At 44.5% G+C, this 144,179-nt stretch overlaps 1 protein-coding gene across 1 annotated transcript; it reads left to right on the top strand.

Moving 5' to 3' along the window:
* Nucleotides 1-60,037: 60,037 nt before the first annotated feature.
* NINL (ninein like) lies at nt 60,038-143,882 on the top strand. Its single transcript, XM_063107517.1, is given in 25 exon segments — nt 60,038-60,220; nt 67,195-67,288; nt 69,600-69,772; nt 71,368-71,434; nt 73,314-73,504; nt 74,168-74,320; nt 76,894-77,064; nt 80,946-81,082; nt 82,398-82,538; nt 87,054-87,228; nt 88,203-88,313; nt 88,869-88,949; nt 93,357-93,468; nt 96,001-96,110; nt 97,036-97,322; nt 98,937-99,050; nt 99,052-99,356; nt 99,441-99,963; nt 119,303-119,407; nt 120,699-120,768; nt 133,317-133,475; nt 134,412-134,525; nt 137,308-137,457; nt 140,995-141,108; nt 143,691-143,882. Coding segments are annotated over 25 exon segments (4,032 nt in total).
* The last annotated feature ends 297 nt before the right edge of the window (nt 143,883-144,179 follow it).

The following is a 144,179-nucleotide window of genomic DNA, read 5'->3' as shown; positions in this document are numbered from 1 at the left end:
GAGAGACACAGAGTCATACACACATAGACATGGAGGGAGGGAGGGAGGAAATGATAAAGTGGGTACGATAATGGGGCAAAGTGAAAATGGTGAAGCTAGAGGAATAAGGGGATATTCAAGAATTCTTTGTACAATTCTTGCAGCTTTTCTATAAATTTGAAATTATATCAGAATAAAAAGTTACAAAAAGAAATCTCTGCCCTGTGTTCACTGCCATCTAAAGACCTCCTACCAATAAAAAAGCTACTGTATGTCATCTATTCTAAGATACACCTCTTTTCCCCTCACATTGTAACTTTTATGAATTTGGAGGGCATCTTGAAATCAATGCTGTCTTAGCATTGGGTCAGATTTTGACAGCATTTTTCTTTCTTCATCATTCATCTTAGAATCAGTGCCATCTTGGATTTGATGAAATATGGTATTTTTCTCTGGCTCCATTGTCTGAAGGGAGGGGAAAAAAAGAAGACAGTCCTTGTAGTAGCTTCATATGTAGAGTCTTTCCAGTCTCTCCTGCCCATGCCTACACTCCAGGCCAGACATCCACTGCCTTGGTTCATCTCCCCCTCCACGCCTTGTAGATATTGCAAACTCAGCCTATTCCAGACTGGATGTCCGTCTTCACCTCCACCACCCCAACCTTCCCTGCCTCTGTGTTTCCTGTCTCAGGGAGCAGAAGCCTGATTTTTAGCCAGCAATGGCCCCAGAATGTCCAATGGAAGGAGGTCAGGGACCTGTCCAGTGGGAGACCAGGGGACGTGCCTTAAAGCAGGTGTGTATAAGGGACATGGTGGTGGGTATGCAGCCCTTGCCCAGCCACACCTCATATGGATATTAGTTTTAGCTCCGCTTTCCTTTTTCTGAAAAAAATTAATATTTTTATAATTGACATGTAATAATTGTGCATATTTATGGATTATAGAGTGTTAAGATGTACCCCAAAGGACAGACAAATTGGACTCACTGTGATTCAAAGAGACATCCAAATTGTTAAACAGAACCAAATGCTGCAGTGGAGGGAAAGGGCAGGCCCGACGCCTCAGCCTGCTGGCACATATCTTACTAACCCTTACAAAGTTTTCTTTTATGTTACTAAGCAAAGAAGATAAGGCCTAATCAGCTACAGCTGGGAATTCTACATTGACCTTCAACAAGACCACCTGGAGCCAGCCACTGACACCCCCCCCAGTCCTTCTCATTCTTGAAAGCCTGCAGTGTCCACAAGTAGACAGAAAGACAGACTCCAACGACAATTTCCCATCTCCTCTGATAAGAGAGGCCACATCCGAACCAGCCACTGCCAGCCTGCAGAGCCTGCACAATAACACACTTTAGTATACGTTTGCTCACTGTGCATGTGTACAGCCTTCTTCGTAAATATTCACAGCATTCCTCTAAGCTCACTGAATATGCGTGTGAACCTGGTTCTAGGGGCGTAAATACCAGCCCCCTCCCCTTCCTGGGTGGAGTGCTTATCCTCTGTCTTGCTGAGGCCTCTGCTTCTCAATCTGTAGATTGCTTTTTTTTTGGAAAATAAAGTTGCCATTTTCTCGCTTGTGGATCTTGTGGTCCTCTTTTGTTAACAAGAGTTATATTTCAATACACGTGTACAATGCGTGATGATCAGATCAGGGTGATTAGCATATCCATCATCACAAAAGTTTATCGTTTCTTTGTGATGAGAACATTTGAGCTCTTCTAGCTATTTGAGAACATACAATAAATTGCTAGTTATAGACACCTAGCACAACCGTAAACCACTAGAACTTATTTTTCCTACCTAGCTGTAAATTTTATACCCGTTAACCAACTTCTCCCTATCTCCTCCCCTCTCCCACCCCCCAGCCGCTAGGAACCTCAGGTCTACTCTTTACTTCTATAAGCTTAACTTTTATCTTTAGCTCCAACATGAGTGAGAATATGTGGTATTTCTCTTTCTGCACCTGGCTTATTTCACGTAACATAATGTCTTCCAGGCTTATCCATGTTGCCACAAATGACAGAATTTCATTCTTTTTTATGGCACAGTAGTATTCCACTGTGTATATGTAACACATTTTCCTTATCCATTCATCTGTGGATGGACAGCTAGGTTGATTCCATATCTTGGTTGTTGTGAATAGTGCTGCAGTAAACATGGGGGTGCAGATATCTCTTTGGTATACTAATTTCCTTTCCTTTGGATCAATGCCCAGCAGTGGGGTTGCTGAGTCATATTATTAGTTCTATTTTTAGTTTTTTGAGGAACCTCCATATTGTTTTCGATGATGGCTGTATTAATTTACATCCCCACCAACAGTGTATAAGAGTTCCCTTTCTCCACATCCTCACCAGCATTTGTTATTTTCTGTCTTTTTGATAATAGCCGTTCTAGAGTGAGATGATAATTCATTGTGATTTTGATTTGCATTTCCCTAATGATTAGTGATGTTGAACATTTTTTCATATACCTGTTGGCTATTTGTATGTCTTCTTTTGAGAAATGTCTATTCAGGTCATTTGATTTTTTTTTTTTTTTCTTGGTTGCTGGCCTGTATAGGGATCCAAACCCTTGACCTTGCTGTTACAACACCACACTCTAACCATCTGAGCTAACAGGTCAGCTCATTTGCCCATTTTCAAATCGGGTTACTTGTTATTTTGTGATTCAGTTGTTTGAGCTCCTTTTATATTGTGGATATTAGTCTTTTGTCAGATGCGTAGTTTGCAAATATTTTCTCCCATTCTGCAGGTTATTTATACATTCTGTTAATTGTTTCCTTTACTGTGCGGAAGGTTTTAGGTTTGAGGTAGTCCCACTTGTTTATTTTTACTTTTGTTGCCTGTGCTTTAGATGCTTATTTCTTGAAATGACTTTGGGATCCAAATGTCTGTGTATCATTTTCCTTATTTGTCAAGTGTTCACAAGTTTTCCTAAGTCAAGATAATGGACAAAGCAACTTAAGGTACTGTTGGGAAAATAGAATAATTTAATCAGGCCCCTTGCCTGCCCTCCAGTTGGGGGTGGTGCGTCGCATTCTTTGTAGATAAGTTGTGTGTGGGTGGAGTTAGTGCACATGCACAGCAATTTGTCTGGTGTTGAGTGCCTCGGATGTCTGCCTGCATGGCCATGCTTTCTGACCTGTGGCTTTCAAGGACCTGTTTGCTGGTCACCTAGCTCATAGACCTGCATGTGAGGGGTGTGGTGACCCAGCCTGGCATGTGAGGGGTCTGGGACCCAGCCTGTGAATGGGCTTGAGGGGTCTGTGAGCTCCAAACCCAGCCCTAGCTCAACAGGTACTATAAAGCTCTGAAATTCTGTGACTTAAAAAAGGAAGGCTTTTAAAAATGTCTTTTATATGCATCATTCAAACAACAGATGCAGTTAAGCAAACGACTCTTTCAGCTCAGGTGCCAGTGAAGCAAGGTGTGTGGCTGGGCTTCTCTGCTTCTTGACTCCCAGCGCTTCCTCTGCGGTTTTTCTCGTACTGGTACCAGTTCCTGGGTGATTTTTACACTGGATGATTGTAGGGAATTTACTCCTGACATCAGGAACAGGTGCATTGTATAGAATTTACAGTGGCCTGATGCCCCTGGCCTGCTGTCTGCTCCGGGGTCCCCAGTTCCTGCAGGGTTGGAAACTTTGTAGCACTGTGGCTAGTCTCCTTTGACCTTGAGCCCCATGTGTGTCAGACTTAGAATGATTCCATCCTAAGTCTTTTTAGTGTTACTTAGTCCTGTTTGACTCAGGGGAAACTGCTTCAGCCCAGGGTTATAATATTTTAGTTTAGTTTATTTTACTTGGCTTGGACTTCAAGTAGTTACAATAGCAAAATACAGTGATTTCTCCATCACCTGGTTTCTTGGACTGCAGCATTTTATCCACATGTAGGATGACTGGTTCTTGGCAATTCTGAATCTGCCTTTAGGGCCTTTGAGTTGTTGGTGTTGACATGACTTTCACAGCAGTCTCACTCTTTAGAAGTAGAAACCCAAAACATTCAGTCCTCTGTCAGATTTTGTGTAGAGAGCAGAGCAGAGCAGCAGTGTTTGTGTGTTGTGCCTTTAGGCTTTTAATTGCATGGCTGGAATTTCAGATATGAATGTTGGAATAATCATGAGAAGGTAAATTGTTCTTAGAGTTTTCTGGCATAGATTTTATAGGCTGTGTTATTTTATTCTCTTATTTTCTTTATAGCCAACATGAAACAAGGAAGTTTACATCCTGGTTCTGGTGATGAGAAAGTCTTGCTGTTTTTTGACAGATGGATAGAGATATGGAATTTTTGGTTGAAGTATTGCTTTTAAAGTTTGGGACCTGTTCAGGTTAATGTTCTTTCCTGATATAGATTCCTGCATGATATAGGTTTCCTGATATAGATTCCTGCATGATGTTAGGACTTTCCAGATTGGTTTAGAGCTGGACGAGACATTTCCCCATATATACTGGATATCAAATTCCTGTATTTATTTCATAGAAAAAACTTTTTTAAAAATTTAAAACTACTGTATGTTTGTGTGCTATTAGTAGGCATGATGCAGTATGTAAAGGTTGGTGTTCCAACTCTGGAGTTAGACCTCAGTATGAATTCACTTACCAGGTGACCTTGGGCAAATTGCTTAGCCTCTTTGTGCCTCTATTTCCTCACCTGTAAAATGGGAATAATAATGGTGCCTTCCTCACAAGGTTAAATTCCTAAGTGCTTAGGAATATGCCCAGTACGTAATGAGCACTCAAGAAATATTAGTTTTATATTATCAAAAGATTGTCTGGCAAAAGCAAGCACCCTACTGAGGGGTCAAAGATAGAGACATCTCTTTCCAGCGGCTCTGATGGTCCACAGAGAGTAGACCCTGGGACCGGCATGTCTGGGAGGGGAATGTTAAAGTCTCCTGGAGTCTTTTTTATTTTTCTCCCTTTATCTTCAAGGTTACTTGACTGAAACAAAAATAAATTAGAAAAATTGTCCCACCAAAAGAAACTACTCAGAATGGCAAAATATGTGAACACTTCAAAAACTGATAAACTGAGGTAACTTAAGGGAAAAGGACCTCATTGTGACTCGCCGGGTTCTGTCATAATGTCCTCCACTGTGTACACGTGTATTGTGTGGAGCTGAAATCTGTTTGCTAGACTTCTGCTTTGTTCTGCTAATTTTAGTATTTTTAATATGCAAGTGTTTACATGTTAACACAGTTCATGTGCTTGTTAGCTTTCAGTGCTGTTGAAAATATATACTATGATGTGCTGTGTGCCCCTTTTGTTAGGCTTTTGTTTATTTTTTCTGAGCGGTTATGGGCTTTTAACGCAGCATTCCGTGAAGAGCTTCCGAGTCTTCCTGTTTCCTTCGTCTTTCTTTCCTGCAGTCCTGTCGCTGTGTACTCAGTGCTGGTGGGATGCGTGTGCACTGCAGGGCCGCCCCCGGACCCTGGCGTGCCTCACGCAGGGAGTCATCTCACCTCGCCCTGCTGTGAAAACGTCAGGGAATCCCTTTCTACGGTGTTTTAGTTTGTGTTTCCTTAATAATTAGCCATACTGTGCCTATTAAACATTTGCTCATTTTTTATAATGAGAAGCAAGATTATGCCCGTAGGGAATCAGCCTCTCTTTTTCTGGGTATCTTGACACCACGCCTTCCAGGAGTGGAAGCCAGCCACAGCGTCCTCGCCCTCGTGGCCAACCTGACCACCTGGTCTGCTTGTTAAGAACATGTGAACAGGGAGCTTTCACAGTGAGTGTGCCTGTTAAAGAGCAGTTGTCAGTTTTTTCAGAATAACGACATCTACTTGCCCAGGACATTTTGTGAAAAAAAAAGAATCCATGACTACGGATTCTCCTCTGGAATCCCTAGCTTGATAGAGAATCAAATGCTCACTGATAAAGCATGGGTGGCTCTGTAACCAGTCGTGACATTTCCATAATGATAAGGACATTGTCGCTCAGCGCTCAGCGACATTCAAGAAAGACATTCAAGAAAGACACTCTTCAGGTCACTGCTTCGCCCGCCTCCCTGCTCGCTCCAGCCAGCGCATGCCTTCTGCTTCAAAAAGAGAAATCTGGGTCACTAGTTCTTGACCTCTGGGTATCTCTTTCAGAAATTATCTGTACCCACATCTCTCCTGTCTCCTGCACAGTGGCCTCCAGCAGGAGGTGGCCCAACTACCTCCCATCCTCCAGCTCTCTGGCATGGGCACCACCACTGCTCCAACTTGAGTAAGGTGGAGACTCTCTGAGAAATTGATTATTACAGACCCTCTGAGGTAGAAGTAAATTATTTTGTTTAATAAAACTCGTTATAAACTCTTTAGCATGTATAAACCTGCAGCAGGATAATTTATTGAAATTTAATATGTGTTTTATTCTGTTTTTTCCTATTCCAAGACGCAACCAAAACTTTGTGTTCCCTTACTTCCAGGGGGTTTATGTTGTAGGGCTAAAGGCAGAAGTGTCTAGAAGATTATCTTTCTCTGCTTTAAAAACAGAATTGCATGCATTAAAATGGACTTATGTGCATGTGTATGTGCAGTTCTAAGAGTTGTAACACATGTGTGGATTTGTGTAACTCGCCACAATAAATATGCAGAGTAGTTCCGTCATCCCCAAACCACTCTTGCTGCCTGTTTGTAGTCCTAACCTCTGATCTACTCTCTGTTCCTGTGGTTTTGCCTTTTCTAGAATGTCATAAATGGAATTGTACAGCATGTAACCTTTCCAAAGTGGCTTCCTTCACTTAGTATTTATTATGTTGTTGTGAGTATTAATAATTTGTTCCTTTTTATCAATGAGCAGGACTCCAGATAAGAATGTTCCACAGTATGTTTATCCATTCATGCATCGGTGGACTTTATGATTGTTTCCAGTTTTTGATGATTATGAATATAGCTGCCATAAATGTTTGTATACAGGTTGTGTGTGAACATGTTTTCATTTCTCTAAGGTAAATACTTAGGTGGTCAGTACTTAAGCATGGGATTACTGGGCCATATGGCAAGTCTGTGTTTCCTTTTATAAGGAACTTTCTCTCCAGAATGGCAGTATCATTTTGCATTCCTACTCCTATTCTCATGTATGACAGTTTTATTTGCTGTTCTTGCCAGCTCTTCATATTGGCAATTTTAAAAAATTAATTTTAGCTATTCTAACATGTGTGTAGTGGTATCTCATTGCAGTTTTAATTTGCATTTTCCTAATGGTAAATGATACAGAACATTTTTTCATGTGCTTATTTGCCATCCATATATCCTCTTTGGTGAAGTGTCTATTCCAGTTTTTTGCAAGTTTTTTTTTTTTAATTAAGTTGTTTTCTAATTGTTTAGTTTGTATAGTCCTTTATGTATTCTGAATGCAAGTCTTTTGTTGGATATATGGCTTCAAACATATTTTCTAAGTCTGTGGCTTGTCTTTTCATACTCTGAACAGTTGCTTTCATGGAGCCAAAGTTTTTAAAGTGCAGAAATCCAAGTTATTGACGTGTCTTATGGATTGTACTTTCTATGTCTTATCTAAGAACTCATTGACTAATTGTAGGTCATAAATATTTCCTCCTATATTTTCTTCTGAAAGTGTTGTAGCTTTATATTTTACATTTAGATTGATGATAAATTTTGAGTTAATTTTTGTATGGGGTATAAGGTTTAGATTGAAGTTTACTTATTTGTTTTTTACATAGGGATGTTTGATTGTTCCAGCAGTATTTGTTGAAAAGACTATTCTAACTACTGAATTGCTTTTGCAACTTTGTCAAAGATGGTATGATCATATCTGAGTCTATTTCTGGATTCTGTTCCATTGATGTATGTGTGACTATCCCTTCATATTACCACATTGTTTTATTACTCAGCTTTAAAAATACATCTTAGAATTAGGTAATATGAATTCTCCAACTTTATTCCTATTTTTAAAAAAATAGTTTTGGCTATTCTAGTTCCTTTGCCTGATACATTTTAGAATCAGCTTGTCTATAACTTAAAAAGTTCTGCTGGGATTTCTATTGGAATTATGTTAAATCTATAGTTCAGTTTGGGAAGAATTGATATCTTAACTACATTGCATCTTCCAATCCATGAGAATGTTTGTTTCTCAATTCATTCAGATCTGTTCTGATTTCTTTTGTTAGTGTTTTGTAGTTGTTAGCATACAGATCTGTGTGTTTTGTTAGAATTGTTACCTAAGTATTCCCTTTTTTTTTTTTTTTTGGTAGAGGTGTTGTACATGGTGTTGTTTTATAAATTTCAGTTTTCAATTTTTTTATTGCTAATCCACAGAAATGTAATTGATTTTTATATGATTTTGCTAAAATCACTTATTTGTAGATTCCTTGGATTTTCCAGGTAGACAATCATGTCATCTGTAAATAGGGACATTTTTATTTCTTCCTTTCCAGTCTGTATGCCTTTTATTTCTTTTTCCTACATTGCATTGAGTGGGACTTCTGGTGATGTTGGGTAAGAGTGGTGGGAGTGACTTGCCAATTCCTTGCCTTGTTCGCACGATCAGGGGGAAAGCATTCAGTCTTTCCCTATTTAGTATGATGTTAGCTGTGGGTTTTTTGTAGATACACTTTATCAGCCTGAGGAAATACCCTTCTATTCCTATTATGTTTTCTGAGAGTTTTTATTGTGAATGGATATTGAATTTTTGAAAAATGGCTTTTCCTGCATCCGTTGATGTGATCGTGTAGTTTTTCTTCAGTCTATTATGATGATCAGTCAATGGTTGATTGATTTTTGATTATTGAGTCAGCCTTCACTTCTGGTATAAACCCACCTCATAGTGTATTATTATTTTTATATAATCCTGGACTTTATTTATAAATAGTTTGTTGTGGAATTTTGCACCTGTGTTCATGAGGACATGATGTGGGTTTGAGTTTTTTCCCTTGTATTGTCATTGTCTGGTTTTGGTGTCAGGGTAATGCTGACTTTACAAAATGAATTGAGAAGAATTGTTCCCTTTTTTATTTTCTGGAAGATATTGCAGACTTAGTGTTACTTCTAGTATAAATGGCTGGTAGAATTAGCTATTAAATAGAGCTACTTGGAACCAGAGACTTCTTTTTTGTAAGTTTTAAAGTTAAAAATTCAATTTTTTCGTACTTTTAGGGCTACCATTCAGATGATCTGTTTTATCTTGGGGAAGTTCTGATAATGTATAATTTTCAAGGACTTGCTCCATTTAACCTAAGTTGTTGAATTTTTGTTTGTAGAGCTGTTGATAGTATTCCTTTATTATCCTTTTAATGTCTACAGAATCTGTAAAGATATTTTCTCTTTTATTCCTAATAATAGCAATTTGTGTCTTCCCTCTTTTCCTTCGTTAGACTTGCTTGAGGCTTATCCGTTTTATTGATCTCAAAAAATCAGCTTTGGGTTTCATTGATTTTTTTTCTGTTAATTTTTTGTTTTCAACTTCATTGATTTCTCCTCTTTATTATTTTCATTCTTCTGCTTACTTAAGTTTATTTTGCTCTTTTTTTCTAGTGTCTTGAGTTGGAAGATGAGATTATTGATTTGAGACCTTTCTTCTTCTCGAATATTAGCATTTAGTGACAGAAATTTAGCTCTGGGAGCTGCTTTAGGTGCATCCCACAGATTTTTGTATTCTGCATTTCCGTTTTCATTCAACTCAATATATTTTTAAATTTCTCTTGTGATGTTGTCTTTGACCAATGGATTATTGAGAAGTGTGTTAATTTCCAAGCATATGGAGATTTTCCTGTATCTTTCTGTTGTTGATTTCTAATTTAATTTCATTGTGGTCTGATAGCATACTTTGTATGATTTCTATTCTTTTAAATTTGTTGATGTGTATTTTATGCCCCCAAATGTGGAATGTTTTGGTAAATGTTCCATGGGAGTGAGAAGAATGTGTATTCTGCTGTTGTATTCTCTGAATACTGATGAATTCTGATGAAGTATTCTGTAAAATATTAGATCCAGTGTTTTGATGGTGCTGTTCAGTTTGACCATATGCATAGTGACTTTCTGCCTGCCGGATGTGTCAAATAGTGATAGAAGGGTATTGAAGTCTCCAACTATCACAGTGGATGTGTCTATTTCTCCTTGTAGTTCTATCAGATTTTGTCTGTCTTATTCTGACACTTTGTTGTTAGCTGATAAACTTCAAAGTCTGTCCTGTTTTCTTGGAGAATTGGCTCCTTTGTCATTATGTAATGCTCCTCTTTGTCTCTGATAATTTTCCTTCTTCTGAGTCTGCTTTATGTGAAATCAAGATAGCGATTCCAGCTTTCTTTTGATTACTGTTAGCATGGTCTATCTTCCTTCATTCCTTTACTTTTAACCTAACCATGACTGTAAAGTGGGTTTCTCTTAGAAACATATGCTGTAGTTGGGTCTTGTTTTTTTTAATTCACTCTAACAGTCTTTGTCTTTTGATTGGTGTATTTAGACCATTCACATTGAAAATGATTATTTGATATAGTTCAGTTAATGTCTACATATTTATAACTGTTCTCTATTCATTGCACTTGTTCTTCCCTTCCCCCACAATAGTCCTCTTTTTTTCTGCCTTCTCTGTTTTTTAATTTTTTTTGGCCAAAGGCTAGTATGAGGATCCAAACCCTAGACCTTGGTGTTATCAACACCATACTCTAACGGGCCAGCCCTGCCTTCTCTGGTTTTAATTGAGCATTTTATATGATACCATTTTCCTTCCTCTCTTAGCATATTAATTCCTCTTTTGGAAATCTTTTTAATGGTTGCCCTAGAGTTTGCAATAGACATTTATAGCTAATTCAAGTCTGCTTTCAAATAGCACTATATCATTTCACAGTTAGTGCAGGTACCTCACAGCAGAGTATTACCAGTTTCTCCCTTCTGTTTCTTACAACATTTCTGTCATTCATTCTACTTATCCATAAGCGATAATCACCCAATATGTTGTTGCTGGTTTTTTTCTTTCTTTTTTTTTATTGTGCTAAAACATATATAACATAAAGATTGCCATTTTAAGCATTTTAAAACATACAATTGAGTAGAATTAATTACACTCACAATGCTGTGTAACTACTACTTCTATTTCCAAAACGTTTTCATCATCCTAAGCATAGAACCATTAAGCAATTATTCCTTCACACCCATTTCTGGTAACCTTTTACCTACTTCTGTCTCTGAAATTTTTTTCTTAATTTATTTTTTCTTAATTGACCCATGATAATTGTATACATTTATGGAGTACAATATGATATTTGGGTACATTTATACAGGTGCAATGATGGTGTCAGGGTTTTAGCATATCCACCACCTCAGACATTTATCACTTCTTTCTGTTGGGAACATTCAGCATCCTTTGAACTAGCCGCTTGAAATTATAAAGTAATTTGTTGTTGACTGTAGTCTCCCTATATTGTTATAGAACACTATATCTTATTCTTCCTCTCTCTCTACAACTTTGTACCCATTGACTACCTTCTCTCCTTTTCCCCTCCTCTTACTAGTCCCTGGTAACCACCACATTGTTGCTATTATTATTTTGAAGTTATCTATTAGATCAATTAAGAATAAGAAAAATAAAAGATTTTATTTTATTTTCATTTTTTCTTTCTCTAATGCTTTCTCTTTCTTTATATTGACCAGAGTTTCTCATCTATACAGGTTGGGCATTCCTAATCTGAAAATCTGAAATCTGAAATGCTCCAAAATCCAAAACTTTTTCAGTGCCAATATGACACTCAAAGGAAATGCTCATTTAGAGCATTTTGGATTTTGGATTTTTAGATTAGAGAAGCTCGACCACTGTGTATTCTGCAAACATTTCAAAATCAAAAAATCTGAAATCTGAAACACTTCTGCTCCTAAGCATTTTGGAAAAGGGATACTTGACCTGTATATTATTTTCCTTTTTTCCGAAGAACTTCTTTTAACATTTTTTGCAAGGCAGATCTACTAACAACATATCCCCTCAGTTTTTGTCTGAGAAAGTCTTTATTTCTCCTTTATTTATGTAGGATAATTTCTCTTGATACAGAATTATAGATGAGTGGTTTATTCTTTCAATACTTCAAATATTTTGCTCCACTTTCTTCTTGGTTTCATGGTTTCTGAGAAATCTGTAGGAATTCTGTAATTCCTAACTTTGCTTCTCTATAGGTAAGGTGTTTTTTTCCTTCTGGCTTTTTTCAAGATTTTTCTGTTTCTTTTTGCTTTTCTGCAGTTTGAATATGATAGGCCTAGGTGTAATATTTTTGGTATTTATCCTGGTTGCTGTTCTCTGAGATTTCTAAATCTTTGGTTTGGGATCCGTCATTACTTTGGGGAAATTGTCAGCCATTATTACTTCAGGTATTTCTTCTGCCCCCTTACCCCATCCTTCTAGTATTCCCTTTATGCATATGCTGCACCTTTTATAATCATCTCACAGTTGTTGAGTAGTCTGTTTCTCCCTCCCCCCATTCTCTTTTTTCTTTGCTTTTCAATTTGGGAAGTTTCCATTGACCTATTTTCAGGCTCATCTATTCTTTCCTCTACCATGTGTAGTCTACTGATGAGCCCATCAAAGGCATTCTTCATTTTTGTTACAGTGTTATTGATTTGTAGCATTTCCTTTTTATTCTTTCTTAGTTTCCTTATCTCTGTTTATGTTATGCATCTGTTTTGTGTGTTATTCACTTTTTTCCATTAGAGCCCCTAGCATATATATATATATATATATATATATATATATATATATATATATATATATACTTTGTTTGTTTGTTTGCTTTGTTTTGTTTTGTTTTTGACCGGTAAGGGGATCGCAACCCTGAGCACGGTGTGGTCTGCACCACGCTCAGCCAGTGAGCGCACCGGCCATCCCTATATAGGATCCGAACCCGCGGCGGGAGCGCTGCACTCTCCTGAGTGCGCCACGGGGTCGGCCCTTAACCATAGTTATCTTAAAGTCTCCATCAGATAATTGCAGAATCGTTGCCATGTTTGAGTTGGGTTCTGATGCTTGCTTTGTCTCCTCAGACCGTTTTTTTTTTCCTTGCCTTTAGTACACCTTGTAATGTTTTGTTGAAAACCGGACATGATTTATTGGGTTATAGGAATTGAAGTAAATAGACATTTATTGCGAGGTTTTATGTTTCTCTGGCTAGGAGTTAGGCTGTGTTTGATGTTTGCTGTAGCACTAAATGTCAGAGGCTTCAAATTCTTCCAGTGCCCTGTTCTGGTCTCCTAGAAACTCCTCCTTAACTGGAATCTTTGTCTTGCAGCTCTTTCAATTGTAATCCACTGTTATTATGTTAGAGACCTGTTGATGTGTTGATGTGGTAGTAAATGTATTGGAGAAGGAAAGTGTTCTGTAATCCTGTGATTCAATCTCAGTTTTTTAGTGGGCTGGAGTCCCTGGACTTTGACCTTCAGAAGAATTTCTAACCAGCCAGCCAGGTTTGTTTCCTTCCTTCCTTCCTCCCTTCCTTCCTTCCTTCCTTCCTTCCTTCCTTCCTTCCTTCCTTCCTTCCTTCCCTCCCTCCCTCCCTCCCTCCCTCTCTCCCTCCCTCCTTCCCTCCTTCCTTCCCTCCCTCCCTCCCTTTTTCTTTTTCCTTATTTGTGACAGGAAAAGCTAGAGGAGGCTGCAGTTGTCAAATTTCTCTTTCCCCAGGTCACATAAGGCTCTGATTAAAGTAGTGTCCTTTGAGTGGAGGCCTTTGTTATGGAGAGCAGAATGTTCTGGGCATTTTTCAGATTGTTTACTTTTCCCCTGGGTACATTTCAAAATGGTTCTTTTTCTTTTTCTTTTTTTTCCCTGCAGACTTCACCATGAGAACCTGATTGGACTCTTGGAGGTAAAACTCATGAAAGTGTGTCTGTCCCCACCCCTCCCCATCAAGACTGAGCCTCCAGAATCTTAAACTCTCAAGTTTGTCCACATTCTGCCTCTAGCAATCATCAATTACCATTTAAATGTTTTTTTTAATTTTTTAATTAATTAATTTATTTATTTTTTAAAATTTTATTTTCTCGATATCAATTACCATTTAAATGTTTTTAACCAGTTATTGGCTCCAGAGGCAGTAAAGCTGTGATTCTCTGTATTCTTCTGTCTCCAGTTTTTAGGGTAGAAGTTTGCCTTGTAAACTTATTCTCTAATGAATCTAAGAAGAGTTGTTGATTTTTATTTTGTTCAGCTTATTTTGTTGTTGTTGTTGTTGGGAGGACTGAAATAACACCTTTCAAGCTCTTTACATGTTACAACTGAAACAAGGAGTCAGTTTTGCCAGTTTTTGTTGTGTGTATTTTCTTGGTCTATTGTTAGGTGCATTTACATTTAGGATTGTTATATTTTCTTGAAGAATGGATTTTTAAAAGTCATTATTTAATGTCCCCCTTTATGTCTGGTAATTTTCTTTACTCTGTAGTCTATTTCTTCTGATACTAAGATAGCTACTTCACATTTAAAAAAATTATTGTTTGCATGATGTATTTTCCCTGTCCTTCTACTTACATTTAAAGTGGATATCTTGTAGATAGCAGATATTTGGGTTTTTGGGTTTTTTTCAAATTGTGTCTGATAGTCCCTCTCTTTTAATTCATGTGTTTAGGCCATTTATGTTTAATTTGACTTAATTTGGATATAGATCTATCATTTTGTTATTTGCTTTCTGTTTGTCCCCTATGTTTTTATTTCTCCCTTTCCAGGATTACTTGAAAGTTTTTCAGTATTCCATTTTAATCAATCTGTTGAGGTTTTGACTATATATCTTTGTATAGTTATTTTAATGGTTGCTGTAGGAATAACAGTATTCATATTTAACTTTTCTGTCTGCTTAGAAGTAATATGGTGCCCACTTTGGGTGGAACGCAGAAACCATACCACCATACAGATTCCTTTTAATCCCCCCACCATTATGCTGTAGTTGTTATGTGTATACCTATGTATGTTGAAAACTGCTTCAGACAGTGTTATGTTTTGCTTTCAGCTGTTATACATGCTTTCAGCTGTCATATATATGTGAGTGTAAGAGGGGAGAAATAGTCTATTATGGTCATGTAGGTATTTGCCATTTCTATTGCTCTTTCTTTATTCCTGAAATTCCAGTTTTCCCTCTGATATTATTTCCCTTCTGTCTAAGGAACTTTCTTTAGCATTTCTTTTAGAGCAGGTCTGTTGGTGACAAATTTTCTTAATTTTTCTTCACCTGGGGATCTTTCATTCTTGAAAGACATTTTACTGCTTTCATTCACATTTCAGAGTCTTCAGATAGCTGCTTCCTTCCCTGTCTTTTGTTTTAGGACTCTGAGTTCCTTTAGGGGAGAGGAAACAGTAAATACCTTGGAAGGGGACACTAAAATCCATGAGAGAGATCTCCAAAGATGAGGAAAGGTATGGGAGGTTGTAGACTTCTGGAGAAAAAGAGATCTTCAGTCCACTCCCTTGAAGATCCTGGGGAAGTGACAGAAAGTCATAGTGTGCAGGTTAATGGCTGACGGAACACTCAGGGATGCTGGGCTCCAGGTCTGGGTCAGTAAAAATTCCTGTGCCCACCTTGGCACAGATGCACAGTCATCCATCACTTAACTACGGGGATACATTCTGGGCAGTGTGTCATTAGGTGATTTCATCATTGTGCAAACATCATAGAATGCACTTACACAAACCTAGATGATATAGCCTACCACACACCTGGGCTATATGGTGCAGCCTGTTTCTCCAACCACTGTCATATATGCAATCTGTCATTGCACCATATAACTGGATTAGGGCCACCCGACTTCCAGGGTTGTGAGCAGCCTACTGACCTAAGCCTAATTTTATTATTTACACATTGTAGGTTCCTTTTGCTAGAGGATATTGGTCACATAGGAAGTTGGAAATGAATGAGGGTTAGTTATTCTCCCACATTATAAACTTGCCCTCTGGTTATAATGAAAGGGAGGCTCAGACCAACTTCTGTCAGTCACATAGGCATTGATTAAACAACACTTAATGTCAATCAGGAAAAAAAAATGTATATGCAGGCTGTCTCATGACCTCTGTGGAATCCAGACTGTCATCTTTTCACGTGATCTTTGCAAGAAAGCTTTGCTCAAGGAAAATGCTACAACATTCCTGGAGCTGCCCAGTTTCATAGTTGTCACCAAGCAGCCAGATGTTCTTTAACCAGTGGCTGGATATAGGCTGCTTAGGGATCAAACTACTGGCCTCTTGGACTCATGTCCTCCAAGGGTGAGGAGTGGTTCTAAAACAAACCCACATATCATGGAACTTTTCGTTTCACCAGTGAGAGTCCCTTTTTAACATTCATCAGCCAGTCAACACCTGCTTTCCCAATTAGAAACCAAGCCGGCCACTCCAGCATTGTCTCCTTTCTTGGTTAAAATGCTGCTTACATCTGGTTTGTAGCTTAATCCAACTTGCCCACACATTTGTCTATGCTGAAATATTTAAAAGTAAGCCATAGGTGTCAAAACCATGCAAGATAGAGAGCACAGATTGGGGACAATCAAACAGATTAAGGTGAGGAATGTTCTCACCTTTGCACAGCTTGGGATGAGGATCAAGGAATTCCAGGAACAGGGATCGGCTTTTCTGTCATTCCAGTGGGATGGGAGCTGAGAATAAGGTTTAATTTAATTCCTAAAAGAATGCGTTTTTCACATACTCAAGTTTGTAGAACACATATCTATTACACAACTATACAGTCAAAATATAATTACAATTTAAGTACCAATAAAACTACATAACCATTAGAGTTCAAATTAACAACATTAATTTAGTGTAATAAATAGTGTTGTGTGCCTGAACAAAATCTCCGCAGTGCATGTAAACATATGATATCTGCTGTGGTATTGGTGCTCTGGGTTTGGCCTGTTTCTGTCACTGCCATGTGCTCCTGCTACTGTGTGCGCCTGCCACTGTGTGTCCCTGTCACTACTGTGTGTCCCTGTCATGACCACGAGCCTCTGGGCACCACCATGTACCTCTGCCACTATGTGCCACTGCCACCATATGCTCCTGCCACCGTGATCCCCCACCACCATTTGCCACATGGTTGCTCATTTCTTCCACCTCTGTTCTGCCCTTCACGTGGTGGGCCATCAGGTCACGTGGTGGGCCATCAGGTCACGTGGTGTTCCAGGTGTGTGGCTGATGAATTAAGTTTGCCTCTGGTCTTTCCTTAGCCATGAAACTAAAATAGAACTACTAGGTGTTAACTCATTCATAAATTCAAATTCCAACACTAGCACTGAATTTTTGAGGCGGAACTCAGTTGAAATGTGATTACAGATTGAAAAAGAGATCTGTCTTCACATAGAAAACTCTGCTGAGAATATGGGAGACCCCCCATTTGAGAAACTCAGTTCTGTAGCTTTGCCTCCACCTTATATGGTGGTCTAGGGACAGTGAGGATGCGGCGTGGTGCTGCCACAGCTAGTGAATCTCCAGGGCATTCACTCACCGTGGAATGATTTTGTGCAAACGTCATGAGCACCACACACTAAACAGCTCTTTCAGAATGCAGTTTGAGAAGTTTGCCCTTGCCCCTCTTGTGTGAGTGAGCAAAGCCCACTCCTCAGCCCTGTGCTTTGCTGCCTCCACTGGAGCACTGTGTGATAGTCTAAAACCATCAGATATTTCTCTTGGAAAGTGTGGAATTAAATCGTTTGTTCCCCTCATTAAGGGAATTTCAGGCTTTAGAAAGCAGGCAAGGGAATACTCAGGAAATCTTCCAGGGCCATTGGCTGGTTCTGAAGGTGCCTCATTTAGCTCCTTCTAGAGCTTGTCTCTGTACCCACAAGCATCTGTGTACAGACACCAGTGGGGGCCAAGATGTCACCCTGTCACCCTACCCTGTGTAGGGCTGCAAGCCATCTCCCCTCTCTTCGTTGTTTTTCACAACACCACTTATCACCATCTATGATATGATTTGCATATTTATGGTATTTTTTTATTTGTCTCCCCCCTGTAGAATGTAAATTCCATGAGTGGACAGATTTTTGTTTGTTGCAGTGTCCCAAGGTGATGCAGACCTAGAATGGTTTGAGCCACATAGTGGGTGCCCAGTAAATACTTGTTGAGTGAATGAATATTATTTTGTAACCTTCTTTTCTTTCTTTCTTCCTTTTAAAAAATAAGCTGCCGCTGCCATCGTCCCTTGGCATATGTGAATGAGCACCGTGCACCTCCTCTTTTTCAGTGGACTATTGCGGTTGTACCCCAATGCCTGTGTTTCTTCTGTTTCTCAGCCAAGCAGAGCCTATGACCTGGGGATGGTCTGAGGGGAGGTAACGTGTTCTGTGGCCCTGGTCATTGGGATTGGGGAGGACGAGCTTCTGACTTGGCTTCATTTGTGTGAACGAGGTGCTCTGGTGTGCATGTAACTTACCTTACACTGGCCTTGGCCTTTCAGACTTTGTGCAAGTCATCACATGATAATCTCTGATGGGAGCAAGGTTGTGCAAGTCTCCTGAGGCAGACAGATGCTTGCAGGTAATTGCCGAAAAGTAAAAACATTGCAAAACATGTAAAACTCTGGAGAATATCACCAGGCCTTAGAAACAAAACAACCTTGCTGGGAAAAGCAGAAGGTATGATCCTGTGTCCTGTCTCTGCTGCCTGATGTTAGGAAATGACTCTCCTCCAGGTGTCTGTTGTTGTGTATGAAATGGGGACACAGACTATCCCAACTTTTTATTGCTTTGTGTTTGCCGTTCTCAAAAAGCATCTATATTTGGATGCTCAGTACCTCTGCCTGCCCACTTGTGGTTGGCTCTAAACACATTTCTGAAGGGAACCAGGGCCTCTCATCAATCCTTTGTGTTGTGGAGTTAAAACTAAGAGAAGGAATAAGGTGACTGCTTTGGGGACAACAGAGTGGTTTTGAATGAGTCTCCATGTTCAGAAAACTTTTTCAAGAAAGAAGAAAAGGCAAGATCAGTGCAAATTACCTTGGCTGGCTTCTAATTTAGGAAGACCTTGATGCCAGAGGAGAAGGGGTCTGGGCAGGCCCAGTAGTCGGCCTTAACCCACCCTGTCTTCTTACCAGGTTCTTGACTCCACCACAGGAAGAATTCAAGGACAGAGTCACAGTAGAAAGTGAGAACAGATTTAATGTAATGAGTAAGAGATGCAGACTACACAGAGAGAGTGCAGCATAGCTCCAGAGACCCAGCAGGGCGCTCACCAGATTCAGTAAGAAAGTAAGAAATACACACTTACAGTCTGGTATAGCATGCAGGCTGGCCCAAGAGAATGAGTAGCCACTTGCTGAAAGTAAGTTTGATACAAAAGAAAGATACACACCTCAGCCAGGGAAGTGAGGGTTGGCCCTGGGACCCAGGTGAGTGACAACCCTGCCTCCTACTGGGATTCCACTTTGATAGTTTTGCTATCTAATGCATATTTATGCTGTCTAATGAATATAAATTCCACTTTACTGAGCATACTTGGCTATTAGGCTTTATACTGAGCATGCCCAGCCACTGGATTTGCATAAGTCAGCCCCCTGAGGTCTCCCATTGGTCCGAAAATAGGTCCAACTTGCAACAGTAACTCTTTTCGAGGGGAGGGCCTAGAGGAGGGCCTTGAGACCTTGCTGAGTGGCCTGAAACCCAGAGGTGTGTCCCAAAACCTGATCCCAGGGAAACTGAGCACCTCCTATCTCAACCTGACCGTTTAAAAATCCTTGTAATTTGGGAACCAGTATCCCAGTTTATTTTGGTGAATTGGCATTGTACAAAAATTAACAGCCACTTTGGTCTAGAAATATCAGACAATTTTTTTCCATCTGTACAGGGTAATGCACTGTATTAAATATGTAAGGTCTTAGCTACATGGGTTTGATTACAAAAACTAATAACTAATAAAGTATTCTGTAAAAAATGAAAAAATATTCTTGTAAGTTCCAAGGAAACAAAGTAAGTTAATTTTAAATGAATGCTTAATTAATTCTACTTAACATATTTATCTTTAGGCACGGTGGTTGATAATGTTGGTTAGATCATCTACCTCTTTATTGATTCTCTTTTTTTTTTTTTAATTTAGTTTTTGGTGGCTGGCTGGTATAGGGATTCGAACCCTTGACCTTGGTGTTACAACACCGAACTCCAACCAACCGAGATAACTGGCCAGCCCCTTTTTATTGATTCTCTTTATGGATCTAGTTCTATCAATTGCCAAAAAACTAGATTGAAAGTTTCCAACTATGATTATGAAATTGTCTATATATTTAATTCTGTCAGTTTTTGTATTGTGTATTTTGAGGCTCTGTTGTTAGGTGCATACACATTTATATGTCTTCGTGCTGAATTATCACTATGAGAAGTTCCTCTATCTTTGGTAATACTCTGCCTCTTGAAGCCTACTAATGGCCTCTCCAACATTTTTATGTTTACAGTATGCATGGCATAGGTTCTAACCACTTTTTAAAAGTAGTAGCTTTATTAGTTATACTAACCAAAACAGTATGGTAGTGGTATAAAAACAGACAAATAGACCAGTGGAACAGAAAAGAGAACCCAGAAATAAACCCATGCACTTGGCACCTTTGTTGAAAACCAGTTGGTTACAAGAATATGCAATGGGTAAAGGACAGCCTCTTCTATAAATGGTGCTGGGAAAACTGTATATCCACATGCAGAAGATTAAAGCTAGATCCCTATCTCTCACCATACACAAAAAAGACTCAAAATGGATTAAAGGCCTAAATTTAAGACCTGAAACTATGAAACTACTAAAAGAAAACAGGGGGGACATGCTATACAAAATGAGAATGAGCATCACTTTTTTGAGAGAAACCACAAAAGCACAGGCAACTAAAGCAAAAATACACAAATGGGACTACATCAAACTAAAAAGCTTCTGCAGAGCAACGGACGCTATCGACGAAGTGAAGAGACAACCTACAGAATGGGAGAAAGTGTTTGCAAACTGCACATCAGACAAGGGGCTCATATCCAGAACATGTAAGGAACCCAACAGCAAAGAAACAGGTAACCCAATTAAAAAATGGGCAAAGGACCTAAATGGACATTTCTCAAAAGAAGACATATGAATGGCCAATAGGCACATGAAAAAAAAATGCTCAAATCACTAGTCATACTGTAAATGCAAACTAAAACCATAATGAGACATCATCTCTCCCCAGTTAGAATGACTGTTATCAACAAGACAGAAAATAATACTGGTAAAGATGCAGGTAAATGGGACCTCTCCTACATCATGGTGGGAGTGTAATTGGTACAGCTATTGTGAAAGACAGTATGGAGGGAGGTTCCTCAGAGAACTAAAAATAGATCTACCTTATTATCCACTCCTGGGTATATACCCAGAGAAAATGAAATCCATATATCAAAAATACATCTGCACTTCCATGTTCTTTTCAGTGCTATTCACAGTAGCCAAGAGATGGAATCAACCTAAATGCCCATCAGTGGATGAATGGATAAAAAACTGTGGTATATATACACAATGGAATGCTGTTCACTTATAAAAAGAAATAATATCCTATTATTCGCAGCCACAGGGAAGGGACTAGAAACCATCACATTGAGAGAAGAAGTCAGGCACAGAAAGATGAATACCACATGATCTCTCTCATGTGGAATCTAAAAAAAGAAAAAAAACTGGTTCTCATAGAAGTAGAGAGTAGAATAATGGTTACCAGAGGCCAGGAGGGGAGGCGGGTGGGAGGGAGGAGAAGTGGTGGACTAACAGGTACAAAACTACGCCATGTACCCTTCGTGAATCATTGCACTGTATGAGCATGTATTGAAACAACACACTGTACCTGACAAGAATAAATATAAATAAAATTGGAGAAAAAACAGTAGCTTTATTGAGGTAAAATTCAAAGACCATACAATTCACCCATTTAAGGAGATCAATTTAATGTACAATAAATATATTCACAGAGTTGTACAGTTTTCAGCACAACAGATTTTAGGACAGTTTCATCACCCAGGAAGAAACCCTGTAGCCATTAGTAGTCACTCCCCATTTCTTTCCAGCCCCCTTACCCTCCTGCAACCACTGGTCTCCTTTTTGTCTCTATAGATTTGCTTATTCTCTGGACCTTTTATATAAATGGGTTCATACTATATATGGCCTTTTGTGACTCCCTTTTTTCACTCAGTATAATGTTTTCAAGGTGCATTAATATTGTAGCATGTATCAGTACTTCATTTTTTCTGTGTTAAAAAAAATCATTTAATAGACTCTAAGAGCAATTTTAGGTTCACAGCAGAATTGAATGGAAATAACAGTTCCCATGGCCCACCCTGGCCCCAAAGCACCCCCCCACCCCCGTCAATGTCTGTCGCCAGTGTGGTTTGCTTGCTACAATTGATGAACCTACACTGACACATCGTGATTACCCAAAGCCCATAGTTTACATTAGGGTTCACTCTTGGTGTTGCACATTCTATGGGTTTTGACAAATGTATAATGACATATGTCCGCCATTATAGTATCATACAGAATAGTTTTGATGCCCTAAAAATCCTCTGTGATCCACCTATTCATCCCTCCTTCCCCAGCCCCTAGCAACTGCTGATCTTTTTACTGTCTCCACAGTTCTGCCTTTTCCAGAATGTCATGGAGTTGGAGTCACATAGTACAGAGCCTTTTCAGAGTGGCTTCTCTCACTTAACAGTATGCATCTAAGGCTCCCCTGTGTCTTTTCCTGACTTTGTAGCTCATTTGTTTTTTGCACTGGATAGTATTCCATTGTCTGGATGTACCAGAGTTTATCTGTTTGCATATTGAAAGACATCTTAGTTTCTTCCAAGTTTTAGCAATTGTGAATAAAGCTGCTAAAATATTTGTGTGTAAGTTTTTTTGTTTGGACTTATGTCAGTTTTCCACTCATTTCAGTGAATTCCACAAGTGCTTACATCCATCCCACCCACCCTTTATGGTACAGTTGGCATATGTATTACATCTATGTATGTTATAAACCCTTCAATACAGTGTTATAAATTTTACTTTAAACAGTTGTTTGTATTTTTCTGGCTGGTTTTGATAATCTATTTTAATTTGTTTTCTATCATTTCACCTCATGGCCTTTCCTATGCTGGGGCTCCTGCCCCTTCCTGAACTCTGCCTGATGGAGTGAGTTCACGCTCACTTCCCCCAAAGCTGCCTGCAAAGGGCCTGCCCTTCTCCCCGACTGTGCCCTGCCTGCCAGGCCCAGCCCTCGCTGCCTGTCAGCCTCATGAAGGGGGCCGTTTCTAGACCTGGCCGAGTTTACTTCAAATCTGAAGGCTTTTGCCAAATGCTGTGTCCCCCTGGCCCCTCCACGGTTCTCACAGAGGAGCCAGGGAAGATGCGTCTGTCTGTATGGTGCCAGGTGGCTTGGAACACAAGCTCTGGAATTGCCCCAGTGTTTGATTAATAGGATGAAGGTGCAATTGGCCTTACAAACTCAGAGGATTATACGTTACATTTCTTTTAGTAGATTTTTAACTTGAATAGAGGAAAGGAGAAATGGGAAATGGCTTAAGGGAAATAGCTTTCTACATTCTTTTTGTAGTGTCTGTTAGGGGCAGATTCCTTTGTCTTTAAGTAAACACGATGTAAGTTTAAGTGTTTGGAAAAGAGAGACTAATGCTCTCTGTTTTATAGACACTGAGTGTTTTATATGTTCTTTTCACTGTTCTATTCATGTTTGATCCACTATATTTAATTCTCTTGGCTCTAATAAAAGTTTCCCCCTGTTAGTAGCATGTTTGCAGATGCACATGTATATAGCTAGTGAGGAGCAGATTGTCACTCAGAGGGGTCTTAGAGAGCATCATGGACAAATAACACTGATAACTAGTGACCTGTTGAGCATATTTCATGTGTGTTTTGGCCATTCATATTCTTTTAAAAATGATTTGTCATTCTTCACCTATTTTTAAAATGTAGGTGTCTTTCTTAGTGGTTTGTAAGAACTCTTTTTACATATTAAGAACATTAACCATTTGTCTTTGGGTTCCATGTATTTTACAAGTTATTTGCCTTTTATTTTTTATTTTCTAATAGCTTTATTGGTATGTAAATTGTACAGCAATAAAGTTTGCCCACTTAAAATGTATAATTCAGCTGGACAGTTAACTCTTTCAGTAGAGTGTGGTGCTGATAACATCAACACCAAGGGTTGGATGCTCATACTGGCCAGCCACCAGAAAAAAGTGTGTAATTCAATGGATTTTTATATTTATGTTGTTATGCAACTATTGCCATAATCTAATTTTAGGACATTTTTGTCCCCCCAGAAATAAACCCGTACCCATACCAGTTACTCCTCCTTCGCATCCCCACTCCTTCCCTCCCCCAGGCCTGCAGCCAGAAAGATTAGCTACTTTCTGTCTGTATAGATTTGCTTAATTCTGAACACTTCAGATAAGTGGATCATACAATATGTGGTCTTTTCTACATGGTTTATTTCATTTAGCAAAATGATTTTGAGGTTCATCCGTGTTGTAGCATGTACCAGTACTTCATTCCTTTTTCTTGCTAAGTAATATTCCCCTGTATGGATATATTTCCTTTTGTTTATCCGTTCATCAGTTGATTATTCAGCATTTGGGTGGTTCCACTATTTGGCATAATGATGCTATGAGTATTCATGTACAAGTTTTTGTGTAGGGATATATTTTAATTTCTCTTTTGTCTATACCCACAAGTGGAATTGCTGGGTCATATAGTAACTCTGTGTTAACATTTGCAGAAGTGCCAAATGGTCTTCCAAAGTGGATGTGCCATTTTAAGTACCTACCAGCAATATCTGAAGGTTCCAGTTTCTCCACATCCTCTCCAGCACTTGTCACTGTCTTTTTGAGTATAGCCGTTTTAATGAGTGTCAAGTGTGATCCCATCATGGTGATCTGCATTTCTCTAATGACTAATGATGCTGTGCATCTTTTCATGTGTTTATTGTCCTTTAATACGTCTCCTTTTGTGAAATGTTCTTTTTGTTGTTTATTTTTTTGTGGTTTTTGTTTTGTTTTGGGGTTTTTTTTTTTGGTGGCTGGCCTGTATGGGGATCTTATTCTTTTGTGAAATATATGTTAATATTTAGATACTAATAAATTACTGTGCATAGAGACTGCCCAAATTTATTCACATTTGTATGAACCCTATTTTCCCAGTTCTTTATCAGTGTGCCTATTTGTTATGGGCTGAATTGTGTCCCCCAAAATGTATAAGTTGTGGCTCTGACCCCCAGTACTTCAGAATGTGACTGTATCTGGAGACTGGGTCTTTGAAGAGGTAATTGAGTGAAAATAAGGTAAAAGGAACACACTGTTTCTCTACTCACTCAACCAAACACTTCTGACATTAAATGCGTGGATTTTCCACATGAAGAGATTCTCCAGTTCTCTGCAGACATCAACTGGACGTCCTACAATTTAACTCAGTTCTGACACTACCTGGAGTTAGCACAGATCCCACAGGTCAAGGGTTCAGTCCCGCAAGACTTCTCCCACTTCAGATGCCATTCACAAGTCCCAGGTTGTGAGCTGTGCTTCTCACTGACCAGCTATAAATTAGGGGTCCCCATCATCTCCTCCTCAGGGTTGGTAATTTGCTAGGATGCTCACAAAACTCAGGGAGACATTTACTATGTGTACCAGTTTACTAGAAAGGATATGTTATAAAAGGAACAGAAGAACAGCTGGATGAGATGTACAGTGCCCGATCTCCAACCCCTCCCCTCCCTGGAGGTTATGGGGTGGGGCTGAAAGTCCCCATCTTCTAATCACATGGTTCATTCCCTTGGTAACTAGCCCCCCGTCCTCTGGGAGTTACCTCATTAACACACACTCAAGTGCTGTTGGTAGGGGCTTATTATGAATAACAAAAGACGCCCCTCTCACCCCTATTACTCAGGAAATTCTAAGGGTTTTAGGAGCTCTTCTGTCAGGAACCTAGGTCAAACACCAAATTATACAGTTGGCCCTTTGGTGTCCATGAGTTCCACATCTGTGGATTGAAAATATTTGGGAAAAAAAATTGCACATGTACTGAACATGTACAGACTTTTTTTGTTGTCATTATTTCCTAAACAATACAGTAAAACTACATAGCATTTACATTGTATTAGGTATTATAAGTAATCTAGACATGATTTAAAGTATACAGGAGGATGTACATAGGTTATATGCAAATTTTATACCATTTTATATCAAGAACTAGAGCTTGAACATCTGAGAATTTTGGTATCTGCTGGAGGTCCTGGAAACAATCTCCCACGGATACCAAGGGACTACTGTATTTCTTATTATATCTCAATATCACATGAAATCATTAGGGTGGGCCCTAATCCAGTATGACTGATATCCTTATAAGAAGAACAGGACATGGACATGAGCATGCACAGAGGGGAGACCATGTGAAGATAGAAAGAGAAGCCATCTGCAAGCAAAGGAGAGAGGCCCTGGAAGAAACCAACTCTGCCAACACCCTGATCTTGGACTTCCAGCCTCCAGAGCAGTGAGAATAAATTTCTGTTTAAGCCATTCAGTCTGTGAAACTTTTTTATGGTAGCTGTAGCAAATTAATGCCAAAGAACAAAATTACAACAAATTTAGTTGAAGATCTCAATTGGCTCTATTGTGATTTTAGAATCAGAAACACATTATTCCATAAAATAGATTAAGTGTTCCAATGAGCCAAGCAGAGGAGGTTGGTTTTATAGACAGGAAAAGGCTAAAGAAAGCAGAAACACAGAACAAAAAGTGTATCGGTCATTTCAAAGTTACTTGTAAGGTGGGGACAGGGAGAAAAAACAATAGAAAAATAGTATCAGGTTTCTTCAGGCTATCTCTTGTGTAAAGATTAAAGAAGAGGGAACTTCATTATCATATTGGCTGTTATCTTTATCCTGACTTTTCAGAAGGTCAGACCACAGCCTAAGTGGTCTTAGCACTTAGTAGGGGTGACTCCATTTTGATTTTTAGTCTGGTCTTCTGGGGCCTAGTGCAGGAACTTAGTCCAAAACAATGGCCTTTGATAATTTTTATTTAACACTAACAGTCTGTTAAATTAAGTTCGGCCTAAGTGTTTCTTCAGACATAGTGAGCTGTAACCTAACTTTGATGTCAGAGGACAGGGTCTGAGAGGCCTGATAGCCAGCCTCAAACACCGCCCCCACCCCGCCCCAGGTTCTTGACTCTGCCACGGGAAATAATTTAAGGTCAGAGTCACAGTAGAAAGTGAGAACAGGTTTAATGTAATGGATACGAAATACAGATTTCACAGAGAAAATGCAGCCCAGCTCCAGAGACCAGAGCAGGGCCCACACCAGGTTTTAAAATAAAAGTTACAAATACGTACTTAAAGTTTAGTACAGAGTGCAGGCTGGCTCAAGAGAGTGAGCAGCCACTTGCCTAGAGTCAGTTCAACACAAAAGTAAAGCGTACACAGCTCAGCCAGCAAAGTGCAGGTGGGCCCTAGGAAAGTGAGCAACAACCCTGCCTCCTGCTGGGATTCCACTTTTATAGTTTTGCCATCTAATACATATTCATGCTGTCTAATGAATATAAACTCCACTTTACTGAGCATGTTTGGCTATCGTGGTTATATAACCCCTCTCTACTGAGCATGCCCAGCCACTGGGTTTGGGTAAGCCAGACCCCTGAGGTCTCAATTTCCCTGTGTTGGTGCTGAAAGTAGGTCTAACTGGCAACACTAACTTTCCTCTAGGGGAGGGCCTTGAGGTGTGTCCTGAAACCTGAACCCTTGAAAACTGAGCACCTCCTATTTGAACTTGATATGCAAATGGACTGTCTCAGCCATCTCAGTCAGCAGCTGTTCAAACCATGTTCCAGTGAGGCAAGCATCCAGCTGTGAGCCATCCAGCTGTCCCGGTACCTCACTGCCTTTTTATGTTGGTCAGCTTCCTTTTTCCATCTGTAAATCTTAGCCCACCACGCAGCACCTCCCGAGTTGCTCCGAGCCTGTTCTAGGTCTGGGGGCTGCCCAGTTGGCGGACTGTTTTTTGCTCAGTTAAACTCTGTTAAATTTAATTGGTCTAAAGTTTTTCTTGTTAACAGATTTGATAAGCAAACAGTCATGCCATTGTCCTCTCTTCCCAGTGCATGTGGTGGAGCTCCTCTGCACACGCTGAAGAGCCATGACCTTTCCTCCTTTGTAATCTAAAGACTTCCTGCTTTTTTGGGGTGGGAGTGGGAAGTGTTTTTTTATTATTGATTTTAGGAGCTCTTTATTAAGGGAATTAACTTTTCATCTGTGATTGCATTAAATTTTTTTTTTCTTGTTTGCTATTTGTCTTCGTATTTTAATGTTTCTTAGAAATTTTGACTTTTATGTAGTCATATTTCCTATTCTAAGGATGATGCAAAAGCTACGTTTTATTCTCATTCTTTTATGGATTAAGTTTTTCTTGGTTTAAATTTCTGATTATTCTGGAATTTACTTTGCTAAAAAGGGTGCGATAGATATCCAAATTTATTTTTTTTTAATATATGGTTAACCACTTTTTCCAACAGCATTTTCTTGATTAATTATTTTCTCCTTTGTTATACAATGTCACCTTTATCATATACTACATTCCTATGTGTATCTTGCTCTATTTTTGGATTTTTTTGTTCTATTTCTGTTCAGTGGCTCTTTCTGTCTAGACTTAATTCTAATTATTGTGTTTGAATTACTAAAACTTTGTAATTACTTTAATGTTTGATAAGGTTAGTCCCCTCTTATTTCTTTTCAGAAATTTCTTCATTGGTATTTTTATTGGAATCACATTGAATATAAAGATTAAGGAGAATTGATATTTGATGACCCTCCTTATGCAAGAGTGTGGTACTTCTTTCCATTTGTTAAAGTCTTTTATATGTGTCCTTCAGAACATTAAAAATTTTCTTTATAAAGACCTTGCATATTTCTTAAACTTATTCCTGAGTATTTATTTTTATGTTAAGTGTTTTTTTTTTTTTATGTCTACTAATTGGTTATCGTTTGACTGTAGATGTGAAGGCTATTTTGTTGTTGTTATTTTATACCCAGTCAGATTAGTGAATAGTTTTCATTCAGATAATAATAAAAGATTTGCTAATACATTTGTTGGAATCTTTTTAAAATGTTTGTGACAAATGTAGCAACAAATTACAAAAGTCTGAGGAATCTAGCTTTGTTGGTTATTGCCAAATTATCAAGATTTATCAAACATTTAAGAAGAAATCAGTGGGACTGCAAGGGATGGGGTAACTGGGGGGCCTTGAGCCTCTGTGTCATTGGCATTGCCCCTCCCCATCCTTGAGATGGACAAGTGTCAGGTTTTTCAATGTTATGTGAAATTCTGTCACAGACAGCACTAGGTGTGTGCAGCGAGTGTCTCCACTCCCTGCCCTTCTGATTGCCACCCTGGCCGGGTGTGGCCTAGAGTTCTTCAGCTACCACAGTATGAAACTGGGTGAAGGAGATTCTACTTAGTCCCATAATGACACATAGATATAGAAAACACACATTTCAACAACAGGATCTGCTGGGGGTAATATCTAACACTCGTGAATACAACTTCATCTTATCGTCTAAGATATCCATTACTGTTGGCAGTATCTGATCATCTGATAGTTTTCATCATCATGAATTTCTAAAAATGATGATCACTGGGGTTAAGTCAAGTTCCGTACCAGTTCACAAGTCACTTTTCTTTTTGATTTTCATATCCAGCCAGTCTCTAACATGTGCTGTGCACACTGGAGTCTCTCGATGAGAGGATACCAGAGGACTGGCACTGCCCCAGCTGGGTCTACAGCCCCCACTGGACACAGCTGGACTCTGGCGCTGGCAGCATTGACACCACACCAAGGACTATGTCAAGCCAAATTGCATTTTCAACACTCCTATCATTTACATCTGTGTCTGTCTTGGAGTCTTGGCAGTAGTATCCTCGCTACCAAGATGTTAGTTTATTCCCCACACCTCCCACACCTTTTTTTTTTTTGGTTTCTGCAGGGTAAAATGTCAGTTTAAAGAGAGCAGCACCTAGAATCTGGCACGTAGTAGGAAATGTTTGTTGCATATGTTTCTTTTTGTTGTTCTTGTTGTTTTGGGCAGCTGGCTGGTACAGGGATCCACACCCTTGACCTTGATGTTGTAACACCATGCTCTAACCAACTGGGCTAACTGACTGGCCCCTTAATATTTCTTAATAAGATATTTTTACTTTTTTCACCCATACATAAAAGGTGAAATAACAAATTCTCAAAAAAATTAAATCTGTATTATTCTACTCAGGCTGCCATAACAAAATGCCATAGACTGTGTGGCTTGAACAACAGACATTTATTTTCTCACATTTCTGGAGACTGGAGGTCCAAGATGAAGGTGACATCAGGCTTGCTGTCTGGTGAGGGCTCTCCTCTGGGGTTATGGAGAGCCGCCTTCCTGCTGTATCCTCACATGACCTCTTGCTTGTGTGTGGAGAGAGAGAGAGAGAGAGAGAGTGAGTGAGTTTTCTGGTGTCTCTTTTTATAAGGACACTAATCATGTTGGATCAGGGCCTCACCATTCTGATCTCATTTCACCTTAATTACTTCCTCAGAGTGTCCATCTCCCAATATAGCCACACTGGAGGTTAGGGCTTCAACATGTGAATTGCCACAGATTGAACACACTTGTGTAACCACTATCCAGTAAGAAAATGGAATATTACTGGTACCCCAGAAACCCTCCTTGTGCTTCCTCTTACTCATTACCTCCTCCTTGCTTTTCACTGTCTTAACTTTTTTATTTAATGTTTTAAAATTTATTATTAGCATATTCATTCTTACAAATCGTGATATTTCTTTATGCCTTTGCCCTGACCTATCACTTCCCACACCTGTCTTAAATTCTAACAACACAGATTAATTTTTCCTGTTTTCGAACTTAATGCAGATGGAATCATGCAATATCTGGCTTCTTTCCTGTGACATTATGTTTTTGAGATTCATGTTGTTACATAATTCATTATCGTTGCTTTATAGTTTTCCAGAAATTGCTACAAATTATTTACTATTTATGGACATCTGGGTTGTTTTTAGTTTTGGGCTATTATGAACAATTTTGCTAAGAAAATGTGTCTTTTGGTGCACAGATCTATGTGTTGAGAGTATACCTAGGAGTTGAATTGCTGGGTCATAGCATAGGTATGTATTATGGACTGAATGTTTGTGCCTCCCTCCCCCCTGCCACTTTTATATGTTGAAACCTAAGCCCCAATGTGATGGTATCAGGAGGTGGGGCTTTTGGAAGGTAAATAGGTCATGAGGGTGGAGCCCTCACAGAAGTGGGGTGAGTGCCCTTACAAGAAGAGACCCCCAGAGAGCTTTCTTGCCTTTTTCCCACCATATGAATATACAAAAGCAAGTAGGTAGTCTGCCATGCTGGCACCCTGATCTTGGACTTGCATTCTCCAGATCTGTGAGAAATAAATTTCTGTTATTTATAATTCACCCAATCCGTGATATTTTGTTATAGCAGCCTGAACTAAGATTGTGTGTTTAGCTTTGGTAGATAATTCTGAAGAGGTTTTGTAAAGTTGTTCTAATTTATACTTCCACAGGCAAGAGTCTGTCTGTACATTCTGGTTGCTCCATATCTTCACCAATACTTGTCAGTCTTTTATATTTTAGCCAGTGGTGTGGTGTATTGGTAAATCTTTCACAGTACCTCTCCTCCAAAAGTCTTCATTTGTAGCATTGCCAATTACTGTGGTGTAAATACTCTCAGCATAGCAGATTTCAGATTGCCAACATGATGTTATTGAAACAACTGGGCAGAGATGTGCAGTCAGCTGTCGTCAGTCAGTATGAATAGCTCTATGAATCTGCCTCTGCTTTTAGCCATTTGATGCCTTTTGATAAGACAGCCATAAAAGTCTAAGGCAGGAGGAAAGGACAGTGGGAAATCAGTGAGGGCTATTCCTTGGTTATTGAGCTGTGAATGTCAGCAGGGCTTAAAGAGGTTGGAGGGTCTCAGCTGGAGATTATCACAAAGATTGCCACACACATTTTAAATGGCAGGGAAAATGGTGCAGTTAGAAACAGTAACTTTTGCATCATTGCTGTGCTCTTGTATGCTTCATCTGCTCTTTCTGCCTGCTGAGAAAATCTCTCCATCTGTATGTTCATGTATAGGGTGTCAGTTTCTCATATGTAATATGGGGTGGTTGAACTAGGTGCTCTCTGGTGTCTTCTGAATATCACTGGCTCTGATATTCTGTAGCTTTTTTTTTTTTTTCTGTAGGTTATCCTCAGATTGGGGGCATGGGCTAAGAAGAAAGCACTTATTTAGGGGAAATTTGGATTGAGTAACGGGCTAGAGAAATCAATAGTAAACCATTCAACAAGAATGTGAGGAAAACCTGGCAGACCTGCTCAAGGTTAAAAATTTAAGTTTGTACTTACTGAGATAATGAGCTATGTTACTCCTCAGCTTATTTAAATTTAATTATTGAGATTTGTTTTGTGGTTTTACATATACATGGTCTATCCTGAAGAGTATTCCATGCAATCTTGAGATGAATATGTATTCTGCTGTTGGTGGCGGATTCTATAGATGTCTCTTAGTTTTAATTGATTTATAGCATTGTGCCTGTCTTCTGTTTTATTGCTGATCTTCTCTCTAGTTCTTCTGTGCATTATTGAGGGTGGGGTATTGAAGTCTGCCACTATTGTTGTTGTACTGTCTTATTTCTCCTCCAATTCTGTCAGTATCTCCTTTATGTATTTTGGAGCTCTGATGTTATGTGTATATATGTTCATAATTGTTATTTTTTTCTGGTTGATTAATCCTTTTATCATTACAAAGTGTCCTTTTTATCTCTCCATCTATATGTTCTTGTATGTTCATGATAATTTTTGGCTTAAATTTTATTTTGTCTGATATTAGGACAGCCACTCTGGTTCTCTTTGTTATAATTTGCATAGTATATCTTTTTCATTCTTTTACTCTCAACCTATTTGTGTCTTTAAATCTAAAGTGTATTTCCTATAGCTAGCATACAATCAGATCCTGTTTTTAAAAATCCATTCTGCTAATCTCTGTCTTTTAGTTGGAGTATTTCATCTACTTATATTTAACGTAATTAATGACAAGGAGTGGTTTATGCCTACCATTTTCCTATTTGTTTTCTATTTGTTTTATTCTTTAGTATTTCTCATTTTCTCCATTATTGCCTTCTTTTGTGTTAAATAGGTGTTTTCTAGTGTACCGTTTTAAATCCCTTGTTTCTTTTTGAGTTTTTTTTCTTACTGATTTCACTGGGGATGGTCCTCAACATATTAGTTGATATTAATCTACTTCAGATTAATACAAATGTATAGTATACAAAAACTTTCCTTCTATATATCTCTGTTCCTCCATTTTTTATGCTATTATCATCACAAATTACATCTGTATACATTTTGTACTCATTGACATAGATTTGTAATTATGATATTATGCAAATTATTATTTGGTCTGTTAAACCAAATCAGAGGAAAAAAGAAGTTACATACAAAAATGCATTTAGGCTGGCCGGTTAGCCCAGTCCATTAGGAGGCGGTGCTAATAACACCAGGGTCCAGGGTTTGATCCCTGTATGATGGCCAGCTACCAAAAAGAAAAAACAAAATCAAAAATACATTTATGCTGTCTTTTATATTTACTGATTGCATTTACTGATTGCAGTGGATTGAATACCTGCCCCCCCCGCCCCGCCAAAAAATCATTGAAGCTTAATCCCCACTGTAACTGTTGAGGGTGGGAAATCCTATTGTGGTAGTTGAAAGGTGGGGCCTTGGAGAGGTGATTGGATTGTGAAGACTGTACCCTCATTAAATGGATTGATCTATTCTTGGAATAATAGGAGTGGTGTGGTGGCTTTAAAAAGAGAGTGAATGAGGAAGTTAGTCTCTCTCCCTGCTCCTCTGTTTTCTACAACTACAAGACTCCTGCATTGCTCTAAAGCCATCACTAAAGAGGACCTTCACCAGATGGACTTCCCAGCCTCTGAAGCTGTAAGCAATAAATTTTGTTTTCTTACAAATCACCCAGTTCCAGGTATTTTGTTGTAAGCAACAGAAATGGACTAATACACTAGGGCCGGCCTGTGGCTCACTTGGGAGAGTGTGGTTCTGATAACACCAAGGCCATGGGTTCGGATCCCTATATAGGGATGGCCGGTTGGCTCACTTTGGAGAGCGTGGTGCTGACAGCACCAAGTCAAGGGTTAAGATCCCCTTACCACATCAGAGTGGCACTTTATTACAATTGATGAACCTACACTGATACATCATTATCATTCAAAGTCCATAGTTTATATTAGGGTTTATTCCTGGGCTTGAGTCTTCTATGAGTTTTGACAAATGTAAAATGAGATGTATTTCCTATAACAATACCATACAGAATACTTTCATTAACCTAAACGTTCTCTGTGCTCTACCTATTCATTTCTCCTTACCCCCTACCCCTGGTGACCATTGATATTTTTAATGTCTCCACAGTTTTTCCTTTTCCAGAATGTCATGGAGTTAGAATCATATTGTATGTAGCCTTTTCAGGTGGTCTTCTTTCACTTAGAAGTATGCATTTACAGTTCCTCCATGTCTTTTCATGGCTTGATAACTCGTTTCTTTTTAGTGCTGAATAGCATTGCATTGTATGGATGTAACATGGGTTTTTGAGCCACTCACCCACTGAAGGACATGTTGGTTGCTTCTGAGTTTTGGCAGTTATGAGTAAAACTGCTATAAACATTAGTGTGTAGATTTTTGTGCAGCCATAAGTTTTCAGCTCATTTGGACAAATACCAGGGATACGATTGCTGGATTTATTGTAAGAGTATGTTTTGTTTTGTAAGAAACTGCCAGACTCTTCCAAAGCGGCTGTACTGTTCTACATTCCCACCAGCAGTGAGTGAGAGTTCCTGTCGCTCTTCATCATTTCTGACATTTGGTGGCGTTAGTGTTTTGTATTTTGGCCATTCTAATGTGGTATCTCCTAGTTTTCTTTGCAGTTCTCTAATAGCATATAAGATAGAGCATCTTCATATGCTTGTCTTTTGTGTATGTTCTTAAGTGAAATGTCTTCAGATCTTTTGCCCATTTTTAAATCATGTTGTTCATTTTCTTATTGTTGAGTTTTAAGAGTTCTTTATATATTTTGCGTAATAGTCCTTTATTAGACATGTCTTGTACAAATATTTTCTCCCAGCCTGTGCCTTGTCTTTTTATTCTCTTAATAGTGTCATTTGAAGGCAGTGTCTTTTAATTTTAGTGAAGTTCAATTTATCAATTATTTCTTTTGTGAATCATGCCTTTGATGTTGTATCTCCATTTTTGAGAGATGGCTTTACTGGATATAAAATTCTTTTTTAACAACCTTTTTCTTTCACTGCTCTGGGTATGTCATCCCACTGCCTTCTGGTCTCTGTAGTTTCTGATGAGAAGTTAGCTGTTGATCTTATTGAGGTGATCTTTTTTTTTTTTTTTTTGGACCGGTAAGGGGATTGCAACCCTTGGCATGGTGTAGTCTGCACCACGCTCAACCAGCAAGCGCAACGGCCATCCCTATGTAGGATCCGAACCTGCGGCCTCGGCGCTACCAGTGCTGCACTCTCCCAAGTGAGCCACAGGGCTAGCCCTTGAGGAGATTTTTATATGAGTTTTATTGAATCTGCTTTCTCTGCTTTCAAAAGTCTTGCTTGTGTCCTTGTCTTTCAACAGTTTGATGATGTGTCTGGGTGTACATCTCTTTACCATTTGTGGTGTTCACTGAGCTTCTTGGATGTGTAAATGAATGTTTTTCATCAAATGTGGGAAGTTTTCAGCCACTAATTCTTCAAATATCCCTTCTGTTCCTTTCTCTCCTTTCCTCCTGGGACTTCAGTTATGTATATATGCGTGTGCTTAATGGTGTCCCACAGCTCTTTTGGGCTGTGTTCATTTTTTTCCATTCTTTTTTCTTTCTGTTCCTCAGATTCGCTACTCTGAACTGACCTATCTTCAAGTTTGCTGTTTCTTCTTCTCCCTGTTCAAAACTGCACTAGAGCCCCTGTAGTGATTTTTTAATTCGTTTCAGTTATTACGCTTTTAACTCCAGAATTTCTATTTTGTCTCCTTTTGTAATTTTTATCTATTTGTTTATACTCTCTATTTGGTGAGACATCACTCTTATACTTTAGTTTGGTGTTTTAGATATGGCTTCCTTTAGCTCTTTGAACATATTTAAATATCTGTTTTAAAGTCTTTGAAAACAAAAACCATATGATTATCTCAATAGACACAGAAAAAACATTTGACAAAATTCAGCATCCCTTCATGATAAAGTCTCTCAGCAAATTAGTTATAGAAGGAAAATATCTCAACATAATTAAATCCGTATATGACAAACCCACTGCCAATTTCATCCTGAATGGAGAAAAGTTGAAAGCTTTTCCCTTAAGAATGGATACAAGACAAGGATGCCCACTCTTACCACTCCTATTTAACGTAGGGTTGGAAGTACTAGCCAGAGCAATCAGGGAAGAGAAAGAAATAAAGGGAATCAGATTGGAAAAGACAAAGGCAAAATGTGCCTGTATGCAGATGACATGATCCTATATATATAGAAAAATCGAAAGACTCTACAAAGAAAACTCTTAGGGTTGATAAATGATTTCAGCAAAGTCGCAGGATACAAAATCAGCATGCAAAAATCAGTAGTGTTTTTACACTCCAACAATGAACTAGTAGAGAAAGAAATCAAGAAAGCTAGCCCATTTACAGTAGTCACAAAAAAGCAGAATATCTATGAATAAAGTTAACCAAAGATGTGAAAAATCTTTACGATGAGACCTACAAATCACTGTTGAAAGAAATTAAAGAGGACACAAGAAGATGGAAAGATATTTGATTCTCTTGGATGAGAAGTATTAATGTTGTGAAAATGTCAGTACTGCCCAAAGCAGTCTACAGATTCAATGCGATCCCCATCGAAATACCAATGATATTCTTCACAGAATTTGAAAAAACAATACTAACATTCATATGGAACAGCAAGAGACCCCCACATAGCCAAAGCAATTCTAAGCAAAAAAAATAAAGCTGGAGGCATAACACTACCTGACTTCAAATTATACTACAAAGCTATAGTAAACAAAACAATATGGTACTGGCATAGAAACAGACACATGGACTAATGGAATAGAATAGAGAACCCAGAAATCAGCCTATATGCCTACAGCCAACTGATCTTCAACAAAGGCAACAAGAACATACACTGGGGAAAAGACTGCGTCATCAATAAGTTGTGCTGGGAATATTGGAAATCCATATGTAGAAGAATGAAACTAGACCCGCACCTCACCATATACCAAAATCAACTCAAAACGGATTAAAGAATTAAATACACATTCTGAAACTTTATAACTCCTAAGAGAAAACAGGGGAAAAACTTTAGGATGTAGGGTTGGGCATAGACTTCATGAATATGACCCCAAAAGCATAGGCAACAAAAAGAAAAATAAATGAGTGGGATTATATCAGACTGAAAAGCTTCTGCACAGCAAAAGAAACAATTAACAGAGCAAAAAGACCACCAACAGAGTGGGAGAAAATATTTGCAAAATATGCATCTGACAAAGGATTAATATCCAGAATATACAAGGAACTCAAACAACTTGTATTAGTCCATTTCTGTCACTTATAACAAAATACCTGGAACTGAGTAGTTATACAGAAAAACAAAATTTATTGCTTACAGTTTCTGAGGCTGGCAAGTTCCAAGTCCATCTGGTGTTGGTGACTGACCCAGGGGTCTCACATTGCACGATGGTGAAAGAGAGCAGAGAGAGAGAGAGAGAGAGAGATTCTCATCAATTTTCTGTATTAGTCCATTTCTGTCACTTACAACAAAATACCTGGAACTGGGTATTATAGAATGGTGGAAGCCGAAAGAGCAGAGAGAAAGAAAGACAGACTCTCCTTTTCTTTTAAATCCCTCAGAACCATGCCACTGACCACCATTTTTAATCCATTTTCTAAGGCACAGTCCTACAATCTAATCACCTCTTCAAGGCTCCAACTTTCAATGACCATAATAGGATTTCCCACTCTTAACAGTCACAGTGGGGGCCAAGTTTCTAATACATAAAACTTGGGGAACACAATTCAAGCTCCAGTGAGTTTTGAGGGGATGTAATTCAGTCCACTACACAAGTTAACAGTAAAACAAGTAACACAATTAAAAAATGGGCATTGGAGTTGAATAGGTATCTCTCAAAGGAAGATATGCAAATGAATGAATGGCCAACAGACACATAAAAAATGCTCAACGTCATTCAGCATCTGGGAAATACAAATCAAAAACATTAAGATCTCGTCTCACTCCAGTTAGACTGGCTATTATCAAAAAGACAAGAATAAATGCTGGTGATGATGCAGGCAAAGTGGAACCCTCTTACACTGTTGGTGGGACTGTAAAATGGTGCAGCCATTTTGGAAAATAGTATGTAGGTTCCTCACCAACTACTGATAGAACTGCCATATGACCAGCAATCCCACTCCTGAGTGTACACCCAAAGGAATGGAAATCATCATGTTAAGGGACACCTGTACTCCTATGTTTATTGCAGTTCTGTTTACAATAGCCAAGAGTTGGAAGCAACCTAAATGCCCATCATAGGATGAGTGGATAAGGAAAATGTGGTATATTTATACAATGGAATACCCCTCTGCTATAAAATAATAATGGAATACTGCCCTTTGCAGCAACATGGATGAACTTAGAGAAAATTATGTTAAGTGAAATAAGCCAGTCACAGAAAGAGAAATACCACATGTCCTCACTTACATGTGGGAGCTAATAAAAAAATTGATGAATGAGTGAACAAAGAAAGAAAGGAGGAAAAGGGATGTAGCAATCATAATAATACGTTGGACTTTTGGGGAGAAGGGATTGTGGCAGGGGGAGTAGCTGGTGGGGGCTGTGAGGATTTGGTTGCATTGTTTAATGGTAGATGTGCTGGTTGTCTTGATTTGAACATCACATCATCACATGTTGCACACTGGTATTGATGTTTGATGCTATACCCCACAGAAATGTACAATCAATCAATCAATCAATTAATCAATCAATCAGTCAATGTGTGTGGTAAGTCCATTGTCTGTTTCTGACTACTTTTTTTTGCTTGTTTGTTGTTTCTTTATGTGTCTCATTTTTTTGTTGCTGAAAAGTGGACAGGTAAGATAAGATAACATAGCAACCCTGGGAATTAGTTTCTCCTTCCTCCCAGGGTTAGTTGTTGCTGCTTGTTGTAGTAGTTGTTTGGTTAGTGATGGTATTAGTCCGTTTCTGTTGCTTATGACAGAATACCAGAAACTAGGTAATTTATAAAACAATGAAATTTATTTCTTACAGTTTGGAGGTGGGGAAGTCCACAGTCCAGGGGACACATCTGGTGAGAGACTTGCTGGTGGGTGGTGAGTCTTCACAGCAACGCAGGGCATCACATGGTGAGAACAGGCTGAGCAAGAGAGCTAACCTCTTTACTTGTTCTCCTTTTAGGGCCATCAGAACCATGCCCATTACCACCCATGAAACCGTCAACCCATTACTGCATGAAAGGATCAATCTATTCACTAAGGAACAGTCCTCACATCCAATCACCTTTCAAAGGCTCTACCTTTCAGATACTGTAATTGGATTTCCTACCCTCTTAACACTCTTGCAATGGGAATTAAGTTTCCAATGCATGAACTTTTCTGACACATTTAGCTCATAGCAGTGACTTCTCTGAACTTGTTCTGTAACGTCTGTATCGATCTCATGGGTGACCACTGAAGTCTCTCCTTTGTTAGCTTAGTGGTCAGCTAATGATTGGACAGAGATTTCCTTGAACACCTGTAAACAGTGACTCTCCAGTCTTTACCAAAGGGCCCTATGCACATGTTTGGAGCATGCTTCTGCACTCAGCCGGGCAGCCCACAGCTCCACCTTAGCCTGCACTTCCTCCTTGTGCAGAGCCTCAAGGCCACTCCCAGGTGAGAGCTTACGGCCTCAGTTCTTTCCCAAGCATGTGACAGCTATGTGCATGCATGTGGCTTTCCAGTCTCCCAGGAATATATCAGATTTTTTCACAGCCCCTATGAACATCTCATTCCCTAACTTTTCCTTTCAAGTTTTTTGGTTAGTGTATTATTTGCCTTAACAGTTATCCATCACTTCAGGCTGCTGTGATTTTAAATATTTAATAATTAACCCTGGGAAGAGGCTTTTAGTGCTGGACAGATTCGTATGAGATCAAATAAAGACTAGCTTTTCAGGTAGATTCATCCAGGGAAGCATTAAACAGGTAAAAAAACAAAAAAATCAAAAACATAGTTCTTTGGGAATGAGGCTTTGAAAGGACTCCAGCTCTGTTCTGCTGGGAATACAAGCTTTGTTTTTCTACTGCTGGGCTGGGAAGTGGGGGATAGGACTTGAGTAAGGTAAAATGCCACAAAGCTCACTGTTTTTACCCAGATTCAGCTGTTTTTCTTGACTGAATGATCCCTGGGTTGCTGCAGGCTTTTGGTTAATTTCCAGAGTTCTAAGAATGTTGATTTTGACCTTTTGTGGGGGAAGTGGCCAGTTTTTCTGCTTTCATTGAGGGGTGAACTTTTAGAGGTTCTTAATGTGCTGTTCTCACTGGTATCCTTCGTCTGCTTGGCATTTGAATCAAGAGTAGTTTTTGATGATGATACTATTGTTTCTCAGGGGCTCTCTGGTTGAACGGGCACAGCACACCTGGCCTTCTTTGTCTGGCTTTACAAAGGGGCAGGCTCTGTAAGGTAACTCAGACGGGTGGGTAATTTGACTGTCTTCAGTACAGAGTTTTGATTGTTTCTGGTGTAATATTCACATTGAAGAGTCGTCTGAGGGGAATGAGCTTCCAAGGGAGCTGTGTCCCTGGACAGCTCTTCCAGTGGTATTTCCAGAGGTTTTTAGTGAAACCTAGTGAGGCACATGTTATAGGGAAACAGTTGATATGTGGCTATTTTTATGAAATTTGGCCACTTCGTTTGGCACATGCTGTGCAGATGTCATCCCTGCTGAGGTGTGTGAAGATTCCCCTGCACTGGTAACTGGAGAGACGAGGGGGTAAGAGGGAAGGGCCAGCAGATGCGTATAGATAAAGCCACCCTATGGAGCAGCTCAGAGCAAGTCCAGGGCCAGCGGGAGAGTGCACCTCAGATGGAAGGTGCTTGTGATTTTGGGTGGCTGAACTGTCATATCTGGAAACTTTTTATTAGCTCTCAGAGTTTCATTTGTAGGTGATTAGTGGTATTCCTTGTTTGTGGGTGGTGACGCTAACATAGCAGTGCAGGGTATCACATGGCAGATGCCTGAACAAGTTAACTCCTCCCTCGATCTCCTTTTAAAGCCATCAGAACAACACCCACTACTCCATGGATGGATCAATCCATTCATAAAGGCATAGACCTCACAATCTAATCACCTCTTCAAGGCCTCACCTTTCAATTACCAAAATAGGATTTCCCACCCTCTTAACCTTGTCACAATGGGGATTAAGCTTCGTTGAGTTTAGGGGGATGTTCAATCCACAGTGCTCATTTTTAATTTGGTTATTTGTATTTTTATTACAGAGCTTTCCAAGTTCTTTATATATTCGAAATACAGGTCTCTTACCAGATGTTGAATTTGCAAATATTTTCTCCCTTTTTACTTTCTTGTCTTTTGTTGTACACAGTTTTTAATTTTGATGAAGTTCAGTTATGTTTTTTCTTTTGTTGCTTGTGTTTTTGCTGTCATATCTAAGAAACTGTTGCTTAATAGAAGGTCATGAAGGCTTACTCCTGTGTTTTATTCTAAGAGTTTCATACCTTTAGCTCTAACATCTAGATCTTTGATCAATTTCAAGTTAGTTTTTGTATATGGTGTGAGATAGGTAGGGGTCCAACTTCATTCTTTGCATGTGGCTATCCAGTTGTCCCAGTATCATACGTTGAAAAGACTGTTCTTTCCCTATTGAATTGTTTTGGCATCCTGGTCAAAAATTAATTGACTTTAAATGTGAGGGTTTATTTCTGGACTCTCAATACAGTTCCAGTGGTCTGTATGTCTACCTTTATGCCAGTACCATCCTGTCTTGGCTACTTTACCTTTGTAGTAAGTTTTGAAATTGGAACGTGTGAGTTCTCCAACTCTTTTCCTCTTTTCCAAGACTAGTTTGACTATTTGGGGTTCCTTGAATTTCCATATGAATTTTAAGATCAGTTTTTAAATTTCTTTATAGAAGCCAGGTGGGATTTTGGTAGGGATTGCATTGAATCTCTAGATCAATTAGGAAGTATTGCTATCTTAACAATGTTAAGAGTTGGGTTATAGTTATGGAGGCCAGAAGTCCAAAATCAGGTGTTGGCAGGACCACTTTCTCTTTTTGTAGATTCCAGGGGAGAATTTGTTGCTTGCCTCTTTCAGCTTATGGAAACTGCAGGCATTCCTTGGCTTATGACTATATCCCTCCCATTTTTGTGTCTGTGGTCGCATTGCTGCCTCCTCTTCTCTTTCAAAACTGTTTCTGCTTCTCTCTTATAAGGATATACATGATTGCATTAGTATACCTGGATAATCTCAGATAAGCTCCTCCCCTCAAGATCCTTAACCTCCTCTTGCTGTATAAGGTGATGTTCACAGTTTGGGGGGTTAGGAAGTACATATATATCTTTGGGGGACCACCACAGATATCTTTCCATTTATTCAGTACTTTAGTTTCTTTCTACTATTTATTTACACTTTCGTGTTAAATTTATGCCTATTTTATTCTTTTTGATGCTATTGTAAATGGAACTGTTTTCTTAATTGCATTTTTGTACTGTTTGTTGCATGTGTATAGAAGTACATTGGTTTTTGTATATTAGTCTTGTGTCCTGCAACCATGCCCAACTTGTTTATCAGTTCTAATAGTTTTTAGTGGATTCCTTGGGATTTTCTATGTGCAAGATCATGTCTGCAAAGAAGTAGTTTTACTTGTTCCTTTCTAATCTGGACACCATTTATTTATTTTTCTTGCTTTATTGCTCTGGCTAGAACCTCTATATAACTCTGGATAGAAGTGGTGAGAGTAAATATTCTTGCCATCTTCTTGATCTTAGGGTTCAGCAATCCATCTTTTCCCATTTAGTGTAATGTTAGTTGTAGTTTTCAGATGTTCCCTTGTATTTCTGGTTTGTTGAGTGTGTGTTTTTGGTGGTTTTTTTTAATCATGAAGGGGCACTGGACTTTGTTAAATGCTTTTCTGTGGTATTGAGATGATCATGTAGTTTTTGTTCTTCATGTTATTGATAAAGTGTATTTTATCAATTTTCAGATGTTAAACCAATCTTGTATTTCTAATATAAATTTCACCTGGTAATAATGTATTATTATTTTTATATATTGGTGGATTTTGTTTGCTTAGTATCTCATTGAGGATTTTTGTGTTAATATTCATAACAGATATTGGTCTGTAGTTTTCTTGTGATATTGTTGTCTAGTTTTGGTATCAGGGTAATACTGTTCTCAAAATAAGTTGGGAAATATTTCCCTCTCTTCTGTTCTTTTGGGAGAGTTTGTATTCTTTTGGAAGAATTGGTATGAATTTTTTAAATCATTGGCACAATTGGCCAGTGAAGCCATTTGTCACCCTATAGCTTTTAAAATATATATTGACAGAGACAGTGCCTAACAAATTGAAAGCTAATTATATAGACATAATATCTTTGAAAAGGATAGTTTACAGTTGAATTTTATGAAAGAAAAACAGTATATTCTTTTTTCTTTAATTTTAAGTAGTTTTAAGTATATGGCCTCTTTTAAAAATATTATGATTCAAAGTAGAGGTAAATGTAAAATACAGTAAATTCTTAGCAAAGATTTATGTCCTATAAATATGGAGAAAGAAAAATGGTATTAGTTAATATAACCACAAAGGAAAAGCCATGTTAGCCATGTAAAAATACTTAATAACATGCATCACCTAAGAATAAGGACATTCTCTCATGTAAACAACAATGTTATTATCTCTCCTGTGAAAACCAACAATGATTTGGGAACATGATCACCATAAAGTCCATATTTAAGTATTTCCATTTGTCCCAAAATGCTCTCTGTGGCTGTTTTGCCTTTTAATTCAAGCTGCAAACACAGTGCATATGCTGCATTTGGTTGTATGTACCTTTAACTTCTTTGAATGTAGAATCCCACCCTTCCCAGTTTTAATGACATTGACCTTTGACCTTTTGGAATAGTTCAGGCCAGTTATCTTGTAGGATTTCTACATTTTGGTCTCTATTGATGTTTCTTCATGATCAGAATCTAGTTAAACAGTTTGGGCAAGGCTACTACACAGGTGATCTTGCATACTTCTTATGACATTATGTCAGGAAGAACAAGATGACAGGTTGTCCCACTATTGGCAATACTGAATGTGATAATTTGGACAAGGTAGTGACCCCTAGGATGTCCCCTCAAGGCTTTGCCCACTGTGTCACGTGGCCTCTGAGGTGTATAACCCAGGGTGGGCTGCCTTGTGGAATCCCTCAGCTGTGATGCAAATTGGGGTGTGCACCGTCATGACTCTGTCCACCCTGGACAGCTTTCTTAAGCCTTAGGGGACCGGCTCATGATAGATCAGAGACTTCTTCTGTCCCTCGCTGCTTATCTGTAAGTTATAAATGCACTTCGCTTAGCTGGTGCATGGTGGATCTAAGCAGCAGCCCAAGGAGGAGTGGGCATAAGTCTGTGGACTGCCATTTCTGATAGTTGGCATGGGGTGATCTTTGCTGTGTCTTCTCTATGCAGTACAGGTCCCCTCTTGGGCTTGGCAGTTAGTGAAACTGCTTCACATCTTTTTCTTTTCTTTTCTTTTTTTAAAAAATATTTTATTTATTGAATCAAAATTAATTATACATATTTCTGGGGTTGAACATTGAGATACGTTGATTAAATCAGTATTACTAGCATATATATTGTTACAAATCGTAATTATTCTTTATGCCCCTTGTCCAATCTCTCCCCTTACCCCATTCTCTCCTCCTCCCCCCTCTAATTACCCTAGATTTCTTCTCTCCTTCTGAAAGAATAATAGTTACTCTGTTAACTTGTTGCCTAGATGATCTGTCCAATGCTGAGAGTTGTGATCAGGTCCCCCAATATTATCATAGAGCAGATGCTTCTTCTGTCACTCTGAAATGGATTTTGTGGAAAGAGAAATCCTCTTCTTTTCTTTGTCTCTGCTGGTGACTCTTCTTGTGTGAATGCACTCCAGTGGTTGGCGGACCATCTGCGTGGTGGCTGTGGCGTCTAGCCGCTTTTGCAGCAGCCATGGTTATTGTGGTGGTTATGGTGGGCCACCCACATGGGGGTGCTGTTTTTGGCATGCTCCTTGACACTGGCGGTGTGCCTGGTTGTGGGGTGAGTTTGGTCCCCTTCTCCATGCCTCTGGTCCCTGGGCAGAGCTCAAGGCACTGGCGCCATGTGCCTGGTTGTGGGAGAGGGGTCCAGTCCCCTTCTCCATGTCCCAGGTCCCTGGGTGGGCCCTGAGGTACAGGTGCAGTGTGCCTGGTTGTGGGAGAGCGGTCCATTCCCCTTCTCCTTGCCTCGGGTCCGCAGGCAGGCTGCAAGGTGCTGGCGTGGTGTGCCTGGGGTGGTCCAGTCCCCTTCTCTCTTCCTCTGGTCCCCAGGTGGACCCTGAAGCACTGGTGCAGTGTGCTTCATTGTGGGAGAGATGTCCAGTCCCCTTCTCCATGCCCCGGGACCATGGGCGGGCCCTGAGGCAGTGGCTTGGTGTGCCTGGTTGTGGGAGAGAGGACCATTCCCCTTCTCCTTGTCCCGATTACCTGGGTGGGCCCCAAGGCACTAGTTCAGTGTGCCTGGTTGTGGGAGAGAGGTCCAGTCCCCTTCTCCATACCTTGGTTCCCCAGGCGGGCCCTGAAGTCCTGGCTCAGTGTGCCTGGTTGTGGGAGAGAGGTCTGGTCCCCTTCTCCTTGCCTCAGGCCCCAAGATGCTTGCGTGGTGTGCCTGGCCCGGAACTAATTTTTTGTCCTTCGCTTCTAACATGGGGGAACTTCCTGTGTGAACCAGTACTTGAGCTGTGTGGTTGTTTAAATTGCTACTTTGCTGCTGTTTCCCTAGGGAAAGCTTTTTGTGCAGCTCAGGGTTTAATGGTTGACTTTATAGATACTTCCAGCTCTCCAGAGACCCGGTGGATCTGTGTTCTGTAGAATCTGTGATCTGGGCCTGAGTTTTTTCATCAAACTGCACCCCATGCAGTTCTGCATTCATGACCAGTCTCCTCTGCACGGTCCTGTGCTGACTGGGGGGCAGATCAGTGTTCCTTGCTGTGCCCCAGTGTTCCCCTGGTGGGCATGTCTCCCCCACTGCCCGTACTGCAAACACTTCCCATGGGACGGGCCCTGCGCTGGTCCCTTACGATGACTCACCGGCCTCTGAATGGCTCCCCTTTTTCAGCTGTTCTGGCTCCTCGCTCCTGTGTGGGTCCACGGGAACCCTATTACTGATCTTGCTGTTCTGGGGGCCGCCAAGGCCCTCTTCTCCCCTGCCACCTCCAAACAACTCCATCTGAAGGGCACAGCTGCGGCTTCTGTGGCTCCTGCTCCATGTGCTCCAGCATTAAAGCGGCCACGGCCCGAAATGCTCAAAGCAGCTTTTTCTTTTTCTCATCGTAGTTTCTGCTGCCTTCATGAACTCGGAAGGTCTCTCCTCCTCTTCCCCTGAGCTGCAGTGGCCCCAGCTTGGCTGATTTTACATTTTTATAGTTGTAAATTGGGGAGAGAGTGACGCTGTGGACCGTCTATTCCCCATCTTGATTGGATCTCCTTCACATCTTTTTCAAGATTGTTTTGGCTGTTTGGGATCACTTGAGATTTCATATGAATTCTAGGATAGGTTTTTTATTTCTCCAAAATATGACTTTGGAATTTTGATTGGGATTGCATTGGATCTGTAGAGTGCATTGGATAATATTGTCATCTTAACAATATTGTCTTACTTTTTAGAAATTTTTTTGAAGAAAACAGATTTATTCTCTTAAAGTTTTGGGGGTCTGCAGTGTAAAATGGATCTGCAGGGCTGGTTCCTTCAGGAGGCTCCAGCGGAGAATCTGTTTCCTCCTTTTCCAGTTTCTAGAGGTGCCCACAGCCCTCGGTTAGCACCCCTTTCTCCATGTTCAAAGCCAGCAAGCAGCACAGCATCTTCCAGTCTCTCTTAATGTTAAGTCTTTCGGTCCTTGAACTTGTCATGTCTTTCATTTTCTTATAACTTTTTTCATTTCTATTAGCAATGTCTTGTAGTTTTCAGTGTGCGAATCTTTCGCATTCTTGCTTGCATTAATTCCTAAGTACTTTATTCCTTTTGATGTTATTGTAAATGGAATTTTTTTGTCAATTGCCTCTCGCCCCCTAACCCCCGCCAAAGGTGTTTGTCCCATTACATCTTCTGATAGAGGCTTCTGAGGGAAGCTGCTGCAGCCCAGGGAGGCCGAAAGCCAGGCTAGTGTCTGCTCCAGTCCCTCTGGGGACCACCAGGCCATCCAAAACACTCAACACTCAACTTCCTCCTTTTGGAGGAAGGGTCCCCACTGTCCACCCTGGCACCAGCCAGACACTGTAGGTATGCAGGTTGCTGTTCTCACAGCTGTAGTGTCACTGAATACTTCAAAAACATTCAAGGAGAAATAGAATGAAATGATAATATAAATCTTTTAATGAACTTTTGGAAGTACCCTCATATATACAGAGAGCTCATCTTGTATACAGATGTTCTTCGACTTACGATGGGGTTACATCCCAGTATATCATACATAAGACTCATAGTATTTTCAACTTAAGATGGGTTTGTCTGGACATAGCCTTATTGTTAGTCAAAGAGCGCACTGGATGCCATCACTTATGCACCATGCACCATCGTGAAGTCAAAAAATTGAAAGTTGAGTCATCATAAGTTGAGGACTGTTTGTACATGGAACTATACAAGGGTACTTGAAAAAGTTCATGGAAAAATAGAATTGAAAGATAATACGAACCTTTCCATGAATTTTTTGAAGTACCCTGGTATGCAGATAACATCATGCATGTATAACTAAGTATAGAGATATTTTGTAACCACATGAATAGATATGTAAATTTTGTGTCTATTGCTGTTGTATTAGCACAAATATAAGTATGTTGGTTATGTAAATCTTTATTGCATATATTGACACACAGTGGGAATTTATGATTATCTGTATAGATTATTTATCTTGGAAGCTGTAGACACTACTGTATTAGTCCGTTTTGTGTTGCTATAACAGAATACCTGAGAATGGGTAATTTATGAAGAACTGAGGTTTATTTGGCTTAAGATTCTGGGACAGTTGTATCTGGCACAGGCCTCGGGCTGCTTTTACTCATGGCGGAAGGTGACAAGTAACCAGCGGATACAAGCAGATCACATGGTGAGAGGAAGTGGGGGTGGGGAGAGAGAGATTTAAACAACCAGCTCTCATGAAAATCTCATTCAGGAACCCCATCCACCCCCATGACTCAGCTTCCAACACTGCCACATTGGGGATCAGATTACCACATGAGTGTTGGCGGGGACAACACATCCAAACTCTATAACCCACCTAGTTTGTAGGTGATTAGAGACAGATGTGCAGCCCCAGACATGTGTGCCTGAATAACAGTGGGTATGCTAATGTTTATGCAGTACTTACCATGTGCCAAGTACTGGTCCTAGTACATAACATGTTAACATGCTCAACATTAACTGTTTTAGTTCTCATAGTGTCCTAATGAGGTTGTTTAGACTGGGAAACTGAAGCTCAGAGAGGGAAGTAACTTGTTCAGGGTCACAGAGCTTGAAAGTGGCAGAGCCCACATTAAAACTGGAGACTCTGACTCCAGAGTCTTCCATCAGTACATACCAGTGTCTTCTTCAGGAAACCCCCAGGAAAGTAGGTGTTCTAGGACAGTTTTAAAGTTTGATATCTTTATAGTTTTTGGCCTAAAAATCTACTTTCCTACTTTGTAGGAAAAACAAATGCTATAATTATTAATAATTAAATGAAGTATCAGTTTATTTTTATGTGGTTGGGACTGGCACAATATAAAAGATAGCATCTTAAAACTTATTTGATAAAAGATATCTTTCCAGACTTTATTGCTAAGATACTTAGGGTCTGTGTATGCAAAGTAAATAAATGGCATTAGTTTTGTAAAACAAAAAAAGGCATGAAAACTGTTAATGCAGAAATTAATCCTAATAAGTCAGAATTGCTGAAATACAAAGATTGATTACTGACTGAAAGGCCATTTAAAGTGATGCTAAGTCCTCCTCATCTGGAACCTAAGGACTGGCGTCAATATTTTACTGGGGTTGTGAGGTCTTTCCAGATAAGAATGAAGCGATCTAGAATGTCTCTCTCAGTCTTGTTCATCCTGGTGAGCAGCTTTTGCAGAGGGCCTTGTTTGGAACTGTTTCCCATCAGAGGGCTCCTCTGGCTCCTCAGCTGGGCTGCTTCTGGGAGATCACGATTCTCTTCCTTGCCTTCAATGCCCAGTGGATTCTAGGGGGCACAGATTAAATTCCCTCATCACTTGGCGTAAACTAAATGCAAGCCAACACCTCCCGTCTTTGGCCTCCAGAGGGCTGCGTTGTCCTACACAGCAGTGGCCAGTGACATTTGTCTCTGGGGCAGTATCTGGTTTGTTTGAGGATAGGTTTTTCTCTTGGATGAATGCAGGTTTTTCCTTCACCTAGTAGCAAAGTTCATGTTCGTATTTTAAATTAAGCTTCATAGCATTACAATTATTGAGATTCTCCTCATTCCAATTTCAAAATAATAAAACTATGAAAAACCAGGTATTCCTCCTTATCTGGAATATTGACCCCAATTTTTCAGTCAGCCACTAAATGCCAGCCAGGTTTGCAAGTGGTTTTGATGTGCAAACATTTTATGCATATGTGAAATCCCGAGGAGTATCAAACAATTCAGTTTGGATGAAGAAGAAACTGAAGAGGCCTTTGAACTGCACAAGTAAATAGTGTTTGTTACTTATAATGAACCACTTTGTTGTGAGGCCTGTACTTGGACATCTGAGTTGGACTGTGAGCCACCTGGGAACCAGCAGGTGTATGTGTGGGGGCAGCAGTGCTGGACAAATGTCCTGGTGGGGACATCCCAGGCCTCACTTGAGAGTTTGTGAAGGGTCTCCTGTCCTCCTTTTTCCTTCCCATGGGTCTGCGGAAGGATTACAGGGGAACGGGTGCCATTGCCTCCACCCTCATGCAGAGGCCTTGGGGAGTCTGAACACGAGGTTCCCGGGGTTCATGTGCTGTGGGTCAGTTATCGCTTTTCTAAGGAGGGAGGAAGAGGCAGTTTTGCATTGAGGCACTTCTGGAAATAGGATTGGAGCAGCATGAAGACAGAGCACGGACACCTGCATGTAGGCAGTGATTCTGGTGTTACTAGTGGGAGTATTACAATGACAGTAGGGTAGGCAGCGGTTTCTGTGTACCAAGCACCTGGCATTTCTGTAGCCATCCCCCTCAGTGGCCCTGCGAGTGAGGCTACAGCCAAGATAGCCGAGTTGCGGAAGCTGTGACAGCACCAAGTGGCCTGTGGTGCCCAGAGGATCCTTGGTTTGCTTAGGGTTGACTTTGCATGGGTCAGGAGGGTTCTGGTGCCATAAAACACTGGCATGTGATCCGGGGCCTCTCTCCGTTGCCCGTGGCTGCAGGAACGTGGCTGTTTTCTGGATTCCTTACCCCACACTGTTCTAGCTGATGTCATTAACGTACAGATGGCAAAGTTTCAAGGGAAATCAGAGGCTTGAATTCTGGGGCTTCAGCACTCCCTCAAGGGAATTGGCCCCTGTCCCAATCCATTTTAATGTATGTTTTGGTAATACTTGTTAAGTACCCTCTGAGACACTGAAAGGCACTGCTCACATTATTAGGTCAAACACTGAAAATCAGTGGGAAGAAATTGTGCAGCATCAGACTGGCAGACCTGAGAGCCACGGCCCGGTGAGGGTCTTCTGTCGCTCCCTTTGGTGGGGGCCCAAAGCCTACCTGCTCTGCTCCCCTTTGCTGCCCAGCACCATGGCCACTGGGGGTCAGGCTACCCAGAAGAAGCTGGTGGGTCAAACTGAGACAACTCTGGTAAGCTTTATTTGATGTAATTCATTTTGTGAGGAAAGTAAAAATATATCTTGTAGTACTTTTACAAGAGGTAGAGAAGACCTACCTTTTTGTGTCGCCAACTCTGCTGGGGCCATGCTTTTCAGAACATCAAAGGCAGGAGCAAAAGTGGGGGCGGGGGACTCCACAACTCTCAGCTGCTGCTTTCAGAGGAGGACGAGGAAATGAAAGCACCAGGGCCCTTGGCTTAGCCATTGTAGGGATCACCCGCCAGAGGACAGCAACCCAGGTGCACAGGCCGCGCCTTGCCCCTTCCCACTCTTTGTTCCCAGTTTGGGCGGTGGCACCCTGTTATCTTCCAGCTGGTGTTGCAGGGTGTGGATGGGCCAGAGCACTCCTGAGTGTGAGCTGGCCACAGCGTCCCACCTCTGGCATGTCTTGTGCAGATAACCCGAGCACCCAGCCCCAGGGAGGGCCCCCCCAGCACAGAGAGCGTTCTGTGCGGTACAGGCTGAGTCCCGAGAGTGGGAGGAAAACAGCAAGAGGGAGAGCAGTGAAAATGCATGTGTGGGCATGCCTTCCACTCCTCTCTGGAGCTGTGTTCTGTGGAAGGCTGCGGAGCACGGCTGCGGGCCCCAAAGGGACAGAGTGTCCTGAGATACCTGCAGCGAAGGCATGAAGCATGTGTCTTTCTCCCCCGCTCCCAGATCACCTTCACATGCAGCAGCCCTGGGACACCCCTTGGGGCCCCATTGCATCCCTGTCACCCTGCAGAGGGTGGCAATGCTTGGAAGCCACACTGACATGCAAGTGGGGCTGTAAAATTTAGCAATCACTGTGTTATTCTGTACTGTTTTCTAATTTTTGTGGGGGAAAGCCTGGCTCTATAATAAACTTCTCCATCTTCCAAGAGCACTTGCTGTGTTGTTTGTGTTCAGAACTAACAGTTGCTTGACTCATTGATCCGTTAGGTGGGGTTGCTTTTGTTTGTTTGTTTGTTTGGTGGCGGCTGGGGGGACCTGAACCCTTAACTTTGGTGTTACAAGGCCATGTTCTAACCAACTGAGCTAACCAGCCAGCCCACGATCCACTGGATTTTATTTAATAAAAAATAAATTTTTGTTTTGTCAAATAACGTACTCAGGTGGTTTAAAAAATCACAAAGTTAACAAAAGTGTGTGTTGAGAGCCGTAGGTCTCCATCCCTTCATCTCCACCCCGTCCCTCTGCCTAGCAGCAGCCACTTCAGCTCTCCTGGGTGTTTATCCGCATTCCTAAGTACTAGTGCTTACACCGTTATTTCTTTTAATCTCTGGACTTTTTGTAACCAGACAAGAGTTCAGCCCTCTCCCAGCCTTTTCTTTATTCTCTTCTCATGATACCAAATTTTTAGTTCAATGGTGAGTGCCTTTTTACTGTTATGGCTATGTAATACAAAGTTTACCATGATTACATGTCTATTCTTTTCCAAGTTTGCCTTTATAAGGCGTAATGTTTTCTGAGTTTTTACTTATTTACTTTTTAATGTACTTATCCTTATTTTCCTCAAATGCTTCATCAACTCTGTCAACAGTGTATAGCCCTCCGTGGCTCCGACTGCTCCACGGTGTACAGCCCTCCGTGGCTCCCCAGCGGGCTGTTTTGCTGGACTGCTCCCAGCCGTGCCCTGGGGCAGCCCTCCTGAAGGAGTAGCCACTGCGTGGGTGGGGCCCAGATCCGAGATGCAGGATGGGGCCCTGTCTTCCTCGTTCGTGGTGAATCTCTCATTTTGCTGAAGTCCGTGTTCCAGTAGCTTCCCTCAGATGTGGAAGGCGTCTTTGCAGTCTCACTGCTCAGAGTGTGGCTCCATGATGACACCTGGCACTGTGGAATGGGACTGCTCTTTCTCTCTGGACATTTGCAGGACTTGCTTGTTTAATTGTTCTGGTGTTCTGAAACTTAATGATGCTGTGCCTGGTGTGAGTGTTTTTCATTTGTTGTCCCATGTGGTAGGACTTTGCCATCTGTCTGCTTGGAAAAGTCTCGTATTATACCAGTAATTCCCTTTTCTGGGCTGACAAAGTATGTGTGGAGCTTTGGGGTTGTTGCGTGAGGGGTGCTTGGAGAGAATCCGGGTAAAAGCACCATAGGAGAAGAGAGCCTGGCAGCTTCAGAAAGCAGGCAACCGTATTTTGAACATTTACCTTTCTCTCTTCCTTTTTGAAAAATATTTTTTATTAAAATGTTTTTAATTGTGGTGAAAAACACAGAATAAGGAGTTTACCCTCTTAACCATTTTTAAGTGCACAGTTAAGTGGTGTAACTATATTCTCATTGCTGTGTAGTAGATTTCTAGGACTTTTTAATCTCTACCCACCCCAGCTTTATTAAACTTTAACTGGCAAGTTAAAAATTGTATATATTTGCAGTGTGCAACATGATGTTTTGATATGTGTGTACATTGTGAAATGATTAAATTAGGCTAATTATTCATCTGCTCACATACTTAACGTTTTTTGTCGTGAGAGCATTTTAGATCTACCCTCTTAGCAGTTTTCGCGTATATGAAACATTATTATTAACCACAGTCATCGTGGTGTACAGTAGGTCCCCAGAACTCATTTATCACGTCTTAACTGAAGCGTTGTGCCCTTTGACCAACAAACATCACATTTACCACTCCCTGCCCCCAGCCCCTGCCCCCATTCTACTCTCTGCTTCTGTGAGTTCAACATTATTAGATTTCACATGTGAGTGAGGTAATACGGTATTTTTCTTTCTGTGTCTGGCTTATTTCACTTAACATAATGTCCCCCAGTTTCATCCACATTGTTGATGACAGGATTTCCTTCTTTTTCAAGGCTGAGTAGTATTCCACATTTCCTTTATCCATTTATCAGCACTGAGAATGATTCTATGTTAGAAGTTTTCCATCTTGCAAATCTGAAACTCTTGACCCACTGAACAGCTCCTCCTCGCTCCTCTCCCCCAACCCCTGGCAACCACCATTCTCCTTTCTGTTTCCGTGAGACTGATTACTCCAGATCTCTCATAGAAGCAGAATCATTTATAGCATTCGTCCTTCTGTGACTAGCTCGTTTCGCTCAGTGTGCTTCGGGTTCATTCATGTTTTAGCATGTGTCAGAATCCCCTTCTTTTTATGGCTAATTAGCATTCCATTGCATGTTTGTGCCACACTTTCTTTATCCATGCATCTGATGACGACACTTGAGTGGCATCCACCTCTGGCTATTGTAAATAGTGCTGCAGTGAACACAGGAGTGCAGACGTCTCTTCAAGACCCTGCTTTTTAATTCTTTTGAGCACACACCCAGAAGTGGCAGTCTTGGATCATATGGCTATTTTTAACTTTTTGAGGGACCTCCAGACTGTTTTCAAAGGGTCATGCTGTTTTGCATTCCCACTGTCCGTGCACAGAGTCCAGTTTGTTCACATCCTCCCTAACACTTGTTATTTTCTATTTTGATAGTGGCTGTCCTAATGGGTGTGAGGTGATATTGTGGTTTTGATTTGTATTTCTCAAATGATTAGAGATGTCTATTCAGTTTCTTTGCCCATTTTTAAATTGGGTTATTTGTTTTCTTGTTGTTGAATTGTAGGAATTTTTAATATGTTCTGGGTATTAACTCCTTATTAGATATATGATTTGCAAATATTTTTTTCCATACATGCTTTTATGTGCAGAAGTCCTTAAATTTGATGTAGTTCCATCTGATACCAGAGTTCCATCCTCAGCCCACCCCATCCTCTTACCAGGTTCTTGACTCCACCTCAGGAATGAATTCAAGAGCAGAATCAGGAGAGAAAGTGAGAACAGGTTTAATGTAATGGATAAGAGATACAGATTTCACAGAGAGAGTGCAGCCTAGCTCCAGAGAATGAGCAGGGCCCACACCAAGTTTAATGGGAAAGTAAGAAATACACATTCACAAAATGCAGGCTGGCTCTAGAGTGAACAGCCCACCAAAGGCAAGTTTGATACAAAAAGAAAGAAATACACACTTCAGGCAAAGTGCAGGTTGGCCCCAAAGAGAGTGAGCAACAGTCCCACCTCCTACCGACATTCAACTTTATTTATGGTTCTGCTACCTAATACTTATTCATGCTACTAACGAATATTCAACTAAGGCGGGGTGGTTGCCTGTTATGTAAAAGAGTCTCGCACATGCTCATTTGGTCTCTTTTAGAGCCTGCTCTTCGGTCAAATTCAAAAGTGTCCGTGCACTCTAGTGCCTCCAGTGAAAGTTCATTCTAAGGATAAATCCCACTTTACTGAGCATGCTCAGCTACTAGTGTTATATAACTCCTTTCTACTAAGCATGCTCAGCCACTGGATTTGTATAAGTCCGCCCCTTGTGGTCTCAATTTCCACATGCTGGTAAAAATGGGCCCCCATACCTTAGGACTCAGAGATGGGGCTTGAGTGCTAGGGAAGTGGCTTGAAACCCAGAGGCATGTCTTGTAATCCAAACCCATGGAAACTGAGACCTCCTGTGTCACATGTGTCTATTTTGGCTTTTGTTGCAGGGTCTTGGTATCACATCCAAGAAATCATTGCCAAATCCAACATCGTGAAGCTTTCCCCCTGTGTTTTCACCTAGGAGTTTTATAGTTTTTGGTTTTACATTTAGGTCTGATTCATTTTGAGTTAAATTTTTTATGTGTTATAAGGTAAGAGTTAAACTTCGTTCCTTTGCTTGTGCATATCTAGGTTTCCCTGCAACATTTTTTTGAAGAGGCTGTTCTTTTTCATTGTGTGGTCTTTGGCACCTTGTTGAAAATCACTTGTCCATATATATGAGGGTTTATTTCTGGACTCTTTTCTGTTCTGTTGATCTCTGTGTCTGTATGGCAATACCACACTGTTTTGATTACTGTATGGGACCGATTTTTAATTTCTTAATTTTTTTCTCTCTTTTTTTTTTTATCTCTTTATTGTTTAGATACACTTTATGGAAGATTTTCCTGTCTTTATCTTCTAATCCTACCATTGAATTTTTTACTGCAACTATGTCAATGTCCAAGGAAACTCCCTTAGTCTCTAATCATTCCTTTTGTATAGCATTTATGTTGTTTCATGACTATAATGATTTTCCTTTGTTTCTCTGTGGATGTTATTCTCTGCATGCACATGGATGAGCGTCTTGGGTTAAGCCCCATCTTTACTCCCATCTCCTTCTTCAGGCTTCCCCCAAAAAATCACTGGCTCCAGATTCAGTGAATGGAGTGTGCGTGAACACTGGAATCCTGAGCCCTCCTTCAGGCTTCTCCACCATTTCTAAGACCTTCCACAATTTTCTTAGTGTTTCCAGTTTGTCTGCTTCCTGTCACCTGAGCCACATTCTGGGACTCCTGAATCCTGGGGCAGCCACTTGAGGCAGTGTGGCTCCTCTGCGATGTGTTCCCATGTGGACCCCACCCGGGCGTGTTTTCCATGTCGAGACAGTCTCCCTTAGCATCTGTGGAGTTTTCTCGTGCCTTCCTGACCAAGGTTTCCAGTGGTCTCAACCTCTCAGGTTGGTCCTGTGGTGTTTGAGAGGTTTGAGAAAGAGGGTGAGGGAGTGTGCATTCCGCTGGTACACATACATGGAAACAGCACCTCCTTTCTTCCATTAGTTTTGGAACACTGGACGTTGTCCTGATGGGGGTTAGGAAATGTCCTAGCAAGTCATGACCGACAGGTCTTTTTCGACTGACTTGTGGAACTGCCATGCCTGACTCACCTGCTTGCCTGGACTTAGCTAGTCTGTAGGTGAAGCACCTGCTCTGGGAGGCGGCAGTGTCCCAGACTCACAGGCACCAGGGAAAGGAGAGGAAAGCAGTGGTTCTGAGTGGCCAGTGCCTCAGCCGTGTGGAGTTACGCAAAGCTCTGTGTATGTGATTGACAGGGCTGTGGACAGTGGGGCATGTCACAGGTTCCCTCGAGGGGATGGCACATCAGATGAGTAGGTTCACTCTACTGACTGGAGCTTCATTGCTCATGAAGGGCCCTTCTAGTGCCCTTTAACCTCCAGGCTCCACACCTGTGTCCCACCTAGTCCTGGAATCCCAGTGCAGGAGGTCAGGCAGCTGTAGCACACGCCTAGCCAGGCCTGGTGAGGGAGCATGCGAGGGTTGCTGTACATTATGTTACACTCCTGTACACAAGAGTGGATAGTCATTTTTTTAAATGAGGAAGGCATAGAAAGATCTCTCATGTCAAATAGCATTAAGTTAAAAAAAAAAACAAATTGCAAAATAATATGTACAGTGTGGTACTTATGTGAAAATAGGTGTGTCACATGTATGCACGTGCATGGCCGTCCATCTGTCCTAGACACTTGGAAATCATCTCAAAGCCTACACTCCAAGCAGTAGTTTCCTCTGGGAAGTGGGTCGAGGTAGAGGGACAGGGTGTTTTGTTTTGTTTTGTTTTTAGTTTATGTACTTCCAATTGCTTGAATTGGTTGTAACTAAAGATAAAATAGAAAGAAATGGAGGAATTTTCAAAACTGTGTTTGTTCATGACTTGTGGAGATATTGGGGGGTGGCGCGATCCACAGAGGTGTTGGTGTGTGCACCTCTAACTGGGGTCGGCTGCTTCCTCACTCTACCCTCCGCGTCCCCATTCCTGCCTTTCAGATCCTGAGTTTTACCACCTGTCTTCTTACTGGGTGTCCTCCCGTCAGTTTAATTCTTGCTTGGCAAAAATTAGCATTTGCAGATATCAGCAGTTTTACGTAGCTCACCAAACCAAAGCAGGCTCTTGTCTACAAAAGGGTAGAGCATCCCACTCCGGGAGGAAGACGTCCTTCGTGAGAAGTCGGACGGATGTTGACTGAGAACAGTTGTTTAGTTTGCTTTCTGATTTATCGTTTATGTTTTTCTGTGCATTTTTGTCCTGGATGTTTTTTGCAGTCTGAAGAGGAGCAGGTGTTCATGGCTTCCCCTCTGTGTCTTTCTTAACTTCTGTGCACAGCTGTTGAGAAGGGAATGCTAACTCTGGTCAGCAGACAGGGCCAGCCCAGGCAGACAGCGCCAGCCCAGGCAGATTGCTGAGCAGCTTCATTACCGTTTCTTTTCTTTTTTTTTTTTTTTGTCTTTTTCGTGACCGGCACTCAGCCAGTGAGTGCACCGGCCATTCCTATATAGGATCCGAACCCGCGGTGGGAGCGTCGCCGTGCTCCCAGCGCCGCACTCTCCCGAGTGCGCCACGGGCTCGGCCCTTCATTACCATTTTTCACCCACATGAGAGCTATGTTCGCAAACACGTTTGTTCATTCTCAGTGGGGACACTGGCTGTTTTTATACCTTATCAACAGGTGTTTAATTAAGAGGTCAGATGAGGCATTTCACCTTCTATGATCAAGGCGAAATATCACCGTGAAGATTCTATGTAACATTAATTTTTTATGTCATTGGATGTATTGTTTGCCTGAGTGAGATGAGTCAGGCCTCCGTGCCCTGTGTGGGTGGGTGATGGCAGGTGAGCACCGTCACCATGTTAAAGTGACAACCGTGTTGAGTTGGCATTTACTGTGCAGTGCCTTACTAGTAAGAAAGGTGGCTTCATTGTTTCATATTTATAAACTGATTATTAATGTGACTCTCCACATTTGTTTCCTCTTTTTAGAATTGTCCCTTAGTTCTTGTGCCTGTATAATAGGCTGACCCATATGAAATTGCCATTTTTGTGGGTCAGCAGGTCAAATATTGGCAGTTTTGTGTCAGACATCTTAATATTTTTAGGACCTTAATGTTTTTCATGTTCTAATAACTTTTTTCTGGTAATAGAAGTGTTCTACTTGTTATAACATTTTTGGGAAATACATTTATATTTCCTATTTTCCTATTTTTATATGCCATGAAAACATCTCTTAACATTTTAGTGTATTTTTTTCTTTTTCCTTTTCTTTTTTGAATATATTTACCCCTAGAATATTACAGAAGCTTCTTAATAGAATTGTTATAAAGCATAAATGAATTATTACACGGAAGGTGGCCAGTAAGTATTTGAGCTATTGTTATTATAGACAGTTTTTAGCCTGACTTGATAGTTACTGCCTATACTTCCCATGCTATTAAATATTTTTCAGAAATGTGATTTTCAGCTTTTATACAACATATTCTGTTGTATAAATGCCCTATAATTTAGCAAACTATTCTTTTCTTGAATATTTTAGGTTATTTTCTTTCTTGGCCTTATGTATATAATACTCTGATGAACTCATATGTTTGTAGCTCTGTTTTCTTAACTGTAAGGAATTTCTATAAGGACTTTCATGTAAATGAAATAACTAGGCCAGATAATAAGAATAATTTAAAATTTCTTGATATATAGAAAGTACCCTCCAGAAATGTAAACTGATTGTCCCTCTACCCAAGTGACGTGTGGGATCCCCTTTCTCACGACAGCCTGGTAGCACTAAAGGTTTTCAGTCTCAATAAGATGACAGTCCTAAGTAGTATCTCGGTTATAGTTTAAGTTTTTTAGATGGTTATTAGTTATATATTTTTCTTTGTGATTTGTTTTATCTTCCTCTGTATGTTTTTATTGGAGTTTCCATTGTTTTTACTATAAGCACTTTTATTTAGAGAAATTTAGTAAAATTTTTACTGCTTATTTTAGTACTGGTAAAAAAAAGACCTTGTATTTGTAAGGGAAAAAAACACACTTGTATACATATACAGAAAAATTAGAATGTATATTTGCCAAAATATTAATAATAGTTTTTTTAGGTGGTAGAATTTTGGATGGTTTTAGTTCTCTTTATACTTATCTCTGTTTTCTAATTATTCCATAATAAGATTTTTTTTACATAACAAAGAAACTCTGGTTCTTGTGCCCGATGACTGAAGGATTGGGCTCTGTCCTGCACGGGGAGCTGACCCCCAAGGACGGCGCCTTCCCGCCCCTGCGCTGGTGCAGCAGGTGTGAGGGCGGCAAGCGCAGGGTCGATGTTCTTCTCTCCCCCGGGCAGGGCCAGCCTGCTATGGGATGGACGATGAAGAACAGAACCACTATGTCTCGCGGCTCAGGGACGTCTACAGGAGCTGCGACACCACGGGGACAGGCTTTCTGGACCGGGAGGAGCTGACCCAACTCTGCCTGAAGCTTCACCTGGAAAGGCAGCTGCCCGTCCTCCTGCAGACTCTTCTTGGAAATGACCACTTTGCCAGGGTGGGTGTTAGACTTCATTCTCTTGAAGAAAAGCACACGGTTCTGTAGTTGGCTGTTGTGGGCATTTGATAAATATCAGCTGAATACAGATACTCATCAAAGGAGGGTTATTAGGAAATGGAATCCTGTTTTCCCTACTGTGGAAATCTTACATTGTAGCATTTCCGTTCCTTAAGATTACTTTCTTTAGTGGAATAACTTCCAAAGGTTTGTTTGGTTTGGTTTTTTCCATAAAGATGCTTTAGTGGTTTGTCTTGGGGAAGGATGGGTGGCATGTAGTTCACAAAAACAGGGCTGGATCTATGCGCACCTCACACTCTGGCAAGTCATTTACAAACAGCTTCACAGTATCTCAAAAGCAGGTTGTCTTATAAAATTTTACAGCTCAAAATTCATCTTGCGGTTGGATAAAACCATTGTAAACTACTGTTGAAAGAACAAAGGACACCTCTGTCCAGAGGTGTTCTGTAATTTCATCTAGGCCAGATAGAAAGTTTGAACTCAGAGAGTTCATTTCTCCAGGAAATTCAAGGTCATCTAGAATGGTGATCCAGATCCTAGACTGCAAACTGCTTTCACGATTGAAGTACCCCGTTCCTACTTCTGAAATGTGCCGAAATGTTAACACGTTAGTGCTAAAAACAACGCCTTATCTCATGGGTCATCTTAACTTTGAAAAAAGAATATTTTTTCCACAGGACTCAAAACTATTTTCATTTTGAATGTTAAAAAAAAAAAAAAAAAAAAAATCCAGCCTGTAAATTTTCTTGAATTGGCTCTTGGACAGAAACAAATAGAAAAAAAACAACAACAAGAAAACAAAAACCCTCACTGCCTAAGGAAGAGAGCTCAGGTGAATTTGATCTCTTGGTACTTCCCCAGAGAAACCTACGCTGCCCTGGTCAGCAGGTACTGTTCCTGCCCCATGAAAAACTCTGCCTCAGTTAAACGGACCGTGCCTTTCTCTGTTTCTTTACTCTATTCCTGCCTTTTTGTGTATGGGGCCTTAAGAATCAAACGTGTTTTTGGTAGATAACATTCTATCACCTGGAATTGTATTGGGGACCTAATGAGTAAAAGGCACATTTGTGAAAAATCGATCCTCTGATTATTTATATAGTATGAATAGACGGTCTGGTTTTCTGATATTTGGACAGTTTGGAAAATTCAAAACAAAAAAATAACTTTTGGGCCCAGATTCAGATTTCAGGTTCTGCTGATCGAATCGACTATATCATTCCCAAGCCCCTTTTCACTTTATGCTTTGTATGTGCGGAAACGGTATAAGATTTAGAAACATCAAATTGTGACAGGAAAATAAAACGATTGGTATTGGAATGTCAGCAAAGAGAAAAATCAAGTTGGGTCACTTGAAATGTCAGACTTCAGCCATGTCACATGTGTCCTGAAGAGCAGCTCCTCTTCCAGGAAGCTTGAAAGTTTATCCTAAAACGTTTATGGGGAGGGAAAGACAGATACCCACAAGCAGCTACAAGAGTCTGGCCTTTTCTGATTAGCAATCCCTCTTGGCAGAGCTGTGTGTGTGCCCACGTGTGTCCATCCGTCAGTCCTTCTCTCTGTCCAACTCCATTCTCTCTTACAGCTATGATTTTCTGTTTTCAAAAAGCAAATCAGATGCTGGATAAATTAAGAAATAACTGTGCTTGCATTAGTGCTCTTCAGTCTGACCTGAAGTTATCTTCTTCCCTCTCTGTAACGTTTCGAGAGCAGCGCCCACACCAGCCAATGCCACTGAGGTGTCTGGTGTTTGTCTCTCCCACCTCACACTTTGTCCCATCTCCTTGTGATGGTTGGTCACGGCGGGTGATTTCTCTGTTCGGAGCTCTTACTGCTTCTCTGCTTTGTCCTATAGACAGGGAGGAGCTCCCACAGCCCTCGTTTAGGTGCAACATCATACCAAGATTTTAGGGGAAGCAGGTGTCAAGCCAGGAATATACAAGTAGTTGTCCCCATTTTCTACAACAGAATCCAAATGGTAGAGATTTCAAGAAATCCGAGATAAATCCTTTGTCCAGGAGAATGGATTATTGGCTTTTCAGTTCAAATACCATGTATCTATCTCCTTTCCTTGTAGTAACTAAAATATATGATACTGTATAAATGTTAGTCACTGATATAGAAATCCAATTGTGAAAGTGAAGCATTATATTTGAATTAACAAGGCAATTTTTAAAATGCTTTGAATGTATCTTTGTTTGTAATTCCTATTTCCTGTTAAAGAAACATTATCAAGGCCTGCTTTCAAGCCAGAAAGTTAACACAGCCTAAAATTCTTGTTGAGTTTCACGGGGCATTTCCATGCCTATCTTATGTTATGTTGTCTTCTTTTTGTTTGTTTGTTTACCAGTGGTGAGGATCTTAACCTCGAGTGTTTTAAATTTGGGCAGAGAGAGAATTCTTCTCTCCAAAAACAGTGATTCTTAACAGAGTGTTATTGACAATAATTTTAAAGTTGAAAGACTCTAAGTTACAGGGGCTACCCCTTCATCTTGCAGTGAATTAATCTGCGATCACATGGAGATCTGGCTGTGTGTCTTACTAGGTCAAACACCTGAATGCAGTGGGTCACTCTTTCTCTCTTGTGAGCTATGAAGGGCTCAGGGGAACATACACGTGCAGTCGACATGGTGTCAGGCTGAAGTGGCACCCAACTGGGCCATCAGATTCCACGGCTGTTTGACGGATGGAAGAAAGTCAGCTGATAATTATTGTGAAAGACACAAAATAATTTGTGATTAACAAGCAAAATTGCCATTTTGCTATTCATCCATGTATTTTTTGAGCACTTCTTATGTAGTAGGCAACACCAGATGCTACAAATACAGAGATGAAAGAAACACGGCTTCTGTCTTCATGGGAAATGAAATATATGCAGGGTTATTTCTTCTAGCATTGATTCAAACAGCAAAAGTTTGGGAACAGCCTTTTCGGTATGGGATTGGCTAAACAAATACTGGTACATCCATAAGATGAAATTTTATGCAGCCCTGAGAAAGAATGAAGAGGTTTCAGACATTCCAGTAGTGGCAAGTTAACAAACTCATACCAACCTTCCACCGAGGTAAAGCTGAACAAAATAATAAGAACAAAAATCTTTTTTTCCACTAGTAAAAAAAGCTGAACAAAATAATAAGAACAAAATCTTAAAAACAGTATAAAGCAAACAAGTACATGAGAAATACCAAAATCTGTTAGAAAGTCCAAAAATCTGTAAGTCAACTACTCAGAGAGGTAAGTTCAGCACAGAAAACCCCATTTACCCTGAGAATACTTTCTGATCTTAAGTAAGCATGAAGTGGATCTTGGTCTTGGGGGCCTCAAAAGGCCAGGGAAATATATATCAAAACCCAGGCTGATCCAAGGTAGAGAATCTGGTAAACCAACCCCCAATTTAAGGGTGAATTCTCAAGGGTAACACTTACAGGGTAAAGATGAACTGCAGGTGATAGGCTGTTGTGGTACTTTGCAATCTAGTCTTGCGTCCCCGCAGTGTTCTAGAGAACCTCAAGCCTTGCACTTAGATTATCGCATGGACAGTGCCCTCATCTACCTGACAAAAGAAAACAAGAGAAGAGAAAAGGGCCATCCCAGATCTAAAATTATTCCTAAGTAATAGATGAATACAGTAACCAGCATAAAATCAAGGATAATGAGGCACACAAACCAGGCAGGATGAGCAAGAACCAGCTGAAACAACAGGCAATGGAGGAAGACCCACAAAGATGTGAGATTCAGAATTATTAGGTACAGAATATAAAACCACTATGGTTGCTATAGTAGGAGGGATTTTTTGAAAAGCTTAAAAATGTCCATAGAAAAGAGGAAACTCTAAAAAGCGATATAGCAAATCCAAACAATGAACTTTCTAGAACCAAAAAGTATTATGGCCAAAATTAAAAGCTAAATGGAAGAGGTTAACAGTGGTTTAGACACAGTTGAAGAGAGCATTCATTAACTGGAATCACTCAGAATGTAGCATGAAGATACAAAAGAAGAGACGGTAAAAATGGAGTGAGAGGGTCCAGCATCACCTCAAGTAGAGTCCAGGAGGAAAGGAGAGAAGGGGGAATGGCATTACATGAAGAGAGATTAGCTACAAAATGTCAGAACAGATGAATCATACTTGTCGGGATTCCCAAAGCCCAGGGAATTCCAAGCAGGATGGTCCACACCTGGCCATATCATTGTGAAACTGAAGGAAGACAGACACAGAACATCTTAAAAGCAGTCAGAGGTGGGTACAGGGATGTGAAACTGTAATTATCTCAAAATGAAAAGTTTAGTAATTTTTAAAAAAGCAGCCAGAGAAAAGACATATCCTAAAACGGAACCACAGTTAGATTGACAACTGCAATCTCCAGTGTGGCAGTGGAAGCCATAAGACAGTAGGAAGATATCTCCAATGTGCTAGAAGAAAATAAATGCCAACGTCATTTCCATACACAGCCAAAAAATCCTCCAAGAATAAGGGTGAAGCATGCCTCTGTTGAGAAGGGGAGTTCTCGACATCCCACACATACTCGTTGAGTACATACATCATGCCAGCCGTGAACTCACATTCTAGTTGGGGAGACAGAAAACAGACAAATGCGAATGTAACCTAATGTCAGGTGGTGACCCGTGTCCCCGCAAAGGTTGCTCAGTGGCAGCAACAGAGATGTGCTCATTCGAGTTGTTTGCCGGATTTGGGAAGTGTGCTTGGACCTACAGCCCCAAACCTGCTGTTCCAACACTTACTGGCGACACTTTGACCTACCTAATAACGCCTTCTGTTGATTTTTTTCTGTGTGACTTTCATCAAAGCATACCTAGAGAAAAGAGCACATTTCAAAGGGTACAGCTCAGTGAATATTCCAAAGTGAGCACACCTGTGTAACCAGCACCTGAATCCCACCTTGTGTCCCTTTTTTGTCCCTCTGCCACTAAAGGTTAACCACTGTCCTGACACTAACACCGTAGATTTGTTTTGCCTGTTTCTGAACTTTATATAAATGGAAATAAATAGTACATCCTCTCTGGCTTCCTTTATTCCATATTATGTCTCTGAGATGCATTCATGTTGTGTCTATCAGTGGTTTGTTCTTTTTTCATGTCATGTATTTCATTATGTGACTGTATCATAATTTATCTGTTCTGTTTACATGGACATCAGGGTCCTATCCACTCTTCTAAAATAATAAATTATGGTGTAAATTATTTTTCTGCTAAGAAAAAGAATAAAGGTGAAATAAAGGATCTCAGACAAACTAAAAGAGTTTGGCACCAGCATATTCAAGAAAAATGAAATTCTGAAGGATATACTTTAAATAGATGGAAAGTTATCCCAGATAGAAGGTCAGAAATTCAAGAAGAAATAAAAAACAGAGTTCTCAATATGTGAATAGTTCTAAATAAACATTATATATATATAAAACCAAAAAAAAATTGTGGCTGGTTAATATATAGAATTAAAATACGTGATAACAAGAGCATAAAATTCAGGAGTGTGGTAAATGGAGTTAAAGTATTACACAGACTTTGTATTGTCGTAGCAGAGGGTGAAAGTATTGATAGTAAATGTTGATAAGCTACGGATACATGTTGTAGTTTTTAGGATAAACGGAATGGAAATAGACTGTATAGCTTCTAAATTAGTAAAGAGAAAAATGAAATTCTAAACTGTAAGCAGTAAGTCCAAAGGGAGGACAGAAAAGAGAAAAAATAAGCAGGTCAAATTGAAAGCACAAAATAAAATAGTAGATTTACATTCAAATATATCAGTAATTTCATTAAATGTAAATAGACTAAATGTTTCAGTTAAGAATAAAGACAGTCAGATTGGGAAAAAATCCAACTACATACTGTTCATAAGAAGCACACCTAGAACATAAGGATATAAAAAATTTAAATTAAAAGTTTGATAAGATATATCTTATAAATACTAACCAATAGAAAGCTGGAGTCATTTTTTGATAAAAGAGATAATAGACTTTAAGGTAAAAAGCATGACTGAAGTAAAGCGGGTTAGTATTTTATGATGATAAAAGGTTCAGTTCACCAAGAAGATATAAATGCACATTCTGTGACCCAGCAATCCCATTCTTAAGTATTCCTAGAGACAAACCCTAGGGACAGGTGTGTAACAATGTTTAAAGCAGTTTCGTTTTGAATAACTGAACGCTGGAGACCATGGACATATCCGTCAGCAGGAGCATGGTTAGTTCTTGCAGTTAGGCGGTGGAGCAGCACGCGGCCCAGAGAATGAACGGTCACACGGCAGGTGAGGTGAATATTACGGAAGTCATATGGAGTCAGAGAAGTAGGACATTAGGGAAGGTAAACACGTGGTTCCATTTGCATCAAATTCAAAAAGAGACTAGACTAAACCATATTTTTTAGAGGTTCACGCAAATGAGATACAGAAAAGCAAGGAAGTCATTACCATGAAAGTCAGAGTAGGTGGGCAGGCCATTCACCAGGAAAGGGTCATGGTGGGAGGGGCTCAGGGTGCTGGTTCTCTGCATGGGGTGGTGATACCGTGGACGTTTGCTGTATGTAGGTCACTGTTTTATGGTCACCAGACCCCTCTTTTCTGCACTGTTTTCTAATTATGTTGCTTGATTTATAAAATCGATAATAGTGCTTATTTGGTGGTGGGATTATGATTGACTTTCGTTTATGCTTTTTATTTTAAAAACCTTAAGTAGCCTCAACCGTGCCCCACCCTCCCTCCTTCCTCTCCCACCCTATGTCCCTCCCTTTCCCCTCCCCCTTTCCCCACCGCTCCCCAACATCTTAGAATGTAAGATAATAATAATTAATTAATTAAAAATAAAGCTTAAGTAAATATTTGAAAAGAAGAATGTTCTGTCTAAAAGACAACATGATTCCATCTGAGAAAAAAACCCCAAAGATTAACATATTAAAGGTGTGATCTGTTGAAAGTAACATTGTCCTCTCTTAAATTCACCCAGGTTAACTTTGAGGAATTTAAGGAAGGTTTTGTGGCCGTGTTGTCCTCAGGTGCTGGTGTCTGCGCCTCTGATGAAGAAAGTCCTTTGTCCTCGGGTAAGACCCCGCCCGTGCCCTCCACCACTGTCTCTGCACTGGCTGGGCCCGCCCGGTCGCTCTGCAGGGCCCCGCTGGCCTCAGCTGTGGTCCTGGCGCTGCGCTCTTCCTGATTTCTAATCCGTTTGCTGGTCCTTCCCACCACCTCCCACTGTGATCAGAAAAATGGGCTTTTATACTCCAGGCGTGAGAGTTTCACGATGTGACCATTTGCCCTGGGTTTTGGAGAACAGCCCTGCTTCAGGTCATTCTCTTCCTTTGGTTAAAGACCAGTACTAAACACATAAGTCCATGCATTTTCACTCTAGGGCCTCGTTCCACTTTTCCTATAAATACACACATCAGGAAGGCACACCGGGCGTGCAGGAGGACTTGTTGTCCTCTGGAAGGACGCGTGGCCCAGGTGGCTCAGCACTCCCACGCTGTGGCTCTGTGGGTGTCACTGCTGCCCGGTTCATTTCTGTGCCGCAGTTCTCCCGCCCTTGTTTGTGCCCTGCCTTGCCCTGTGGACACTCTGTAGAGCGGGCTTCTCCCTGATGGAGGGGTGGCACTCCGGCTCCTGTCGTGACAGCGGTGGGGAATAGTATGAAAAAAGCATGTTTTTCTGGGTGGCTCCTTATCCTAAGGGAAGTACTGACTGACTGACAGCACCGGGTGGCGCAGCCGGCACAGGATCAGGTCAGCCTGATCATGGGCTGGGGGGTCAGTTCAGTGGGGAAGTGGAGGTAAGGAAAACCAAGGGGAGGAGAACAGGGACATGCACTGGGTGCACCATCTCCAGGTGTGCAAACATGTGTCCAGCTCCCCAGGAGTGGCCACGGGTGGCGTGCAGGGTGACTGGGTTCTGCCTCTGTGCAGGTCTCCTGTCCAAGGGGTCATACGGGAGCGCACCGCTGAGGTCCCAGGTGTCCCACAGCCTCCCGCCCACCAAACAGGAATTCCCTTCTTCCTGCACCACCTCATGGTGCTTCCTCAGGCACAGAGGGTGGAGGAAGGTTCCTCCCCAGCCACTCACAACCAGCTGGCTGCACCATGTCTGTGGAAGCCAGACTCAGAAACAGGAGCCTTGATTCATTGGCCACTCATTCGTCCTTCTGGCCGCTCTCCCTGGAGCACCTTTCTGCATGTTTGTAGCTGCTGCTCTGAGATCTGGTACATTTTCTGCAGGTTCTCTCACTTGCTCTCCACTGACCTGGCAACTCTTTCCTCTGCTCCAGCACCCCCAGGAGCTCTGTCCCGTCCGGTGAGAGTTTGTCATGCAAGCCCCATGGATACCTGTTCCCAAGGGGATCGTTACCGTCCGGTAGAGAACTTCAGAGTGTCCCAGTGGGGTCACCCTGCATATTGCCAGCTGCCTTATATGTCACACTGCCACTTCACATTCAGCACGGCCCTAGTGGAAGTCAGCATCTTCCTCCCTAAGCCTCGTCCCTAGTTTCCATCTCTGCACCTATCTGGCCAGGCTTGACCCAGCCTCCTCCTCCAATGGCTCAAGACCAATGGCTGTGGATCAGCCAGGGGCATTGAGGAAAGGGACGAGGAGCGTTATTTAGGGAGCCTGGCTTCTGCTGTGTGAGACTTGGGACACATCTGCAGGGAAATGTGCCTCAGTTTCCCTGGCTGGGCACTATCCTGGGGCTTCTTCCCTCTGAGCCCATGTCCTGTCATGGCTGCTGCAAAAGCTGCCCTCCCTGGTCTCTCTCCTGTCCTGCCTGTGTGATGCCTTTATTAGGGTCATGCAGATGTAGAGAAGTAAGGGAGGAAAACCGAGGTGCAAGGACTTGTAGGTTTAGGGTGTTCTCGTGAATCCCACAACTAGAGTGCATGCCGGTCTCTGCCCCAGACCTGTAGACCTGCCTCGGGACATCAGAGACTTCCCTAGCTGTGTCTGTGGCCACCCCCATCCACGTCCCCAGCCCCGCTGGGGCGCGGTCCTAAGGTGAAATCGTGGCAGGTGGTTGTCGGGTCTCTGGAGCTGTATGTTCTTGGATTATTGGGGAGTTTTTTCTTTTGCATAAAAAGCTAGATTTTGTATTAGATTTCGTGTTTGCTTTCATCACATAAGCAGAAGCGAAATATGCTTAAAAAACATCAACAGCTCACAGAGTTTAGAGGAAAGCCCCAGGTAAGCGGACAGCCGCTGTTAACCATTTCTTGTGTTCCTTTAGAAGTTTCTGTGCACATAACAGTGTGTGCTCATGAGTCACACTCTGTGGCCAGTCTACAGCTTCTTAGAGGGCATCCTGTCAGCATTATGGGCCCAGAGCTGTTTTAAAAGGCTCCCTCACCAGGTCTCCCATTTTCTTTCCAGGCGTCTCCTGTGCTGTCCCACCAAAGTACGTGAGCGGCTCTAAGTGGTACGGCCGTCGGAGTGAGCCTGAGCAGTGGGGCTCTGCCACCGAAGCCACGCACATGCCAGAGCAGCAGGCGCAGGCCAGCCTGAGAAGCCCGCTCCGGCGTTCCGCATCCCTGGAAAGCGTGGAGGTGAGTCTGCTGTCTCTTCCCACCTGTTTCATAGTATCTGATCACAGAGGATGCAGGGAGGGCATCTACGTCATTCCATGTTAACTTGTCTCCATCTGATTGCCTTCGGGTTACCTGGGCAGGAGAGAATTTGAATCCTTTGTCTCCCTCCCTGCTCTCCACCACTACCTTCCCCTGTCACTGCAAGAAAGTGATTTTTATGGCTTCATTGGCACAAAATGGTAACATGCCAAGGATAGAAAGGGGAGGTGCCTTCCCAATGCAGCCTCTCAGGAGTGTGGATGTGTCAAGGCCACAGTCCCCCTCCCTCCAGCACTTACGATGTGCCGAGGCCACACTCCTGCGGCCGACTCTGCCCCTCAGCACCAGCCTGCGGGTCTGGAGCCTCCCAGCACTTTGTGGAAAGATGTATCCCCGGGGCAGGTCCACGGCTCACTGGTGTCAGTCATAGACTCAGTAGACCTGTTTTCAAGGATTCCAGAAGGTACCTGCTCTCTGCAATGTCAGCTTCTTGACAGATGGGGCTATATTTGGGAACTTATCTTTGACAAGACAACTCTGGGACCCCAAATTGATTTGTTTCTATTTTCAACATTTGATGAGGCAAAGAGGAAGAACAAACATATTTTATTTTTAGAGTCTCTTTCTCAGGGGCACGCTACACCTGGGCAACACCGACAAATCCGAGACGTTCCCCTTTCATTCTCTTTTTAAGATCTGGAGCTCGAGTATACAGGGTTGAGTGAACCCACTCCTCTGTCTTGGTTGGTTGGTGCTGTTTAGATCATCCACGATCCCCTAAACGTGAGCACGGTCATAGCTGCCTTTAGGATTTCAGCCGAGTTGAATGTATTAGAACGATGGGGCTGAGCATTTATCTCTGAAAGTTTCTGACCTGCAGGAGCAGTGCAGCTTTGGACACTTGGAGTCCTGGTCACCCAGGCACTTACGCCACAGTCCGTTATGGGGACATACAGCACGTGGTCAGAAGTCAACTCAGCCACAAACGTGAGGTTTTTACCCAAGTCAGGCATGTCCCACGGGCCCCGCCTGGTTCAGTGCAAGCTTGCAGAAGCCCCTGAGGTGTCAGGTGCTTGCCACACACGTGCTGTCCCTGGCGCCCTGGAAGGGGCGCAGGGACCTGCTCACCTTCCACTGTTCACTGAACTGATGAGTGAGGCGGGGCAGGTGCGAGAGGTGGTGATGTCGCAGGCCTTGGTTGGCGACTGTGTCCTGTGACTGGCACGTTAGCCTCAGCTCAGGGCCGGCTTCTGTCATGTGCTGGCATCTGCAGCTGGCACCACGAGGAGGTGCTGGTGTGGAGAGCGTGCACCTTCCATTAGGACACGAGTGCTCGATTCTATGTTCAGTGTGAGCTGCTCACGGCTGTGGCTCACGTGAGGAGCCCCGAGTGTGCAGAACAAGGCATGTCCCGGTCTCCATGTCCTGGCCCTTGGCTGCTCGTGTGACTGCACATGCAGAGCTGATGCCTCGTCCTCGGCAGTCCCTCCCCACCCAGAAACATCCTGTTCTTGTTGTTCCTGGCGCTGCACCCTCCACGGGACCCACATCCTTCTCGTTATGTTTTTCTGCAGAGTCTGAAGTCAGATGAGGAAGCCGAGGGTGCTAAAGAGCCTCAGAGGGAGTTATTTGAAGCACAAGGTAAAGCTGTAGCCTCACGCCTGGTGCTCTCTGCCTTTGGCCAGTGCTTTGAAAGTTCAAGGAGCTGGGTGGTTGGACAGGGCACAGGCAAAGTATAATCTGGAAAATGCATGGTGTGGGTGGTGTCCCTGGTGGGCCCCTTCTGCAGGAGCGGTGGGCCCCTTCTACATGATCGTCACAGCTGTGAGGCGGTCACTCAGTCCTCAGCCTCCCCTAAGGTTAGGTCCTGGGACAGAGGCTGCTGGCCAAGGGAGCAGTGTGGTCCTGCCATGTTTTATGGTCTGCAGGTGCCAGTGTGACCCTAGCCAGCAGGTGTGGCTCTGGGTTTTCAGGCCGCAGGGCCCTGCCTGGCCCTGTCACTCCCAGGGCTGGCTCTGTGCCTCCTTTCTGGCACGCTGGGCCTGGATATATCCTCTTGCCTGTGGTTGGTAAAGGAGCAGCCTTGCACGTGCCAGGGAATCCGTCTGTGCCCAAATAGAGCGTGAGGCATAAGGACCTGACGCGGCAACAGAAGGCAGCAGCCAGTTCCTGGAAGCCCATCCCAGCGCCTGAGCAGAGCGCTCTGCAGCGTGGAGAAGGGAGGGTGTGGCTGTCTGCGTGGCTGCAGCGCCACCTGTGAGATCCGGTGCTTTGGGAAGGGAGGCTGGGTGTGCTGGCGTGAGTTGGCGTGGGGTCGTCACCAGTCTCTGAGGCACATGCGTCACTTGCTTCTGTGGGTACAGGAACACTTCAGAAGGCAGGCGCGGAACCCTTCACAGTCATTACCTCTGGGGAGGGGAACAAAAGGTCTGCGGGGAGTGGGGCTTCTTTTTCTTCTTACTTATTTTGTTTTTGGCTCTAATACCTCTTTAATGTAAAAAGTGAATAAGTATTACTGAAGAATCCTGGAGTGTAACTGGGGAGACAACACAACACCTGTGACAAGCAGTGGCAGGAAATAGAGGACGGTACAGCTGGTGCGAGAAGCACAGAGTGGCCCATGTTGAGCACAAGGGGCTGCACAGGCACTTCCTGGGCCTGCCCAATGCCCGCAGCGTCTCCCCTCAGAGCCCCTGGGCCTCCCAGGAGGGGGTCACACTGAGCCTCATGCAGCCTCTGTGAGCACAGAGCCCAAGCTTTCCGATGCTTCTGCAGAGCTCTCTGAGGGTTCCTGGAAGGTTTGGAGAACGGATAGATCTGTAGGGGCCTTGTGATGTCTGGAGCCTCTGCTGAGACCCTCGAAGGCTGGGCCTAGAGTCATGCGAAGGGTCGCTCACACGTGGGCTGGGGGCTCACACGTGGCCTCTCGGTGTGGCTGGGCTTCCCCACAGCATGTGGCTCAGGGCCCAAAGCACACATGGTCTCGCAGACAAGTCTGGGGTTGCCTCCCTGCTATGGCCAGTGCCAGAGTCACACAGCATCCCTCCCGTTGTGTTCTATTGGAAGCTGCCACAGGGTTGTCCAGATTCGAGGAGAGGGGATGCAGACCTGATGGGAAGATTGTCAAAGAATTTTGAAGCCTCGTTTTAAACTGACCTCCAGGGACAGGTCGGAAGGAAGAGGGAAGGCATTTCGGAGAGGGGAGAGTTGGAACAGGTGGTTGTCGTGTACTGCAGGAAACAAAAACTGGAGGTGATGGTAGACATATGTGGGCAAACTGTCAGGTCCTTAAACACCAGGTGTGTGAGGTGGGGGATGGCAGGAGGCTGTCACGGTCTTTGAGGATGGCAGTGGATGCCTGGGGTGTGTCAGTATTTGTCTTTCTGTACCTGGCTTACTTCACCTAGCATAATGTCCTCAAGATTCATGCTCATGGCAAATGTCAGGATTTCCGTCTTTTTAAAGCTGGGTACTCCCTTTTATTATATCAGGATGTAACTGCGAATCTTCCTTGCTTCAGGCCAGCTGCAAACCTGGGGCTCCGAGGTCTTTGGGAGCCCCCGGAAGTCCTGTAGCTCCTCCTTTGACAGCCCTGAGAGCCAGGTGCGGGGCATCTGGGAAGAGCTGGGTGTCGGCAGCAGCGGCCACCTGAACGAGCAGGAGCTGGCTGTGGTCTGCCAGAGCATTGGTCTCCAAGGACTTGAGAAAGAGGTAAGAGTGCAAGATGGGCCACCCAGACCACCCCAGTGACTTGTTTCATGGGTCACGGTTTTGTGTTGGGTCTGTAGAATCCCTTCACCCTTCTGATGCTAATTCAGCTATATCACTTTCTGGTTCAAGGCCCTTTAATGGCTCCCACTGCTTCTGCCCAAGGCCAGACTCCAGACACCTTGGAAAGTCCATCTCTGGCCGTGAAGCTCAGCCCCACCGACTCCCTGCTGCTCCCAAGCATGGCAGGCATGTCTGATGCCTTCACTCACAATCCTCCCTCTGGCTGGAACACCCTTTCCATCTTCTTTGTATGGCCCGGCTCGACTGTGAACTAGAGGCCAGGCCATGTGCTTTGAGTTCACCTCCTCGGCATCCAACAAGGTCCTGCCCAGTAGACACTGCATGAGTTTTTGTGGCATTAGGAAGTTCAGGTGACATCCACTCACAGTGGGATGGAAACTGACCAGGCCATGTAGGTTTACAGGACAGAGGAGGGAGACCTTGGGAAAATACAGGTAGGTGTGGCCCAGACAGTTATGAGTTGGATAAGGACAAGCAACTCTGCCCTGCTGGGCACTTGGAGCCAGGGAGGCTCTGGTAATGTGGCTGGCACGCAGCTCTGTGTGTGGGCCTCTGGGCCTGAGAGTGATGGCTTCTATTTAGGAACTCAAAGACTTGTTTAACAAACTGGATCAAGATGGAGATGGCAGAGTGAGTCTTGAGGAATTCCAGCTTGGCCTATTCAGTCATGAGCCTGCTTCACTTCTGGAACCTTCCACTCTGATCAAACCAAGCAGGCCTTGGTCTCATTACCAGGTAAAATGGGACAGTTGGGTGTCAAACCCCAGCAGTAACTGCTGTTATTCTGGTGACTGAAGCTGTTGACCCTCTACCTGGGTCACCGCACAGCGGGCTGTCCAGGAGTGGGCAGGGGTGTATGCGCATGCATGTGTACGTGTGGGGCCGTGTGACTTAGGATCTAGAACCACACAGACCTAGGGCTGATCTGGCATTGCTCCGCCCTAACTGCGTCTAACTGGGTGAGTCACGCACCTTCTCTGAGCCTCAGGCTCAGCTGTAGAATGGGGACAGGCTGGTTGCCTGCCTCACGGGGGTTGCAGAAGGTCATGCACACTGCGTGGACGTGGGAGCTCCTCCTGTGTCTTCTTGCTCATGAGGGACGTGCTCCAGTGAGGAAGCGCCCGCTTCCCGTCCTCTTCCCGCTGCGGTAGCTCTGCAGCCACTCCCCAGGGTGTTCCTTAACCTGCGTTCACCCACCCTGCATTCCTGACTTTTACCTTGCACACAAATACCCGATCTCTGTGCAGTCTGAAGGGAGTGGATTTTAGGCAGCTGTTTGAATTGTGGCTTTGTTCAGTGGCTGGCGGCCCAGCACGTTGGTTTTCTCAGTACCAGGACAGAAAAGCCTCCCTCTCCCCCTGCAGGGCATGGCTGCTCTGGGGACATCTTGTGGATGCTGCTTCTCTGACGCAGAGGCTGGTTCCTTCATATTTGGTGGGTGGTGGTATAGGACCAGAGGCAGGCACATCTGAGAATCTAAGTATTGGACTCTAAAGTCAACTAGAAGGACTAAGAAGGAACCCAGGAGCCAATGCTGAGGAAGAGCGTCCAACCCTGAGGTTAGGAAGACCAGCGGAGCCGGCCAGTCAGCTGAGGGAGCGCCTGCTCTGAGGTGGAGCCGCCTGCTCCCCACGTGTCCTGAGCGGCCAGCACCTGCCTGTGGCCCCGGCTGCGTGTGAGGAGGACCATGGGTCCCTCATGCCTCCCGCAGTGGCCTGCCCACCATCAGCGGCCTCTCCTGCTTCCCTCACTGCGCCGTCCTCTCGGCACACACGCGTCCATGCACACCTGCACACTACGTGCACACCCCCTGCGTACACGCAGTCCCACTTACAGTCTACACAGAGACGTGCAGATCTGTGCTCACTGTGCACACACCATCTCTCACACACATGCACCATGACAGACGAGTCACAGAACATTGGCACTGCCACCTACTTCAGGGTAGAAGCTGGGGGTGTGAGGTTGGCAGAGTGCCCCGCTTGGCTGTGGGGTGAGGGGTGCCGTGTCCTGTGTGCCCTGGCCAGCAACAAGGCAGGTGGGCCTGGTGGTATAGGGCTCTGCCTGGAGCCCTCCGTCTGGCGCTCAACCTCAGAGCGGGGGAGAGAGGGGCGACTTGAGCTTCAGGCACATGTGGGTGTCTAGCTGTTCCATGTCACGGAGCCCCCGGAGCCACCCTTGCCCTTCTGTGGACAGGGTAAAATGCCTGCTTTGTGGCGTTCAAAGCACCCCACATGGTTCAGTGAATGCTCACTCCTTGGCAAGGTCGGGACAGTTGTGAGATCAGGCCAATGGGGAACAAGGGCACTGCCTTGGGGACTCTGTGCAGGAGCAGTCGCAGTGTGAGCAGCACATGGGAGGAGGTGCAGGTTGGGAAGGGGCTGGGGCGTCCTCCCAACAGAGCCTGAGGAAGGGATGTGCTAGGGGAGTGGGGGGAAGTATTCCAGCCCAGGACAGGCTTGCGGTGTCCAGGGAGAGCAAGGGGGTCCTGAGGCAGAGCCTGGTGAGGAGGGCACTCTTACAAGTGCTGGGAACCTGGGGGCCGTGAGCGGAGGCACGTGGTGTGCAGGACAGGCCACCACCCTCAGCCCTGTGGCCCGGCGGCAAGTCCTTGTGGTGAAGGGCCTTCCCTGGGCAGAGAAGAGCAGGAAGGTCATTCTTACAGTTCCAACCATGTGGAGCCTCGTGGGTCAGCTTCCAGCTAAGAGATTTGCTTGCCTTCAGGAAAACTCCCCAAGACCACCTGGCCACCGGCCCTGCAGGTCTGGGTTCTGAGGACACGTGCAGTTCTGCTTGGGCCATCCCCCCTTCTTCTGGACCCATCTTGTGTTTCCTTTTGCAGCCTGGATTGTCCAGGCACTGCATGTGGCTTCTCAGGCTGTTCCTCTGTGAGGCCAGGTGCACACGTCACTAACTCAGGGTGGAGACGGTCAAAACCCCCGTCGTCCTCCTCTTTGTGATGGCATGCTGACCGGGGTGACTGGTTGCACCACACAGGCGTAAGGCCTCAGCTGGATGGTGCAGGAGTGGGTGTTGTGGGGTCCCCAGGGGAGTGAGGGCCAGGAGTCTGGAGCCAACCCTGTCACCTGCAAAGCCTGGGGTCTTGAACAAATGACAGGATGGTGCCATGCTTCGGCTCTTCATCTAGGAAAAGGAGCTCACAGTGATCCCGCGAGTTTTTCTTATTAGGCCTCAGTGTGATGTTGAAGCACCGAGCACGGGCTGGGGAGGGTGGAGTGTGTTGACAAGGCTCAACACATGGCTTCGCATCTCCTCTGCTCAGGACTTCTCCTGTCCCCTATGTGCAGGTCCCGGAGGAGAGTGGCTGCCACACCACCACGACCTCATCCCTCGTGTCCCTGTGCTCAGGCCTGCGCCTCTTCTCCAGCCTTGACGATGGCACTGGCTTTGCTTTTCCTGAGCAGGTCATCGCTGTGTGGGCCCAGGAGGGCATTCATAGTGGCAGGGAGATCTTGCAGGTTTGGAAGTGGTCACTTATGGCTGCCACAGCGGTCGTAGGGCTGGGCAGGGCATCTGGGGGGCCGTCTGCCCACAGAGGAGGGTGGACGGAACACCTCACGTGAGAGATGCAGCAGGGGCACATGTTCTGTGCAGAGAATCCCATGTAGGAAAGTCTGGGTGGAAACATTTTCTAAAATATAGGAAATTTTAAATTAATAAGATAATAAAAAGTACGGAGAAAACAACAGCCTGAAAAAAATCCATTTGCAGGTAGGTTTTAGTATTTTAGACATTTCCCCACCCCCTGCCAGGCAAAGGAGGTGAGTCCGGCAGGTGAGTAGAGAGATCCCCGCCTTGGTGAAGCTGTGCGCTTAGGCATCACTGCCGCAGATGTTCCTGACGAGCTCACAGGGAACTGGCAGTCCTCCCGGATCGTGCCCAGCTGGTGCTGCCCACAGCGCCCCCCTCGCCCCCTGCCCCAGACCTTCCCGCCCTGGCGTTGCTCCTCCTCACGTGTTCCTCCACGTTGTTCTGGGTGCCCAGGGGGCTGTCCTCACACAGGGGCGGCTCTTCACGGGTCATGTTCCCCCAGGGACACAGGGCCTGCCCTTAGGATTTGGAGGGACTCTGCCCTGGGGTGGCAAAGTCCAAGGCGCCCAGGGGCCGGGCGTGGCTGAGGGAAGACCACCTCAGGGAAGTACAGCAAACTAGATTTACTATTTTCGTTTCCAGATTTCTCTTTCCATCGTTAAAAAAAAAAATGAACTGTATAAAAATCTATAAAGCAAAGAAAGCTTACCCTGCTTTGCTCCCATTCCCCAAGGGCGTGGCAGCTGATGACTTAGTGGGCATCCTGCTGAATTCTTCTCTGACACATGAAAAAATATATTTATATGTGTGGTTTATTTTATTTTTTGGTTTAAATTGGTAGCATGTATCTTGCTAATTTATGTGACCATGTGACCTTTTCCCCATTATGGGACATGTAAGTTTTTCCAGTCTGTTCCTATTAGAAACCTCAGCATTTATAATACAAAATACCCTCATGCTCTTATGCTGGTATTTTTCTGTAGTGTACATTCCTGAAGTTACATATTTTAACTCTTGATAGGCTTTGTCATTATTGCCCCCCAAAATGTCCCTATTACTACAAACCAACAGTACGTGAAGGAGCAGTAAGACAGGCTTTAAAACAATCCATCTGACTCTGGGTGGAGACCCTCCTGGGCAAGTCCCCCAGGATGGCAAAGCCAGACCCAGACAACTGGCCCTTGGGATTGTTCTGAAAGCTAGAGACTGAGCTGGGATCACCAAAACGTGCACACAAGGAGGGTAAAAAGCAGAGGTGTTCGTGGCTCTGAGATTCCCCGTGGCACCCCATTCACGATTCCTGGGCATCTGGACGTGCCCGGCTCCCGCTGCGCCCCGATCAGCAGTGCGTCTCTATCTGGTCCCTGCCATCTCAAAACTTGCTCTTCGTCCTGCTTTCCCATTATTAGTCACAATGGTGCTGCTCGTCCTGGCCCCACGGGGTGGGAGAACCTGGGCTGGTTCTCTCAATCCCTAACAGGTTGTCACTAAATCGTGCCCTACAACTTAACTAGCGTTTCTTGTCTCACGCAGTGTTTGTGGTCAGGAATCTGGGAGCAGCCTGGCAGGTGGTCCTGGTTCTGGCTCAGGCTCCCTTGTGAGGTTGTCATCAGCCCACCATTCACGGCGAGTCTTCCAGTGGCCCCACTGGGGCTGGGGTCAGCTTCCTGGATGGTATGCCCACGCTGCTGGCAAGCCGGTGCTTGCTGCGGGCGAGGCATCTGTCCCTGGCTGCCGGAGCGCCCTTGCAGCGTGGCAGCTGCTTCCCCAGAGTGAGGGTCCGAAAGCCAGGGGGAGGCCATGAGTGTCATGATCTCACCCTGCCTGTCACACCGTCACCTCCTCAGTGTTCTAGGAGTTAATGTGACAGGGAAAACCAGAGTGACCAGATGTGTGGAGTTCCCCCCACACACCCAGCAAGCGATAACACAGCGGATTCTCCAGCGGACACTAGCTGGGTGTCCTCTGATTTAATCCAGTTCTGACACTGTCTACCTGGAGGTAGCTTCAGATCCCATGGTGAGGGCTCAGTCCCACAAGACGGCCCCCACCTCAGATGCCAGTGTCAAGTAGTAGGTTGTCCCCTGTGCTTCTGACTCACCAGCTATATATGAGTGTTCCCACAACTGCCTCCTCAGGCTCAATTTATTTGCTGAGCGGCTCACAGAACTCAGGGAAACATGTACTTATGTTTACAGGTTTATTATAAAGGATACTACAAAGGACACAGATGGAGAGATGCATGTGGGAAGGGGCACAGGGCTTCTGTACCCTCCCCTGGCACGCCACCCTCCAGGAACCTCCACGAGCTCAGCTGTCCAGAAGCTCCCCAAACCCTGTCCTTTGGGTTTTAGGGAGGCTTCTTTACAGAGGCCTGATGGATTAAATCATTGGCCACTGGTGATCAGCTCCACCATCAGCCCCTCTTTCCTTCCTAGAGGTTGGAGGTGGGGCTGAAAGTCCCTACCCTGTAATCCTAGCTTGGTCTTTCCAGTGACCAGCCGCCATGTGAAGCTGCCAGAGGGCTGCCAGCCTCCAGTCACTCATTAACATTCAAAAAACACACTTTCTGCTCTGGAGACTCCGAGGATTTTAGGGCCTGGCAGGAAACTGACCATGGGCCAGCTGTGTGTTTCATAGTGTCACAGACATACAGGCCAGCCTTGTGGGAGGGGAGTTCCCAGGCAGAGCAGAGCATTGGCCACCTCAGGCCACCCCCCCACCCACATGCCAAGGTGGCTTTCATCACTTCTCAGCACCCACCCGATGCTACCGTTCCTGGAAGTCTGCACTTGTGGGATGACAGCGTCAGCCTCCCAGATTGCTGCCCGGGCTTCACTCGCAGTGCCCCTTCTCTTCAGGAGCACGGGGGTGGGCACAGGAGTGGCCCTGATGCCACCGCGTGTGCTGGTGTGCCATGGCGCCTGTGCTGCCCGCGGTGTGACTGTAACTTTCAGAAGTCACAGCAGGAGGCAGGAGTCAAGAACACTTGATGCTAGAGGAGTTTATGGGTGTTCACTGTTCTTTTTTGTTGTGCTAAAATACTCATGATTGTTCTGTTCTTTTAACTTTATTTTTAAGTTTGTTTTTCCAAATCCTGGGGGAGGAATGCTCCTTTCTGGATCACTTCATGTCCATGGCTCCCTCCTCTGACAGATCTTCTTTCTGCCAACAAGATCATTCATCCATACAAGTATTTTATAGAGCTGTGTTAATCATGATTCTCTTAGGTTGCAATGGCAAATGCCCAACTCAAAACGGCTTAAGTAGAAGGAGAATGTAGGGGTGGCCTGAGTGGGTGTTCTGGGACAGAAACTTCAGGCATTGCAGGTCAGGCTCAAGTGATGGCGTCGGGACTCCCTCCATCTCTGCTCTGCTTTCCTCTTGGTGGCGTCAGCTGCAGGCCAGGCCTCCTCGCTTGGGGCTTCCCGAGGCTCACGCAGTCCTTCCAGGAGCTGATTTCTGAGAGGAAAAGGGCCTGGCTCCCAGTGTCCGCGTCAATCCCGTGAGGTGCTTGCTGAGGACGAGGCTCTGCCTGTGTCTCACACTTTGTCCAGCCCGGATCACACTCACCGAGGCAGGGACGTGGGACCACAGTGTTGACAGGGATGGGGGCACCAGGGTTACATGGAGGTCAAGGAGGGGCCCCTCCCGAGAGGCAGAGACTTTGGCAGAAAGAAAAGGGCAGGTGCTGCCCACGATAGCCCACATGGGTCAGAGTCCCTGGACTGTCCTTAGGAGAATAAGGAATTGTGTGTTTGGAGAAGTCCCTCATCCTCTTGTGCCCACTGGGGCTTCCTGCTTCTAGAGCCTGGACTTCAGTGTGGATGAGAAGGTGAACCTCCTGGATCTGACCTGGGCCCTTGACAATGAGCTCATGATGGTTGATGGTGTCATCCAGCAGGCGGCCCTGGCCTGCTACCGCCAGGAGCTGAGCTACTGCCAGTAAGAGCCCACGAGGGATGGGGGGCAAGGGGGCACGCTGGCCAGGCTGGCCTCAAGGGGAGCCTGGGACACCCTGGACGCTGGGCTGCCTCCCTGCCCTGTGTGCCTTCACCATGAAGGCCAGTCCTGGGGCTGGGGCTCTCCGGCCCTTTCAGCAGGTGCTCAGGGTGGGAGGAGAAGGGAGCGTGGGGCAGGTGAGCGATGTCTATGTGTCTGCGCTGGCGGGGCCTAAGTGGACTGCTGGGTGCCTGCCTGCCCAGGTTTTCCCTCGAGCTTGGTGAGAAGCTCAGGATCTGTATGTTGAGGCCCTCACCCAGTCCCTTTTTGTGAGGTTCCAATGAGAAGGACTTGACCCTCGTCCTGCTGGTGTGGGAGCCCACTGGTGAGAAGGTGGAAAACTTCCAGTCGGCCAGGGACATGCTTTGTAGAGCAGTCAGAGGCTCAGGCCAGCTGGCAAAAGAGGAAAAAGGAGTGCTTTTCAAACGTGGTCACAAAGTGTGCAGTGACCATTGGCCAAGAGTACACTCCATTTTGACTGGGTTCGGCTTTGGTTTAGCCTCTATCTGCTGAGCAGATTTGCATAAAGATTGCTTTTGTGTTTTTATTGATGTTCTGAAGCTGCAGAAAAGATTGGCACAAATCACAATCTCGATCCTAAAGACTTTCCATCTTGTTAGGTGCTGACAGATGAGCCTGCTGACCTCAGGCACCTCTGCCAGCAGAACCAGAGAAGGGCTTGCCCAGGTCCCTCCCTTGACCTCGAGAGCAGAAGGGAGTCACCTGAATAGCAGTGCCACAGATGATTGCACAGAGCCTTGGCTGAGGCCTTGGAGTCACATACACGAATTGCCTTCTGCTCTGGGTGACTCGGATGCCAGGCTGCCAGGCACAGGGCTGTGGTTGGCAGGGATGCCAGCCAGCCAGCCTTCTCCTCCCCTCCACACATCCACTCCCAGATCAGGTGCTGAGGACTCAAGTTGTCCACAGCGCAGCTGGAGACGAGGTGCACAGAACGGTTCTCATACCTAAGAGATGTGGCACATCACAGTATTCAGGCCCAGATTTCCTGGGTTCATAACTTTCTAGAAACTGCCCTTGACAAGTCATTTGCCAGCCTCCCCAATACACATACCTGTAAGATGGGCACAGTGATTGTAGAAACCGCCTTAGTTGGTGGTGGCAGTGAGTTAACATGGCAACGCGGCTGTCGTCATCATTCATGCAGACATGGGGCTCGTGGGGTCCCAAGAGGCCCAGCTTGGCAGGTCAGGCTGATGGTGGCATCCCGTGTGACTCTGTCTCCTTCCTGTGGCAGGGGCCACCTGGAGCAGCTGGTGAGAGAGCGAGACAAGGCCAGGCAGGACCTGGAGCAAGCCGAGAAGAGGAACCTAGAGTTTGTGAAAGAGATGGATGACCGCCAGTCCACCCTGGAGCAGCTCACGGAGAAGAAAATCAAGTAGGTTCTGGGCCGGAGTGGCGGCCTCACCTGACGCCTCCCCTATCCACAGGTGAGGCTGCGGCCTTGAGTGTGTGGAGCTGAGACTCTCCTGTTTCACCTGAGCCAACAGAATCTAGAAGATACAACTTTGGGGATGTCTTTTCTTAAAACAAGAGAGGGTGTGTTTACAAAAGCAGAGCCACAGGGACAATCCCTGTCTCTGCCCCTGCTTCGTTCGGTCTTATGTAAGCCAAGTCCTTCTGTCGCCCAGACACAGCCCTGTGATTAGCTAGCAGGGATGCTCTGAGAGAGGTGTTGGCTCAGCAGGTGGAAAAAAGCCAAAGACCCAAATCTGACTCCACGCATCTTGACTAGAGTGCCTTGAGCTGACCCCTGGTTTGGGGCTGGTGGCCAAGCAGACCAGACAGAAGGATTTCTTTTTTTTTTTTTTCGTGACCAGTAAGGGGATTGCAACCCTTGGCTTGGTGTCGCCCGTACCACGCTCAGCCAGTGAGCGCACCAGCCATCCCTATATAGGATCCAAACCCGTGGCGGGAGCGCCACTGCGCTCCCAGCGCAGCACTCTCCCGAGTGCGCCACGGGGTCGGCCCCAGAAGGATTTCTGATAGTTTTGTTTTTGTTTTCTAGGGGCTGGCTGATATAGGTATCCAAACCCTTGACCTTGGTGTTATCAGCACCATTCTCTAACCAATTGAACTAACCAGCCAGCCCCTGATAGTTTTTCTTAAGGACACAAAACCATCTGTCTGGTTTGTTAATCAGAACATTTGAGGCACTCCCGCCAGTGAGGATTTCCCAGGAGCAGCAGGGAGGGGTTTCTGGGTCTCCACCATGGAGCACCGTCTGTGCCCGAGGGAGGCTGCCTGTCAGAGCTCTGCCGCTTGTTCACCTCATGAAGCTTTTCTCACCTGTGTGTTTGGGGGGTAGGGGAGGTCACCCATGTGGAAAAAGACGTCTCTGCGCCTGCAGTTCAGGGGCGGGGTCAGCCAGGCACTGTGGCCCTCCCCTCCTCTCCCTCCCTCACACGCAGCTGCAGGTCTGGCCCTCTGGTCCCCAAGCCCTTCCATTCCTCGTCTGTAGAATGTTTGTCATCTCTGGGTGGAGCCACTGGTGTATCAGCGCGTCAGCACAGGGCCTGGCACTTGCAGCTATGTCTCGCGATGCCTGTTGAGTACCATAACATGAGGAGGGAGAGGGAAAGAGTGGCTCAGGGGTTGTGGGTATTTTGTGGATCCTGTGACAAGTGCTCCTTGTCCCATCATGTGTGGCTGTGGCAGCCTCACAGCGGCCCTGATGGTGTGTGTGAGACCACACAGCACAAGGGTATCACTCGAGGTACATGTAAAGTCCCCGGCACAGCCCTGGATGGGCAGCTTAAGGGATTTCACAGGAACATCTGCCCTCCCCAAATTGCCTTCCATGCAGCTTTCTAGCACGTTGCTAAGAAAGGCACATCTGTCTGGCTTGGGAACCATTGGCATCGTTGAGGCTCAGGGGGAAGTGAGATGGTGTGAGGAGGGGCCATGTGCTGTCTGCCCCGCTCCGTGGACAGCACACTCTGGGGGTGCTCGCCTGGGGCACTGCAAGGTCTGCAGGGTGGCCCCACAGACGGGGAGCTCAGCAGCCATGCAACTGTGCCCAGCTAAAGCGCAGTGCTTAAACCAAAGATGGCTCAGGTGTCTGCTGTGCAGCTGCAGGTCCAGAGACTAAGGAAAGGTGCCGAGGGGTCGGGGATCGGGCTACTTTCCCCAGGGGGGGTGAGCAGGCCGTCCAGGCTACCCAGAGTCAGCCCTGAGGCCCAGCACCTCCTTCTCCATGACTCAGGGTTTCCAGAGATCTGCACCGGGCAGAAGGGGGTCTCCACTGCCCCTCCTGTGGCCCCCGCCTTCCCACATGCTGTGGTGCATAGGGCCAGGCTCTGTGCAGGGCAGGGCCTCAGCGCTGCATCCACGTGTGCCTCCTGAGTCCATTTCCTTCTGGGGGTGGCCAGGGTTGAGACCCACACGTCCCTCTGCGTGGCATGGGGAGTGGCGTGGGGGGTGGCGTGGGTGTGCACATGCTCGCTTCCACCACTGCTGCGCTGGAAGGCCCTGGCAGGACAAGGGTAATTTTCAGAAAAGCTAAAAGTTCTGTATGCTTTCTCCAAACACAAGGAGGTGTCTGGGGAAGGCCGACAGGCCTGGGCTGAGATCCCTGCCTGGGATGTGGGTCAGGCCGCTGGCCCTCCTGCAGCAGGCTGGGCTTGTGGGGCCTCCCTGAGCCGCCTCACCTCAGTGTAGAACGTGGGTTTATCACAGAAGTGCATTTAGTTAGGAAATAAATCAGTTTGTTTCTGCTCTTGTCAGCAGTGATAGTCTTCATTCAGATGACTTGTCTAGTGCCCGGCCGCTTCCATTCCAGGCAAAGCAAGCTCCTGAAGGCAGAATCAGGGAATTCTGACTGCTAAGGCTGACTCTGCAGTACCAGGTGCTTAGTTCCTGCCTTCCCAGAGCGAGGTGTGAGGTCATCTGGCTTCCACAGAGTGAAAATGTTAAAAACTAGGAGCTGAAAGGAGAGAGAGAGAGACCAGCAGCGTGGTCGATGCCGCCCTCTCTTGGAACACCGCACTGCTCTGTCTCTGAATGTTGGTGCTCCGCTGAGCGGCACGAGACCCTTGTTGGTGCTAAGGACCCTTCATGCTGCCTACGCAGGGTCCCTCTGGGAGGCTGGGGTGTGAGGGGTGGCTTGCAGCTCCAGGCAGAGCCGACCCCCGCATGACCTTCCTCTCACCGTCCAGCACTGGCCACTTCCCAGCCCTCAGTTAGGGTTGTTCATGGGAGACGACGCTCCTTTTTACACAGTTGTGTTCAAAGGCTGAAAGTGAATCGATCAGTGTAACTGTGAATGCATTTGCTTTGGCCAGGACATGTAGGGCTGGATCCTCTCCCAGCCATCTGGGAAGAGTTTTGTGATGTGTCTTTCCTGAGGGCCAGAGGATCGCCAGCTCTAACGCAGCATCTCTGTCTTCAAATCTGGCTGAAGGACACACGGAGGGAGATGCTGAGCTGAAGCCCAGAGGGCCTCGGGGGCTGTGGGGGTGTGTTTGTATTTTGTCCTGTGAGCAACGGGGAGTTATCAGTAGGTTTCTAGAAATAACTCCTATGGTTGCATTAGGTTTTCCTTACTACAAATGTACTGAGTGATGTATGTTTATTGTGGAAAACTTAGAAAATACAAGTAAAAGGAAAATAAAACTAGAAATCTCACTTCCCAGAGTATATTACTCTTAACATTTTTTTACATGTCTTTCATTTTTTCTGTGCACATAATTATTTACAAATGATATCATATTGTATATACCTTTATGATGGCCACGGAACCTCCCATTATGTGCGCCTGCCCTATCTGATCTAACCATTTCCCTTTTGTTATATATTTCAAGGTTTTAAAAGAGTGGGGTGACAGGGCCAAATATGTATTTTTATATATATATATATATATATTTTTTTTTTTTTTTGTCTTTTTCGTGAACGGTACTCAGCCAGTGAGCACACCGGCCATTCCTATATAGGATCCGAACCCGCGGCGGGAGTGTCACTGCGCTCCCAGCGCCGCACTCTCCCGAGTGCCTCACAGGGTCGGCCCTATTTTTATATTTTTGGCAACTGGCTGGTATGGGGATCTGAACCCCTGACCTTTTAAGTCTGTATTTTTAAAACTATTGCAAAGGTTTGTAGAGTATTAAATTAGTCAGATTTATCATCTTGTTTTTTCCTAAGTAACAGCTGCTGTTGCTCTATCTTCTTCCCCTTTGGATATTGTTCCTTTAATGTTTGGAGCCAAGATTATAAGGCTGGGCTCTGTTGGCTGAGCCCAGGTATTGTCTTATACTTAATGATTGACATTGCCACACCTTCTGCTGAAGGCAGTCTTCAGTCTAGGTGGACTTGGTTTGAGAAATCCTGTGGAGCAGCTGTGTCAGTATAAAGCCAGAATTTGACATCATGATGGAAAAGATGAATGCACAATCTGGGGAAATGCCTCCTGCCTCTTCTTCTCATTGCCTTGGGAGTTCACTGTCCATAGGTTCTCTGCCGCCTACTTCCTGGGGGGAGGCCGACTTCTATATGCTTTTGGTATCAAAGGCCTTTGTCAAAGGGTTACTGCCAAGTAGTGGGGAGCAGTGGGGAGCAGGGCAGAGCAGGTGGAGAGGCAGCCCCCAGAGAGCCCTGCCCGCCTGCCCTAAGGGCTCTGGCCACAGCACCAGCATTTGCCTCGCACCCCACCGGCTCTCCTTTTCTGGGGGTCACCTCCAGCAGCCCACAATAGATGAGTGTGTGCTAGGCCTGCTGAGGAAAGGTGACCTGGGCCATCAAGCGGGACCACAGAGTCCAGGATGGTCAGCCGAGTGCTGAGGGCAGGGAGATTTCCAAGAGGGAAGAGGCCCTGAGGCAGCAAGGGTTGGGTGGTGAGGGCTTGGGCATCGCTGGAGAGCCCCAGTGTGACATGTGTAACGTGTGTGATGTGTTTCAGGCACCTGGAGCGGGGGTACCAGGGCAGGCTGAGCCTCCTGCGGTCGGAGGTGGAGATGGAGCGAGAGCTGTTCTGGGAGCAGGCCCGCAGGCAGAGAGTGGCACTGGAGCAGGATCTGGGCCGTCTGCAGGCTGAGGAAGCTGGCCTCCGCCAGAAGCTGACCCTAGCCCTGAAGGTAGGGGGGCATCCCCAGGGAACCCTGCCCCAAGGGACAAAAATGGGGCTGGAGCTTGAAGCTGGAGCAGGGCAGGCCCATGAGTGTATCCTCTCACACTCACATCTTCCTGATCAAGGACCTGACACCTTCCAGTGCCTCAAGTTTACATTTCAGTGGTAGGGAGACACCTGGTATTTCAAACCAAGGAACATTTGCTGCAGTGGGGCCGTGTCACACCTAAGGCAAAGCAGAAGGGTCCTGACTTTGCAAGAGCAGCATCGCCCCTTCCTCTTCTCCCTCTCACTCCTTCTCTGGGTCAAGTGGACCAGAGGTCAGGGAGGGTTAGTGGTTGCACCCCAGAAACCAGGAGCACCTCTGGAGTCACCTGCCAGAGCGCTGGCTTTGTGGCCTGGACCCGATGCAGTTTTATGGGCTTTGGTGGGCATCCCACAACCCGCCCCCACCCCGCATCTGGCTCCAGTGAGGTGCCGGGCACGTGGACAGCCCCAGCGCCTAGTCTCTGCTCCTGCCCGACTCTGTTCCTGAGTTCCTACCTTGCAGCCCTGTGGTTTCTTTCTACCTCTGCCCTGCCCTGCCTCCCACTGCCTCTACCTCCTGGAGGAGGAGCCGGGAACTCTAGGAACCACCCACCCACCTTGCTCTGCACCCAACTGTCCCTGTCAACCCTTCACTCAGTCTCAGTGTCTGCAGATGCCACCTTCCTCCCTGATGGACTCTGAGCTGTGTTGGTGCAATTTCAAATCCCTCATTTAGGACACTGTTCAGAAATAATGCTTTGCTAGCCCTTCTGAGCACAGGGTAGTGGTGGGGGGAGAAGTAAAGACAGTGGGCAGTGATAGAGCTCAGGCACAGCCTGCACAGTGCAGAGGCAGTCAGCACCCCACACCCTCCCTTCTTCCCTGAGAGGTGACACTGAGACCTGCCTGCCTTCTCCTCCTCTGCCTGGTAAGCAACTGGCCTGTGTCTTTTAGGAAAACAGTCGATTGCAGAAGGATATTGTGGAAATGGTAGAGAAGTTCTCGGATTCAGAGAAGCTGGTCCTGAGGCTGCAGAATGATCTGGAGTTTGTGCTGAAGGACAGAGTGAGTCCTGCTGCTGAGTCTTCAGAGAGAGACCTGGGGTGGGGATCAAAAGTGGTCAGCGTCCTGAATAAGATGACATAGGGACCGAACGTAGTGTTTTTCTATTAAAATTCTAGAATGGAGAGAAAATTAGCATCAAGACTGTCTGTCTGTTTTGTACCCCCTCCTGACATGTATGGTCCATCCTCCTAGCACACAAAGTGTCTTTAGCAACAGCCTCAGTGACTGGTTCCCAGTGGAGAGGCAGGGCCAGGCGGGGGCCTCCCAGGCCGCTGTGGTAGGAATGCAGCTCAGCCTGGAGGTGTGAGCGTGAACGCCTTCAATAAATCTGGAAAATCCCTCGGCCTGGAGAACTTTTAAATGGGGGGGCAGGGGTTTGGGGGTAAAGGAGGAGGTGAGGAGAGGAAGACAGGGAGGAGGGATGGGGTGGTTGCACCTGGAGCTACAGAGCCTCGTGGGGAGCAAGCCAGCCAGGCTCTCAGGGCCCAGGGGCTGGGGAGCAGCTCCACCTGGCCTGAGGCCCTGGCAGTTATGTCGGTCCAATCTGACTTTCAGCTAGAGCCACAGAGCTCAGAACTCCTGGCCCAGGAGGAGCGGTTTGCGGCAATTCTGAAGGAGTACGAGCTCAAGTGCCGGGTACGTGCCCTGCCCATCCCACTTAGCTACCTGGAGCAGCCCTGTGTCCCACAAGACCTTGGGACTGGGGCCCTCGCGGTTGTCATTGGTGCACAGAGCCCTCCCCACATCCCCCCATCCCACCTGCAGCAGGGGTCAAACAGGGTACCCATGATGAGACCAGCACTGCAGGTGTCAGAGTCTGTCTGGCTCAGACCTAGGTGCCAACGTGCAGACCTTGTCCCTCTTACCTCCTGGGTGGGCCGCACTCCTGGTCTCCATGTGTAAAGTTGTCCAGCAAGGGATGGCAGGAGCATCTTCTCTAGGCAGTGTCTGACCACAGCTGGGCCTGAGCCTGCACGGTGCTGCCGTGTTGTGCTGCCTGTGTCCTGGGGACTAGTCCAGGTCCCGAGACTGATGGGTTCCTGGCTCACCTTGGCACATGTTCTGAATGCCACCTCTGTGTTTCCAGGCACCATGAGGGCATCATCTCGTATCCGATTGTTCATGTTTAGATTTCCACAGCCAAGCCTAGCAATGTGGATCAGGCCCCTACCTCTGGAGACCCTGGAGTGCAGGGCGGGGCAGAGCTGGTGAACGAAACTTATACCTCACGACCCCCATACACTGACTGGGGACCCCAAAAAGCTTTTGTTGATGTGGGTTATATCTAATATTTACTGTGGTAAAAATTTAAAGTGGAAATTTTTTTAAGTTTAATTCATTTTAAAATAATAAGTTAACATAATAACAGGTTAACATAAATAGCACATTTTTGTGAAAATAGCTATTTTCCAAAAGAAGGAAAAATTAGTGAGAAGTGTGCCATCGTTTTACATTTTTGCTAGTTCTTTAATGGCTGGCTGTGGCAGACAGCTGGCTTCCTGCCTCTGCTTCTGTGTCCGTCTCTTGTGATATGGCCTTGGGAAGCTCCACCGTGTCCTCCTGAGAGGGCGGGCATGAGGAAGGCAGCCGCCACCCCGATGCCCGCCCTCGTGGGCTGTGCCGCTTGCAGACTTCCATCGGGGTGGGTTTCTGCGTCTGTAGGACACAGCCACTGTATGACTAACCAGAGCTGTGGTTGGGCCACCGCCCTCCTGACACGCTTTTAAATGCTCACTGCTGTGTTCTGGGCCCTCCTCCTGTCTCTCCCTTTTCTTCCCTGCTTGCTTGAGCACTCTGAGGCTGTGCGACCTTCTAAAAGTCAGGTGTGCCTTGAAGGCCTCGCAGCCCAGCTGGCGGCAGGCCAGTCCCACCCCTGCCCCGTCTCCCCGCCCCATCTCCCCGACCCTGCTCCGGCCTGCAGGACAGTCCTCCTGCAGGAATTTCAGCACAATAAGAAAGGAACGAACCAGAGTTGAGCTGGGTTGATTATTAACAATACAGAAAAGTTCTTTCATTTATAAAGAAATTCAACACATGGTTCCTTAATAGTCAGCTCCCAGTTAGGATTTAATTTACCAAAAGTTAATTTATGCAAAATTTATACAGAAACCCTTTTTAATTTTTTTAACAAAGAGAGGTATAAAATTTGTGTTAAAATTAGGCACCATCAAAAACCTGAGTCCTTGACCCACCTGCCGCTCACACACCCTTACTATAAAGAAAGTTATGTCCAAACAAGTTATCAGAGTAGCAACTAGAAACAACTGAATGCCAGTATCTGGGAATGCCTGGGCATATTACCACTTATTAGAATCCTGTATAGCCTTGAAAATAACGAGGAAGTGGATGATTCTAGACACCGAAGGCTATCTAGGCAACATTGCCAAGTGAACAGAGATATGAAATATGCATCCTCAGATCATAGCCGTTGAAAACCCTGTGTAATCCCCACTGGTAAAAATGAGAAGAAAAATCTCAGGATGTCAGTAGAGTTTACTGTTCATTCACTTATTTCTTCTGCAAATTTGCTTTACTACTAAATAATTACAATAAAAAATTTCAAGTTGAGCACTGTAATTCATAACTACCTGAAGATGTGATTATCTGAGACTGAATTAATTTTACCAGGTTGGTGATACTAGTTACCTTGTGTGGTGATGCAGTAGACACAACTGGTTTTAGTTGCGTGTAATTCTTTCCATGTAGAAATCACCTGTAAGGCTTTGCTTCACGTCACCTCATGCTGAAGACCCATGATTATTTCTGGGGATGCTGATGTGGTCATTGTTAAGTGAACAAATAGTTGTAAAGTAATTTTGCATGATTTGAAAGTTAGGCAGATTTTGTGGGGAGAACATCTGTCCTTGAAGCTGGTAATTATTTAATGGGCTGCCCCATGGCCAGAGAAACAGGTTTTAAAAGTCTGTCATCAATTTACTTCTTCATGACTTCCCTCCAATTTAAAGTAAAATTGACTTTGTTCCTGCTGTGTGTTGCTTTGGCAATACAATAGGATACAGGTGAGCCGAGCGGCTGCTCTGGAGCGGCTGTGCGTGCCTGCTTCCTGTCTGGTTTGCCCTCTCACTCCAAACCCGACTCCGGGGTCCCAGTGCCTTTCCCTGCACTGCCTCACTCTGGCTTTTGAAAATCCTGTGTGTGGTCAGCTGTGTCACCCTACTGCTGAACTCAGGTGGGGTGGGGTGTGGGCCTATCGTATAGGTGGAACATGCTGGACAGCTTTCTGCCAGGGCTGTAGTCACCTGCTGGCTTCTTTCCTTCTCTCAAAGCTTAAGTAGACTGAGAACTTAGAAATAATGTTTCTTTAGTGCACCAGGTTTTACAAACATAATCCCCTTCTTTCTTTCACATGACTCTGTTACTTAAAGACCTGCTACCCTTCTCACTTTTGGTCCTTGAAATTTTATTTTTTGAAACATCAGCAGAGATATTTTAGTGCTAACCTATTTATTTAGAGATTTCTTCTCTCCACTTCTTGGGTATTTGTTTATTTCAAAGTAACATTTTGATTATCTTGACTTTTTGTTTGAAAATAATTTTAAACTTACAGAGTTACAAATGTAAAAATAGTGCCAAGAACACCTGCATACCCTTTACCCAGATTCACCCGTTTACACGGTCTGCTGTTTGCTTTATCACTTGCATACTTGCTCACTGTGTGTGTGTGTGTGTGTGTATGGGTGTGAACATATAGACATAACTATTTCTGAGCCATCTGAGAATAAGTTACATTCACTATGACTCTTTACCCTTAAACTCTTCAGTGTACAGTTCACCTAGCAGTGCTGGGCAGGCGCCTGCTCCTGCAGGTGCCCAAGAGTTGATTATTAAATGTTCAGGAATTTTGCTGGCTGCTTGTTAAACCTTTGATACCTTTATATCAGCTATGGTGGGATTATTTACATCACCGAAATCTGCAGAAGCTATAAATTAGGGCTTTTTTTCTTGGACAGGCAGTTTCCTAACATGCCGCTGAATAAAAATAATTCTGACACACAATCAGCTTCATGAGTTGACATTAAAGCAATAGTGGAGCCTACTCTCTGCATTTTGTTTCTGTTAGTTGATCTCACAGTGTCCTGTGGAGAATTTCCCCTGCAGGATGTGACTAGACTGGGACCTGGTGCTGCCCTTAGTTGTCCTGTGTCTTCAATGGACTTTATTCTGAAACATTCCCAGGGCCTTTCTTTGTCTTTGATGACTCTGATATTTTTGAGGAATACTGTCCTCCCTTCCCATTTCTCATAGGAACTTTCTCATTTTGTGTTTTTCTGACGTTTCCTTTTGATTAAATTGAGGCCCTGAACTCTCAGCTGGAACGCTGCATAGGTGATGTTGTGTCCATCTGTCTTCATTGGAGGTGGTGATTTCAATCACCTGGTCAAGGTGCTGCCTGATTTCCCCACTGTATAATTACCATTTTTCCTCCCTTGCAACTAATAGGCAGTCAGTGGGGAGACACTTTCAGACCATGTAAATTGCCCGCTCTTCATCAAGATTTTCCCTGGATTTAGCATCCACTGATCATTCTTGCCCAATTCTGTCTGTACCTTGATGGTTGCAAAATGATTTTCCAACTCCAGCACCCCTTCACCTCTGTCAGTGCCGCTGGCAATCTGCTGGAGTAAGTCTTGGAGATCCAGTGTGTATTTTATGCATGTTGCACATCTTGATTGATACTCTTCACACCTCAGATCACAGCTCAGTAGCCCAGTGGCTAGTGGCTCCCTTGGACAGTGCAGGGCTAGGTTAACAATGGGGCACCTCCCACAGATACAGTGGTAGAAAGTGATTTAGGGCGTGAGAAAGTCAAGAAGTAGCCTCTTGCTTAGCTCACCACATAGGGAGGGACTCAAAATCCAGATTGTGTCCTATGCTGGAGGTCCAGAATTGATAGCACTTGCCTCATAGTACACTTAGCCCATAGTGGACCCTCTCGGGAGACATGGTATGCCCAGGTCATCCCATCTCTGCTGGGCCCGGTGGTGGCAGTGGCTGGAGGAAGTGTCTGGCTCTGCCCCACAGGATCTGCAGGACCACAATGATGAGCTGCAAGCTGAGCTGGAAGGCCTGCAGGCACGGCTGCCCAAGAGTCAGCACATCCCCTCAGGGGGTCCAGGTGGACACGGCCCAGCAGGTAGGAACCCTGTGAGCGTGCAGCCCAAGGCTGGGCATTAACACAACACCCCAGAGCTGGGGGGAGGAGGGAGGGGACTTGACCATTTGGTAGAGATGGTGAAGGTTATGATGACCTTGTTTTGATCTCAGGGGAGGCATGTCCGCTCTGCAGGGATGTTTCCAAGGAAGTCCAGTGAGATGCTCCATGGTGACCTTGCAGCAGGAACACAGGGATGAGTTCTAGGTTACCTAGAGAAGGGAGGGAGGGAGGGAGGGAGGGAGGCCGGCCTAGGCTGGGCACGGGGCTTCAGCCTGGGTTGTTCTTGGGTTGGTGAGTTTGTTCTGGTGACAGTTCTCTGGAAAGGATAGGAGCTTTAAAGTGGGTTCGTGGTCTCCTGGTAATCAGAGGCCTGTATGGCCGAGGCTGGCTGGGCTGGATGTTTTCTGTTCCTGGTGACCATGGAGCTGTTGCCCCCAGAATCTGAGCGAGGTGGGGAGGAGACTGGGCTCCAGGGAAGGGTGCATGCAGAGAAGGACCAGGGCCTCCACCCCTGCTGGCAGCTGATGGGGTTGGGACAAGCGCTGAGGGGCCACAGGACTCGTGTTGAAGTGTTCTTGGTTCTTCTAGAGAACAGTATAGGGGTACAGAGGCCACGGCTACCCTGAATGGAGGTTTGCTGTGGTCTTTCTGGAGCGCGGGGTAGGCCTGGTGGGTTTCTGCCTACTCACGCTGCCACACGTGATGCACATGGCTCCACGTCCCCTGCTGCTGGGGGTGTGTGGAGACTCAGTAGCCCTACCTGCTCCCCTTGATACCCCCCTTTTGGTAGCCTTGGCCTCTCGGAGAACATTTGGCTCCTGTCTAATCCTGAGAGCACCCAGAGTTTCCATGTTGCCCTGAAGCTATTCACTTGGTAATATAGAAAAAAATTTGCCCCTGGAAGAGCCAACACAGGAATCTCTGAGGGCAGTCTGGTGGGGATGTCTGTGTATGTGGGTCTGGCTTCCTGGGACCCCTAAGGCAGCCCCCTCTCCTGTGGGCTCCTTTACTGGAGTTGGAAGGTTCCCAAGACCCACAGCCCAATGGCTGTCAGACTCACTGGGAATCTTCAGGACAGTGTCCTGACCTCACTCCAGGCCAGCAAGGCCGGAAAGTATTGGGGTACAGCCAGCGCATCGGGTTGCTTTCAGATCCCAGCCTGAGAATAAAGTGCAGCCAGGGATGTGGCCCGGCTCAGGGAAGAGGTGGTGGTTGCCTCCTTTGTCTCCCAAGGAGCCTTGGCTGCACAGAGCCTGTGGTCCGCATCAGGAACCACCATCCCGTGTCCTGAGCAGAGGCTGATCTGAGGTCTCCACCCCAGAGTCCTTGTCAGACTTTGTGCTATGGGGAGGCAGCCCTGAGCTTCCCGTCACCACTAATGACACCAGCGCCACCTCCGAGCCCTGGTCCTTTTTCTTCCCCTTTTGCCCCCCACCCTCCAACCACAGAGGTTCCATTGGACACTTAGAAGGAGGAGGGATCTGTCTGCTGCCAGAGGGGACGGTCAGGACAGCATACATTGGAGGGAGTGATGAGTGCTGAGCTGCTGGGCACCTGCTTGCCTAGGCCCATGTGGCCGGGGCCTAGGGCAGCTTTTGATTGCTGGGGCAATGATATGATTTCTTTCCTGAGTTCTCTTGGCTCTGATGTCCCTGAGTCTGTCCCTCTTTTTCGTGGAAAATAATTTGGAAAAATGGAAGGAGATGGTGGGAAAGTGTCTTTTTCCCTCTTTCCTGTCCCCTGGAGTGGCACAGACGAGACCCTGGTGGTGGTTCCCACCCACACGCTTGCAGCGTTGGGAATCGCCTGAGCCTGGGCAGTGCTGGTGGGACCAGGCACCTTGTCCCAGTGACCTGCCTGGCCGTTGTCTGCCATGTCATCGAGGCGGTTGCACCTCTCCTCCTGTGCACCGTCAGAGCCTTCATTTCCCTGGGATCTAGTGTGCGGACTGACTGACTGGAGCCCAGCATCATTTGTATGATGTAATAACAGATAATGTAGGGCTGCTAAGAAGAGGGGGAAGCTGAAGTACACAACCGACAGCTGAGCTCTGTGCACGTGCATGGGATCATCTACATGTGATTGAGACCTCGTGCAAAGCCCTGCTCTGTCCCTGAGGTTTGCTGCGCTTCAGGCCACTGCGTCCTCTGCTTCCCATGTCTTTTGTATATGGCGTCATCAGGGAACAGAATTTAGGATGCAGTACACTTACTGTGTTATGGCCATCTTTTAGGGAACTGAAGGGCCCTGCTGAATCTTGCAGGGAGCCTATTACATCTATGAGAATCTGTATTTTGGCAAAGGCTAACGAGTGTTAATTTTCGGAACACTGCGTGACCGTTGCAGCCAGTGCTGCGTTCTTCTCACAGACTGTGGATGTGGAAGGTTGTGCTTTGTCATCGGGATGGTGAGAGGAAGGCTGAGGCCATCCACATGTCAGATTGGAGGGTTTGGAAGGGACCCCATGGCATCCTGGGCACGACATAAACAGAAATGTCCCCTTGTGTACAGGTGTCATTTCGTTCACGGGGGCTTCCTCACCAGTGAGTATAGCAACGGAGATAATGATGGAGCAGGTGAAGGAGCATTGCCAAGACCTCAGGATCCAGCTGGAGACCAAGGTGAGGGGAGCCAGAGGCCCACAGGGTGACAAGGGGTGGCCCGTTGCTTGCAGATGGCTTTCCCAGCTGTGCCGGTGCTTCCACCCGCGTCTGTCATGGAGCCCTCTGCCTTGTGAGGAGCCCGCATGGGGAGGAAAGTGCAAGTCTGTGGAAAGGAAATTGACGTTATGCCGCACACTCTCTCAAGGAAGCAGGTCGTGGGAATGCCCAGTAGTGAGAGGGAGTGGCTTATGCCCTAGTGTCACAGGGGATGTGCTGAGTGTGGCCCCCCTGCTTGTCTCTGTTGGGAATCACCGTTCCCGGCTCTAAGCTCAAGTGACCTTGGCATTGTCCAGTGTGGGGTACTCAGTGGCTTTTTGGCCAGGCCCAACCTGGCTGAGTCTGTCTTTGTGGGTGAACTTGTTTCCTGCTCTGCCATTAGGTAGTGGTGGGTTTTAAGGGACAGTGTCCAGAACTTCTTGTCATGTGTCCAGTTCCTTGGTCTGAGCAGCAGTGAGGTGGGGCCACCTCTGTCCTGCACTTGTACCCTTGGTCCCCTGGATGGAGTAGCTGGAAGCTGCTGAGGTAGCTCCTTCAGTCTGGGGCCTCACAGTGCTCAGAACCACCTGTGGGTTTTGTGAAAGCTCCTAGTTCTCAAAGTAGTTGTCACACCCTGTTCTTCCTTGCACTCTGGCCAGACACCCAGCCCAGCTTGGCCCCGAGCTTCTTGTTCCCCCCACTGGACCTTCCTCATGAGGGATGAGGTGCCATAGGTGGCCATGCTAGGCCATCTGGAGCATTGCTGTCCCCTTCTGCAGACCTGGTACCTGTTGGGCCTGGGCTGTCGGCTCTCTGGACGTCGCGCCTGACACCGTCATACTTACTGTGTTGTGTTGTCAGCTAGGTCATTTTTAGGACCTCCTGTTACTCATGTTTCTCTTTTTAGGTAAATTACTATGAGAGGGAAATCGAGGTAATGAAAAGAAACTTTGAGAAGGAGAGAAAGGAGATGGAGCAGACTCACAAGCTTGAGGTTGATGTCCTGGAGGATCAGAAAGTGGACCTGGAGATGCTCCACGCCAAGTCCCAGGAGGTCATCCGAGGCCTGCAGGAGCAGCTGCGGGACGCGGCCCGCTGCCCCGAGCAGTGCTGCGCCCGGGCGCTCTCGGGCCTGGCCCAGCGGCTGGAGGGGGAGCTGCACCGGCGACATCAGGACCAGCTGCAGCAGATCAGGTCCGGGCACTCTCTTTGGGACATTCAGGTCCACAGTTTCTTGCCAAGAGCCAAGACTTGAGATTAGCTGTAGGCAAATTGCTCAGAATTACACTGCCCACCCCTGGGGTTTCCTCTGGGCAGGAAGACAAGGCTGAAAGAGCAGGGACATGGCGAAGATCCCACAGCCCTAAACCAATGGGAAAGATGGCTAGTTTGGCTAGTGAGATTCTTGGAAAGGCTAAAATGCTTGCACAAATGGGAGAAAAGGCTTATTTGGAAAACCTGAGTATGATATTCTATGTGTTACAGTGTCAGAGTTACGTGAGAAATGACCACGTGCCTGTTCTGTCGCATGAATCTGACATAGTAGGGTCACTAGTATCTAGTTATTGCAGATGCTGAGCTGCTTATCTGGGGCTTATTGCTCCACGGAGAGCATCAGGGCCCTCCTACCATACTGGCCAGGTCCTCTGGCCCACAGCGGGACCAGGGCCTCCCACTGCCCAGAGCGGAGCAGACAGCTGGTGGCTGAGGAGCTGCGTGAGGGGGGCGTTGTGTGGGGTTGGCTGGGTTCAGGCGCTGGAGCTGAACGGGTGTGACCTCATCACCACACTGACAGCAGGAGGCCCCGACCTTCAGTGGGCATCATCCCCCCAACCTGGATGAGGTGGGCCCTTCTTAGTAGGTGGGAGTCGGAGGCGGCCGAGTATGTGGGATGTGATGAAGAAGACTCTGCCCTCTCTCTTCCTTTCTCCCCTCCAAAGTGACACCAGTGGAGCAGTCCCAGGCTGTCAGGCCATCATCAGGGGCTTGCAGAACCCACTTACCATCCCAGGGACAGATGGAAAGTCTTTAGGTCATGTGCTTCCCTTGAGCTTTAAGCTCTTTTCTCTTAAACCCCAGGAGTACATGATAAGGGACTTGACCAGAGCCCCCGCAGGCCCCAATGGGGAGGCATAGGGACAGGTATAGGTGGCTGCCCTTCCTCTCAGTGTCCAGGCCCATGTGCACCTGGCCGCCCATCCCGAGCTGTCTCGGGCCCTGGGGAGCTGCTCTTAGCCGGGCTCACAGTCACCCCTCTGCATGGAGGTGGAGCCATAGCCAGCCCCTTCCACTCTCTGCCACCTGCACCTCTAGGCCTGGTGCTCCTGTCCAGTAGGCCCAGCAGCGTAAGGGCTTTTCTGGGGCAGCTTTGACTATGGGTGAGTTTCTCCCATGTCACTAAAACTTTGGATCAGTGCTGTCCAACAGAACTTGCTGCATGAGGACATGTCCTGTGTCTGCTCTGTCCATTTCAGCAGCCACCGGCCATACACGCTTCCTGAGCTCTTGAAATGTGGCCAGTGTGACTGAGGGACTGAATTTTCATTCTTTTCAGTTGTAATTACCTTACATTTAAGCAGTGCCTGGCTTCTGCATTGGCTTCTGTTGTAGAGCCTGATTGCGTTGGGGGCAGAACCTCCACTGGACTAAGAAGGGTCCTGGGTGTGAGTTGAAGCCCTGGGGTGTAGGGTGATGAAAGCTGACATCACCAGGGAGAGAGGAGTGATGTGGCTGGAACAAAAGCTTGGGGGGCCTGGGTTTAGAGCTGCAGAGCCGCAGTGTGCATGGCACGCTCTGTTTCTGTGGGAGAGACACAGAAGTCGAGCTGAGGCAGAAGCTGTCATGGATGGAGGCCCTGCAGTCCTCCCACCATGAGAGCCTGTCCCTACAGCACGAGCACGGGAAAGACAAGCTGGTGCAGGTGAGAGGTGGTGAGGCAGCTGGGCCTGGAGCAGGAGCGGACAAGCAAAGAGAAGGCGCAGATCTGCACGTCGTTGGCCTTTGAGAAGAAGTTGGAACTCACCTGTAGGAAACAAGTGGAAGGGCTGGTCCAAGAAGTGGAGGCGCTGCAGGCCCTCTCAAAAGAGGGGCTGGCAGTGACAGGCAGAGGCCAGGAGGGTGCACACAGTCCTATAACCCTGTGTCTGGGCTGGGGGGAGTGGCCATCTGCCCAGCTGGAACCAGGTGATGGCAGAAAAATTGGGGAGCTGGCAGGAGATGGGCCTGGCTGTGGGCCAGCCAAGTGCTGGCATGTGCCAGGCCAGCCTTGCTGTGCAGATGCCATGTAGAGCCCTGCCCCTGCCCCAACCCCAGCCCTGGCGTCAAAGGGGCCCTCCAAGAGCCTCAGCAAGAACCTTCAGGGATTGCTCAACATCCAGGAGGTGGCTTCTGTTCTCTCTGAGAGTTGGACACATGTGCCAGAAGAACCAGTGCCTTCTGCCAGGGGCCCAGGGAGCTTTAGACAGCCCGAAGTCCATGAGCTACTCTTGCTGAGCCCAGCCACCTGGGGAAGGGCAGAGGTTGAGAGGCCCCAGACTGTTCTGGAGGAACAGGCTGTGAGCCTGAGCAGGGAGCCGGTCTCCGTGGGGCATCAGCAGGCAGAGACGGAGTGCGGCCTGGAGGCTGGGCTCCTCTACAGCAGGGAGGCCACGAGGAGGGGGCTCTCACCATTCCAGCCCAGTATTGCAGACCCATGGGGGGCTGGGCAGGAACAGCTTGCCACCCTGGGTGAGACAGTGCTGGAGAGATTGAAGAATGACATGAAAACCAAACTGCTGCAGCTGGAAGACGTCATCTGGGCTCTCAAGAAAGAAGCGGATTCAAGAGAGAAGGACAGGCTTGGTTTCCACTCATCCTTAACTTCTGCCACTAGTCACTGCTGCCTGGGCCCTTTCCTACCAACAGGTCTGCAGACTGGCGGGCTGGCTGTGTGACTCTCGTGCCTGTGTGGGATCACGAGCCTGTCTGCAGGCATCCGTGGGCACAGTGAGGCAGGACAGGCCTTTCTGGGGCAGCTCAGCTGGCTGTTGTGTCCCTGCCTTTGTGCACGGAAAGTTCTTACTGCTCTCACAAGGACAGTCATCCTGGTTGGAGGCCCCATGCTCATCTTGGGCTGTCCATGCTCGTCCTGGGCACATCCTGGGCCTGCCAAACCTGAGAGAGGCAGGAGGGTGGGGGCTGCAGCCCACCCAGTGCGTGTGCCAGGCCCTGTCCTTGGGCCTGGGGATCACAGTGACCTGGCAGGTTCCAGTGCCACTGGAGGGGCAGCAGCAGCAGAAGAGGAGCCCGTCCAAGTGTTCTGGGCGGCCTGGGAGGCTGAGGTCTGCTTAGTGCCCCAGGGCTGGGAGATGCGTTGCAGCTGACGCCTGCGGGGAAGCCTCGAGGTGCGGAGTAGGCCTGAAGACATCTTGCTGAGAGGGCCCTGTGTGGGCCAGGGCTCATCTGCTTTATGGCAGAAGCCTGGAATTCTAGGAGGGCTTTTCCAGATGCTGCAGAGAATGGTTGCAAAAGCCCTTCCCTGGCTCCTCCTTGGAGACAGATGTTCACGGGCACTTGCGTGGCCATGTGCAGGCTTGTGACATGGTCTGTGCTCCATGTGTGGTATCACTAACTGCCACACAGTACACCTGTGAGGTGTTGGGAAGGAGGCTTCAGGAGGTCACTGCTGCTTGTCCAGGCAACTGGCACTGACACAGCAGACATGGACGTGTCCCAGGATGAGTGGTGAGACCCGCATTCTGGCTCACATGCCAGCACAGGCTCGCCTGGGGAGCTGGGGGCAGGTTGCTTCCTTGAAAAGAAAAAAAAAAAATGTGGGATTTACGATAAACCAAGAGGATAAAATGTCAGTGCACAGCCCATTTTAGGAAAGGAAATATCAGTGATTAGCCAGAAGCCCTGGTATCTCTCAGGCCTCCCGAAGGGTTGCTCTTCATTGTTCAGATGTTTCTTTATGCTTTTGCCTCTTGGGTGGGTGTCTCCAGTCATTGGATGGTGTTCACTGGGCACTGCTGTGTGCCAGGCTCAGGTAGAGATTTCACTGGAGCAAATCAGGTCTGGAGCTTTCAGCCCCATGGAAGGCACCACACTTGGTGGTGCCCCAGTGTTATGAAGAAGGATGTTCCCACATTTTATGGATTAGGAAACAAAGGGCTGTGCTGCTGGATGATTTGCATTTTCCAAGGACACAGACAGATGTAGAGAAAGCCTAGGGGAATATATGGAAACTGCAGATTCAAGCTGATGGCTCCCTAGGTGGGCCGGGGCTCCTAGTCTGAATTGGGCTATCTGGGAAGGCTGGTGACAAGGCTCCCTTGAGGCTGCCTGCCTGTGTTGGGCATAGGGGGAGCAGCCAGGGTGGGTGGTAGGGATTTGGCAAGTGGGGAGTTGGGGTGTGCAGAAGCGAAGGTGGACAGGAGCAGCTCTTGTGGGAATGGGGAGGATTCCCAGAGCAAGTTGCGGGGGCATGAGTGGGCAGCTGCGTAGACGTGCCCGTGGTTGTCAGGAGGACTGGCTGCCGTTAGAAGAGCAGATAGTGGGGCAGTGGGAAGGGGGCTGGAGCCAGAGGGACAGCTGCAGCAGAGGTGCAGGAAACTCACGGGCAGGAGTTTGGAGGCTGAATTTAAGGGGGTTACAGGTGGGCATAGTACAGGCAGGGAGGTTGGAAGTGGGTCACGGCCCCATCAGTGGACACCTGGAAATGCCACTCACGCTTGCAGTACTGCCCCTGCAGAGAGAAGGGGTGGAGCTCCAGAGGAAGAGGGAACGAAGGGGCTGGTGTCTTTTGAGGAGGGAGGGTCACCTGTGTCTGGAACCACTGAGAGGCCAGTTCATGTGAGACTGGTACATTGAAGGTACCCCTGAGCCCACCAGCACCCCTCATCCCAGCTGGGCCCCCAGCTCCAGCTCCTGCTCTGGGAGGGCATGTCTGTCCCCAGCACTAGCTAGTGGGCCCTTGGCCACAACTCCCAGCTTGTCATTCTTGCAGCTCCTTTTAGTTAAACACATGGGACCCCCTCCTCGAGTCCACAGCAGCTGCAGAGCCTGTCTGGGTGAAGGTCAAGTGTGCAGGATCTTGAAGGCCATGGTGAAGATTTTGGCCTTTATCATAAGAGAAAGCAAAGTCCAGAAAGTGAGCTGATCAGCTGTGGGCTGTGAAAGAATCCATGCTGGCAGTTTAGAGAAAGCAGGAGTGGTCGGAACACCCCAGGGCCTGAGTTTGTCCACTGTCACTTTACCGTTTCTCTCAACACTTTCTCACTCTCTGTGTACACGTACACACACACATGCACGCACGCACGCGCGCGCGCGTGCACACACACACACACACACCCGCTTTTGTTCCCCTCAATCATTTCACATAATTGCAGACGTTATGCTACTTTGCTGCTAAATACTTCAGCATGATATTTTGTAAGAACACAGGCATACTCCTACATATCCACAGTATCCACATCCACAATGGAAAATCTGACATTCGTACAATACTGGTTTTGAGCATACACCCACATTCAGATTTCCCCAGTTGTTCCAACGTGGCCTTTATGGGTTGCCCCTGCCCACCTTTCTGGATCCAGTCAAGGATTATGCTATTCATTTAGTTTTATTGCTTTAATGTCCATTAAGCTAAAAGAGTGCATCAGTCTTTTAATCTTTTGTCAGTGGACTTAGACATTTTTTTTTCATGGTACGTATATAACAAAATTGGTCATTGTAGCCACTTTTAAGTGTATAATTTAGTGGCATTAAACATTCACAATGTTGTGCAGCCATCAACTCAGTCCACTTCCAAAATGTTTTTATCATCTCCAAAAGAAACTCTTTACCCATTAAACAATAACGTTTCCTGGTATTTTGTTGAAGATTTTAGCATTAATATTGATAAGGGATACTGGTATGGGTTTTTTTGTTTGTTTTTCTTGTGGTGTCTGTTTGGCTTGGGTATCAGGCTAATGGTGTCCTCATAAAATGAGGTTTTTTATTTTTGTTTGTTTGTTTTGGCACAGGGTATATTTTATTTGGTAAAGACTAAGGGAAATTCCATATTTGAAATCCATATCCTAGTCCAATGATTTTGATAGTAAAAGATAATTTTGTCAGTTATCATTTAATATTTACATCCTACCTTTTTTTTTTTTCTTAATTTTATTTTGTCAATATACAATGTGGTTGATTATTGTGGCCCGTTAGCGAAACCTCCCTCCCTCCTCCCTCTCTCCCCTCCCACCCAACAATGTCCTTTCTGTTTTCTTGTCGTATCAACTTCAAGGAATTGTAGTTGTTATATCTTCTCCACCCCACCCCGGTTGTGTGTGTGTGTGTGTGTGTGTGTCTGGATTTATTTATTTATTTTTAGCTCCCACCAATAAGTGAGAACATGTGGTATTTCTCTTTCTGTGCCTGACTTGTTTCACTTAATATAATTCTCTCAAGGTCCATCCATGTTGTTGCAAATGGCAGTATTTCATTCGTTTTTATAGCTGAGTAGTATTCCATTGTGTAGATATACCACATTTTCCGTATCCACTCATCTGATGATGGACATTTGGGCTGGTTCCAACTCTTGGCTATTGTAAAGAGTGCTGCGATGAACATTGGGGAACAGGTATACCTTCGACTTGATGATTTCCATTCCTCTGGGTATATTCCCAGCAGTGGGATAGCTGGGTCATATGGCAGATCTATCTGCTATCGTTTGAGGAACCTCCATACCATTTTCCATAGAGGCTGCACCATTTTGTAGTCCCACCAACAATGTATGAGAGTTCCTTTTTCTCCGCAACCTCGCCAGCATTTATTGTTCAGAGTCTTTTAGATTTTAGCCATCCTAACTGGGGTTAGATGGTATCTCAGTGTAGTTCTGATTTGCATTTCGCGGATGCTGAGTGATGTTGAGCATTTTTTCATATGTCTGTTGGCCATTTGGATATCTTCCTTAGAGAAATGCCTACTTAGCTCTTTTGCCCATTTTTTAATTGGGTTGCTTGTTTTTTTGTTGTAAAGTTGTTTGAGTTCCTTGTATATTCTGGATATTAATCCTTTGTCAGATGTATATTTTGCAAATATTTTCTCCCACTCTGTTGGTTGTCTTTTAACTCTGTTAATTGTTTCTTTTGCTGTGCAGAAGCTCTTTAGTTTGATATAATCCCATTTTTTTATTTTTCCTTTGGTTGCCCGTGCTTTTGGGGTCGTATTCATGAAGTCTGTGACCAGTCCTATTTCCTGAAGTGTCTCTCCTATGTTTTCTTTAAGAAGTTTTATTGTTTCAGGGTGTATATTTAATTATTTAATCCATTTTGAGTTGACTTTAGTGTATGGTGAAAGGTGTGGGTCTAGTTTCATTCTCCTGCATATTGATATCCAGTTCTCCCAGCACCATTTGCTAAAGAGGCGGTCTCTTCCCCAGTGTATAGGCTTGGTGCCTTTGTCCAAGATCAGATGGCTGTAGGTGTGTGGGTTGATTTCTGGATTCTCTATTCTATTCCATTGATCAGTGTGTCTGTTTTTATGCCAGTACCATACTGTTTTGGTTATTATAGCTTTGTAGTATAGTTTAAAGTCAGGTAGTGTTATGCCTCCAGCTTTATTTTTTTTGCTCAGCATTGCTTTGGCTATGCGTGTTCTTTTGTTATTCCATATAAATGTCTGGATAGTTCTTTCCATTTCTGAGAAAAATGTCATTGGAATTTTGATGGGGATTGCATTAAATTTGTATATCACTTTGCGTAGTATGGACATTTTCACTATGTTGATTCTTCCAATCCAAGAGCATGGGATATCTTTCCATCTTCTTGTATCCTCTCTGATTTCTCTCAGCAGTGGTTTGTAGTTCTCATTATAGAGATTTTTCACATCCTTGGTCAACTCAATTCCTAAGTATTTTATTTTTTTGGTGGCTATTGTAAATGGGCAGGCTTTCTTGATTTCTCTTTCTGCATGTTCACTATTGGAGAATAGAAATGCTACTGATTTTTGTGTGTTGATTTTGTATCCTGCTACTGTGCTGAAATCATTTATCAATTCCAGCAGTTTTTTTGTAGAGGTTTTAGGCTGTTCGATATATAGGATCATGTCATCTGCAAACAGGGACAGTTTGACTTCCTCTTTTCCAATCTGAATGCCCTTTATTTCCTTCTCTTCTCTGATTGCTCTGGCTAGTACTTCCAACACTATGTTATACTCTGCTTTCTCTTCAGATCGTATAAATCTTTCGCCTTTTACCAACACTATGTTGAATAGGGGTGGTGAGAGTGGGCAACCTTGTCTAGTTACTGTTCTTAAAGGAAAAGCTTTCAGCTTTTCCCCATTCAGGATGATATTGGCAGTGGGTTTGTCATATATGGCTTTAATTATGTTGAGATACTTTCCATCTATACCTCACTTATAGAGGGTCTTTGTCATGAATGAGTGCTGAACTGTATCACATGCTTTTTCAGCATCTATAGAGATGATCATATGGCCCTTGTGTTTGACTTTATTAATATGGTGTATCACATTTATTGATTTGCGTATGTTGAAGCAACCTTGCATCCCTGGGATGAATCCCACTTGATCGTGGTGAATAATTTTATGTATGTGTTGCTGTATTCTGTTAGCTAGTATTTTAGTGAGGATTTTTGCATCTATATTCATCAAGGATATCGGCCTGTAGTTTTCTTTTTTGGTTATATCTTTACCTGGCTTTGGTATCAGGATGATGTTTGCTTCATAGAAAGAGTTCAGGAGATTTGCGTCTGTTTCAGTCTTTTGGAATAGTTTGTAAAGAATCGGTGTCAATTCCTCTTTGAATGTTTGGTAAAATTCTGCTGTGAATCCATCTGGTCCTGGGCTTTTCTTTGTAGGGAGCTTTCTGATAACAGCTTCAATCTCCTTTATTGTTATTGGTCTGTTCAGATTTTCTACGTCTTCATGGCTCAGTTTTGGGAGCTTGTGTGTGTCCAGAAATTTATCCATTTCCTCCAGATTTTCAAACTTGTTGGCATATAGTTGTTTATAGTAGTCTCGAATGATTCCTTGTATTTCAGATGTAACAGTTGTAATATCACCTTTTTCATTTCTAATTTTTGTTATTTGAATCTTCTCTCTTCTTTTTTTTGTTAGCCATGCTAATGGTTTGTCAATTTTATTTATCTTTTCAAAAAACCAACTTTTTGATTCATTGATCTTTCGAATTGTTTTTTGGGTTTCAATTTCATTAAGTTCTGCTCTGATCTTAATGATTTCTTTCCGTCTGCTAACTTTAGGTTTGGATTGTTCTTGTTTTTCTAGTTCTTTAAGGTGAATTGTTAGGTTGTTCACTTGCCATCTTTCAATTCTTCTGAGGTGAGCATTTAATGCAATAAATTTCCCCCTTAATACTGCTTTTGCAGTATCCCACAGGTCTTGGTATGATGTATCATTATTTTCATTAGTTTCAATAAATTTTTTGATTTTCTTCTTGATTTCTTCTTGGACCCCTATGTCATTAATTAGAATGCTGTTTAATTTCCATGTGTTTGTATAGTTTCCAGAATTTCGTTTGTTATTGATTTCTAGTTTTAATCCATTATGGTCTGAGAAAATACATGGGATAATTCCAATTTTTTTGAATTTGTTGAGACTTGATTTGTGACCTAATATGTGATCTATCCTGGAAAATGATCCATGTGCTGATGAGAAGAATAAATATTCTGAGGTTGTTGGATGGAATGTTCTGTAGATATCTGCCAAGTCCAATTGGTCTAGAGTCTTGTTTAGATCTTGTGTTTCTCTGCTGATTCTTTGCCTAGATGATCTGTCCAATATTGACAGTGGGGTGTTCAGGTCCCCTGCTATTATGGTATTAGTGTCTAATTCCTTCTTTAGGTCTAATAGATTTTGTTTTATAAATCTAGCTGCTCCAACATTGGGTGCGTACATATTTATGATTGTTATGTCTTCTTGATGGATCAGTCCTTTTATCATTATGTCGTGTCCCTCATTGTCTCTTTTTATGGTTTTTACTTTAATGTCTACTTTGTCAGATATAAGAATAGCTACTCCAGCTCGTTTTTCTTTTCTGTTTGCATGGTAAATCTTTTTTTATCCTTTCACTCTTAGTTTATGTGAGTCTTTATGGGTGAGGTGGGTCTCTTGAAGGCAGCATATAGTTGGGGCCTCCTTTATAATCCACTAGGCCAGTCTGTGTCTTTTGATTGGGGAATTTAAGCCTTTTACATTAAGAGTTGTTATTTAATAGTGTTGATTTATCCTGGCATTTTATTGATTATTGTTTGGTTGTCTTAGGTGTCCTTTGTTCCTTGCTTTCTGATTTACTGTTTGTTTTCTGTGTTTGTTGGTTCCTTAGGTTGTAGATAGCCTTTTTGTTTGTTTGTTTTCTCTTCATGAATGCCTTTTTTATTATACAAGTGGGTTTTGATTTTTCTTGGGTTTTTATGGCCGTGGTAGTTATTTTTCAGGAACCAAACCCAGTACTCCCTTGAGAATTTCTTGTAAGGGTGGTCGTGTGGTGGTGAACTCCCGCAGTTTTTGTTTGTCTGAGAAATATACTATTTGCCCGTCATTTCGGAAGGATACCCTTCCAGGGTAGAGTATTCTTGTCTGGCAATCTCTGTCTTTTAGTATTTTGAATATATCATCCCATTCCTTTCTGGCTTTTAGGGTTTGTGATGAAAAGTCTGATGTTAGCCTGATTGGGGCTCCCTTATAGGTGATTTGACGCTTCTCTCTTGCAGCTTTTAAGATTCTCTCTTTGTCTCTGAGTTTTGCCAGTTTGACTATAACATGTCTTGGAGAAGACCTTTTTGGGTTGAATACATTTGGAGATCGTTGAGCTTCCTGGATCTGAAGATCTGTGATTTTTCCTATACCTGGGACGTTTTTTGCCACTATTTTGTTGAATATGTTTTCAGTGCAATCTCCTTTTTCCTCCTCTTCCGGAATACTCATGACTCGTATATTTGAGTGCTTAAGGTTGTCTGATATCTCTCTCAGAATTTCTTCAATGCCTGTGATTCTTTTTTCTTTTTTTTTTTTTTTGCCTGCTTGTGTTATTTCAAACAGCCCATTTTCAAGTTCAGAGGTTCTCTCTTCAACTTCCACAAGCCTGCTAGTTAAACTCTCCATTGTGTTTTTTATTTTGCTGAATAACTTCTTCAGTTCCGCAAGTTCTGCTACATTTTTTTTCAGGGCATTGATTTCCTTGTACATTTCCTCTTTCAGGTCCTGTATACTTTTCCTCGTTTCATCATGATGTCTAGCTGAGTTTTCTTGTATCTCATTCAGTTTCCTTAGAATTATCATTCGAAATTCCTTGTCAGTCATTTCAAGGGCTTCTTGTTCTATAGGATCTAGAGCTTGAGATTTATTATCTTTGGGTGGTGTACTTTCTTGATTTTTCGTATTTCTGGTATCTTTGATGTTTATTCATTGTGGCAGGGGGTTTCACAGTCCACTGGTTTGACACTATTGAGTGACTGAGATGTTGCTGTGGTTGCCAATTTGGTATGGCTACCTCAGTGACTCCCTATTCCGTGCGCTCTGGCCCGGGCTGCTGGGATGCACCGAGGCACCGCAGAGTGTGTGGTCTCTGCAGAGCTTCTCATTCCCCTGCAGGATGTCTCCCTGCTCTGTGCGCACTAGGCCGGGTGTGGGATGGAGCCGGGTGGAGGTGGTGAAGCCTGCCTGCTGCTGGATCGCGTGGCGGCGGCCCCCCCACAGGGTGTGTGGACTCTACGGAACTTCTATCCCCCTTGCTGGGTGACTCTGTGCTCTGTACACCTTGTGCCGGGCTGCTGGATTGCACGGCAGCAGCGTGGACCCTGTGGAGTTCCCGCCTCCCCTGCTGGACGTCTCCCCGCTCTGTGTGCACTGGGCTGCACTGGGAATGAAGCCGGGTGGTGGCGGTGAAGCCTACCTGTTGGATCACGCAGTGGTGGTCCTGCAGGGCATGTGGTCTCTGCGGCGCTTCTGCCTCTCCCTCTGGACGTCTCCCTGTCTCAGCCGTGGGTTGATTCGCTTCCAGCTCCAGGGACGGGCGGGTGGGTGCGGGGGTCAGAATCCGCGGTCACCGCTGCAGCCCGGGGTGACACACGCCTGCTGAGGTCTCCATGTTTCCACATCTGCGGCTGCGTGCGGGTTGGGGGAAGATTCCCGGTTCTCGGCAGGGTAAAGACACCCTTTCGAAGCCGTTCCTTTGCGCCGATTCTGCTACAGCTGCATCTGGCGCGGGCCGCAGGCTGCTTCTACTCGTGGCGGAAAAGCGGCAGGCGGCTTCCTCTTCCGCCGTCTTGACCTCCACTCTAAAATGAGTTTTGAACTGTCGCCTCTTCTTCAATTTTGGAGGAGTTTGAGAAGGATACATTTAATTTTTCTCCAAATGTTTAGTTGATTTGGTAGTGAAGCCATCTCGTTCTAGGCTTTTTGTTTTTTTTAAAGATGACCGGTAAGGGGATCTTAATCCTTGACTTGGTGTTGTCAGCACCACGCTCTCCCAAGTGAGCCACCGGCCGGCCCTAGGCTTTTCTTTATTGAAAGGTTTTCAATTATTGAGTCAATCTCCTTACTAGTTATAGGTCTATTCAGATTTTCTATTTTTTCATGAATCAGTTTTAGAAGATTGTTTTAAGAATTTGAACAGTGACATTTTTGAAGAATCCAGATCATTTTGCAGAATCGCGCTCAATTTACATGCCTGATTTTCCTCATGATTAGATTCAGATGAAACATTTTAGGAGTGATCATTATATGCATCTTTCTCAGCTTGTCACTGTAAAGGGATCACTATTCCTTCTTGTACTTCCTGCCTTCCTTATGGACCATTTTCTTACTTCTGACATGCATCCTTTAGAAGTTCCTTTAGTGAAACTCTGGAGTAACTTTCTTCAGTTTTTGTTTATCTGAAAAATGTCTTAAATTTTCCTTCATTTTTGAAAGATAGTATTCCAAGGAACACAAATCTAGATTAGTGGTTAAAGGGCTGTTCCTTAACCCTCTGAACATGCTTTTTCAATGTCAGAGCTTCCACTGTTGACACTGAGGAGTCTGCTCAGTCTAGTTGCTGCTCCTTGGTATGTGTATTAGTTTCCTGTTGCTGCTGTAACAAATTACCACAAACTCAACGACTTAAGAGAACAAGGAGAAAGAGGCAAGATGACTGACTAGAAGGAGACATTATTTCTCTCTCCAACATGGATGGAGAATATACTGAATGCACAGCTACACAGGAGAAAAACAAAAAGAAGGGTAAAGGAATGCATCGAGGGAGTAGCAAAGACTTTGGTGAGTGCAGAGACTCAGATAGCCCCAAACAGAATGGAAAAATTCTCCTTGCCTAGCACCACCCCATCCCCCACTCCAGAGTGGCACGGATGCAGGAGGGGCTTCTGAGCATAGAAAGGATCCCCTCCCAGGGTCTTCCATTTAAGCTGAAGACCTTCAGATCACTCCAGAGCATGCATCAAGATCATGGGACACTAGCTGGGGTTCCAGCAAGCCTGCCCAGGTTCATCCATCTCAGCTAGAGAGTGACAGTGTGCCCAGGTGCTTCACCTAAGTACTCAAGAGCACGCATATGTCCTCAAGACTCAATGCAGTGTCACTAATGTCAGCAAGGAATCACTAAATGCCCCAGTGCCTAGGCCATGGAGGCACGCACACACACACATATCTGACACTGAATACAGCTGATGTACTCACACAAGACTATACTGCTGCGTCTATCCAGAACCAATAGTAAAACACCCTACTCAACGGTCAGTATAAAACACATGTGCATGAGGAATTCTCCTCAAAGCCCACAGCTGAGTAACAAGTGAGTGCTCTAACGGATGACCAGATATCAACGTACAGATACTAGAAACATGGGGAAAAAAATAAATATGACACCCTGAAAGGAATACAGTAATTTCTAAGTACCAGACCCCACAGAGCAGGAAACTCTTGAAATGACCGAAAAGGAATTCCAAGCAGCAATCCTAAGGAAACTCAATGAGATACAAGCAGACTCAGACAACACAGTGAAATGACAAAAAATATCTAGGATATGAAGGAGGAAATTTACAAAGAGATTAATATCTTTAAAGAGAATGTAAAAAGAACTCCTGGAACTGAAAGAGTCATTCAGTGAAATGAAAAAACACAACTGAAAGCTTAAGCAGCAGGCTAGAGCAAGCAGAAGAGAGAATTTCTAATCTTGAAGACAGTCTTTTTGAAATAACACAGCCAGACCAAAAAAAGAAAGAAAAAAAGAAGAAAAATGAAGAATGTCTAAGAGAGCTAGCAAACAACCATAAGTGCACAAACATCTAAATTATGGGTGTTCCAGCAGCAAAAAAGAAAGGAAACGGCACTGTAAATCTATTCAAGGAAATAATAGTGGAAAATCTCCCAGGTATAGAGTGAACATGGACCTTCTGATCCAGGAGGCTCAAAGATCCCCAAACAGAATCAACTCAAAAAGGTCCTCTCCAAGACATATTATCGTCAAACTGGCAAAACTCAAAGACAGAATCCTAAAAACAGCAAGAGAAGTGTTAAGTCACCAGTAAGTGAGTCCCCATCAAACTAACAGCAGATGTCTCAACAGAAACTCTATATGCCAGAAGAGAATGAGATGATATATTCAAAATATGAAAAGAAAAAAAACTGCCAGCCAAGAGTACTCTGCCAACAAGGCTGTCCTTCAGAAATGAAGGACAAATAGTATATTTTCCAGACAGAAACTGTGGGAGTTCACCACTACATGATCAGCCCTAAGGGAGTCCTGCATCTGGAATGCAAAAAAACAATAATCACTACCACGAATTCACAAGAAAGAACAAAATCCACTGGTAGAACAAAAATGCAAATGAGAAAAAAATCTTACCCCCTCAAAAAAGCAGCAAACACAGAAGTCAGACAGTAAAAGGGGAAGAAAAGATATTTAAAACATCCAAACAAAATCAATAAAATGCCAGGAGTAAGACATTTTTGTAATGTGATACTCTGGTCACTGTTGCCACCACCAGATGTATTCCCTTGGATTTTGGAATTCTCAGCCTTAGAAACTATAAGCAATAAATTTTTTCTTTACAAATTACCCAATTCTGTGTATTTTGTTATAACCAACAGAAACAGAACAATACACAGTACTAAGGGGGAAATTTATTGTAATAAATGCTTACATCAAAACAATGGAAAGATTTCAAATAAAGAACCTAACGTCTATTCCTCAAAAACAAACAAACAAAAAAACACAAAAACAAGAGCAATCCAATCCCAAAAATAGCAGATAGAAAGGAATAATTAAGATCAGAGCAGAACTAAATGAAATAGAGACCCAAAAAATGATACAAAAGAACAGCGAAACAAAGAGTTGATTTTTGAGAAGACAAAATAGACAAATCATTAGCTAGGCTACCTAAAAAAGAGAGAAGACCCAAATAACAAAAATCAGAAAGAGGAGACATTATAACTGATACCACAGAAATACAAAGAATCATTAGAGACTTATAAACAACTATATGCCAACAAATTTGAAAACCTGGAGGAAATGGATACATTTCTGGACACATACCAACTACCAAGACTGAACCAAGAAGAAAACCTGAACAGACCGATAACACTCAATGAGATTGAAGCACTAATCAGCAGTGTCTCAACAAGGAAAAGCCCAGGCCAAACGGAATTCTACCAAACCTTTAAAGAGGAGTTAACACCAGTTCTCTTCAAACTATTCCAAAAAACTGAAACAGAGGCCATTCTCCCAAACTCATTCTATGAGGACAGCATCACCCTGACACCAAAACCAGACAAAATACAATGACAACAACAACAAAAAAAACTGCAGGCTAATATCTCTAAAGAACATAGACACCAAAATCCTCAACAAAATATTAGCAAACAAAATACAGCAACACATCAAAAAAATTATACACCATAATCAAGTGGGATTCATCCCAGGGATGCAAGGATGGTTCAACATAATGCAAGTCAGTAAAAGTGGTTTACCATATCAACCTTATCAAGGACAAAACCCATATAATTATCTCAACTGACACACAAAAAGCATTTGACAAAATTCAACATCCCTTTGTGATAAAGACTCTCAGCAAATTAGGTATAGAGGGAAAGTATCCCAACACAATAAGAGCCATAGATGACAAACTCACCACCAATACTATCTTAAATAGGGAGAAGCTGAAAGCTTTTCCCTTAAGAACGGGAACTAGACAAGGATGCCCCTCTTGCCACTCCTATTTAACATAGCATTGGAAGTACTAGTCAGCAATCGGGAGAAATTCAAGAGAAAGAAATAAAGGGCATCCAGATTAGAAAAGACAAAGTCAGACTGTCCATGTTTGCAGATAACACGATCCTACATATAGAAAACCCTAAAGACTCTACCAAAAAATTCTTAAAGCTGATAATTTCAGTAAAGTTGTAGGATACAAAATCAAAACAGAAAACTCAGTAATGTTTTTATACTACAACAAACTAGCAGAAGAAATCAAGAAAGCAAGCCCATTTACCCTAGTAACAACAACAACAACAACAACAAAAACTCCTAGGAATAGATTTAACCTAGGAGGTAAAAGATGTGTACAATAAGAAATACAAATCACTGCCGAAAGAAATTAAAGAGGACACAAAAAGATGAAAAGACATTCCATGGTCTTTGATTGGAAGAATTAACATTGTGAAAATGTCCATACTACCCAAAGCAATCTACAGATGCAATGCAATCCCCATCAAAATACCAATAACATTCTTCACAGAAAAAGCAAAAACAGTCCTAACATTCGTATGGAACAACAAAAGACCTCGAAATAGACAAAGCAATCCAGATCATAAGTGAGTAAATAAATGCAGAGGTATTACACTTCCTGACTTCAAATTATACTACAAATCTGTAGCAACCAAAACAGCGTGGTACTAGTGTAAAAACAGACATTCAGACCAACGGAACAGAATCAAGGGGCCAGAAATCAACTCACACACTCACAGCCAATTGATCTTTGACAGAGGCATCAAGAACATACACTGGGGAAAAGACCGCCTCTTCAGTAAATGGTGCTGGGACAATTGGACATCCATATGTAGAAGAATGAAACTAGACGCATACTTCTTGCCATGTACCATAATCAGCTCAAAATGGATTAAACACTTAAATATAAGACCTGAACCTGTAAAGCTTCTAAAACAAAACATAGGGAAAACACTTAAGGATGTAGGACTGGGCAAAGACTATATGAATCAGACCCTAAAAGCACAGGCAACAAAAGAAAAAATAAATGTGATTATATCAAACTGAAAAGCTGCACAGCAAAAGAAACAATAGAGTGAAAAGACAACCTGCAGAATGGAAGAAAATATTTGCAAACTGTGCCTCCGACAAGGGATTAATACCCAGAATATACAAGGAACTCAAGCAACTTAACAGTAAAAAAAGCAAGTTAACCTGATTTAAAAATGGGCAAATGAGCTGAATAGGCGTTTCTCAAAGGAAAATATACACATGTCCAACAGACACATGAAAAAATGCTCAATATCACTAAACATCAGGGAATGCAAATCAAAACCATATTGAGTTATCATCTCACCCATTAGATGATGGCATTATGAAAAAGACAGAGATTAACAAGCTGGTGAGGATGTGGAGAAAGGGGATCCTCCTAGACTGTTGGGGGGACTGTAAGTTAATGCAGCCACTATGGAAAACAGTATGGAGGCTTCTCAGACAAGTACAGATGGAACAGCCATGTGATCCAGCAATCCCACCGCAGGGTGTATACTGAAGGAAATATCACGTCGAAGGGATCCCTGCACTCCCACGTCCATCGCAGCAGCTCTGTCTACAATAGCCAAGACATGGAGCCAACCTAAGTGTCCATTGACAGATGACTGGATAAGGAAAATGTGGTGTGTATATATATATATATATATATATATATATGTACATGTATATGTATATATATATATGTGCAATGGAATACTACTCTGCCATAAAAAAGAGTAAAATTCTGCCACTCACATAAATGTAGATGAGCTTAGAGAAAATTATGTTTAAGTGAAATAAGCCAGGTACAGAAAGAGAGATACCACGTGTCCTCATAAGTGTGAGATAAATAAATAAGCACATAAAAAAGAAAGAAAGATATATACAACAATAACAATAATCCATTGAACTTTCAAAAGGAGAGAATAGAGCTGATGCTGCTAGAGGTGAGAAGGGCGACAGGGAGGAGGGCTAGTGAGAAATTGGTAAAGGGCCACAAAAATGATTATATTGTATAATGTTGGAGATACTAATTATCCTGAAAAATAAATTTTTTAAAAAGATGACACAAATTTGTTCTCTTATAATTTTGGAACTTAGAAGAATAAAATGGGTCTCACTGGGCTAAAATCAAGGAGTCAGCAGGGCTGCATTACTTTCTGGAGGCTGTATAGGAGTCTCTCTCCTGCTTCTGGAAGCTGCCACTTTCCTTGGCTCGTGGCCACTTCAGCCAACTAGCAGTGATTGCTGGGGTCTTCTTCACGTCACATTACTCAGACACTGACTCTTCTGCCTCTGCCCTTTGCTTTTAAGGACCCTTGTGATTACATTGGGCCCCCTATATAACCTGTCTAAGGTCAGATAATTAGCAGCCTTTATTCCTCTCTGCTATGTAGTTAACATGGTCACAGCTTCTGAAGATTGGTATGTGGGCGCCTCTTAGAGACCAGTATTCTTCCTGCCACACTGGTGATCTGACTTTTGTCCTCTGGCTACTTTTAAAATCTTCTCTATCTGTGGTGGTTTATCTTTGGTGTGTATTTCTTTTTAAGTTTTTATTAAAGTGTTATATACATAACAATAAATACACATGTATATACCATTAGAAGAATTTTCAACCAATTGGACATGTCTGTGTTACTAGTACCCAGAACAAGAAATAGACCTCCCCAAAGCCCCCCAGGAGTATCCTGACTTCTAGAAGCATGGATGGATGAATTTTGCCTGTTTTTGTACTTCCATGGAGTCATGCAGCATGTACTCTCTTGTCTGATTTTCTTGGCTCCTCTGGATGTGGGTTGCTTGTAGCTATACTTCATTCGTATGGTTTATGGTGTTGCTTGTGGCTACAGTTCGTTCTTACATCCAGTGTTGCTTGTGGCTGTAGTTCACTCATACAGTCCATGGCATTGCTGTGGCTGTAGTTCGTTTGTACAGCCCATGGCATTGCTGTGGCTGTAGTTCACTCATACAGTCCATGGCATTGCTGTGGCTGTAGTTCACTCATACAGTCCATGGCATTGCTGTGGCTGTAGTTCGTTTGTACAGCCCATGGCATTGCTGTGGCTGTAGTTCACTCATACAGTCCATGGCATTGCTGTGGCTGTAGTTCATTTGTACAGCCCATGGCATTGCTGTGGCTGTAGTTCGTTTGTACAGTCCATGGCATTGCTGTGGCTGCAGTTCGTTTGTACAGTCCATGGCATTGTTGTGGCTGTAGTTTGTTTGTACAGTCCATGGCATTGCTGTGGCTGTAGTTCGTCTGTACAGTCCATTGCATTGCTGTGGCTGTAGTTCGTTTGTACAGTCCATGGCATTGTTGTGGCTGTAGTTCGTTTGTACAGTCCATGGCATTGCTGTGGCTGTAGTTCGTTTGTACAGTCCATGGCATTGCTGTGGCTGTAGTTCGTTTGTACAGTCCATGGCATTGCTGTGGCTGTAGTTCGTTTGTACAGTCCATGGCATTGCTGTGGCTGTAGTTTGTTTGTACAGTCCATGGCATTGTTGTGGCTGTAGTTTGTTTGTACAGTCCATGGCATTGCTGTGGCTGTAGTTCGTCTGTACAGTCCATTGCATTGCTGTGGCTGTAGTTCGTTTGTACAGTCCATGGCATTGCTGTGGCTGTAGTTCGTTTGTACAGTCCATGGCATTGCTGTGGCTGCAGTTCGTTTGTACAGTCCATGGCATTGCTGTGGCTGTAGTTTGTTTGTACAGTCCATGGCATTGCTGTGGCTGCAGTTCGTTTGTACAGTCCATGGCATTGCTGTGGCTGTAGTTTGTTTGTACAGTCCATGGCATTGCTGTGGCTGTAGTTTGTTTGTACAGTCCATGGCATTGCTGTGGCTGTAGTTTGTTTGTACAGTCCATGGCATTGCTGTGGCTGTAGTTCGTCTGTACAGTCCATGGCATTGCTGTGGCTGTAGTTCGTTTGTACAGTCCATGGCATTGCTGTGGCTGCAGTTCGTTTGTACAGTCCATGGCATTGCTGTGGCTGTAGTTCATTCGTTAGATGTTTTCACTTTTTCCTCCATTTCTCAACTTCTCTTTCATATTTTCCATCTTCTCTTCTCTCTGTATCACATTTGGGGTATTTTTTTCATATCTCTGTCTTGCCGGTCAGTATTTCCTTCTTTAGCTCTGTCTAATCTGCTGTTCAGCCTGTTCACTTAAGTTTTTATTTTGACATTGACTGTTTGCTCATTTCCAAAAATTTTGTTTTGACCTGTCTGATCACCATTGATAGTTTCTTGTTGCTTGCTCATGTTTAAATTTCCATCTGTTATTTATGTATACATTTCATAATATTTATTTTTAGTTTGTGTCTGATAATTCTAATATCTGAAGTTTCTAATTTGGCTTTTTTTTCCTTCTGCTGTGTCATGCATACATGGTGGCTTTTTTCCACATATGTTTTGATGATCTTTGTCAGCTCATGTTTATATGATGTTAATCTGTGGGAATCTTGGGAGCTAACGTTAGTAGGGGATGCTTCTCTTTAGAGTGGATTTGTATTGCTTTTGCAGAGAAGTGGAGGGCTGCTAATCTGGAACCATGTGAACCTCCTTCAGGACCCTGGCTTGTGCAGCTGTCCACAGACCAGCCTCTCTATCCTGCCAGTAGCGGAGTGGACACAGGCATTGGCCCCAGGGTCACCCCAGCTTTGTCTTGCTTAATGCTCACAGCTTTGGTTTCAGCTTCCAGGTTTTTGTTTTGCTTGGGGGCCCTTGGAGGTATCCGTTGCTTTCTGTGAGGACGGTCGCACACTGTACAATCGGCATCGCACAGGCTCAAGTTGTTTGGCGAGGGGGAGGGGGTAAGAGCGCGGCAGTCTTCAGCTCTGGGCTCCAGGCAATGGAAGTAGACCCTCCCCCTCAACACACTCAAGCTGCCTTGAGTCAGTTTGTCCTCCATTCTGGAGCAGAATGTGGGCTGCAGAGCTGATCCCATTTGTTTCACTCCCCTGCCTGAACCCCCTGCTGCAGTGAAAACTCCAGTGACTCTACTTCATTTTTCTCCTCAGTTCCTCATGAGATAAAACAAAGTCACCTGAAGGAGATAATTACGCTTAATATTATGAGCATGATCCATAAAAGGAACATGATGAGATCATGTGGTTTTGAGTGTTTTTAGGTTGAAGAAATGAGAAGCTAATGCCAGTTAGAAATCTGTTGGGGGAATAAATGTCCACTGGAGCAACCTGTATTCCAGGTAAATTCTCTGGGCAGCAAGTATAGGTTTTAAGCTGCCTAATTAGTGATCTTTATTGGTAAATTGCTCAACTGTCATTAGTTGATAGTCTCTTAGAGCTGTCAGGAGGCAGACTTGGTTCACGCGGTGGCTGTTCCTACCTGCTTTTTCCCATTGGGGATGCACCTTGCATCAGGCATTTATCCATGAATTGATGTGGGCTTCTTTCTAAGTTTCTCCTTCCAGCGCTGACCTCAGAGAGCAGGGTGGGTGGAACTCTCACTAAAGAGGAAAATATATCTAATATATTTTGGTGTTCTGATCTGAGCTCCATGCCAGAGTTTCTGGCAGGGGATGAATATCCTCAGTGATAACCTGAGCACTCACACCTGGCATTTGGAACTGGCACCCAGCATACTCGCGTGTTCAGTTAGAGGTTATAGATGCAGGAACAGGTCACTGTAAACACAAAGTGACAAAACCAGGATGCTGAATGCATTCGTGAGTTGCTGGTGGCGTGCCAGGGTGGGTGCTAAGCAAGCTTTGTTTCTGTAGCTCCGCTCTTGGGAGATACAAATGAGAGCATGTTAACACTGGGTAGAGGACAAGGACAGTGTCCCGAGCATCCTCCAGGGGAGGGGAAAGGCAAATGCCCAGTGTTCAGGACTTACAGTAGCAGGGCGAGCTCACATCGCTGCTGCACGTGGCGCAGCTGCTCGCGTTCTCACCTGTCTTTTTTCAATTTTTCACACAGATTTGAATTTCATAGGCTTTCTGAAGAAAACTCTTTGTTGAAAAATGATCTGGGAAGGATTCGACAAGAGCTGGAAGCTGCAGAAAGCACAGATGATGCACGGAGGTAAGCGCTGCGTCCCAGAGGTTCCCATCTGGCCGTCAAGTCCGTGACGTGTTTTGTTCTCTGTGGAGTGAACTCTGTGGAAGGTGCTGACACGGGAAGTGGGACATGTTTGCAGGTCACCCCGTGTTCCAGAAACCCTTGGTTCACTTCTGAACAGACCCAACAGGCATGGGGACCTGACCTCCTTCCACATGCAGCCCCTTTAACTCCTGGTCTCAGAAGTGTGAGGCAGAGACTGTGCATGCTGCCGCATGGCCAGTACCATGTGAGCGTGTCCAGCACATGCCCACTTGTCCCAGAGATCGATGTACATGCACTTCTCACCCGTACAGAAATTCTCTGCATAGCAAGTACCTGGGCATTGGGGAGGCCCCAAGTGATTTGGGAAGGATAAGAGGTGTTCCTGGGGCCCCCCTGGGCAAGTGGAATCTGTTTGAAGATGTTTTGATAACTGTTTCAGCTGTGCTTTTCTGCAAGATTCACTGCTGGCATAGTGATTTCAGTCAATCAGGGCAGGGGTGCGACCATCACAGAAGGTCAGGGACAGGGACGGGGAGTGCTGTCAGTGAGGGGCAGGGCAAGGGTCAGAGCACTGTGGAAGGGGAGAGAGTATGTTTGGAGAGAGGTTGGATTTCTGTTGTCACTACTGTAGCTGCCAAGGACAGTTTGGCCTTTTTTTTTCAGCTGTGAATTTCAAGATTAACTCAGCTCTACAGTGCTGAGAATGTGGTACCTATTGCATAGAAATGCCCTTATGAGTAGCATTTTGGAGCTGTGGCCAAAAAGCATGGCTTTTCAGTTATGGCTATTCTGAAATTTGATTTTTTTTTTTTTTTTTTTTTTTAAAGAAACCATGCTTTTCTTGAGGTCATCACAAGGACTCATTTGGCAAAGGACCTTGGTAGATGTCGGCTGTTTTGGTCTTTGTTTATGCTGCTGGGTGTGAATGGTTTTACTTTTTGCAAAATAAATAGTGTGTGTGACTGAGGAATGCACAGAGGGTGTTTGTTGTAACAATACTGGCAACATATTACATCTCTAAAAATCTGAGCAATTTCACATTCCTAAATTCTCCCTGGTTTGGGGTCAGGATCGGATCAATCTCGTCACTAGCTGTAGCAGCAATACAGAGACGGTAGCACAGCAGAGGCTGTAGAATACCAGAAGCAGGCAGGGGAGTCTGTTATGTGGCTACAAGTCGTCTTCGCTGCTGTTGTTACAGTGGGAGGCAGCCAGGAAAAAAGAAACTGGTTGGCCAGAAGTGATATTGTTAATTTTGTTTCTTCAACAGGAAGGAAATTGAGGTTTTAAAGAGAGACAAGGAAAAGGCCTGCTTTGAAATGGGAGAGTTCAACATACAGGTATTGATACCTGGCATGAAGCTAATGCCAACCTTCCCTTTTTCGTTATTTTGAAATAATTTCAAACGTACAAAAAGGAGGTAGAGAACTTTTTTCTAAAAGATTTGAGAGTGAGTTGCTGACCAGCCCCAATTTCCCCATCAAAATCAGGGACTTAATGTGGCTGTGAAGACCCCAGCCCCATTCAGGTTTGCTAGTTGTCCCGACAGTGTTCAGGGTCACACGTGGCATTTTGTCTCCTTCAATTAATGTGCGACTTGATTCTTAGGACCTAGACATTTTCAAGATTGCAGGTGGATATTTTGTAGGAAGTCCCTCCATTTTGGTTTGTCTGATGTTTCCTTGTGATTTAAGGTAACAGATGTTTTTGGCAGGAGCACCTCAGAAATGGCGCCATGTCCTCATGTCACCCTGCCACGGGACACGGTAATTTGTCCCTTGCTGGTGATGTGGGCATAGGTTGCTTGGTTGAGGTGGTGTAGGCCAGGCTTATATACAGTAAAGTTACTTTTTCCTTTGTAATTAATGAGCATTTTATGGGGAAAGACTTTGATATGATGTAAATATACTGTCTGTTCATCAACTCTCACCCGTGAATTTTAGCATCATTTGTTTCTGGGTGGAGTCGGTCACTACTCTGATGGTGGCCAGAAGGTGTCTGATTCCTCTGTTCTTGTACATTTGTTAGTTGGCATTCTTTAAACGCTTTCTTCTCCCCATTGGTTTATTCATTTATTTATTTTGTCATTATACTATTATAATAGATTCCCTTTTATTCAATGGGTTATACTATATTACCATCAGTATTTATTTTGATGCTTATATTGTCCCAGATTTGTCTGATGGGAGCCCCTTCAAAATAGCTTCTGTGTCCTTTGGGCAGGTCCTGGACAATTCTTTGAGTACTTATTTACTGTCTGGTACCCCACATAATCCAGGGTAACATGTTACTGCCCCTGCCTTAGACCTGGGACCAGCCATTTCTCCAGGGAGTCCTTGGTCACTCAGTATTTAGAGACCAAGATCTAGGCAGTAGATATATGTTCGTTGCTCCTGGGGTGTGCTGCTTCCAGACACTTTTAGTGGATCAAGCTAGGGAATGTGTGGGTGGGTGGGTGGGTGGGTGGGTGGGTGGGTGGGTGTGTGTGTGTGTGTGTGTGTGTGTGTGTGTGTGTGTGTGTGTGTGTATTTATATATATACATATACATGCATGCACACAGTTTCAAGTATATTTATTTGTATATCTCTCCATATAGAAAACCATGAATTCAAACCCATATCTGCAGTTCCCACCCAGCATCACAGTTAATTCTAGTTTTCTCTCTTTTCATATTTGTAACTCATTTCTTCAACAATGAGAGGCCTGGCTTCCATCATCCTCAATATATCTACTTGTTATTCGATCAATGTCCCTTTACCCTGTGCATAAGTGCCCTTCCCACCCTGCTTGGGCACTGATTCCTCACACTGGTTCTCCTTTTGCCTTCTGTATGTGGCCGTACTTAATAGCTTTTTGATTGAATTATTAAGGAACAAGCATGCAACTGGGATGTGTTATCCCTGATAATTTTTATGATTTTTTAATTGAAATTGTTATTGATAATTGTAGAATCACACGTAGTTGTAAGAAATACAAAAAAATTCTCTATATACTTAGCTCAGTTTTCCCTAATGGTAACATTTTGTAAAACTATGGTATATTTCTGTGTTAGTCTTCTTGGGCAAAGTACCACAGACTGGGTAGCTTAAACAACAGGAATTTATTTCACACTTCTCTGGATGCTGGAAGTCTGAGATCAAGGTGTCATCAGGCTTGGTTTCTTCTGAGGCCTCTCTCCTTGGCTTGAAGACGTCAGTCTTGTCCTTGTGTCTTCACATGGTCATCCCTCTGTGCCTGTCTGTGTCCTAATCTCCTCATCTTATAAGGACACCAACCATATTGGATTAGGGCCCATCCATATGGCCTCATTTACTTTACCTCTTTAAAGACCTTCTCCAAATATAGTCACATTCTAAGGTACTGAGGGTTAGGACTTCAAATATATGAATTTGGCTGGGGGAACACAATTCAGCCTACAACAAATAACACAACCAAGATATGGACATTGATACAATCCATTGATTATATTTAATTTCTCTAGTTTTACTCGTGTACTTGTGTGTGTGTGCGCACACGCACATGTGTGTATTGGGTTCTGTACAATTTTTTCATCTATGTGGGTTCATGTGTCTACCACCACAGTCAACATACTGAATATTTCCAACATCGCAAGGATCTCTTGTGTTGTTCTTTAATAACTATGCCACTCTTCTTCCTGCCCACCCAACCCCAACCCTTTACCCCTGACAACCACTGATCTGTCCTCCATTTCTAAAATTTTGTCACTTCAAAATGTTCATAAGTGGAATTATACAGAATGTGACCTTTGGATTGACTTTTTTCACTTCACAGTTCCCTAGAGAGTCATCCAAGTGTTGTGTGTGTCAACATTTAGCTTCTTTTCATTGCCGAGTAGTATTCCAGTGTGTGGATGTACCATGGTTTGTTTATTCTTCTCTTTGTTAATGGAACATAATTGATTATACATATCTGTGGAGTACAGAATTGAATATCAACACCTGTGTATGTCATGATCAAATCAGGATAATTAGTATTTTCATCATTACAAAACAAAATCATTTTTGTGTCCATTAACAATTTCTCTCTAACCCTCCTTTCCCCTTTCCCACCTCTAGTAAACAGAGATCTGTTCTCTCCTTTTGAAAGTTCAATGTATTATTGTGATTGTTTTTCTTTCTATTCATTTATTTATGTATGTATGTATTTTTTAGCTCCCACATATGAGTGAGGACATGCAGTACTTCTCTTTCTGTGCCTGGCTTGTCTCACTTAACATATTTTTCTCCAAGCTCATCCATGTTCCTGCTAATGGCAGAATTTCATTCTTTTTTATGGCAGAGTTGTATTTCATTGTGTGTGTATGTCACACTGTCCTTATCCAGTTGTCCATCTATGGACACTTAAGTTGGTTCCATCTCTTGGCTATTATAAACAGAGCTGTGATGAACATGGGAGTGCAGGTGTCCCTTTGACAGGATGATTTCCATTCCTTTGGGTATATACCCAGAAGTGGGATTGCTGGATCATATAGCAGTTCTGTCTGTAGTTGTTTGAGAAATCTCCATACTGTTTTCCATAATGGCTGCATGAATTCACAGTCCCATCAACAGTGTAGGAGGGTCCCCTTTCTCTGCATCCTCACCAGCATTTGTTATTCTCTGTCATCTTGATAATGGCCAGTCTCACTGGGGTGAGATGATACCTCAGTGTTTTGATTTGCATTTCCCTGATGATTAGTGATGCTGAGCATATTTTCATATTCCTATTGGCCATTTGTGTATCTTCCTTTGAAAAATGTCTACTCAGCTCCTTTGCCGATTTTAAATTTTTAAAATTTTTTAAAAGTTTATTTATTAATATTATTTTTTTTTACATTCTAAAATGTTGCAGAGCAGTTGACGGGGAGGATGATGGGGACAGGGGAAAGGAAATAAGGTAGGAGAAGGAGGAAGGAGGGGGGGCATGGTTGAGGCCATGGAACCCCCCTCATTCCTGCAGGGGAGACCAGGGAGCTCCCAGCAGTGGCTCAGTTGTTGCTGGGCTGGGTGCAGATCAGGGGGTGTGGCTGAGGCCCCCAGTCCTCCTCCCTGGCTTGGGAGCTCAGGGGGCTTCCGGTCCTTCTAGGTGTTATAGGTCTTCTTTGATGATGTGAGACCTTTACTAGATAAAATCAAACTTTGTCTCTGATCTGTGGGTATTTTGTTTTTTCTTTCAGCTCTGTGTTGGATTATTTGCTGTTCCTACCACTTAAACTCTGCACTGGAAATAATTTGCTGTCTTTTGCTTACTTCTAAAATGGTGGAACTTCCTGTGGGGACCAGCTTGAGCGCTGTGGTTGAGCTTAATTGCTGTGTTGCTGCTGATTCCCTGGGGAAGGCTTATTGTGCAGCTCAGGTTTTAATTGTGGACCTTGTATGTATTTCTGGGTCTTGTGAGATCTGGTGCACCTGGGTTGTGTGGAAACTCTGGTCTGGGCCTGAGACTTTTCAGCAAACTCCTCCCCCTGCAGTTCTGTATTCCTGACCAGTCTACACTGAGTGGTCCTGCGCTGATTGGAGGGCAGATAAGCTTTCCTTGCTGTGCCCCAGTGTTCCCCTCGTGGACCTGTCTCCCCGCCCCCCCACCCCCCACACACAAACACTTCCCATGGGATGCACCATGCTCTGGTCCCTTGTGACGACTCACTGGCCTCTGAGTGGCTCCTTTTTTCAGCTGTTCTGGCTCCTCACTCCTGTGTGGGTCCACAGGAACCCTGTTAGAGGTCTCGCTGGCCTTGGTGGCCCCCAGGCCCTCTTCTCCCCTGCCACCTCCAAGCAACTTTATATGAAGCGCACAGCTGCAGCTTTTGCCAGCTCTTGCTCCATGTGCTCACTAGATCCAGCCTTGAAGATGCCGGGATTCCAAACAGTGGGAGTGACCCTTTCTTTCTCATCGTGGCTTCTCCTGCCTTCATGAACTCCATAGGTCTCTCTTCCTCTTCCTCTCAGCTCTAGCAGTCCCAGCTTGGCTGTCATTTCTTTTTAATAGTTGTAAATTGCTCGATTTGTGGGAGAGAATGATCTTGGGGACCATCTGTTCCACTGTCTTGACCAGAAATCCTGCCCATTTTTTATTTGGATTTTTTTTTTTTTTTTTTACTGTTAAGTTGTTTGAGTTCCTTGTATATTCTGGATATCAATCTCTTATTGGATGTGTAGTTTGCAAATATTTTCTCTCATTCTATAGATTGTGTTTTCAGTCTCTTGATTATTTCTTTTGTTGTGCAGAAGCACTTTAGATTGATATAATAACATTTGTTCATTTTCTCTTCTGTTTCCTGTGCTTTTGAGGTCTTATTCCAAGTCTGCTTAGCCCTACATTCTGAAGTGTTTCCCCTATGTTTTCTTCTAGGAGTTTTATAGTTCCAGGTCTTATATTTCCGTCTTTAATCCATATTGGGTTGACTTTGATAATAGAGAGAGATACAGGTCTAGTTTCATGTGTCTACACATGGATATCCAGTTTTTCCAGCATCACTTATCGAAGAGGCTGTCCTTTTCCCAGTGTATGTTCTTGGTGCCTTTGTCAAAGATCAGTTGGCTGTTAAGTATGTGGGTTGTTTTATGGGCTTTCAGTTCTGTTCCATTGGTTTGAGTGTCTGTTTTTATGCCAGTGCTATGCTGTTTTGGTTACTATAGCTTTGTAGTATAATTTGAAGTCAGGTAGTGTAATGCCTCTGGCTTTATTTATTTATTTATTTTGCTCAGGATTGCTTTGGCTAATCAGGGTCTTTTGTTGTGCTGTATGAATGTTAAGGTTGTTTCTTCTATTTCTGAGAAGAATGTCACTGGTATTTTGATGGGGATTGCATTGTTTCTGTAGATCACTTTGAGTAGTATGGACACTTTCACAATGTTAATATTTCCAATCCATGAACATGGACTGTCTTTCCATCTTTTTGTGTCCTCTAATTTCTTTCAGAAGTGATTTGTAGTTCTTATTGTAGAGATCTTTCACTTCCTTGGTTAAATTGATTCCGAGATATTTTATTTATTTGGTACCTATTGTAAGTGGGCTTGCCTTCTTGATTTCTTTTTCTTTTAGTTATTGAAGTATAAAAATGGTACTGATATTTGTATATTGATTTTGTATCCTGCACCTTTACTGAATTTGCTTATGAGCTCTAAGATTTTTTCTGTAGAGTCTTGTTTTTTTCTCTATAATCATGTCATCTGCAAACAGGTACATTTGACTTTATCTTTTCCAATGTGGATGCCCTTTGTTTCTTTTGCTTGCCTGATTGCTCTGGCTAGTACTTCCAATACTATGTAAAATAGGAGTGGTGAGAGTGGGCATTCTTGCCTTGTTCCTGTTCTTAAAGGACAGGCTTTCATCTTTAACCCATTCAGGATGATACCAGTAGTGGGTTTGTTGTATGTGGCTTTTGTGGTGTTGTGCTACTTTCCTTCGATACCTAATTTGTCGAGAGTCTTCATCAAGAAGGGATGTTGAATTTTGTCAGATTCTTTTTCTGCATCTATTGAGATAATCATATGGTTTTTGTCTTTGTTTTTGCTGATGTGGTATATCACATTTATTGACCAGTGTATGTTAACCATCCTTGCATCCCTGGGAAGAATCCCACTTGATTATAGGTGTATAATTTTTTTGACATGTTGCTGTATTCTGATTGCTAATATTTTCTTCAGGACTTTTGCATCTATGTTCATTAGAGTTATTGGCCTGTAGTTTTCTTTTTTCTGTTGTATCTTTGCCTGGTTTTGGTATCAGGGTGATGCTGGCCTCATAGAATGAGTTTGGGAGAATGGCCTCTGTTTAAGTTTTTTGGGATAGTTTGAAGAGAACTGGTGTTAATTCCTCTTTAAAGTTGGTAGAATTCACCATTGAAGCCATCTGGTCCTGGGTTTTTCTTTGTTGGGACACTGCTGATTACTGCTTCAATCTTGTTGCTGGTTATTAGTCTGTTCAGGTTTTCTTTGTCTTCTTGGTTTGGTCTTGGTAGTTTGTATATTATTTACCCATTTTCCAGGTTTTCAAATTCGTTGGTGTATAGTTGTTCACAATAGTCTCTAATGATTCTTTGTATTTCTGTGATATCAGTTGTAGTGTCTCTTTTTTCATTTCTGACTTTTATTTGGGTCTTCTCTCTTCTTTTTTTTAGTTAATGTAGTGAATGGTTTGTCTATTTTGTTTAATCTTATCAAAAAGACAACTATTGCTTTGTTGATAATTTTATCATTTCTTTGGTCTCTATTTCATTTTGCGCTGAACTTAATTATTTCTTTCCATCTATTCATTTTGGGATTGGATTTTTCTTTTTTTTTTTCTCATTCTTTGAGTGTAATGTTAGGTTGTTTATTTGGTCTCTTTTTTTGATGTAAGCGCTTATTACAATACACTTCCCTCTTAGTACTCCTTTTGCAGTATCCCATAGGTTTTGGTATGGTGTGTCTTTATTTTCATTAGATTCAAGAAATTTTTTGATTTCCTGTTTAATTTCTTCTTTGACCCATTGGTCGCTCAGGACCATTTTGTTTTATTTCCATGTATTTGTATAGTTTACAAAAATTTTCAGGTTATTGATTTCTAGTGTTAATTAATCCATTGTGGTCTGAGAAGATATTTGAAATGATTTCAGTTCTTTAAAATTTGCCAAGACTTGCTTTGTGATCTAACATGTGGTCTATCCTGGAGAATGTTCCAAGTGCTGATGAGCAGAATGTATATTCAGTAATTGTTGGGTGAAATGTTTTCAGTTTGTTTTTACACTTACCTTTTGGAGGATATTTGGGCTGACTCCAGTTTTTGGCTATCACAGAGAAAGCCGCTGTGAAATTCCTGCATGGGTTTTGTGTGAACGTGAGTTTTCTTTTCAGTGGCATAAATGCCCAAGAGTGCAATTACTGAGTTGAATGGTAATAACATGTTTAGTTTTATAAGAAATTCTCAAACTGTTTTCTAGAGTGGCTGTAACATTTTACATTTCTACCAGCAATGTATGAATGATCTAGTTTCTCTACAACCTTGTCAGCATTTGGTGTTTTCACTGTTTTTTATTTTAGCCATTCTGATAGATGTGTATTGAGTCTGGCAGGCTGGGGGTGGGGTGGGGGCTGGAGTTGGTCATTTCCCTTCGCCCACATTGGCTAGGCTCTGGTGAAGTTGGTTCCCTTGGAGGCAGGAGAACAGAATGCTCTGGGAATACTTCAAAATGTTGAGTGAGAGAGAGAGGGAGAAAGCACGCATGAGCGAGCTCTTTCTTCCCTGTCTTATAAGGGCACTGATCCTATTGAATTAGGGCCCCACTTTTATGACCTCATTTAACCTTAATTATCTCCTAAAAGCCCTACTTCCAAATATAATCACCCTGGGGGGGTCAGGGTTTCAATATGTAAGTTTTAGGAGGGACATAATTTAGTCCATAACAGCCACTTTACCCTCCCCTCGCTGGAAGCATGAGGGGATGTTTCTCTAATCTTAACTGCAAGAACCTGATGAGGCTCTGGAAAGATGGGTGCTCCCCCTAAGATGGGGCTCCCAGGACTTTTTAACTCTCAGGCTAGTCCAGCCGCAGCCTTCTGCTTTTGCTGTTATGATTCAAGTTCTCCCGCCCGTTTCTGGCTGTGGCCTTCCGCTCCTGGTGCCGTGGGATTCTGTCGCTTCACCCTTCTCTTCAGTTTTCAGGGCGTAGGTTTGCCGTACAACCTCTATTCTCTGATAAATCTAAAAAGAGTCGTTGATTTTAGTGTGTTCAGTTTTTTTCTTGTTGGGAAGATGGAAGTGATGACTGCCAAGCTCTTTACACGTGAGACCTGAAACTGGAACAAGTAGTGTGTTTTCAATTTGAGTTTCTGCACATTCATTTTAGCCTATAGAAATACAATTGATTTTTGCATGTTGATCTTGCATCCCACGACTTGGCTGAACTCACTTATTAGTTCTGGTTTTTTGGTCATCTTCACGTCTCCACTCCCTTCTCCATCCACAAGAGAAATCTCTCCTGGAGCCTCTTCTTCCTGCTTGGCTGATGGAAGCGGTTTCTGCTGTGGGAACCACCTGAGACCACTGACGGGCGGCGGCTCGTCTTGGTTCCCAGCTTTGGGTGTTCGTTTCTGTGCTGCATGTGTGGTGGCTTTGCTTGGGCTTCCTGCATCAGGAGGATGAGGCATGGGTTGCCTTTAGATGAACACTTAAGCCTCTGCATCTACCTGAAGTCCAGCTTCTTGTAGAAATGACCTATCTGGGGCTTTCCTGGGCCCAGAGTAGCTGCCCCGCCCTTCCTCTTCCCCTTCCCACTTATCTCTGTGACATTTGTGAGTGGACTGTAGGTATCCATTTGTTCCCTCTCCCCCACATTTTATTATGAAAAACTTTAAACACAGAAAAGTTGAAATAATATACAGTGATCATCCACAAACCACAACTTTAATCTGACGATTATTAACATTGCCATATGTGCTTTAGTTCTGTTTGAGTCTGTTCCTTCATTTCCTGTGTGTGTGTTTTCTGAATCATTTGAAAGAAAGTTACAGATACCATGATATACCATTCCTGAATATTTCAGCATGCATTTCCTAAAAATAAGTGCATCTTCTACCTATCCACAGTACTGCTGTCTTACTTAAGAAACTTAGCAGTAATTACCCAGTATCATCCAATATCTAGACCATGTTTACATTTCTCGTTATTAAAAAATGTTTTAGGGCCGAGCCCGTGGCGCACTTGGGAGAGTGCGGCGCTGGGAGCGCGGCGACGCTCCCGCCGCGGGTTCGGATCCTATATAGGACTGGCCGGTGCACTCACTGGCTGTGTGCCGGTCACGAAAAAAGACAAAAAAAAAAAAAAAAAAAAAATGTTTTATATAGTAAATTTTTTGGCACTAGAATCCAGTTGAGGGTGATGCAGTATATTTAACTATCCATTCTGTTCTATTATATTTAACCATCATATCAATTTACTGGCACAAACCAACCACTTGATTGCTCATGAAGCCTGGGGTCAGGGGTTCAGCCAGCTGCAGCTCTGATGGCCCGACCCTGCTCTGTGATTTCAGGCCTTGTCTGGGAAGACTAGACAGCCGGGGTGACCTGAATGGCCATGGCTGGAATCATCTGGGAGACCTTCTGCATGAGGCCTCCTGGGACCTGTCTTCTTTGTGGGGCTGGGCTCCTGGAGGGTGTGTGATGAGAGGGGTGTCAGAGAGCAAGTGTTCCAGGAGGACCAGGTGGAATGCTCACAGCTTCTGAGCCTGCCTCGGAAGCTGCTCCGCATCACTCCCCCTGAGTCCCCTGGGAACCACAGGGAGGGTTCCTCTGACAGGTCACATTGCACTAGAGAATGTGGGATGGAAGGTGATGCTGGGGACTTCTTTGGAAAACACAGCCTGCTGTAGTGTGGTGTTAGTCCTTTTGATCTGCAATACCTGCTTTTCCCCATGACACTGGTTTTTCATTTTTGTTTTGCTTTGTTTGGCAGCTGGCTAGTCCAGGGATCCAAACCTTTGACCTTGGTGTTATCAGCACCATGCTTTACCCGCTGAGCTAACCAGCCAGCCTGACACTGGCTTTGGGAGAGGCCAGGTGTTTGTCTCACAAGCCACCCCCATTCTGGATCTGTCCAGCTGTTTCCTGAGAGTGTAGTTCAGTCTTATCCTGTGTCACTTGTTGTCTTATAAATCAGAAATAGGCCTGAAGCCTAGATCAATTCAGCATATACATGTTTGAGTCATATATTGTTTTTAAAATGTGTCTAGGAGGTGGCTGCTAACATCTCAAATTGGCTTCTGCAATAGAAGCCAGGTAATGCAAGTTAGAAATAAAAGAGGTGATCAGCATGAACCTCACCAGAGGCAGGTGGCTTCTGTACTTCCTGATGCAGTGACCTCAGGAGATACAGCATCCCATGTCTGGCCAGGAGCACCTCACGGAGTCACAAGGAAGCATCAGACAAACCCCAAATGAACTATTAAAATAGGGGTAGGGGGAGGACTGTATTTGTAAAAAACGAAAAAGAAAAGAAAAAGCTCAACATCATAAAAGACAAACATGGCTATGAGAAGATTCCAAATTCAAGGAGGCTAAAACAGCATGACAGATAAAGGCACCACCTGGTCCTCTGCTGGGGAAGGGGTGGTATAAAGACATCACTGGGCTGGTTGAGATCACATGGGCCAGCCATGCAGGAGAGCACTCCTGTTCTTAGGAAACACACACTGCAGGGCTGTGGTGGAGAAAAAGGCCTACTGTGTGCCCGTGTGTGTGTGTGTGTGTGTGTGTGCATGTTCGTGTGTTTGCCAGAGTGCGCTGGCAAAGCAGATGGAGAAGATGCTGGTGGTGAGTCTCGCTGAAGGAGATATGGATTTTCCTTGCAATGTTCTATTCCTGCATCGGTTCTGTAAGTTTGAAGTTATTTCCAAACCAAGAGTTTAAATACTAAAGATGAACAGAAGAAGAAAAACAACTACAAATGCTCCTCAACTTATGATGAGGTTACATCCCCATACACCCCATTGTAGGTTGAAAATATTGTAAGTCAAAATGCACTTAATACACCTGACCTACCGAACTCAGCACTCAGCCTGGCCTGCGCTGTGGAGCACTGGTCGTTTGTCAGTGACCCCGCGGCTGCCTGGGAGCTGCAGCCACTGCCCAGCATTGCTTGAGAGTGTCACACCACACAGTGCTAGCCTGGCAAAGCTCCAAATTCGCCATGTGGTTTCTACTGAATGGGTATAGCTTCTACACTATCATAAAGTTGAAAACTGTAAGTCGAATCATAAGTTAGGGACCGTCTCTCGTTCATTTATCCCAGGGGATGAAGGAAGACTCCATTTTTACTGAGATCAAGGCTGTCCTCAGTGGACAAGATGAGTGTGTATCAATACTGAAAATTAATTTTAGTTTTCACAATAAGGTGTAATATGAGAGATGTGTTCCCTACGTAACATGAGCTTATGATGTGTTGGAAAGCTCTTCACCCTCAGCCCTGAGGTTCTGGGGAAGGATGAGGCAAGGATTGATTTGCAGAGAAGGAATCATCACGGGAAAAATGTGTAGCCTCGCTAACCTTGAACTAATCCAAATGCAAACAACCTGAGTGTTCCATCCTGTGCTCATTAAACCCGCAAAAACAAAATTAAACTGGTGTTAGCATAATTCTGGGGAGAGAGTCAGTGTGTCACCGGTGGCGCTGAGGGAGGCTCAGAGGACGCCTCTCAACTGCCTGCCATGGGGAAAAACAAGGAAGCAAACATGGGGTTTACGTGACAATATCCATGACAAATAATTGAAAATAACTGGAATTTCTCTGGTGGAAGGTCATAGGGCCTGCTTTCCAGCTGCTGTTTGTGCCTCCGCTCGTGCACCCAGTAAACATTTGATGAGCAGCCACTGTCTACTGGGCAGTGGCTATCAGGAGAAAGCAAAATAAACAATTTAATGGACCCCTTCACCTGGATGAAAGCTATGTCTGTATGTTCAATGACAAAGATCAGAGGAGATTTTGAATAGATTCCTGTACCTCATTTAATTTGGTTGTTTTCTCCTTAAAACTGCTTAAAGTATTTTAGAAATAACCATGGAGGAAATGAGAGAAATGTGAAAGTTCTTCAGGACAGTGGTTGGGACAGTCATGGCACATGCCCACATCTGCGTGGCCCCCTGCCTCTCATGTCTCTCAGGGAACAGAGCAGAGCTAATTATCCTGGCTCTGCTGGTTTGGGGGTGTGATCATGCTCTGCGTTGTGGGGTGTCAGGCGCCTCCACCCACTGGACGCCAGTAGCTTCCCCCTCCCCCAGTTGTATGACCAAAAGTGTCTTGAGTTATTGCCAAATGTCCCCTGGTTGAGAGCCATTGGAATGATCTGAACTGAGCTGCTCATTTGAAAAAAAATGTTTTTCATCTGTGTTTTAACCCTTTTGATCTTAGAATCAGAAATATAAGGATGAATTGTCCCAGCTTAACCACAGGGTCCTTCAGCTGGGAGGGGAAGCGTCTACCTACCAGGTTCAAAGTGAGAAGAATCTCGCCACCATTCAGCTGTTGGCGCAGAGGCTGGAGGGGACAGGGTGGCAGGGGGCGCAGCAGGTGAGTGGGCTGTGGACAGAGGGGAGAGAGCACAGTGGGGAAGCGGCTGGAAACAGGATGGACCTTGGGCTGACCCCGTGGCACACTCGGGAGAGTGTGGCGCTGGGAGCGCAGCGACGCTCCCGCCGCAGGTTCGGATCCTATATATAGGAATGGCCGGTGCACTCTCTGGCTGAGTGCCGGTCACAAAAAAGACAAAAATAATAATAATAAAAAAAATAAAGTTCTAAATATTTTAAAAAAAAAAAAAAAAAAAAAAAGGATGGACCTTAATGCACCTGGGGGAAGAGCCACCCAGAAGTAAAGGGAGGGACTTCACAGCAAGCCTGTGAGAAATAGGTGGAGTTGAGCAGCTTTTGCAAATCCCCAGTATCTAGAAAATGTAGCAGAAAGGAGTTAAATGCTAATGATTGGAGAGTAAATTGGTGCAACCTTCCTGGAGGGCAGTCTGGCAAAACATGTACCAAGAGCCTCAAGGATGTTTGTATGCTTTGACTTCATAATTCTGCTTGTGGGAATTTTGCCTAAGAGTAATGTAGAAAGATGTAGGTGGAGTATTTTCTTTGCCATGCCTATTCATAATAGCAAAACAGAATTGGAATCAGCTTGACTCATCAACAGTAGGCGAATGAGTTCCTAAATTATGGTGCAGCCATTAAAAACCATGTTATCAAATAATATATACTGTGGGGAAATGCTCAGCACAGGTGAGGTGGCAGCACAGGACAGTGTGTGCTTTCTGATGCCATCTCATCAACAGACATGCAAGTGTGTGGAAGAGGGGGACGGAATTGCAGCAGAATGTTAGCTCTGGGTCATGGGGAATTTAAATTTTGCAATGTTTTATTTTCTGTGATTTTCTGTAGTTTCTGCATTAAACATGTATGAAACTGCTAAGATAATTTTGTCCTTATGTAATTGATTTTTTAAAAACAGAGTGACCAAATCCAGAAACTCGACGGTGACCTTGAATGCATGTATCAGGAATGTCAGAGCCTAAGACTGTCACAGTCAGAACTGAAAGAGACCCTTGAAGAAAGTCAAGCACAGGTGGGTGAGAGTGATGGCCGGAGGCAACTAGGTTCAGTCCCTGCCCGGGAGGGGGTATCAGCAAAATGCTGACTGAGCATTGCCAGGCCAATCCAGCCCAGGGAGGTTATTGAGCTGGCCCAAGGTCACATAGCCTGGGCACTCATCAGGCCCAGGACTGAAGTTGCACCTAGCCCAGGATTGGTTTGACTCTTGAGCAAGCCATGTAAAGAGTTGTGCCTCAGTTTACTCACGAGGAAAGGAGAGCAGTGACTCTGGATGCGCCCTCTGCAGAATGGAGGAACCAAAGGAAATCATCTGGGTGGCATGAGAAAGGGACTGAGGGTGGTCAGAACCAACGCAGCAGGCTGGAGGGCAGGGTGATGCCCTGGCTCACAAGCTCTGCACCCCACCTTACACTTGCACACACTCACATGCACACAGTGACACCACAGAATCTGCACACATCACTGGGTGTCCACACCTGCTGGCCCCACAGGTGAAAAGCCTCAGGAGGTGCAAAGACAGGGAAACCGGGCTCATGGTGGTGGAGAGCTCACGATCTGGAAGAGAATAGGCATGTGCACCACTGGGGTCCGTGCCCAACACCCAGCCACTACCACGGTCAGGAAAGTACCTCCTTTGAAGTACGTCCTGCAGCGGTGTGAGCTGGTATCCTTTTCTTCTTTGGGATTTAGAGGAGCACCCCTAAAAAGCACGTCGCTAAAAGTTAGTATAAGAGAAGTAGAAGAGCTTAGAGGATAGTTAAGGAAATTCTTTGGGAAAGGCAAACTCGGCTCTCTGGGGAGTGGTGAGGAGAGGGTGGGTCAGGCTAATTGTGGCCGCCACATGGGGGACAGGGGGATGCAGCCGTGTTCTCACTGTTGTGCCTGTGTGTGGTTCAGAGGAAGAAGGGCCTGGAGTCACAGGGCAGGTGGGGCAGGTACGAGCAGGGAAGCTCTGACAATGGAGTGCTGCTTGACCACAATGCTGACATGTCACAGGCCTTGGGACCCCTGTCCTGGTGCTGTATGATGGCACAGCAAAGCACTCTAAAACATGGTGGCTCATAGCACCCCTTTGTCACCTCCTGCATGGTCCTGTGGGCTGCCTGGGCTCAGTTGAGCCCTTCTCAACCGGGACCTCACCTGGGTAGTACAGTCAGAAGGTGCTGGGGCTTTCTGAGGGCTTCTCTGGACTGAGGCATGCACCACTCCATGGGGGGATTGGGGCAGGACAGGGCCCACCTCTCCACAGGGGGTTGGTGGGGACAGGGACCACCACTGCAGAGGAATGGTGAGCCCCACACTCTGGACCGGAGGAGATGATGCCGCCCTCTGAGAGGCTTGCTGCCACACCCAGAACAGAGGTCCTCGTTTGCCTGTGCTCTTCTGGGGACATCCTTCCCTTCCCTTGTGACAGTCAAGCAGGGTCTCCAGAGCTGGCGCAGCCTTCATGCGTTCTACTTTCACAAGGAAAGAAACGAGGAGGACCATGGCATTCTGTTCAGCAGATGTTTTTGTGGACTGTCCACTTCGGGCAGAGGTGCCACTTGGGGCCAGATGTGAGCTTGGCCATGGAGGGGCTTAGTCAGGTAGGGGTTCAGAGCCCAGCACGACTGGGGCGGGGGGGCGGAAGGAGTGGGAGCAGCACGGACAGTGGGGAGTGAGCCTCAGTGTAGCAGGAGAGGGGAGGTGCTCTTGAGAGCCGGGGGTCCAGCGGGGCTGGCAGAATGACCATCTGAGATGAGAAAGTCAGGAGGAGGCTCTGTTGGGTGAAGCGGTGTTTGCTGTCTTTCCATCTCAAATGATAAGCTGCCCTCAGGGCCTGGAAACCCAGGCGTGTGTGTGCAGGTGCATCGCTCCTGGAGGAGCCCTGCCCTAAAGGAGGGCGAGGCTTTGCTTAAGGGAAGGCGGGCTGAAGGGTGTGGGGTCTTGGGGCTGCTGCTCCCTGTTTTGGCCCACAAGCTGCAGGGACCCACTTTTGTCCCTGGGTGGCAATAGCTGGTACCTTCCCTGTTTGACCATGTGGTCACATCAGACCTGCCTAAAATGTGACCCTTGATGGAACCGTGACTCCCACTCCTGTCTGTGGGGTCTCAGAGGTGAGGAATGGGTGATGTGGCCAGTTCTTTGAGGGCCAGGGAAATTCTTTGTGTTCTAGATGAAGCCACCAGAGTCAGATGGACTTAAATTGTGTTTACATCTTACATCCAGTTGCCTAATAAAAGGAGTTGGCTAAGTTATTCATAGTTCCTAACTCCAGTAGATTGTGTGCCATCCTACATGATTGGGGGACACTGGCCCAAGTTCCCTTCAGCACTTGCTGTGTTTAGTTATGCTCCGTAACCGGCTGCGGCTGTCTCAGAAGTGCAAACACTCCACTTAAAGGAAAACTGCCACATGCGGCCTGCTGGGTCCCATTTCCCTTTACTCCAGTGCAGTGCACTGAAAGGTACCACTGGATGCAACAGAACCTCATCCTTCACTGGATCCAGCAGGAAGTCTTAGCATTGTTGCTTTGAGGGTGGCAGACACAAGTTATCCTGACTCTCACTGTGTAGCAGTTCTAGCTAAACAGGAACTTGGCTGTCTGATTACAAATAAATGGCACTTTGTGGATTTGTGTGTGTTGCTGCACACTCGGTGTCCACAGAGAAGGGGGCCAGCCTTACTTTCCCTTCCAGCTGTGGGGTGTCCTTGAACATGGAGAATAACCCACCAGTCCTTCACTTTTGTGCCTGCCAATGGCTCTGTAGCTCTCTGTAGTCACAGCACAACTGCTGTCGCTCCTCCCGAGACAGTTGCGCAGAGCCACCCTGAGGCTGAGGCAGGCCCAGTCCCAGCACTCACAGGAGGTTCAGTACCTGCAGGAGCGGATGGAACAGCTGGTGCCTTGGCATCACATGGCTGAGCTGCGGGAAGAGGCAGGGAGGCACCTGGAAGCACAGCAGGTGAGTAAGGACATGGCCTCTCCCAGCTGGCAGCTGATGTGACAGGGATGGTGAGGTTGGGCCAGTGGTCCTCAGTTAACCAAAAACTGCTTGAGTGTAAAGCCCAAGACCAAGGGGAGGGCACCCAGCAGCACCCGCAGCTACTTGGAGGCTGGTCAGACAGGCTGCAGGCCCCTGATCTTCACTGTGGCAACAAGCAACTCTAACCAATGTCAAGGGTGGATCAGGGAGAGGTAGGTGAGCCTCTCAAGGAAAGTGTCTCCCACCCTGGGGAGCAGACAGCTCGCTAACCCTGAAAGTTCCTCCAACCTGGGGGCCGCAGGTCCTCCCAGACATGGTCTGTCTGCAGGGCTGCGTGGGCTGGGCTGAGCCTGTGTCTGTCGGCTGCTCTGAGGCCACACACACAAACCGCTTATGGCCCTGAAGAGGGACAATGGAGAAGCTGAAAGGAAGGCGATGGAAGACCATGGGACCAGGCAGGTGGAGACCACAAGCTGTGCCACAAGAGGCAGCAGGCCCCAGCCCCACCTGTGTGGTGCTGTGGAAGAGCAGGCCCCAGGATGCTAATTCTGATTTCAAAGAAAAGCCAGAAACTATTTTTACACAAGTGCTCCCAGTTTTCAAATGATGCATTTCGTTTAAAAAGAATCTGAAACCATTACGCAGACTGAAAAAAATCCACCCACAGGCACATGTGGACCTCTCGTGCAGTAAGGTCCTGGGTACACACTGATCTAGGTATTAGAGGGAGAGAAATGAACACACAGGGAAACATCTGTGCCTTCATGGAGCTTACCTTCTAGTGGTGCACATGTACGCTGTGTATAAGGGTTTAATTCAAAAAGCTGAGACAACTGCTCATTCCTGAAATGTCACAGCATAGTTCATGAAGAAATGTCAGGGACAGACTTCAGGGGGAGGGCAGGAGCCAGGGCAGGAGCGCCGTCATGAGGAAAAAATTGGAACATGACTTGCAGGTGGGCAGAATGCTATGTTGTAAAGCGTGACTTCCAATGAAGCACGTAGCCTTACAACATTATGAAGACGTGCTGCGCTAAGGATAGAGTCAAGCATTGGTATTTTATTGACTAAACAAATTTAACCAGAATTCCTCAGAAATTCACAATAACATGTCTAGGGAAACTCACTTTGGAGTCATTTATGATTAAAATCCTAGGATCAGTTCTTTGAGGACAAATCAATTCACTTATTCTCCCTGAATTATACAGAGAAGTTTTGTGGCTTGTGTGGAACATTTTTCAACTTTTTTTTCTTTTTGGCCACAAAACAAATCTCAATTTAAAAAAAGACCAAGACCATAGAAAAATATATTCTCTGACCACAATAACAGAAGGAAATTTAGAAAATTCACAAATGTGTGGAAATTAAACAGTTTCCTAAATAAACAATGGGTAAAAATAAAAATCACAGGGAAGTTAGAGTACTTTGAGATAAAAATCAAAGTGCAACATATCAAAATTTATAGGATGCAGGGTTCATGCAATGCTAAGAGGAAAATTTATACTTGTAAACACCTATATTAAAAATAAGAAAAATCTCAAATCAGTAAACTTCTACCTTAAGAAAATAGAAAAAGAGCAAAATAAACCATAAATATAGGTAGGAAATAAAGATTACAACAGAAATATATGAAATAGGGAATTAAAAAATAGAGAAAATCAACAAAACCAAAAGTTGATTCTTTAAAAAGATCAACAAAATTTGCAAACCTTTATCTAGACTGATCAAGAAAAAAGAAAACCGAAATTACTAAAATCAGAAATAAAGCCAGGGTCATTATTACATTGTCACTATGGTTTCTTGTGGTGGTAAGATTTAGTTTCTTTTTCATTTGCATTTTTGTTCTATCAGTGGATTTTGTTCTTTCTTCTGTATTAGTGATAGTGATGATTATTTTTTGGATTCTAGATGCAGGACTTCCTTGAGGATTTCTTGCAGGACTGGTCGTGTGGTGGTGAACTCCCATAGTTTTTGTCTGGAAAATTCAGTTATTTCTCCATCATTTCTGAAGGATAGCCTTGCTGGGTATAGTATTGTTGGCTGGCAATTTTTTGCTTCAAGTATTTTGAATGTATCATCCCATTTTCTTCTGGCCTGTAGAGTTTCTGTTGAGAAATATGTTAGTCTGATAGGAGCTTCCTTATAGGCAACTTGATGCTTTTCTGTTGCTTCTTTTAAGATTCTTTGTCTTTGTACTTTGCCAGTTTGACTATAATGTGTCTTGGAGAGGATCTTTTTGGGTGAATATGTTTGGGGATCATTGAGCCTCCTGGATCTGAAGATCTGTTTCTCTCCCTATACCTGGAAAGTTTTCTGTTATTTCAGTGAATAGGTTTTCCATGCCTTTTCCTTTCTCCTCCCCTTCAGGAACATCCATGATTTGAATGTTTGTGTGCTTAAGGTTGTCTGTTAGCTCTCTTAGACTTTCTTCATTTTTTAAAATTTATTTTTCCTTTTTTTTTGTCCTCCTGGGTTATTTCAAAAAGATTATCTTCAAGATCAGAAATTCTCTCTGCTTGTTCTAGCCTGCTGCATAAGCTCTCAGTTGTATTTTTCATTTCACTGAGTGAATCTTTCAGTTCCATGAGATCTGCTACATTCCTTTGTAAGGTATTAATCTCTGTAAATTTCCTCCTTCACATCCTGGACTTTTTTTCTCATCCTATTATGTTGTCTGGGTCTTCTCATATCTCAGTGAGCTTCCTTAAGATTGTTGCTCAGAATTCCTTTACAGTCATTTCAAGGGTTTCCTGCTCTATAGTGTCTGGTATTTGAGAATTACTGTATTTTGGTGCTGTCATATTTTCTTGGGTTTTGTATTTCTGGTACCCTTATGTTGATGTCTGGTCATCTGGTAGAGTAGTTGCTTCTTTTATTACTCTGGAGTGGGTTTTGAGAATACAGAGATGCCCTCTTCTTTTTCTGGTCTCCACTGGTGACTCTCCTTGTGTCAGTGAAGTCGAGCATCTAGCGGGCCGCCCGCACGGTAGCTGTGGCTACTGCTGTGGCAAACATGGCTGTGACTGGCCACCTCTGCAAAACTGGTGTTTTCAGCTCCTGCCATAGGACCCTGGGCGTGTTCTTGCCTGTTTCTGGGTGGGGGAAGCTGCCCTCACCTCATGCCTTAGGACCACAGGCATGCTCTCATGCCTGATTTCAGGTGGAGGGGGCTGCCTATTTTTTAACTATTACTGTATACAGAGGAAAAGTTATCTACAGTCACTCAGAGTTGTACATTTTAGCTCATTTCCATTTTAAACTAAATAAGACTTGAGATGACTCTTAAAATGTAAAATATTGGGCCGGCCCCGTGGCGCACTTGGTAGAGTGCAGTGCTTGGGAGCGCAGTAGCACTCCTGCCGCAGGTTCAGATCCTATATAGGAATGGCTGGTGCGCTCACTGGCTGAGCGCGGTGCGGGCAACACCACACCAAGGGTTGCGATCCCCTTACCGGTCACACACACACACACACACAAAAAAGTAAAATATTGGTCTGTAACTTTCTTTTTTGGTAGGAAGAATATGAAAAACAGCTTAAAGGCACAGAAGAGCAGGTAGAAGAGTTGGAAATGATCTTGAAGAATATGGAAGTGCTCCTACAAGAAAAAGTGGATGAGCTGAAAGAACAAGTGAGTGGTAGACAGCTGTAGTTCCCATGTTCACCCTCTTTCAAAACACTGGAAGGCCCACACGCCATGGGTGGGACTGTCCTGGTATTAGAGGGCTGAGTGCTAGTCACAAGGACCATAAGGATGTGCACGCATCTCCGTGTGTGCTGGGGAACCCTGAGGAAGAGGTGCGTTCCAGGCAGAGCACAGGCCAATGTCCCTAGGGCCAACCATGGCACGTCTGAGGGCCATCAAGGACACGGTGTCTAGTGTGAACTGATTTGGGGGCAGGGGAGGGTGGTACAGGTAGGCAGAGCCTGTCATGTGTGTCCTGTAGGTCAAGGTCAAGAGTCTTTATTTTAAGAGCAGTTAGAAGCCATTATAAGGTTTTAAGTTAGATCATGATATAATCTATATTTTTAAAGAAATCATACTGGGGAGAAAAATCATTTGGGCTGCTATAAATAGGAGCAAAGACAAATAAAAGGCTGCCCTAGCTCCCTTGATCTAATCCTAGTCTAAGTGGGTAAGAGCTGCGGGTGGAGCAAAGCACATCCGTTGTGGCAACAGGGTCGTAGCCTGGTGAAGCAGAGGCATAGGCTGAGACAGAGGCAGAGGCCCGGTGAGAGCTGGCACCAGGTGGGGAGAGACCTGGACACAGCAGCAACACCAGAAGTTATACTCAGTGCTATAAGAGATCAAGACGAATGTGAAAATCTGGAGAAATATTTTTATTCCATAGTAATCAAATATGGTGTGATTTATCTGAGGCATCCTGAGCTGAGCCCAAACTGGATGAGACATTCACACCTCTTGTTCCTGTCCAGGTCACTCTGCTTGGGGCTACCCTGCTGCTTGAGCCTCCAGTCCTGTTCCTATGTCTTGATTGTCATGGATGCTAGTGCCTCCCGCTTATTTACCATCACTCTCTTGCATAGCCTGCAGTTTGTCCCTTTTGCCTGCCAAAACCTTCATCAGGTTCAGTCCCGGCTCCTACACAACTGTCCTAGGCCCCTTGCTGGCTCCCTTGCACTCCCTCCTCTCTCTGACCTCAGTTCTTCTGACCTCTTCTCTCCGCTGCAGTTTTGTTCCTCCTTTCACTGGAAGACCGGAGCACCAAGGAGAACGTGCTCCCTCAACATTTAACTGCCTCCCCACATCCTGCGACACTCTTCCTCCTCCAGGACCCCTCTGAAGCCCACCCCCCAAGCACACAAACCTTAAGGGCTACTGACTCTCCCTCTGCCCCTCTAGCTCTCTGCTCATCTTTATAGAAATGCCCTCCACAGTCATCTGTGCACCACCTCAGCTGCCTGTCCTCCCATCTACCCTGCTGCAGGCTCAGGTCTAAGACCCTGGAGTCATGGCTGACCCTTCCCCCTACCCATGTCCACATCTGACCTATAGTGCCACCCTCAGGACGGACACAGAACCCAACCACTTCTCAGCTCCCACCCTCACCTTCTGCATCTTAATATTTTCCTGTTTCCTCCCTTATTCTATTCTGAGCACATGAGCAATAGCAATCCTTCTAGAAAACGTGATCAAGTTCCTGTTCCTTCTCTGCTCAGAACCATCCAGTCTTCCTATGACCCTCTGAATAAAGGGCAGAGTTTTTGCAATGGCCTGCAGAGTTCTGCCAGATCTAGTCCCCCCTTTGTCCCCTACTCTACCTCAAAACTCTGTGCTTCTTGTCTGCCTCCCCATCAACAATGCCCCTGCAGCTACAATGGTGTCCTGGCAGTTCCTGTCACCCTGAGCTTGTGCCAGCCCAGGGCCTTTGTGCTGGCTCTTCTCTCAGCCTGGAATAACGTTCTCGCCCAGACATCCTCACGACCTGCTCCCTGACCTTATTCATGTCTCTGTTCAAGTGTCCTTACAGAAGCTCTCATCTGTTCACCCCAACCAAAATGGGCCCTCCCCCAGCTGTCCATCCCCTGCTGGGTGTTCTGAGCACATGTGCGTCTTTTTCATGTACCTCCTTCTATTAGAATATGTGCCCCATGAAGCGGGGATGCTGTTAGAGCAGTGGGCACACGTGGGGCTGCACAGTGACTACTCGAGGATGAACAAGTTCAGCACTGACTGAGGAGGCCCAGTGCAGGGACCCCTGTGCCTTGTATCTTGAACAAGGTCATGGTAAGGTCTGGTGTCCAAAGTGTGCTTGTGTTCCTGTCCCTGAAGCCCTTGTAGGCATTGTGGACGTGGCACCAGGTGCCTTGGTGTGTCCTGGGTGACTTCACCAGCAGAGTATGCTGAGATGAACGAAACATTTTTTGCACTCTTGACAATTCCATTGTTTTACAATGGACGGGGTAAGAGGGCCTTTTTGAGGACTACTGGTTTTGGTCTTAAGTCGTCTTTTCATAGCAAAAACAATTCTCACAAAGTTGCCTTTCTCTACCCCATAGCTCAGCAGATTCTCAATTTCCTCCCTCATGCCAGGGTAACAAAAATTGCCATTACATTCAATATTTGTATCAGATCTGTAAGAACCCCAAAATTAGAGTTTTAACAAACATGGAATGATGAGAGAGGCAAGCTGATCGTATGGCATTTCTGCACTAAATTTACAGTAAAGTATGACTTTCTCCCCTGTCTAGCTTGAAAAGAACACAAAATCTGACTTACTGCTCAAGGAGCTCTTTGTGGAAAATGCTCACCTAATGAAAGCACTTCAGGTCACCGAAGAGAAGCAACGAGGTGCTGAGAAAAACAGCCGCATCTTGGAAGAAAAAGTTCGAGCTCTCAACAAGCTAATCAGTAAGATTGCTTCAGCATCCCTCTCTGTGTAAAGATGGCTTATTTTCCTAGAATTCATCTTAAAGGACATATTTTAAAATTAAGCCACTGTGATGCCATAATTTTCTATGGCTCATCAGCCATGTATCCTCACACCCATGAGGATTCTCTGTTCACCCCATCAACATTTAATGAATGTCAACTATGTGCCAGATGCTGGGGAAATACACATGTAAAATTCCCAATTTTGCTTCTCGCTGGTGAGACAGATTCTAGGGGCTCTCAGCAAAGAACTAAAAGAAAGTTGTTAAGTAAAACACTTCCAATGTTGTACTTCTGACCCTGGCTGC

This window comes from Cynocephalus volans, chromosome 9, assembly GCF_027409185.1.
Source record: "Cynocephalus volans isolate mCynVol1 chromosome 9, mCynVol1.pri, whole genome shotgun sequence".
Classification (NCBI taxonomy): Eukaryota; Metazoa; Chordata; class Mammalia; order Dermoptera; family Cynocephalidae; genus Cynocephalus; species Cynocephalus volans.
This window is presented reverse-complemented; position numbering and strand designations above follow the sequence as displayed.